Source organism: Zosterops lateralis (assembly GCF_965231275.1).
Source record: "Zosterops lateralis genome assembly, chromosome: 4".
Taxonomy (NCBI): domain Eukaryota; kingdom Metazoa; phylum Chordata; class Aves; order Passeriformes; family Zosteropidae; genus Zosterops; species Zosterops lateralis.
In genome coordinates, this window is record NC_139765.1 from 70,028,669 (window position 1) to 70,159,027 (window position 130,359).

At 43.7% G+C, this 130,359-nt stretch overlaps 1 protein-coding gene across 1 annotated transcript; it reads left to right on the forward strand.

Moving 5' to 3' along the window:
• Positions 1 to 18,422: 18,422 nt before the first annotated feature.
• SFMBT2 (Scm like with four mbt domains 2) lies at positions 18,423 to 121,626 on the forward strand (the record flags this gene model as incomplete). The annotated part of the gene is made up of 21 exons (XM_083860280.1): positions 18,423 to 19,614; positions 31,885 to 32,045; positions 37,260 to 37,354; positions 40,231 to 40,471; positions 65,921 to 66,009; positions 69,153 to 69,399; positions 74,236 to 74,333; positions 86,273 to 86,374; positions 87,029 to 87,176; positions 91,884 to 91,966; positions 95,082 to 95,208; positions 99,319 to 99,432; positions 100,723 to 100,765; positions 101,366 to 101,436; positions 102,559 to 102,698; positions 107,098 to 107,207; positions 114,122 to 114,297; positions 115,768 to 115,940; positions 118,471 to 118,722; positions 119,410 to 119,538; positions 121,486 to 121,626. The coding sequence occupies exons 2-21, from the start codon at positions 31,940 to 31,942 to the stop codon at positions 121,624 to 121,626; spliced, it is 2,685 nt and encodes an 894-aa protein (XP_083716406.1). The 5' UTR covers positions 18,423 to 19,614; positions 31,885 to 31,939.
• Between the last annotated feature and the right edge of the window lie 8,733 nt (positions 121,627 to 130,359).

Sequence of the window (130,359 nt, forward strand, 5' to 3'; positions counted from 1 at the left end):
ACACCTCTAGACAAAACCCCAGCAGCTGCTCCAAAAGCTCTTTGCTGCTGCATCAGGAGCAGTGGGAAGGCTCCAGGTGGGCATCTGAAGCTGGATAAGGTAAATTAAACCCTTAGGAGAAGGTCAAGGATGTCAAACTAGAAGAGTCTGCAACCCTTCATGAGGTTAGGGTGAAAATTAGGAATAATTTTGTTAAACTGAAGGGATGGTTCCAGAGTCAACAGAAGGAAATGCAGTGAGTGGTAGGAAAGGAAGAAGACAGAAAGTGTCTGGAAAGAGCATCAGGAGATGTAAATGTCCTGCAGACAAAACGTGAGTGGATAACAGAAAAAGTGTTGCAATGAGGCACGTCCTGTTTTGGGAGGTTGATCTGGAGAGTTTTATAGAAAAATTGAGCAGTTGCTGGGCTCAGCCCAGTTTTGCCATCACACAAAGATGTGCTGGAGTCTGGAGAAAGCAAAGAAGAATGGCAAGCATTTGAGAAAATAAAAAACAGAAAGGAAATGGGATATTTTCTCCCCCAGAAAAAAAAAATCCCTGCAGAAATAATAGGTGTCATTAGAGGAACAAGCTTTGTGGCAAAACTATTCCAGTACAGTTATAAAAAGTTAATGAAGTTATTGGAATGTTTCTGCCTCAAAAAGGCAAGTCAGGTTTTTTGTTTCAAAAACAAAAAACAAAACCAAAAAAAAAACCCAAACAAATAAAACAAAACAAAAAAAACCCAAAAACAACAACAACAACAAAAAAAACCCCAAAAAAAACCCAAAAAAACCCAAAAAATAAAAACACAACAACAAAAAACAAAAACAAAACAAAAACAAAAAAAAAAACAAACAAAACAAAAAAAAACCCAACCAAACAAACAAAAAAATACCACAAAGAAAAAAAAAAGAAAAAAAAAAAAACAAAAAAAAAAAAAAAAACAAAAAAAAAAAAAACAAGGAAGTGTTTTGCAGCACTGGGAAAATTGTGTAGCCCACATCTGACAGTCAGCACAGGTACCTGCTCACACTCAGCTGCTTGTGCTGACAAAACACACCTGAGAGGAGCACGAGGTTTTTCAAGGCTTTCTCACTCCAAGGGCACTGAACTGTGAAAAGCTGCTGGCGTGGGATCCAGAGGGATAATTTTTTTTTAGGTCTACTCCTTTTTGTAACATTGTCATGGCCTTGGATGCCCTTATAGTGCAGTCCTGCATGAAAAATCCAACCCCTGTTGTGCACAGGTTACTCTTGGGTGGGATCCACCTTACCTGGCTTCAGGTGTCTCCTTTTGAGAGATCTCCTGGCTCCTTTCATAGCCAGTGGAGAGGAAAAACCTCTGTCCTTTGTCCATCCTGCCAATCTGCTCCAGCTCCAGGCAATTCAGTGATGGCCTCATGTCAAAAAAGAATCAGAAAAACATGAATGTCCATTTTTTTATAGCAACACAGCATTGATTTCTTCAATTGCCCCCAAAACACTCAGGTGTTTTGTACCCCCAGCTTGATGGTGGGGATGAGGAAAAGGCAATGCAGGTCTGCAGATGGTTGTTGTGGTAAATTGGAGAGGAACACATGAAGCTTCCCTTTCCAGGGTGATGCTCATGTAAATTATTCATCTGGTTTTATTTATCACATGGTGAAGAAATTACTCCTGAAAACAAGATCTCTGGAGAAAACTTCCTTGAGCTGATACTGGGAACAGACTTTATTCATGCTGTCAGCAGCAATGAGCCCTGCTGATTAAATAGCAGCTAGACCTTATTCTTGCTGAATTACCCATTTTACAGGGCCTGGCACATTTAGCAATCAGTTCCAGGTTATATTCATAAGCAAGAGGCCAACACCAATTTTCGTATCAGCCAGGACTTTGGATTGCAGGATACTCCAAGGAGTAATTGTCAAGGTAATTCTTTTCTATTTTCAATAAGTGCTTTAGCTGTGTTATTATGAGATGTTCAATGTCTTGCTCGGAATGAATGGGAATAATTTCCCACTTTACAGGGCCTGGGGCATTTTTGGCTGGCTGTGCTTGGCTTGGAGCTGAGACTCTGCAGCCTTGTTCACCCTGGCTGTGTGAGCCAAAGGGGCAGGGGACAGTGGCTTTCAGGTCTGTGACAGGCAGAAAGAGGAAGGTTTCAGCTTCCCTTTCCCCCTCCCCTCATTCAGAATCTCTCAGCTCTGCCAACCAGCTCCTGAGCACAGCCCACTCCTCTGCATGGCCATCCCTTCATCCAGGACAAAGTGAGAGGTCCTAATAAACCCTCACAGGTCCCACCAGCCCTGGGGGTTGATGTCCCTGCCTCAAGGTTGACTCTCTTGAGGTCACACATCACATTTCTACAGAGGTGAGCCCTTGGCAGGGTATTGGAGGAGATGATCTTTAAGGTCACTTCCAAACCATTCTGTGGTTCTAAGATGATCCTTAACAAAGTAAAAAATGGCTCCTATCTCTTTCTCTACAAGGCCTTTTAAAGATAAACAGTCCAATTATGAAATGACACCTAAATTATTTTTACTTTTAACCCAATAACCAACCACCCGGGCTCGCAATGCAGATTTTTCTACCCAATTACATGATACCACACAAACCCATGAAGAAGGTGAAAAAGAAGGACTGGCCTGTACCCTAAAACCTCCATTTTGTTTTGTGTATATATATTACTATATTTTAGAACCTTAAATTCTAAGTTTCCTGCCATGTGATATCACACACTTCTATTCAAACTCCACACCCACAATCCCAATTCTAACACTCAATTTTGGAAGCCTTTTCCATGGCCTCAGGTAAAATGCAGTGTTTGCTTGGGGATCAGTGCCTGTCAGCACAGAAAGTCTAAAATTCTCAGTGCCCAGGGTTCCAACAGATCCTTAGGATCTGTTTAGTGACTATTTATATAATAAATATAGACTGTAATAGTTTGTGACTATTTGGACAAGGATAGAGCTGCTGGAAAGGCTCAGAATTTGCTTTTTCAATCAATTTCTTTCTTGAAAATTAAACTTGTGTTGTTCTTATATAAGAGTGGCCAGATACAAGTTCCTTCAAGCTTAAGATACATTTGAATTTATGGCCATTGAGACCTGGGCAAAATTCCCTGGGTCTGCACTGCAACAGAGCGGATTTGGGCTGGCATCAGGACATGTTTCCCAGGACTAAGGGTAGTTAAAAAGTGCAATAAGTTGTTGGGGGCAGAGAGAGAAATTCTGCCAGTGGAGGATTTTAAAAATATCCATCCTTTTAGGATCAGAGAATCATGTAGGTTGGAAAAGACCCCTAACTATTAATTGAGACCAACCAATTGTCTTCTCTCAAGTACAGCTGGATAATTCCTGCTTGAGGTGGGAGAATTGATGAGCTGATCTCCTAAATTCTCCACAAACTGCATTTTCTTGGCTGCCCTGCCTCCTCTTGCCAGCCTGTGTCTCCAGCCTGACCTTGTGTTGCAGTTGTTTATTGGGCAGACAGGAAGTGTCCTAATCCTGTGCTTTTGGAGATCTCACTCCTTTCAACACCCTTCCAGTTCAGGGGGATCAGACTCCTCCTCAGGATAAAAAAAAAAAAAAAAAAAAAAAAAAAATCCAATGGAATAAGTTTTTGTTCCTTACAGCTCTTCTGTGTCTCTGGCAGACATGAGATTGCCTCAGGAAAGAGGAAGCTTTTTTTTTCTCTGCACAGTCATGGGTTTGGATGAATCCTTTCAGGTCTTTAGCTGGATGTGGGAATCTGACAGCTTGGCTAACTATTTATGCAAAAAGATCAGTTAGGAAATGGAGGCCCACCCTATTGGAGAAATGTTAAATATTCACAACATTCCTGTAGCAGGAACCAGAGAGGACCTTGATTATTTTCCCCTGAGTTCTCTAACTCATTGAGAGCCTTGAAATAAAATGCTAATTTGCCAAGACCTGGCCAATATTCCCTGCTCCCAAGCCTTTCTCCATTAGCACTTGAAAACCACAGGTTCCTTCACCAGCCTTCCTTGATGTTTTATAAATGTTATAGCTGAGATATCGGCTTTTCATGCATTTTTTACAGCTGCAGCAGAGATATTATTTCCATTCAGGCTGCAAAGAGTCATCTTGGAAGGGACCTCAGTTACCTCTCCTGAGGGGTTCCCAAAACAGCACAGGCTACCTCACCTTAAGCTGATAACCTGCTCAAGGACTCCATTTCACATTTACTGTGCAATCTCAGCTGCAGAACTACAGGTCAGGAGCCTGATGGATCCTTGCAGGTACAAAAAAACCCTTTCTGAAGAGAGCTCAACCCCGGCTAAATTTCTCATGGGTGAATTTCCATGAGAAAAAAAACCATCCAGCTGTGGAAGAAAAAGGGTGTTAATAATGTTTGGATTAGAAATGATGCAACAAGTATTGCAACAAACCAACCTTCTCAAGGTTCAGGAAGAAGATTGTCTTCAGCCTAGAAACCTCAGTCAAATCAGCCCCTGTGCTCCCTACAGTGTTTCTTCCCAGGGATTGCTAAATAAACCCCATCAACTCTTAAAACTGTTGGGTTTTTAAAACTCAGCTAATTGCTCTCTGATGAGAAACATGCACACACAAGCCCACAATGGTCCTATTGGATATTAAATGGGAGGAGGAATCAAAGCGAAGAGATGTGTGTTACTTTCCTGAGCATCCTCAGGATCCTGCCCATGAGATCAGTCCCTTTGAGTCCCACCCCAGTTCATTACCCAACATGCAAACGTTGGGTGTGAACTGCAGGAGGCTCAGAGAGCTGCTCAGCTAAACCAGTTCTTCCTGAAGACCTGCTGAGATCTCGATTTTAGGTTTAATCCCTTCTTAGTGACTTCATCGAGTTAAGCAAGGAACAAAAGTCACAAAGAAAACATCAAGGGGAGGATTGCTCATTTCTCCTGGGATGGGTAGCCTCAGACCTGGTGGCGTTTACTAAAACACTTTGTTCTAAAAATATGCATTTAATTTAAAATTTAAATAAATTTTAAATAAATATAAAAATATGCATTTAATTTAAAATAATATCTTTGCTATTTTTTTTTTTCCACAATGATATCCAGTGGTTTTCCACAGTGCTGAGGTTGCTTTGGTCAGCCCTGTGTTTTAGGAACTCAAGGGGAATCTTTTCCCCGATTCCAGCTGGCGTTAGATCAGATGTGTAAATCTCACTCTTAGATGAGATCTGACACAGAACGATCTCAGTCAAAAGAATCCATTTACCAGAGCTGTGTTTCCACATTTTAGCTCCCAAACACTGGGCACAAGCCACAATGTACAAATTATTTTCAAGCAGAATTATTGCAGCATAAATCTGTACATGTGCTGAGCTCAGAGTCTCCTCCAGCACTGGAGGGGAGGCTGTAACTGCAGGGAGCTGAGTCTGTTGCTTTTGAGGTCTTTGAGATGTAGCCCTGCAGCCAAAATTGGCTTTCTTGGCTTCCTCAAATTGTGTCTCCTCACCCCATGCCTGAATTTAGCTTCTGGGAGGATCCTTAAAGTTCTTTACAAGAGAAGTCCCAGTGCTCACATGAGCACAGCTCACAGACAAAGCTCCAGAGCCCAGCACCGTGTGGATGCAAAGCTGCACAAAATGCCTGGCAGCTGCATCCCAGAGAAGCTGCATCCCAGAGGAGTCTGATCTATGATAGAATGGAAAATATTTTTGCTGCATTTCCAGTTTTTTGCAGGAGAAGAGAAAAAAACATTTGAAGGAGCAAGAGAGCAGCTGCTAGAGATGATCCTACAAATCCATCCCACCCTGCAGCCCTGCTCCTGCTTCCCACAACTGCATGGGCAAGACACACCTTTCCAATCTAAATGATTCTATGAATAAAGCACAGCTACAAGTTCTTTTTACGACAAAAAGGGTTAGAAAATTGGTTTGCAGGGTGATTTACAAACCCCCAGTCAATTGTGTGTGTCTGAGGCCAGATCTGCTCTTTAAATGTTTTTCTGACAGTGTTGCACCAGTGAAGGGGAGGAGTTTTACAGTCACCTTCCTCTGGTCCATGTGATTGAATAAAGGCTTTTAACTGGCCTAAGTTTTACTTATTGCACCAGAATAGTAACTCTACAGGGTTAAAAGCTGATTTTTTTCAAGTAGATTTGTTACTAGTGACTCACATGAGTTCTGCAGTGTTCTTAACTTTTGGCACAGCTCAAAGTGGGGGTCCCAAGCCTGAGACTTTTCCTCTTTGCCTGGGAGGAATACGCCTGTACCATTCAATAAGAAATCATTTTTAATCCAATGCTTACTTCAAACTCAACCTAAACAATGTTTCTACTTTCTTCTACTGTATTTTTTTCAATTTTCAGCCTTGCCCTAATCAAGGGCTGCTGTTTTAACAGGTGAACCTTTAGCTTGATGCTGATGTAGGCCATATGTTCTTTTCCTCCCCATCTCTTCACTCCTGGATGTTACAGCTGAAATACAAACCCCTGAATGCCCAGGGATTTCCAAAGACCAGAAGACATCTGCCTGCCTTCACAGATGTTTGCAAGTTAACACGTGGATGAAATAATATTAGTCAGTGAGATTCAGAACCGATTCAGATTTCCACAATTAGGCATAAACGGTGCTTTGATGACAAATTAAACAGGGATGAAAAAAATTGAAACATAGGAAACAGTAAGACAACAGTTGCCAAATGGATTTCCACCCTCTAGACTGGAGTGAAGACACCTAAATCAGCTTGGTTACAGGAATCAGTATTGCTGTAGCAGGAAGAAATTCCTGTGTGGACTAATTTTGCTCAGTTTTCAACAGGGAATGTACGACAGCAGCTTTGTGATTTCTGGGTGTGTCTTTAGCATGGGTCAAGACCAGGCTGGATGGGGCTCTGAGCAGCCTGGGGTGAGACACTGAAATGTTTAGGGTTGATGGTTCCAACATTTGCCCTTTTGTGCTTTGCTGGTGACAGGTTTGCACCCCAGAGGGGGAAGAAGAGAGAGTTTCTGGAGTGTGTGTCATTTCACTCTAACCTGCCCCCAAAGTTCTATTAACAAGAACCTGAGTTACCATCATCTCTTGTGGCAGGTTGTAACACCTGGTCTAGTGGAAAATGTCCCTGCCCATGGCAGGGGGCTGGAACTAGATGGTCTTTAAGGTCCTCTCCAACCTAAACCATTCTGTGGGTCCAGGGAGGCAAGTGTGAATTTGGAACCCAGACCAGACCAAAGAGGTGAAGTGGGAAGGGATGGCTTAGGCTTTGTTTAATGCATAAAAAAGGGAGATGTGCCAGCAGACATGAGTCCCACAGGGAGATCTGGGTGGGTGTCCCTTTTCCTGGGGGAGCCAGCACAGCCACATTCAAGTAAAATGCAAAGTGAATTTGTCTCTCCAATAAAGCTGGAATTTTCTCTCTCCATAAATATCGTGCTGTTCAATTGCCGTGTCTATACTGATCTCCACAAGAAAACATCCCATTTTTTTTTCCAACGGGATCCTATTGGCTGAGGCAAAAATAATTCCAGAAATCATTTATTTCTTCAGAAAGTGTGGGAGTACTTGTCCCTGCTGCTGTCAGTTCCCATCCATCCCTTTTATCAGGCAGTATCAACACACTCTCTTCCAGCGGGGACTGCTCAACGGCACACAATAAAATTGATTCATTACTCATTTTCTCCTTATTATCTTTCAATTGCTCCAGCTCTTGATACCACTTAAAGTGGACATTAGCTCTTGGTAACCAGTGTGTGAATGCTCTTTCTCCAAGCTTTCATTGCATATATTTTCATTTAGTCTCATTACGCCATGTGTCTTTCTCATGAACTTCTTATAATGCCTTTATACACATTTGTTTATGCTCTGCCATGGCTGAGGAGTGAGAAAGCAAATGGATTTCTTGGAAAAGCTGGCCCCAGGTGCTCTGCGGGTGTAAATGAGAAGTATTTAGTGCTAGAAAGTGGGTTTATTTACAGGAGCTGCCTCTTGAGCTCTCCAGAATGAAAAAAAGGCCAAAATCACTAAGAATGAAACTCAGCTTTTGTGCTTGTCTTTGGAATGAAAGAAAAACTGATTAAACTCCAGGAGGAGCAAGACTTTCTGCTTATAATTAGCCTTGAAATGGAGATGGGAGCTGAAAGCTTTGTTTTGAGATAGAGGGGAGGATGATTTAAACTTCTGTCTGCTTTGGGAAGGATTACAGTGACAGTGAATTTAATACAGTTTTGCAGACTTTGATTCATAATCTGGAAGGAAAAATCTTCCCAGTTTCCACACTCTTGCAAGGTTTAATTCAAAGAAGTTCGAAACAGTGGAGAAAACCTCATAAGTACCTACAAAGTTTTGTCATATAAGTAGTTATCCTATGGGGAATCTCTGCTCCCTGCTGGAATCTGTGAGATCAGGGTTTCTTCTTGACTTTGGGTTGGATTTGGGACTCTTCTCACCCAAAAGGTCCAGACCAAGGTGTCTCACAGGCTGCTTTGGGCCTGGAAACCAGTTTTCCTTTATTGAGACAGATCATAGTTAATACTCAAACATGGAAGTTTGAAAGTCTCAGACATAGATAAAGTATTTGCTATTTACCCTGGAGGGAGATGAATTTCTTTTCCAGGTCCCTGCAGTGATTTCTCCCCCCAATTACAAAGGGGATTAATACTTCAGCTGCACTTATCTCAACATCTCCTAGCTCAGACAGATGAATACACCCTTCAACATTTCATGGGATCAGATTTCTTTTTAATTAAACCAGCCCTTTGTTTCACCGTGGCTCTAAAAGTCTTATTTATCATTAAATCCTTTTAGAAGTCTCTTAGGAAAATAATTTCCTGCTCCCTGTTTTACTGAGCCTTTGGATCTCCTATCTCTTGTCACCTGTAACAAAGTGCTGCAGGAAGGAGCCGTGCTGTATTGCTTTCATGTTCTCCATCAGCTCTGATATGGATGGTTGTTATAAAGCTTCATACATAATATATGCCATGTCTTAAAGCAGCCCTGTAAACGACTGTACAGCTGTAAAGGTTTCTTAACTCAACCAGCCTCCAGCTACCAGCTATAAAAAGGCAGTTAAGCAGATTAGCATTAAAACTACCTGGTGAGATGAAAAATGGGGAGGCAGAACGGACTCATGGTGGATCCTTGGACTGTGACCAGCCACGTGGGGAAGTCACCTCTCTGTGCCTCCAACCTGCAAGCTCTGGCTCTAATAATTTTTGGGATATTTCCCTGTAATTGCATGGTTTGCCCCCACAAGGGCCACCTCTCTGAGCACACACAGGGAGGATTTTCCAAGCAGTCCAAAGGAAATGTTGACCTTCTCCTGCTGGGTCTGAGTTTCCTCGGTCTCCTTTGAAAGTGCTGCCTTTGCTGTGCAAATGTCTTTGAATGACTTTGCATGCTGAGTTTTCTGCCTTTTTTTTTCCATGGCAAAGCTGGGGAAAAGCTTTTGGAGCCTGTTCTGCCGGAAAGTGCTGTCCCATTCCTGTCCAAAAAGCTTCTACTGGCCCCAGGTTTTGAAAAGCTGAGCTGAAAATCAAATGCATTTGAGAGCTTGTCATGAGGAAAATCAAAGTCCTTTCCTACCTCAACACCTGTTGGTAACCAGCAGAGGAGGAACATGAATTTTGTGTCCTGTGCTGTCACATTGATCAGATCTGGATCAGTCTCCATGGATATTTTCCTCTGTGCTCCCATCCTATCACTGAGCTGGGCATAAGTCATTGCATAGGAATAGAGGAACATAAAAGTTACAGAGTCACAGAATGGTTTGGGTTGGAAGGGACCTCAAAGATCATCTCATCCCAACCCCCTGCCATGGGCAGGAATGTTTTTCCCTAGACCAGGTTGCTTAGGGCCCTATCCAACCTGGCCTTGAACACTTCCAGGGATAGAGCACAGAAATATCCCCAAAATACAGACATTTCCACAGGAAACAAACAAACAAACAAACAAACAAACAAACAATTCCATCTTTCAGAATGCACTCTTGGGTACATCCATTGAGGTTTTCCAAATATGTGACAGGGACACTGCACTGGCCAGTTTAAGAAGGCATTTTCACACAAACTTTCACCCCTCACATTGCTTTTCAAACAGAAATCATTCTCCCTGGCCCTGTCCTGCTAGAATCCCTTCCAAAGTCCCTTTTTGCCTCTGCTCCTACTTTTCACTCTTTGTTTATGCTAACAGCTAATGAGCTGCCTTTGTGCATCTTGGATAAATAGGATATTTTATAGACAGTAACCTAATCAATTAATTGACTGCAATCATGATTTGTTTACCTAAACAGTACTTTAAACCTAATGCTTGTCAGCAAGCATTTCCTCTTGACAGGACTGTGCAACATCCTTTTGTTTGTAAGGAGGCAATTTAAAGGACATTGAGATTAGGACTAAGAAGATTTGTCAGGGTAAAGCCTTCCCTCATTTTACATGATGAAATTGTAGGTGTGAGCAAGAAAGCAGCAGTTGTCTGTGCTGAGCAAACAAAAATGTGGTTTTTCCTGTGTAAAGAGTTGTGTTTCTTTAGATAATTTTTTTTTCAGAGTACTAAAACCTATTCTTTTACCAACACCATGCCAAGAAGCTTTTACATTTATACCTCACATTTATAATGAGAGGTGGTCAAAAAGCAAGAAAGGAATAGAATTTTTTCATGTTAAAATGTTTAAAATGTTTTAGCTGTTGGAAGTGCACCTTCCCCAGTGAAGATCCTGAAAACCCTGTCCAGTGCAAGTGAAATGTTTCCTGAACCAGCCCTGCTGGTGTTTTTTGCTGTAAGGGCAGATCTCCAGCCTCTGGGGCAAGTTGTGACCATGCAGCTCATGGCTGGGCCTCTTCCCAAGGCCACTGGCCATGTCCACCTTGGTCTCTTCTGGGATTAATGAGGCATCTCTCTATCCCCATGAAAAGAGGTGATTTACAGCAAAAAGAGACTGAAAATACAGCCCAGAGGGTGGCACTGGTGTGGCACATCACTCTCTTGGGAACTGTCCTGGGTTGCAGTGTAGGATGTACACAAAGTATTTATTCTATCACCATCTTCATGAGCTGTTGGAACCAGGTGGGGCAGTGTCTTCCCAAGCCCCTTCCTTGGGCTGCTTTCTGCTCATGGCCCATCAATGCCTTGCCCAGGACTCACAGGTCACTCCCTCCAGGAGCTCTCTCTGTTTAATGGGCCATCAAGGACCCACTTCACGACTCATCATCCCATTGGGAGATGCTCCGCCCAGGAGGAGGAGCCAAGCATTCCCACCTGGAGAGAATCTGGGATTTGGGACAGGACAAGCAGCCCTGACCCACTGGATACCCAGAGGACCAGAGCTACCAGACCTTTCTACAGGATCACTGCTTCAGGAAGAGCACCTCACCTGGACTGCTTCAACCACCCTGCTCAGGTTGTATTCTGACTCTGTCAGTGGTCCTTTGGGTTATTGCATTTATTTTATTTTATTTTTACCTTTTTACCTTTCTTCTTATTAAATTGTATTTCTGACTTGGAGTCTCTCACTCATTTTGCTTTCAAACCACTACGGGAACCTGGCAGAATGTCCTAAGGGTTGTTGCTGGGATGGTGTTGCAAAGCCATGCAGGACTGAGGGAGGTAAACTCATCCTCAGTCACCCTGTGTACAAAGGGAAATCCTCCAAGAGACCCCTGAAGGCACCCAGGTGTCACCTCACAGGGAATGACTTGGTTCAATCCAAAAGAAAACCTGGAAGACAATTAATATTTATGGTGTGTGACAGGAACAAGCTGGGAAAGTAGGGTTTTTTTTCCCCATTTTAGCTGAACACACAGAAAGATAGGGCTGGCATGAATGTCAGAAGTTAGGAGATGTCAGGAGATGCCCAGTGGAAAAGACTCCTGTCCAGACTGCAAATCCTGGCCTCCAGCAGTGCCAGTTTATAAAATCAAAAGGGAATCAGCAATTAGGTTGAATTGCACAAAATCTCTGTCTCATTAAATGTCACCAGCTCTCCCTGAGCACAGCCCACGCCGCGTTTTAGGGTTTCAGATCAGTTCCACCACATAAATCAGAGTGGTTTGACTCAGATGACACAATTGGTGCCTGAGGGCACCTTCTTCTCCTGGCACTATGGGCTCTGTGTGAGAGTGTCTGCACACAGCCAAAATTCAGTTTTTTCCCCCCATGATCTTTCCTGTATGTGAATGATAAAACAGTTTATTGTGCCCCCTGGGATCCAGCAAAACCCAAATCATTTTTAAGTGATGGGATACTCAGGGAAGAGTCCTGGGTTTGGGGGCTGAAGTTATATCTCATCCCCTTAGCAGGAATTTCTGAGCAGCCAGGGTGGATGCTGAGGATTTTCATCCTCTCTACATGTAGCAGCAGCTACAATTTTTTTTTTTTTTTCCAAGCTTGAATTTTTTGGAGGGGTTTGGCTGCAAGTTTGTGACAGACGTAGGAGCCGAGTCTCTCTGCAGGATTTCAGAGCAGTGTGAATTTCAAACAGAGCAGATGCTGCTCTAGGACCAAATCTTCCCAAGGCTCCTACAAGCCTGGGGGTGCCTGAAGGTAACCAGACATGTCCTGGGCAGGCTTATTGTGAGTCTAAAAGTGGAGAGAAAGGTATCAATGTGACAATAAAAGGACTTTGAGGAACTGACTTGATCCTGGAGTCACATCCAAAGCAGCTTGCAGCTTTTTAAATCCCTTAAAAATCTCCCTATGTTCCTAAAACCTATTATTTGCAATAGGAAATACAAGAGGGATTAAAATTATTAAATATTATTATGGACCTGATATCTAATTTGATATCTAGATTTCAGTCTCCCATCTGTACAGTGCTTCCTTTCTAAAGGCAATGTACAGGATACTTAAAAGATACAAAATATGGCATTTTTCAGCAGTGAATTCTTCAAGCAGTTTATAAAACCAGGGCATTATTCCTTTTTTTGTTTGTTTGTTTTAGGAGTGGAGAAACTGAGGCACAGAGGCTGCCACTTGTCAGGGGTCAGCCAGTCTGGGGTAAAACCATGGTGACTGCAGGCAGGACATGAACTACCAAAAGAGCATGGTCTGAAATGAGATCAGAAAATTCACTTCATAAAAAAACCCTTCTGTTTCCTTCTTCACTTATATGCCCACAGCCATGTCTTGCTCAGCAGAGTTCTGGTAAGAAAAGTATTTATGCACCTTCTCTCCTGATCCCTGCACTGAGATACTCAGTCCTGAGCTCATTATGACCTTAAATATGTTACCTATTACCTTTAATGGCATACTGCAGACTCCTCCACTCATATGCATCCTTATTAAATGTGCTTAGCAACCTGGCAATGAAGAAGTGGAAGTGTCAGCCTCTTCAAATTAAAATAAAAAATCAATTAGGCTCTTAGGGGGCAGATGGAGATTAAGCTGAATACAATGTACAGTTACTCTGTTGTGGAAGCAGGGGCCTTTATGTGCAATTAGTGGCATTTTGTTCTTAATCTTCCTCCTTAATACAGAAGGAGCCATTAAAAGAGCAAAAGCCATCCACGAGCCTTTTTCATAGTCAGCTTTAGAGACACATTTCTAAACGTGTCATTTTCATCTTAGTACTGTAAAAAAAAAAAAATCCCTCAAAGTACTGATATGCTCTTTAAATACTTTGCTGTGAGTTTGGGGGTGGTGCTGAGTGGGGGCTGGAAAGAGGGAGGGGAAGGTCGAAGGGGCAATTGCAAGATTAGGTTTTGTTGTTGTGAGATGTTTGCCAGAGACATTTTGGGCACAAATTGTGTTGTGGATGGATTTTTGGGCTGTTGTGGGAATGTGCCAGGGCATTTCTGCCCATAGCTGACCGGCTCCTAAACCCTGTTAGGTTCCAAAACCATGGAAATAAATGCCTGAGCTGAGTTTTGAGCCCACCATGCAAGCAGGGCACTGAGAGAGAGCCAGACCAACTCAGTATTTTGCAGACTGTGATACAGAATTCACTCCACGTGCAGCAGTGATGAGAAATGCAGATGTGATGCATAATTTACACTGTAATAAAACGTGAGCTCCTGGTCATCCTTGTCAGTCAGAGATTTTGGTCTTGTTCTGTCATTATGGTTATTTCTGTATGAAACAGGAGGGAAATAGAGAATTTCCTAGTTTGACACCACAGAGCTTGGCATAAACACCCCTGTTAAGTGAAAGTTGTAACCTCAGTGCTGCATCAGAGGACTAAATCCATTTCCATTGTCACAGCCTTTCCCTGGCTCTGCATATCTGTGTGTGACAGCTCAGCTCCTCCTGCCTCAGTTTCCCCAGCCTCCCTTCTCCACACCAGCTCATAGAGGCTAAAAACCAGGAGTTTTCCTGCCAAGACAAAGCCTGTAAATACTTGAAATAAATACAGAAGCTGTTGGTAAATGGTAGAAATGAGCAAGGTTTTGATATGAGAGTGGATCTCTCCTGTAGTGCTGGCACGATCAATAGGGCTCATAGCTGTGAACCTCAGTGCTGTGATTTATTGGGTGTAACATGTGCTTCCTTCTCATTTACTGCTAAGGTGGGAGAGCTATTGTTTAGCACAGAGACCACGTTTTCCGGGCATTCCTGAGCTGCAGGCATGAGGTACTGGCTCAGATTTTCCAGTTAATATTAAAGCCAGTTATTGCCCCTCTGCTGAATAGCCACAACCCCTACACGGGGATTTCTAATTGACAGGCGATAAAAATAAATAAAATTGGGTAAATGAAGTGCTTTGGGCTGTGGAGTTGGTGTGTGGGTCTCCACAAAGGGTTTGTGTTTGGGGCAGGGTGTGCAGAGCAGCTGCTGCTGGAGGCTGTGGGGTGCCTGGCCCTGAGACATCCCATTTGAGAAGTGATGATCCCTTTTCCCTGGCATTCCTTGAGTTCCTGCAGGAGAAGGGCTGCACCAAGGGACCTTGTACCTCTCCAGGGGGTGTTTTGCCTCTGCAATCACTGCACACAGGGCTGGTGCTGCCAAGAGGTGCAAAGCCTGTGAGACCCTAACCCAATGAATGTTTCATGAATCCCAAGCCAGCAATTTTTTTGCTGTTCACAGCATTCAAGAGGCAGGAGTTTTACTGTGAAACATAAAGAGGAAGTTTAAATTTTGGACTAACTTCACTTATGCTAATCTCTTCTTTAGATTGTGCCTTAAACACATCCCTTCAAAGCTCGGATATATCGGGGGAAAAAAAAAAAAAAGATATCAGAGAAATTCAGTCTAAATGTGATCTCCAGGAGATGGCACTGTGAAACAAGTCTTCCAGCATCCTAATGCCACCTCCCGGGACCAACTTCTCTCTGAATTCGGGCTGATGGACAAAAAGAAGACAAAGGTAGAAGTGAAAGCCCTGACCCGGGGGCTGTCATGAAATAAGGGGCTGATGGTGTCTTTACCTCCTGTAAAGACTGTGACAGGATGCGGTGAAAACTTGGCAGCTGAAGGCCAAAGTTTGTTGAGAGAAGAGGGAAAATGCAGAGAAGCTCCACTGTGAACCAGGAGCAGCCACAGGAGATGAATATGGCAGAGGAACAGAGGAACAAACAGGAACTGCACTTGACTGTGGAGGTGGCCCCAGGTGATGTCTTGGGGTGTCACCAAGCTCCTGTTAGACACTCTCCATCCTTCAGCTCACTCAGGCTGGACACTGTTAACCAGCCCCAAATAATTCTCCAGTGTCAGCTGCACAGCCCTGCCCCTTTCCCAGTGCAGGGCAGCTTGGTGTCAGCATCCCAAAAGCAAATACCTCCAAAAGTGGAGATAACCACGTTCTTTGGGTTAAAAGGAAGCCTGGCTGCCACCAAGGAAAACTTCTGCTCAGTCTCACAGTGTTTGTCACAGATGAAGCTCCAGAGCCTGAGCTTTGCCATTTTACCTGTAGAAAAGTTGGCTCAGATCCCCCCACTTGCTGCAAGGCTCATTTTTGAACACAAATGTTGTCTCAGCACCATGTTCAACTTGTAGGATGCTCTGAGTCCTTCAGGCACCTGCTTAAATTTGGGCTAGAAATGGATAACCAAATAAATACACAACAACTTACAAATCCCACAATGCCCCCAGAGCATTTAGCTTCCCATGGAGAAAAGAGAAAAATTAGGAGAGTTAATGCCATATCACCTCTGTTTGTGTGTGTGCTTGTGCCTCCTTGTGTAGGGGATCTTTTAACACCTCCATCCATCCTCCACAAACATGAACCTGCTGAAGGCAGCAGCCTGGAAAATGGGAAAATATTTGTGTCTTAGTAATCTTATCCTGCAGATCAGGAGCTGCTAATATCTGATCTAAAGTAATGGCACTGTCTGAATTTCACTGGGTTGGACAGTTTTCTTGTGTCCAGCTATGGAAAATTTGGAATGGGAACAGTTGTACCCTTTGGGAGTGATCAACAGAGGCAACAGCAGATGGATGCTCATTACAACTTGGGTACTTGGTAATCAGATAAATCTTTTTTATTAGTGCTACTCACATAAAAGTGCTTTAGTTAAAAACAACAGCAAAATTCAGGTGTGAAACCTCTGTTCCCAACCTGAAATACAAGATCAGGCATCGTGGTTGCCAACAAACGTAGCACTAAGGAGCATGGTCAGCAATGAAATTAATGGAGTTGCTTTAGATCAGTGGAAGACACATCCCTGAGTGTCACTGGAGTGAAACTGGAGCTGATCTCAGTGTGGGTTTCTGCCAGGGCTAATTCCATTTCACATCTTGGGATACTAAACTGGCACAATTCAGCATTTCTCAAATCACTTTCCTTTTTTTCCCAATGATGCTCTCAAAGGTAGTATTAAAATGAAATCTCTCAGAAATTACTGCAGCTCATGTCCAACTAAACCAATTTGTATTCTCAGCAATGAGCAAGATGCAAAGTCTTTGCTGCCAACAGGAGCTTTTAGAGTCATCTCCAGATTTAAATCTTCACCTTTTCATTCATATCGGAGAGCTTTGTTGTAGCAGACACTTAGAAAAGTTCTAAAGGAATTTTAATTTAAATTCAGCTTTAATTACTGGTGTTTTGTTTTGTTTTGGTTTTTTTTTTTTTTTTTTTTTTTTTTTTTTTTTTTTTTTTTTTTTCAATCCACCTCTTTGGACACCATCCACAGACCTAATTTAGATCACAAACTCTTAGAAGATTTTCTTCCACATCTCTCCATACAGGACCAATTGAACTGTCAGTGTTTCAGAAATGATCTCTAAATAAAACTAAAAGAGGCCAGGACAGAGAAAACCAAAGTGAAGAGGGAAGAAGAAGCTCCAGAGAAGACAGTGGAACCAAATATTCTGAGAAGACCTTTTAGGCTGAATGGAAATAAAGCACAAAGGCATCTTGGTGTTAATGAAAAGGAGAGGGAGAAACACCTGAAGTGCTGTGAGAGCCACTGTGGCTGTGTCTGTCCCTAAATTGGATGATGCCACCAGCTTTAGATGAAGAGAGGCTGCAGCCAGAGGAACCTCTGTAATCTCATTCAGAGCAGATTAAAAGGAGAGAGAACACAGATCTGGTATTTGCAGAGCATCTTCCTTTCAAAAAGTATGTTGAAAATTTGAAATGTCACCTTGCTGAAAATGTCACTCACTTCCACAATCATGTGGATAAATAGGACTTCAATGTTCTCCTGGCATCCAGTTGGGTTTCCAGTCTTATTTTGAAGTTCTGACAGTGCTCCCTTGCTGTTTTGAAATCCCATCCAGCCCAAAGGCTGAAAATAGGAACTGCCTGATTTGTATGTTTTCCAGGAAATCTGCTGGAATAGGAGAGGCTGTGCCCATGCTCGTGGCCTCTCAGAGTGTGAATGGCAAGAACATGGATTGTGGTAAAGAAACACTCTCTGCAACATTTGCTCTTTTTTTTTTTTTTTTTTTTTTTTTTTTTTTTTTTTTTTCCCCCCAGTCTTCACTATCTTCTCAAATGCATTCCAGAATCAAAATATTTCTTCATCTTTATCCCACTCCTCACTTGTCTTCTTGCACAAAATCCATGAGAGGCTGGTGGAAGAGAAAGGGATTGGAGGGAGTGGAAGAAAAAAGGGATTTGGGAGGTTCAGTGGTGAATCCCCAGCAAGAACCAGTGAAAAGGTGCTGGTGCTTGCAATGGGGCAGAGAAGAGCTGGGAAACCAGCACTTCCCCAGGTGTGAGATCACCCTCCCTGCTCCTGCAGAGAAGGGATGCTCACAAAATCAACCTGGAAACCTTCAAACCTTGGGAGCGACCAGAGAAAGGCAAGTGGAGAAAGGCAGCACCTGCATCTGAACACGGGGGGTGACAGAAATTTGGCAGCCCGGGCTGTGGGGATGGACACAGCAGCCTTTGGGTTAATTCCAAAGGAATTTGTGGAAAGGACAAAGCCCAAGATTTCTCAAAACCGGGATGTTCCTTCCCTCTGCCCTCCTCCAGACCTGTTGAATGTCTGTGCCCTGCACCAACCCCACCTCAGAGGATGCTCCGAATGCATCCACTTAAATCCTCAATCGTGCCTGCAGGGACACGGGATGCAGGACTCCAAAAATCCCCATCAAAGATGTTTTTACGCATTCTCAAGCAGGGCTGCAAGAAGGGAGGTGAAAAACCCTGCAAAATTCACCCCAAACCCGGGGAGGGGAAGCTCTGGGGTGTGCGGAGCATCCTGAAAAATCCCGGCTGCAGAACGGGGCTTTATCCCCATCCCTCCCAGCCCAGGGAATTATTTCTCACTCCTCACACCGGGAGCAGAACGAGGGGCACGGGCAATGATATTTGCCGTGATTTTCCAGCCCTGCAAGAGGGGCTGATTTTCTCGAGAGGGGGGAGAACAGGATATTTATGCAAATATCTGACAAAAATCCCGCAGTGTGGCTGTACGTGCGAACACCCCCGCACCCAGCGCGTTCCGCACTCGCCCAAAGAAAGGAAAAAACATCAAATCACCCGAAAAAAAAAATATTAAAAATTCCAATAACCCGAGGAGCAAAGGAAAGGAAAGTTGTGCGTGTCCCTGCCCACCAGTTGATTTTACCTCCTGCCTTGTGCCTTCGCCGGCTTTTTCTTTGATAGATTTTATTTATTTTCTACACCGGGGAATAAACAGGTAATGCCGGGGAAGAGGAAGGACTGAGGGATGCGCCGCATTTTTTTTTTGCTTCCCCCTTTTTCCCCATCTCCCTCCCTGGAAGTTTCTTGGCGACACGAAACGAGGAGGAAAAGCGGCGTTAAAGGTGGGGAGGACAAACCGGGGAGGCAGCGCTCCGGCTGTGGAAAGCTCCGGTATTTTATGGCATTTAAAGCAGCCCGGGATGCTGCGGAGCGCTGCCCCTTCTCCTCTTCCACACTCGTGTTTTCCATCCCTGAATCCCACGGCTCAAAGGCGCGGGGGGACCGCGGGCGCGGAGGGTTCGGATGCTCGCTTGATCATTTAAAAAAAAAAAAAAAAAATTAAATTATTTTTTTTAAACCGCCTTTTCTTGAAAACTGCCAAAAAAAAAAAAAAAAAAAAAAAAAAGGTAAGGTAAGAGGAGGAGTCGGCTGCTAAATATTAAAAAAAAAAAAAAAAAAGGCAAGAAAGAAAGAAAAAGAAGAAAAAAAAAAAAAAGCCCTAAAAAGCGCGGCAGGCATGCGCAGTGCGCGGATGCCATATTGGAATGAGGCTGCCGCGGGTGCGGGTGGCTCCGCGCACGGCTCCGCGCACGGCTCCGCACCGCTCCGCCTGTGGGGGGAAAAAACCGGGAAAAAAAGGGGGAAAACACCTCAAAATAAGCCAAACTCGCACAGGTAAGGCGCCGCACCCCGTAGCCATCCCTCCCAAACCCTCCCAGCTGGCATTTCTCCTTTTTTATTTTATTATTTATCGGGTTGGGTGGAGAGAGAGCCGCTTTCCCCTTTTCCAAGATGTATTTTAATTTTTTTTTTTTTTTTTTTTTAAAGCTTGAGAGATGGGTGTGGATTTTTTTTATTTTTATTTTTTTTTTTTTTTTCTTTTCCCTCGGCCGTTTTGCGGAGGGCTGAGGCGGCGGAGGAGTTGTTACAGTCCCGGTTGGCGGTGCCGGGGCTGAGCCCCCGGGCCGGGCCGGGCCGGGCCGGGCGGGGAGCGGCGCTCGGGGCGCGGGGTCGCTGCTGCCGCTCGCCGTGCGGGGCTCGGCTTTTTTTTCCTCGTCACATCGCGTTTTAGATGCTCTCATCTCCTTCCTCCCCCTTCCTTTTCTTTTCCCCTCTCTTTTCCCCTTTTTTCCTTTCCTTCCTTTCTTTTATTTTTTCTTTTTTCCCCTATAATTCCCTTTTCTCCATATTTATTTTCCTTATTTACTTATGTATTTATTTATTTTTAAGTTATACCTATTTTTTTTTTTACCAACCGCTCGTGCAGCCTCCTTTGCACATTCACAGTGTACAATCTCTCTGAAAGAGTTATTTCGGGTGGTTTTTTCTTCTGAATCCGCGAGAAGAGGGAGAAAATAATAATAATAATAATAATAATAATAATAAAAGCCTGCTGCAGGAGGAGGAGGAGAGAGGGAAAAGGGGAAAAAGAAAAGAGAAGAAAGCAATCAGCTGTGCCAAAATGTGCAGCCCTGATCTAGACGTATTTTTTTTTTCCCCGTTGCGCTCCCGAAACTGCGGTAAATGAATATTTATAAAGCTCGCTCAACATGGCGGGTTAAGGTGTCTTCAAAAAAAAAACCCCAAAAATTGCAGATAAACATTTTGAGAGGAGAAAAAAAAAAAGAGGAGAAGGCGGGGTGGGTGCTAAGGGTTTGGTCCAGCTCTGTTGAGCTGCTCAGAGAGATGCGCCAGGTGAATTCGGTGCGGAGGGATGAGGATGGGCATCCCCATTCGGGAAAAGTACCGGGACATTCCTGTGTGCTGGGAAAAGGGACCTGTGGAGTTGGAACCGCCGCCGATTTGCCTTTGAATGCCAAAATCGCAGGCGTGCCATGAGAAGAAAAAAAGGGAAAAAAAAAAAAAAAAAAAAAAAAAAAAGAAAGAAAAAAAAAAAAAGAAAAGAAATGCGCCGGGAGCCAGAGCGCTGATTTATTTTGCATCAGCAGCAGACGTGCCGTGGGATGAGATGTCCTGTCGGAGCTGTCAAACCTTCCTGGGCGCGCTCAGCTGGGGATGGCTGGGATGGGTTGGGGTTTTTTTCCCTTTTTGCATGTTTTTGTTTAGCAAAACCGCTTTGGGATTGCTCCGCGAGATGGAATTTTGAGTGAGACTCGGGCAGTGCGAGCTGCATCTCTTTGCACAGAGAGAGATCCTGAAAATCCCCCGCGGTGGCGATGGAGAATCGCAGCTTTTGCAAAGCCACAGAAAGGAGTTTGCAGAGAGTTCTGGGCGAGTTGTTTGTGCCTTTTCCCGATGTATTTTCCGGGGGAGTGGAGGAATAAGGCAGGGAAAACTCCCCCGATGCCGTGCAGGGGTCGGTGCTGCTGGTCCAGGGTTGTTTCCACCGCGGTTGTGATGATGGGAAACTTTGGAAGTGTGGGAGGCGATGGGGATGCTCCAGATGCTCCAGCACCGCAGGCTGTCAGTGCCTGGCTGTGGATAGAGGAGCCAGGGAGAATCCAGGAGTGCCTGAAGAGCTGATCTGCTCCTCATTTCCCTTGGAGATGCTCCCCACATCCTCACTGTGATGTTCTTTAACAGGAACATTGGAGGTGCTGTTTGTGCAGCTTGTGCAGGGTGAGATTTCCTATTCCTAAAGGGCTCTGATCCATCTAGCCACCCATTTCCCCCTCCTTTCTCCAGCCCTGCCAGGACCAGGGTGGCTCAGGGGTCCAGCAAACTTGCAGGGGATGGTGGTGAGGATTGGGGATGCAATTGTGATTTCTTATTAAAATAGCAGAAAATGGCATTAATTATAAACAGAGAGGCTTGGAAGGCACTTATCAAACTGTGGTGAGATTTGAGTGGCAAAATCTAAGAGGTGCCAGTGGGGTTTTCTTTGGGGTGGGAAGGGATGGAGCCATTGCAGAAGGGGAAAGTGTCTTCCCTCTCTGCCCCCTGTGCATCTCCCCATCCCCAGCTTTGTTGTCCCTTGGACAGAACAGCTTCTAAAACCAGTTTGTGCCCCTGGGGAAGTGTGGTGGCAGAGTGGTGATTTTGTGTCTGAGCAGAGAACAGCTTCACCTGGTTGTGTGATGGGATGTGGAGATGGATTTGGAAAGGTTCCTGGAGATCCCTCTGAACTTGGGACAACTCCTTCAAGGTGTTTCTTCCTGCAGTAGCAGAGAATAGTGTTGGCCAGGGTTTAGTGCAATTTGTTTTCCCTCTCTAGAAGCCTTTTAGGTGAAAACCAATTTGATTTCCTTTGCTGCTGGCAAAGTAAGAGCAGGTGAGGCAGGTTTTTTCTCTGCATGAGCAGGGATGCAAGTGGCTTTTTTTCCTCTTTTTTATTTATTTTTTTTTCCCTCTCCAACAGATTATTTATGAAAATATCCTCACAAGTCTAATAACTTCAGTGCTTATAAAGGATTAGGTCCTAATAACTCCTGTGATAAGATGGAGGCTCCCTGTAATCTGTTACTAAGTGAAAATCTAAAAGCCATTTAAATAAATGCAGCAAAGAGAGATTGGTACCTTGTACACAGCAAGGAAATACCTTTTTTAATGGTTTTTAAGGGGTGCTCACAGGGTAGTGGGACAGTAAATACATTATAAGCAAGGCAGTATAATTGCAGTTCTATATTGAGAAAACGTTTGCAAATATTCAACAGATGTTCCATGTGGCAGAGGTGGAGAGTGTGTTTTGCACAGATGTAAGAACATCTGTAGAAGACAGTATAGAGTTATATAGCTGTGATTATGAGTGATAATTGCCTGGCTGGACAGACAGTTGATGTTCTAATGAAGCATTTATTAAAACTTCATGGGAGTGTTGCTAGAAATAGGGTAAACACCACATCTGCCAACACTTTAGACTGGGGGATGCTTTTCACCCACTCCTGGCTTGTGCTGTGCTGAGCTCTGGTGTGTTTTGGGTCACTATTTCTGGCCTTTCAGAGCCGTGGGATGCTGCTCTGAGATGAGTGAGGGGATGTGATGTGAACCTTGCTGAAGAACCAGGGCATGGTAGAGAAGGTGCCAGTTTGTTTGTCCAACAGATACTGGGATAAATTCTTGGCTGTGAGGGTGGGGAGGCCCTGGCACAGGGTGCCCAGAGAAGCTGTGGCTGCCCCTGGATCCCTGGAAATGTCCAAGGTCAGGTTGGATGTGGCTCTGGAGTAATCTGGGATGGTGGAAGGTGTCTCTCCCTGCCCATGGCAGGGGCTTGGAATGAGATGAGCTTTAATTTCCCATCCAGCCCAAACCATTCTGTGTTTCTGTGAGTCTTCAGGGGTATTTCAGTGGTTAAATTCATGTTGGTGTGGAGTAAACAGAGGCATGGAGAGCATCTGAGGAGGTTTTACAAGGATGGTGGTGGTTGAAGGAGGTGGCTTGTCCCTGACCATGTCCAAGTGATAAAGGAGTTGTGAAAAACTTCAAAACTTGTGACACAGCCAAAACTTGCAGCAGCGGAGGCAAAGGTGTGTTCATGAAGGTTCACAGAAAAAAAAAAAAATTAATGTGGTGACCACAGGATCTATGTTTTCAGATTACTTGAAGGTGTCAGAAGTATTTTATTACTGTGAATATTGATGCAGAGTCCATCAGCTGCTGCAGCAGAACCCTCAGTGCTGAAAATGAAATGCTGTTGATAATAGTGATGTCACCTGCAAATAAGAGTTTGGTCTGTCATTGTAGCATCTGGTCCCTAGGTGCAGGGGTTTTTTTTAGAATTACAGTAGCTGATGGTACCTTGTCAATATTTAAAACTCATAATTTCAAACTTTGATTGATCTTTGCATGACAAACCCCAATGAAACCTGTCAAATCCATCCTATGGGGCATTTTGCCCAAAGATTTCTCTTTCCTTTATTTTCTGTGTCTTGGGCTATGACTCCTACACTGGTTAAAAAAGTTTGAGCTGCAAAAATAAGGCAATACAGAAATAAGAGCGAAGACTTCTCCACTGACATTTAAAAAACTCCTGAAAAAGTTTATTTTGAGATTGGCCTTTTGTAAGACCTCAACAGAGCATTCTTCTGAAGGCTGATTTGGAAAATGTGTTCACAGCTACTCCCAATTTTATGAATCAGAAGTGTTGATCTAAAATAAAATAGTATAAATAAAAAGAAAGGGAAAAAAAAGCCCCAAACCAAGAAGATCTTGACAGCTGACCCAGAGATCAATTCTGAGTAGGTGTGAGGCTCAAAAAAAAGTCTGTGCAGAAGAATCCTTGCTATTTTTACTCCCAATTCCTGCTTTCATGACTAATACTCTTGGCATCACTGGGTGGCTTGTGTAAAGGAGACATCTTTTCTTGGGTAAAGTTCTGAGACCCAGTTGGAGTATAAGTTAATTAGAAACTTGAATTTATTTACTTGGCAAGGAGGTGGAATTCCCTCCTAAAATCCAGGAGGTGACATTGTGCCTGTCCTTGCTGTGTGGGAGATCAGACAGGACAACCACAGGCTGAGGATCATTAAGGTCTAAAGGGTCACAAGTTCCTTGTGGAGACTTTTGGGTAGAAAGCCTCTCCTGGGTGCATCAAAAAAAAAACATCTTTAAAGAAACTTCTGGAAAAAACCAAAAATGCACTGGTTCTTGGAAGATGTTTTGAGTGTGGGAGCTCAGTGCAAGTGTGAGATCAGGCTCCAGGATGCTTTGTTGGGATGGTGGTGAGGCATTAAACCTGGGCTGGGTGTTTTGCAGCAGCTCTCATGTTCACATGAAATAGAATCTGATTTATTTTACCTTGGACAAATTGGGTGGAATCAGCCCCATAAATGTGACTTGTAGGACTCTGTGAGTTAAAATGTCTCGTGCAGTTTGGTTCTGCATAGACCTTGGCAGGGCTCTTCTGGCTGCCCTCACACGTGCTTGGCCAAGGGAAGGGTCCTCCTCTTCCTGCTGGAGATGGTGGTGAGGGCTGGATCTTTTTTTAAATTTTTCCTTTTCTGGCAGATCTTGCCAGTCAGTGAAGCTGCTTCTGGATGTAAAGCATTGACAAGGATGTAGGAGCATGTAGGATTAAACCCAAGTGCTGATCAGCTGTGCTGTTTAAATGAACCAAACAGTGCCAAGATCTAAAATGCCTTTTTTTTTTTTTTTTTTTTTTCTTTTTTTTTTTTTTCCTTTTCCTAAAAAGTGTTGGAATCAGATGGCAGCTGTTTCCTGGATTCTGGTTTGCATCTTGAACTTTGTTTTTTGAAAACGGTTCTGACTGCAAGAAAGACACAGAAAGCAGAACTGATTGCCCTGGACAGTGGTTGATGAGGGACTCCTGAATTGGGCTGTAAATTAAGTGCATAAAAACAGTGTTTTGTGTGTTCCTGCTGGGTGACTTTTGTAGCTGGGCTGATTGGTCCCACTCGGGGGGTCTGACTGATTAATTTGGTCCATGTGGTCGGTGTTTGGAGGTGATAAACATCCCATGATGGGGGTTGGGTGATCCTTAAGGTCCTTTCCAGCCCACACCATCAGTTCTGTGATTGTGCCTAACGAGATGAGGTGTGTAAGGATGATAAATCAGCTCTGTGTCTTCCAAGTTTTACTCATCTCAAAGGTTTTCTGGTTTCAGCTCCATTTCAAACACAGAGGTGGGAGAAGACAGAGTGTTGCACATCATTGTTGCTGTGCTTCTTCTTGCAGTTTTTTTTTCCTCTTATTAAGGACATCAAGGCATCAAGGACATTGTCCCAATCTTCTTCATGGGAAGAAGAAGATTCTCAGCCCTGTTCATCTGAGAGCTTTAGAAGATGCCCAGATTTAAATACGTCATATTTCCAAGTCATTGGGTGCTTAGCATGGGTAGAAGTGCTTTACCAAAGTGGGGGTAAAATCATGGAAATTGCTTGTTGAGTCATGAAGAAGGTGACAGACACCTGTTAGGAGACAGAGCAGCTGGAAACAGGAAAGATTAGTGTGTGGTGACCTTCCTCTTCCTTTGTAGGGTGCTGGAGGTGGGGATGTCCAGGGTTCACAGGAGCACAGTACAGGTGGGGCAGCAATGCCCCCTTTCCCCTGCTAATAAAACCTCCAACTCACTCAAGAGAAGGAAAACTGAATGAAAAAGAGCTTAATTTTTGAGGTTTGATTTACTCCTCAGAGAAGTTTGTGATTTTCAAGATTTTGGCTTGAAGTCCATCTCTGTCCTTAGGTTTTATTTACACACAGGACAGCTAAGAGGGTGATGTGTACCTAAGCCTGGCTGTCTGCCTGTCATCTCTCTCTCCTTTTTTCTTAATACTGCAGGTTTTTTTTTAATGTAAACAAGTTAAGAGTCTCTAATTAGGTTTATTTTACTTTCTGTTATCTTATCTTACTACCATTTATCTCTGTGTGTATCCCAGACTCAGGAGTGTGCCAGGTAGGGAAGATGAGAAAGTTGCTTTGTGGAGCAGGTTTGTCTCTGTTGGCATCAAAAATGTGAAGTTTTTTGGCACCAGTGCAGGAAGAGAGGAGAGCAAGGACCAGCTGAGTTACAGGGGCTGCCACCACCTTGCACAATCCCTTTAGAGAAGGGATCCCATGTGTCTTCAGAGAAGTTTGGTTCCTGTTCTTCTCTGACTTTGAGATGGACAATCCAGACCATCCCTGCTCTGGTGGTTCCCTAATTTCCTGTTTTTACATGTTTTTCCTTCAGGCTTACTCATTTATTTTCTGCTGCTGCACAAATGTTGCCTTCAAGAGCAGAAAGATGAGCCCTGTTGAGTGACTGGAAGGGGTCTTGGACTGACCATGCCTTACCCCAGGGCAGGATTAACTCTACCAAGAGCAGTTTCTGGACAGATTAGCATCCTAACTAGTCCAGAAAGCAGAGCTCTGTGCCCTTCCCAGAGTGTATCCTGCTTCTTCACCAGATTCATTATAAGTGATTTCTTCTTCCCAAACCATATCCTCTCCCTGCAGTTTAAACCAAACTGCCTTCCTCAATCCACCAAGAACATGGAAAACAGATTATATTCTTTCCCCATTCAGCTGTTTTTTATGTATTTGAATATTGTGAACATTCCTGATTCTCCAGAGTACGTGGGATCTTTTTCTTCCACCCCAGAGTACAACACAGAGCTCTTCAAAGCAGTAAATTTCCCTTATTAAAATCCTGTGGGGTCTTCAATATGAAAGAGAAATTGTCAGTTGATATAAGTGAAAACATTTGGCGAGGGAAGCTCTCAAATAAATAATAAAAAAACCCTCGCAGGAGTTTGGAAGAAAAGTTTCCTTAAAAGGTTTCCAACTGGTACTTTGTCTGAGAGGAGAGACAGGCCCTTTTTTCTAGGAGGTGAAACTGTTGCTTGATGTGTTCAATAGCCCTTTTGAATGAGCTTCCAGTGCATTGTGCAGATGCTCAGGGCTGTAAATATTGTGGCAGGCTGCCACTAGCTCTGCATCCTGGATCATGTCCCACAGGGATGAGATCCCTTTTATCCTGCTCCATGAACAGGACTAGGACCACATGGCATTTTGAGCATCTCCCTTCACCTGATCTGCTGGAATATGTCCCTGCCCTTGGCATCAGGGTTGGAACCAGATGATCTTTATGGCCTCTTCCAACCCAAACTGTGGCTGATTCAGCCTGTCTGCTGGGGAATTTGGAGATTTAAAACATTAGCAGGTGCTGTGCAGCAACAGCAACCCCCCTGAGGGTTGTTCATCTCATCTGAATTTCAGGTGTCTGACTTGGACCACTAAAGTCAGTCATCCTTTGGATGTGATTTTTCTTGGCTTGGATATCTGGAAAAGGTTCTTTCCCCAGAGGGTGGATAGGCACTGGGACAGGCTCCCCAGGGAATGGGTTACAGCACTGAGCCTGGCAGAGACCATGAAGTGTTTGACACTCTCAGGCATGTGGTGGGATTGTTGGGGTTGTCTTGTGTCGGGTCAGGAGTTGGACTTTGATGATTCTGGTGGGTCCTTTCCAGCTCAGGACATTCTGTCATTCTCTGATGCTACAGCTCTGCTGCCACTCTTGAGTATCACAGTGCTGAGAGGTGGGACCATCTCCAGTCAAAATTGTTGCTGGATTTTAGAGGGTCCAGAATGAATTCCAGATCACTGGGAAAGCAGTGGAATTTGTTTCTCCCACTGTTCAGGCCTCAGCATTCCATTGGCACACCTGGTTCACTATTCAGGCAAGAGGTTTCAAGGATGCAGGACCTTCTTTTGTCTTTCTTGTGTCAATCCCAATTAACCAAGCATGCATTAGGAGGGAGAAAATAAGTTTTTTTTCAGGAGTACCTTTAAGGAAGAGCCCTAGGAGTGTTGGATTTGTGTGTGAGTAAGAGACCTCTCCTTACAAAGAATTACTCCAAAGGAAGGAAAACCAGGATGGAGCTGACAGGAGATGAGAAATGTAAAATGGTGTGAGGAAGCCAAGGCTGTGCTCCTACAAAGAGCCAATATTGATACAGATGACAAGGCAGCACGCTGGAGATAAAGGCAGGGCTGAGACTGACAGCCGTGGGAAGAAGGAAATAAAAGAGATTCTTTATTATATTGCCTGGCTTTTCCTGCCTGTGAGTTAAGAGCCGGGATCTGAATTAAATACCAAGGGAATGGGGAGCTGCGTGGGGGGAAGAATCGGATCAGTCTGAACCACCACTGTGCAGAAACAATGAGCAAGGGATCTGAAACCAGGGAATTTCCCCCCTCCCTGCCCTTTCAGATGCATTTCACAGAATTTTCTTTTGTGCTCCTGCCTGGTGTAATGTCACCTTGAGCCTCTTTTGGTGCTGTTTCCCATCACCTTGTTCCCAGGCTGGCAGAGTGGCTTGTGGTTCTGGATTTGGTTTCCAGTGGGTTTCACACTGGCAGAGGAATTGGAGTACAGTGAGTGTGTGCTGCTCGTGTGATGTTGATGATTGCAGGCCAGCCCGAGTGCTACTGTTAACAGTATGGCTGGGGACTCTGTTTGAAGTGTTAATTAGCAGCAATTAATAAGAAGCGAAAAATTAATACCCTGTGTCAGCTTTCTTTGCCAGTTAGTTATATCAACAACTAAAGCTCAGAGCTGTTTTGAAGCTGATGTTTGCATAAGAGTTTGGTCTTGTTGTCACATGGTGTTGGGAAAATAACTGGAGTTCTCTCCTACCATAACTGGTAAACTTGTTATTCCCAAAATAAGCCAAGTAATGGCCTCTGGTAGATCCAGTTTCCTTGGGATGTGGATGCTCTCGATGTGACATTTCCAAACCAGTTAGTTGTCCATAGCTTGAGCAAAAAAAAACCTGAAATACAGTTTAAAAAACCAAAAATGTTGATGATGTTGCTGAATATGCCTCAGAGATTCTGTATTTCCCCTTTTTAATTGAAGTGGGCTCAAACCCAGTCCCAGCTGGGTCCCAGTTGTGTTGCAGACACCTTGGGCAGGTTCCTGCTATTTGCCCATCCACTTTCCATTTCTGATGGGAAATTCTATGATCCAGAGGTTTGGGTCCCTCTCATGGGTCTGGCGGCAGATTTGGGGCTTGGCTGTGTAAAAAAAAGAGCAAATACTCTTGTTATCTGATTGGGCACCTTCAGCTTTTTATCAGCTCATAACTTTGTTTTATCATCATGGTAGAGGCATCACAAGATTTAACTACAGTACCAAGAGGATTTTGTTTCTTCCTGTATTTATATTGTTACTCCTGAGCTCTCTTTAAGATGATGGATTTGTTGTGTTTAAATTGATCTCTCCGTTTCTCTCCATTCTTTGAATCTTTTGGGTAGACCCAGGTTATTTTCCACCCTTGCCTGGTCCCTGGCAAAAATGAAAACAGCCACATCCCTCCCAAGGTTTAACTTCCGCTGGCATCTCCCTTTCTCTCACATTTAACAAGCCTTATGTAAAGTCTTGATACTCAGCTAATTTATTATTAATGGTATTTATGAAAGTGTTCTCTACCAAAGGAGAACTGTTGGTTTTTTGTTGTTTTTTTTTTTTTTTTTTTGACTTTCAGTAAACTGATTGCTTCTAGTTTCATGGTTAATTGAAAGTTAATATACACTGGGGACGAGTGATGTGTATGTTCTGAGGTTAGCTGCACTCAGAATACTCAGTCTATAATACACTTAATTCATTAGCAGATTTCATGTCAACAAAGAATAAAGATGAAGTGCTGTAGTGGCACTGGGAAAAGGGTCATATTTATGGAGTACTTAAAGTCTGCTGAGCGCTTTGTGAAGAGGCCAACAACCATTTTGCTCTGAGCTGGTTGATGATCTTAATTTTGAAAAATACTTTTTTTTTTTCATTAGCAGATTCCTTTGGGGTGGGAAACAAAAATTTCTAATTTTGCCTGAACAGCCTTCGGTGGGGGTTTGAATCACCTGCCTTGGTAATTTGCTTGCACCAGTGATTTTTTTTTTTTTTTTTTTTTTTTTTTTTTGTTTTGTTTTGTTTTGTTTTGTTTTGTTTTGTGAAGCACACCAGTGGTTTTTTGCATGTTTTAATTGCAGCTGTGGTTGCCCCAGCAGACAGTCCTACCATGGTCCAGGTAATGGATACCAGACACTTGACATGCTCCTCATCTCTTTCAGTTCTAATATAACTGCTCACACACGTCCATTTCTTATTTTAAATTGCCATAGGAGCAGCTTTAAAAATCTGGGAGTGAGAAATCCACGGCAGAACACTCTCCTTCTTTCTGTTTTATAACCATCATATCTAGTCTTCTAGAATATGCCTCCAGAGTAGTAAAAGTTGAAAAAATCCCATATATTTTTACAGTCTTATTACATCCTGCTTTGCCTGGCCTCTGGCAGTAAACTTCTTTCCTACTTTTAGTCACATTTTACAGAGCATTTGGCACTGGTGCTGCCAGCAGAGTCCTCTGTGTCATGCAGGATTTGGAGGCGTCTCTAATAAGCAGGACCAGTCCTCCTCCCCATCAGGAATTCTGGACACACACCTTCCCTACTGCCTGTCTTTGCTTTAGCATATCTTGTGTGAATAGCTGGTTCCCTCTGTGCCCATAACCCCCAGCTCTTGGTTTCTCTTTTTCAGGCATCCTTTGACACCTTGTAATTCATCAGCATCTCAGAGTTTTACTGAAAAGCTCAGTTTGGAGCTCTTTTTAATCTACTGCTAAAGGTGTATCGCAGGGTGTTGCTTGTCTGGTGCCTCAGTATGGCTGGAAATACAGTTCTCTTTTAGTCTAGTGTCTGATGCAAGGTCTGGTCAGCCTGGCTGCCTTTCCTCATATCATTTTTCATTTCTGTGGGTTTTTTTCTGTGTTTTTTTTTCCACTTTGAATTTACTATTGTCACTCTTTCTAGAAAAAAACTCCTCTGCTAACACAACCCAACTTAAAATCAGTTTGTATTTGCTGCCCTGCATGTTAAAACTGGTACAGTTACCTTAGGTCAGTCCCCATTCAATAAAAGTTGTATCCAGCACTGTTTCATGAAGGTATCTGCATTTTGCATGCTCAATTTTGTTTTCTAGAGTCTCGCTCTCATGAGTATTTTTGCTTCAGTGTTTCCTCTGTTTCATTATCACAGATCTTCCCCTTTGGAGGTTTGAATATTTATGGAGTGAGATACATCTCACTCAGTGTTAGCCATGAAAAAGCTGAAAATCAAGGGCTGAAATGGCTGGAAAGTGGTGGAGGTGGTTTTTTTTTTTAGCATGGGTTGTGCTGCCTTTTGGGCTCATCCTTCTGTCTCTCTTGGTGGCATTGGGAGCTGGAGGGAACTTTGAGAGAGAAGCCTCTGGATGCTGTTGATTACCTTATTATCTTATCTGTTGTTATTATCTTTGCTGTTGCTCTTATGATATTATTACCACTAAGGTCTTTTGTTGTGGTTTTCATCCACCCCCAGCTTCAGGCTGGAGACAAGAGCAGGATGGAAGGGTCACCATCAGAGAATTTAGGCTGGGAAGGATCTAAGATCTGTCTAAGATCTTTCATTCCAGCTGTATCAAGATGGGATGACATGAAAGCCATGGGGAAAAGCTGGGGGAATGGGTTGTTGTAGGTAGAACAAATCACTCATTGCTGCTTTTTGTTTTCCTTTCAGCTTGTTCTCCTTGCTGCAGGATGAATTAGGAAGGCCAAGCCTCTTCCTCTGAGCCATGGAGACAAGGGCATCCTTCATTGCCAGCATGAGGGAGAGCCAGCAGCTCTCCCCAGGGCAGGATCCCAGCCCGGCCAATGGTGACGGGGAGCACTTTGACTCAGGTGAGCTCCTCTGCACCCCCAGGTATCCTTGTCACTGCTGCAGCTCCTCACAGGGAGAGCTGGGGGCCAGGGAGACACTGGGAATGGTTGTACAGTGTAGGAGCATCCGTGGATGGCAGGGAGAAGGAACTCTGCAGACCTGAGATGTTCTAGAAACAACTGGTTTTATTGCAAAGGTCGTGGGTAAAGAGGACTTTGCCTTCAGCCATCAGCCTCAGCTGGAGGGATGCCCCAAAGAGAGAGAGAAAGGGTATGAGATAAGGGAGGTAAAAGAGGTAAGAGAGAGGTGAGAGAGAGTGAGGACTTTATTACAATACATTATATCTCCTTTTGTGTTGAATATTCTAATTTACAGTGACCAACTGGTGCGAGATACAAAACCTACAGGCTTTGCATGCAGCCTATGAGAACTACTATAGTACGGTATCATCCTATATTCTAAACTCTAAAGACTACTTTTCTTATCTACTTTTTCCCTGATACCTTGGCAGGGTGGAGAGGGGCTACATTCTTGGGTCCTTTTGTTTTCTATCACTCAGCCTATCTCCAGCTAATCATCATCTTCCTGCCTGCCATGATCACATCTCAAAGCTGGCCTTCATTTCTATTTCACTCTCAGGTTTTACATCTCCAGTGTTTCTTGCCAGGCAATCATACCCACAAGCTCTTCTTGTCCCATCTTTCCCAATATCACAGCTCCAAGGCCTTTTTTTTGAGTTTTATGTATTGGACTGTGTCCTATGGGAAATAGGAGCTTTTTTTCATCTGGACCTCACCTGCAGTGTGTATCAGCTATTCAAAATTTAAACAACTGGCCATTTAAAACCTTTCCCAAGGCATCATATTGTGTTCTCCCATCTTCCCCAGCATTTTTTTTATTCTGTTGAAGTTTTGTGATTTAAGAGAGACAGAACAAACATTCAGAAATTTACAGCATTTCTCCTTTGCTTTGACCTTCCCCCTCATTTCCTTCACTATTTTTTGGGGTGCTTCAGGTGAGGTGGCTTCATAAACACTGAGGAGAGGAGAGCTGGTTGCGTGTTGTCCTTGTGCTCATGCTTGTAATGCTCTGGGATGGGCTCCTGAAGGTGTGTGAGGATTTGCTGTGCTAAATTTGGGTGTTCTCTGGTGATTTTTGCTGGGATCAGGTGTTTAAACTTCCCATATCCAGCCTTAGCAGGAGGAGACTGTGCCACGTGGTGAAAAAGTACATTATGGCTAGACCTAACCTGCTTTCTTTCTGAAGCCAAGCTTTTCCCTGCTTTTCCTTCAGCATGTCAGTAATTTGGCCACTCAGCCTTCAGTTTCCTCACTTCTTGCAGCAGCTCAGTGATTTTCCTGTTTCCTCAGACACCAGATCCTTGGATTTCCAGAGTGGGCTGATCTAGTCACCACTGGATCTAATTTTTTCTGTGATAGGAGCCTCTAAGATGAGATTCACTTGGCCAACCATAGACTTTTTTTTTTTTTTTTTTGGGAATGAGAAGAACAGGCCTGCAGTGCCTTAAACTGCAGTGAGGATAGGGATTTTGGTGCCTCTCCCAAGGCTGTGCCAGAGGTTTGTGGTGGCTCAGGTGTGTGTGTCTCCCTCTCCCCACTCTTGTTATGGGAGCATTTCAATGCTCTGTTCACTCAAAAAGTCATGTATGTATATCTAGGTGCTATAAATAAGATGTCTAAGCAATTTCCTGTAAATACTTTCTCCTACAGTGAAGCCTGGGAGAAAAAAAAATAAATATGTATTTCTTGAACCACAGAGTCTTTTATCCCTTTTCTTTTCCATAGCTGAACATCCCAGGGGGCTGTTAACAGCTGGAACAGTTGCATTTTTACAGTGTCAATGCATGAGCACTTTAAAGCCATTGAGAGGCTCACAGATAATGACTTGTTGATTTTATTTGCCATCCTGGGCTTGTTTATACATCACCGTATTGTAAACCAGCCAGCCTTGACTCTTTCATTAAGAAAAAAAGCTCTGGACCTAAATACCAATGATTGGATAGGGAGCTGGTATGTAAAATAGGTTTAATGCCAGATTTATCACCTCTCAGGGTGTCCTGTGCTCCTCAGCAGTTAGATTTTTGTGATGGATGAGGAGTTTCATGTGTGGGTGGTGTTGGCTCCTTTGGGCTGGTCTCATCCCTGTGCCACTCTTGGTCTGCTCTGGATGCCAGAATTCCAGCAGAGAACAAAGTCCATTAAAAAACCATTTTGGAAACATACAGTCCCTTCAGAATTCGTTGTGGTGAAATGAAGCAAAATAAACCACTGATGCCGTGATGAATGAGTACTCTGACATTATTTTTACAGACCTTGTAAAAGTAATTTCCTGATAAAGTCTGCAGATAAAACATGGTAGAGGAGCCAGGCTGGTGATGTGTCAGAGAGGAATGAGCTGACAGGGAGGGAAGGCTGCAGCTCTCACTCTGCCTCGCCTCTAGGCCTTGAAGCCTCTTTATTTGGGTTTAGAAAGGAGAGATCTGGGTGGTATTTTGTTAAACAGGTGCTGTTGTGAGTTTTTCTGAGCAGCATGTGAAAGAACCTGCCAGCAAGAGTCTCTGTGCTGGCCCATGGCACAGTGGGTCAGGGTTAATAAGGTTGTGAAGGACTTGATGCATCCATAATTAGCATCTGTTTATATTTGTTAAAAAGCTTTTACCAAATTCTGGAGAAGACTCTGACCCCCCTGGAGACATTTCTCCTTGCAGGGGCTGCAGGTTATGCACTGAACTGACTGAAAACCTCTGCTCCTGCTGCTCTGTGGGATGAATCTTTCCCATAAGACTATTGGGGAAAACTGGAGAAAAGGAGACATGTGCTGAAGGAGAGACTTGCCTTGACTCACACAGGAGATCAGAGCAAAAACAGGAATAAAAACTGAGAGTGCACAGAGAAAATCCTGGGCTGAGGGAAAGAACTTGTGCTCTGAGATGGAAGAACCTGGCCAGGAGAGAAAAGAGCCCAGGACTGACCTGGAAGTCACAGAAACAGAATTATTTAGGTTGGAAAAGACCTCTGAGAGCTTTGAGTCCAACTATTCCCCCAGCACTGCCAAGGCCACACACTAAGCCGTGTCCCCACGTGCCACATCTGTGTGTCCTTTAAATCCCCCCCAGGGATGGTGACTCCAGCACTGCCCTGGGCAGCCTGTCCCAAATGTCCTGTCCATGTCCTGAGCTGGAGATGCCTTTGGGATTGTTGGAACAGCCCATCCCAACCCCACAGAACAGACCCTGCAGGAGCAGGGAGCGATGGGGCAGAGGGGATGATGCACTTTGAGCTTTTCATGTCAGGTATTTCTGACTTTTGGTGGGATGGGGATTGGTTGTGCTCAAGGTAAAACATTGTTGAAGCAATTTTAAGCCTGGAATGGGTAATCATATCTGCCCATCTACTGATGGACTAACATACTTGGTTTTAGAGGCTTTGAAATCTCTGCACACAGCTCTTGTCTGTAACATTAACTCTGCAGGGTTGCAGGCATGAAGGCTGAAAAATATCCCTGTTCATCTAAATTGCCTGCCTGCATGATGCAGAATTTTTCCACCAAGCTCCTACCTTGTGGTTGTGGCTTATCATTGAGTCAAGGTTGAGCAAACCCCTCATTCTGGGTCAGATATCTCAAGTAGAACCAGCTTCTGTGCCTGAAGGTTTCTGCAGTGATTGCAAAAATCAAAACAAAGCCCATTCCTTATTCTGCCATGAATTTGTCTATATTTGGAGTGTAATCATGGAATTGGGTTATTTCTTGCTGAGTTGAAGAGTCATCTGGTAGCCTCTTTATCACTGGAGTAAATGTTGATTTGCATCTCTCTATTTAAGATGATGATTTGAGTTTAGGGCAAGGAGTCAGACTTGATGCAGCAGCGTGCAAGTGTTTAACAGTGTTGACAGCTCAGCTTTGAACTCCCAGACACATCTTTACCCTCCACCAGCTCTGTCTCAAAACCTCTCTTCTGATCCCCCTTTTTTCCCTTCTCACCTACGTGGGTCTGGTGCCACAGGCAGCAAATAAAAACTGTGTCTTCCCCTTTTAATAATGAGAGATTCCCTTTGCACAACGTAATTTTCTCTGGTCCTGGAAACTGGAGACCTGTAGCAATAATTGCAATAAATTAACCCTGCCTTTTTCTTCATAAAACTGTCTGGGGAGGGTTCTTAATTCAGTTTGTCATGAGTCACTTTAATTACATCATGACCACACTGATGAATGTTTGGGCAGGTAAAGGGTCTCGCGGAGTTTGCCTGATAAATGCTTATTGCAAAGAGCTCATTGCTAGACTGTAAATATTTTTGCTCTGGGGATGAAACTGGGCTTGCAAGATTGCCTGGGAACAAAATGAAAACAATCAGATTTGGCTGATTTTCTGTGAGTGAAAGAAGATTTATTTTTAATTATTGCTGTGTGCATTTCAGAGATGGTTTGGGGCCTTGGCTCTGCCTCAGTGTGGTAATAAAGGAAGAAAAGGAAAAAGTGGTCATGTCCAGCCCTTCCTGTGGGAAGGGATTGCGTAGGGCACTGCTGTGGATGGGGGAGAGAGGATACAGAGCCCCAAATCTGAACAGGAGCAGGGAGTAAAAAGGCAGTAAGGGTCTAGTGAGGTGTGCTTGGAGTTTGGGGAAAGCAGCTGTAACTCTGGGGGAAGAGGGAGGCATGGGGAGGTTTATCTGAGATTTTTTGAGTGCAGTGATGCTGAGGAAAGAGACGAAGGAGTGAAAATGGGTCTCACTCACCCCAGGGGTTGGGGTGTTTGCTCTACACACAGCTCAGCCAACAGAATAATCTTCTAATTTATCACTGGGGCACTGCTGTGGTTAACAGTGCTGAGAGAGCCACTGTGAGGGCACAAGGACATTGCACCTCGGTGACAGTGGGCAGGCAGCCACCTCCTCGCAGCCAGGGAGTCTTCAAATGCAAAATAAGAGAGCACAAGTGCCTTTTGCAGTGTATGACAGTTTTGTGCCCCCACTGCCATGGAAGCAGAGTCATTTCTGGTCTCAGTGTTGGCTGCTAAAGCCCCAGAGTCTGCTGAAAGGATGGTAAGAGCTGGTCAAAACACAGATCCTCAAAGCAAACTTTCTGTTTTCCCTTCTGTTGATGTTTATACTGGTTGCTATTCTCACCCTGAACTCTTTGACACAACTTTTGCCTTCTTTGGCTGTGTTTTAGGCTGCTTTTCTTTCTCTCTTTTTTAATTTTTTTTTTTTTAACAGATGAGGGCTCCAGCATTGAGGATGCAGACTTCAACTGGGACGAGTTCCTGGAGGAAACTGGAGCCAGTGCTGCTCCCCACACCTCCTTCAAACATGTATGTGCTTCCTCTGATCCTTGTGGGTGTTGTACACATTCCCTCTTCTGGTTTTCAGGGGCTCCCTGGAGAACTGTAGGGGAGTCTGACCATTCTGGGGAGAAATTATCCCTCCATAGATGTGACAGCCTGAATGGGAATAGCCCCCCACGCAGTGTTAGGTGACCCTGTTGTGTTTGCAGTCACAGATTGGAGTTCTGTTTCTGTGCCACTCCCTTATCCTCTGCCTTGGCATCAATTTTTCCATTGTTGAGGGCTTGTGTTGCTCTCCTTTTGTTTGCAAGGCACTAATTTTTTTTCTCTTCACCTATTTTCCCCTCTGCACTCATTGTTGTCCATGCCAGCCTGTAGAGAAAAATCTCCCAAGAGTGTCTTATTTCCCCAAAGCTCCTTTTAATGCCTAATTTACTGACTGGCAGAGTCACTCAGCACTAGAGTTCATTGTGGCTCATGGAGAACCATCTCTCAGCCTCCTGCCTGGAGATGCTGTCTCAGAGGTGTGGGAAGCAGGGACTCAGGCTTGTGGTGCTTTTCCTGGGTGAACATGGAGCTGTGGTAGTGACAGGTCTGTGCTCTGCTCTGTGTTAGCACAAGCAGCATTTGAAGGCACCTCTGGAGGTCACCTGGTCAACCCATCTTTGTAATCTTGTGGGTTGCTTTGTAGGGCTAAAGGAGCTGCAGGGATGAAACACCTCTCTTTTATCTGGATCTGAAAAAACACTACAGTCCTTCCCTATTTTGCTTTCATTTTAACAACAGTTCACTCAGAGTATTGCAGAGTGAAGGACCATAGTTCTCTGTACTGGAGGTTTGCAGGGCAGTGCTTGTTGTGCAGTTTATTCTTGATCCAGCAGCTGTTTGGAGAGAGCATTTTGTCCCAGATTTCTGCTCCAGGCTCAAAGTAGAAAGTTTGGTGCTTCATGAAGCCCTTGAGGATATCTAGTTGTGTGGAGATTCCCAGCTGATCCTGCTGACCACAGTGTCTCACAGCACCTCAATCCTGGGAATGTTAGTGTGGGACAAATTGGTGTTGAGAACAGTCCTGCTTCACAATCTGCAACTTCATCCTCAAAATCTGGCCAAAAACCTGGAAGCTGCCAGAGAAGATGGTATTATCTGTCTGTTGGATTCTACTCTCGGTGTGATTTCCAGTCACAAGTCTCTTGGCTTCTGGAGTACCTTGTTGATGTTATGGTGAGCACAGGGAGAAAACCAACAAATAAATCACTCTCTGCAGGTGTTAGGCTCAGGTGCTTTGAGCTGCAGCTGCCAGTCTGTACTGGGAGGAGGCCAGGAGATCCAATTTGTACTGGGACATGGGCCAGTCTGTACCCTGAGTTATTTATGAGGACTCTGAGCATCGCTAAGATCCTGTCTTAGCACTGAGTAGAGCAGTGCATGTCACACACCACCTTCAGACCATCTCCAAAAGTCCCTCTCAGTTGTTCTGTGACACTGGGCATTGATTCTGCTGGAAGTGCCCACACAAGGAAAGGCACATGGAGTGCAAATGATAATTGGGTTTGGCTGGGCAGTCCTGGGGTCAGAAGCTGGAGTTAGATGAGTGAGGGATTACTGCTGATGGGGCAGAGAAGTGTTTTCTCTGCAGCTTGGCATCCCTGTGTCTATGAAATCCTCAGTTGACCAAGCAGACCATGTTACATTTATCTTTGTAAGTAAAAGAGTCACTTTTAAACTGCCATTTCAATTGGAAGTCAATCAGACAGGTTCACCTAGATTTATAATCCCTCTGGATTTGGTAGTTGATAAGGTTCTAAGAAACATGTAACAACCTGTCTTTAAACATCTCCTAAGGAGTGACAGGTTACATTTTGGATGGTTTTGTGAAGACAGGGCTGGAGCCTAACCAGAGCACTGGCATCCACCTCTTTATCAGCAACAGCCAGAAGCATCCCACTGGTCCTTGGAACACAGGTTGTGCTGCAGTCGGCCCTGGTGTTCATCAGCAGTGTCCCAAAACAGATGCACTGGCATCTCCAGTGTTCTAAGGCAAGTTACAGGTCACCTGTCACTGCTGAGATGAATGTAAGTGGCATCTCCATCAGATGGCAGGACAGTGACCCAGACAATTTACTCCTTTCAGTGACAGGTCATGGTTCATTTTCCAGGGTGCTGGGAGGGGGAATTGGTTGAGGTTTGAGCTCCTGAAGATGGGTGCAGTGGAAATTCTCTCCTTGGTCTACCTGCTACAGCATTCAGCCCTTGATGCTTGTCAAGCCTCTAGAGGTGCTTCAGTGCTGTTATGTGACTAATTATTGTAGTTGGGCTCAACTCCTAGAGGTGCTTCATACCTGCCTTTCTGTGTCCTGTGATTTGCCTGGTGGAGCTGTGCAGTGGGAAATGAAACTCCATTTGAGCTATGCTGGCTGCTATCTGTGGCATTAGTGACATTTAGGGGTTGAAGATGAGTGCCAGTCCTCTTTTGGATGTAGTACAGCTGAAGGTACCACTCTTGCACTTTGGAACCTTGCATGATGGAACACGAGCCAGTGAAGAAGGAATGGAACTACTGCCCAGACAGATGGAGAAGATGGAGAAGAAGGTGATTGGATTAAGAATCAGCTCATGTCCTGTCCGAGGGTGTGGCAGTTGACCACCCAAGGCCCACAATGCAGAGAGTTTTCACCCAATTACAGAAAACCACCTGAACCCATGAAGAAGAAGAAAAAAGACGGTGAAGAAGGAGGACAAAGACAGCACCCCAAATCCTCCATCTTGACTCATATGTACTACTATAAACTAAAACCCCAAATTCTAAGTTTCTAGTACTCCAACACCAGGGCAGCCCTTCAAGGGGAGGGGGGCTCTCCTTGCAAAGCACAAAAATTAACACCACTCCTTTCTTGTTTTGCAAGGTTGAAATCAGCCTCCAAAGCAGTTTCCAGCCAGGGATGAAATTGGAAGTGGCCAACAAGAGCAACCCAGATACGTATTGGGTGGCCACCATCATCACCACCTGTGGGCAGCTGCTGCTGCTCCGTTACTGCGGCTACGGCGACGACCGCAGGGCAGACTTCTGGTGTGACGTGATGACAGCAGACCTGCACCCCGTGGGCTGGTGCACGCAGAACAACAAGGTCCTGATGCCTCCAGACGGTGAGTTCTGCCTGGTTTGTTGGGGTTGTGCTCTGGTGTTGGGGTGTGGGTTCGCCTCCAGGTTTCTGGTTGGTCTGGGATGGGGACTTCAGGTCCTGAGCTGGTGGTGTGGGCAGGGTTGTGTCCCCAGAGGATTCAGTTTGCCCATTCTGAGTAGGGTTGTGTCTGCACAGGATTCAGTTTCCCCATCGTGGGCAGGGTCGTGTCCCCACAGGATCAGTTTGCCTATCGTGGGCAGGGTCGTGGCCCCACAGGATTTAGTTTGCCCATCATGAGTTGGTCTGTGTCCCCACAGGATTCAGTTTGCTCATCATCCTCCAGCAAAGGGAGTTTTTGCCCTTGTTGGTAACAGCAGAAGGCACTTCCGTAGGGAGATGTCTTCTGACTGCTGAGCTGTAATGCTGTGATTTTCACTTCGGGGAGAAAAGTGTCCTTGTGTCCTTGTGTCTTGTAGAAAGGAGGGGTGAAATTCAAGAATGAGAACAAACTAAAATAAGCAAAATCAGTTCAGATGTGACTAAAATCAGAAGCTGACTTTGCACTCAAAAGTCTTTTGCCCTGAAAGTTTAAAACCTTCCAGCACCAGACTCTGGCAGCTTTTAGTTCCAGTGGCAGATCCATGTGATTAAAGATAGCAGAATTTGGTCATTATTGGTTAGGGCATGTTCTGATTGGCAGCTCTTAGATGCACAAAAGCTGAATGGAAGTGTTGTAGGTTCCTGAATTGCCCATGTGGAGCAGTTTGTTAGTAATACAGTTTGATCCCCAGTGTATAAGAATATAAATATATATATCCATAAGCTGTGTGCATCAAGAGAGCAGCTGTAGTGTATCCTTGCTACTACATTGCTCCAAGCAGAGGCATATTGTCAGTGTTGCTCCTAAATATTCCTGCCATATATCCCATTTATTCTGGATCAAGGGAAGAAGAGATGAGTTTTCAGCCTCCAGCTTGTGCATACATTTAAGGAAAGTCTCATTTAAGGGTTCTGCTGCTGAAGTCGCTCTTTTCCTTTCTGCTACATTTGGCCATTGAAAACAGTGCATGTGCCAGTTGTGTGCCACATGGGAATTCTCCTGGAGGAAGTGTTCCCTGACTTCCCCCTGAAGTGAGCTGTAGATACAGTCTTTGAATCAAAGCTGCCATTCCTGCCTAGCAAATGCCCAACTGTGAGCTAAACTTATCTTTTTGTTCTGGTCTGTGTGTTTTGAATAAACACAAGATTGATTGCTTAAAAAAAAAAAAAAAAAGAAGTCTTGAAGATAAATACAGCTGAGAAATCTCTTGGCTTAGTACCAGTAAATCAAGCTGATGTGAGAGGGGTGAGGTATTTTATTTTATTGGCCTCTTAAACTACATTTTATTATGTGGATTACAATCAGTGTTACCAGGAAGGTGTATAGTGCTACAGACTAAACCTCAAATGTGAGGGTCAGAGGGGTAAGAGAACTTACTGAATGTCATAATAGAAAGTAACAATTCCCTTATAACCTGAGGGAACTGCTTTTCATGGATCTGTTGGAATTTGCCCTTTGGGTCGTGGCCACTCTGTGTGAATTGCCTTGCTTGAGTGACTGCAAGTGTGCCCTACATCCCTTCTTTTCTGGTGGGTGATGTAACTGTACACCAGGGTGCTGAATGTGGGCAGCTGCCCCTTTAGTTTGTTCGGGGCTTTTGTGTTGTTGTTTATTTTTCCCCTCACGCTCCCATTTTTGGTGAATAAACTTTGTTGAATGTGTCACAGTAAAATTTTCAAAAAGAATAAATTAAATGCATGGGTTGTTATGTCAAAAAGAGATTTAAGCATTTGAGAGCTTGGCTCATATTTTGGAGTGAGATCTAAAATGCCCAGGAGGATCTGAGCCTTCAGGACTTAAAAAAACATAGAAACTTTGCATTGGTGAAAGAGACACTGATGTTCTCGATGAACTCTATGGAGATTTTTTTTTTAAACCTCTTTAGCATTGCACTTTATTTTGTTGTCAGACCTTTGGGAGAAACAGAAACAGCTTTAAAATGAATGGAACCAGTTCTGAAGGCATCAGTTCTGCACATCTTGATTACAGTGAGTGTATCTCTTGGCCAGACCATGCAAACAGCATGGCTGGGGCTGGTTGTCATTAGGCTGTGATTTTAATCAGGAGCTGGAGGCTTTGGTTGAAAAGCAGAGTTGCCAGAATGGACTTGTTTAACAGCCAGAATGACAGCACTGGGACAGTGCTTTGTGTCTGCTGAAGAGTCAGGTTGGACTGATGGGTGCTCATCTCGTAAATGTGATACCAGACAGGAATGGCAGAGTGATGGGACAAAGAATTTCATTAGATGGGAGAGAGATGCAACAAAATGGGCTGGTTCAGCTCAGCAGATCAATAGAACTTGATTTAAAGTCCAGCAACACACAGAGCTTTTAAGAGGCAACTGCCAAATAATTGTAGTTTATGATCCACATGGAAGGAAGTTGATTAATTTGCAGACTGCTGTGCTGTTATTTATGGGGTGACATTAGTTGGATCATGGTGCCCGTGGCCTGTGAGTAAAAATGTCAAGTCATGTTCTGTCCTCCTGTGACGTGATGCTGCAGACACCAGATCAGGAATACCTGAGGTGGCAGTAAAATGTCTTGGTTTATGGCAGGATGATGTGGGTGCACATGTGCCTGTGAGCTGCACACTCCAACCCCCTCCTCCACAGGAAATCAAAGGAGTAAAATTGTAGTTACTTTCAAGCTTTGCCATTAATTATATTTTTCTCATTACAAATCGGTGTGTAATTTGAATTGCAAACTCAACTATCCTGGCAGAATAGATCTGTTTACCATTCAAAGCAAAATGAAAATTATTTAAATTAGTTAATATAGAACTCATTTGAATGAATTGGATGTTTATTCATGAACTAGCTGAGGCAAGTGTGAAGCTGTCCTTATGGTCTGTAGCTTTGGCACTGATCAGCTCTAATGTCACGTCCTGGGACAGAGATTTCTTCTTTATTGCATATTAACTGTGGTGTAAGCAGTGGGTAAGTACTGCCTGATGTAGCTGAATGTGAAATTTTCATCCTTCCTGACAAGGCCCTTCAGCAATTGTAATTCATATGAGGAAGGACAACCTGCTTCAGAGTTCACTGGCAGTGGCAGGGCTGTGGTGGTGTGGGAGGCTTTGTTCCCTGCACTGTAAGGGTGGGATGGAAGGTAGGTTTTCCATCAGTTAGTTATAATTTCCCTGTTTTATCAGCCTGCATGGAAACAGGGATATCATCAATCCCCTCCTGTGCCTTTCCCAAGCACTCTCTTCCTCCTCAAAGTGCAGCTGTTTGCCACCCATCCTTCGTCCCTTGGGCTGCTTTTACCCACTGAACATTAAAAATTTAAGCCTAACTAAACTTTCCTGGCTAGTGAAAGGAAAAGAGGTGTCCTTTAGGCTGTTCATTTCCATGTGCTTGTTTTCCTCTTGTTGCTGACAGTCGAGTTCATGGACACATCCACCATCGGGCGTGGAGAACCTGACAAGTGTAGTAGCTAAATTATGCATCGTGAAAGAGCAGGGACGTCCTGTGATTGACACTCGGGGGCTTTTTGTACAGATTGCAGAATTTGCAGCTGAGCCCACAGAGCCCAGTCTCTCCTGGCACTGTTCTAATGCATCCTGGAGTGAGCTAAAGGCACCGGATGATGGGATTGTTTTTGTACAACTCGTAATTTGCAGCAGTGGCTCTGCTTTAATGTTGCTGCCAGATGGGAATTCAAACAGGGCATTTCTGTATGGAGATCTGTGAGCTGGAGTCTGCTTGCCATAGGGACCAGGAGGCTGGAGGTGGAAAGAAACACAGCAGGGAGACGACCAGGTCTATATTTTGATTTTGCCATGGACTGGTTGTCTTAGTTTGGGAAGACAGGTGTCTGCCAGGGAAAGCTGGGGTTTCCCTTGGAATGGAGAATGTAAACCCCCTCCCTCCAAATTATTATAATTTTGCAATTCAGGGCTTTCAGGCAAAGATTTGGGAATAGAAATAACAGTTCCTTACTAGGAATATTAAGAATACAAATGTAGTAGTACAAAGAAACCAAGGAAACAAACAAAATCCTAGAAACCCTGACAGAGTCAGAAAACCACCTGACATCCTGTTGGTCAGGGTGTTGGAAGCAGTCCAGATAAATCCTCCTGGAGTGGCAGATGTGGTTCTGTTGGAGTAGAGATGATCCTGTAGAAGGGTCCAATGGTGGTGAGATTGGTCTGGTCTTCCTCTGGAAATCCAGTGGAAAACCAGATTACCTGGTGTTCTGGCATCTCAGTTTTTATCCCCATAGGAAGAGTTGGCTCCTCTCCCTGGGTGGAGCATCTCCCCATGGAATGATGGAATTTTATCAGCCCTGCAGTGAGCCTTGATGGCCCATGAACAGCAGATTCCCCTGGAGGGAGGATGGGTCATGGAAGAGATAAAGAAACACAGCCCTACGTGGTTTTAACAGCTGGGCCATTAACAGAAGGCACCCCTGGAGTTAAGAGGGATGGGTTATACAGGAGATAAAGAAAACACCTCCCAGGCTGGTTTCAACAGATGGAATATAAGAAACATTTTTGGTTACATATTGCAACCTAAGACACTGGCGCAGAGGGGAAAACCTCTGAACACTGGCTATACCTGGGCTTGGTGACCAAGATGATCAGTCACACTGTGATTCTGTGCAGGAAAGCAGCTTTTACTTCCCTGTTGCATCCATACAAGGAGGATTAAAGTTCAGAAATCTCATTCTGGGGTGAAATAACCTTCTCTTTCATGGCGCTGAGCTTTATAAAGTTTAATCATCAAATCTACCATTAAGAGGGGTAAACTTAAAGCATTTTGCCTGCCCAGGTTTTCTGTGCAGGCAAACATCATCATTTGGTCATTGTTGGAGATGGGTTTTCATGTTTCTCTGAGGTGAGATTGACTCCTATCCCAGATGTAAAGCAAAGGAGGAAAATTTCACAGTGATTCCAAGTGCTGGGTCAGATTCTGAGCAGGATATCATTGAAAAGGGGGATAAAACTTGTGCCACAGCATATTGGGTTGCCTTCAAATGACAACTTACTGCTATTTTGGTTTGGTTGGTTTTACATATTATCATGTGAATCTATCACAGAGCAAAATCCTGCTCTTTGAGGTCACTGGTGTAAAGGAGGAGAGAAATGGATCTATCTGACCTTGTCAAAACTTATAGCATGATCATTCTGAATGGATTCTGAATGGCCAGAAGATGGCCTGCTGTGTTGTAGGTGTGGATCCAATGTCACTCCAAGGTACCCAGAAGGCTTTTTTTGGGGTCACAGCTCAGGGTGGTGGTGATGTGACCCATACTCTTGGCTTTCAGCATCGTTATTAGAGATCTCTTGCTGAATGCAAAGTTTGTCCAAGGGTTCTTAAAAGATGGACACAGAAAAATCAGAAATGTTTCTGACAATGGATGAGGGTGTTCAGAGATTCCCTTTCAGAACATACAGTCATGGATATTGTTGGGGTTGTTTTTTTGTGTTTTTTTTTTTTTTTTTTTTTTTTTTTTTTAATGAAGGCATCTTCCCCCTGGTAATCTCATCCCAGAGGAAGTAAAAATTAAACTGTGTTTGCAGGTCTGTGATTATAGCACATGTAGAGGGATCAGATGGGCAGGGTGGATTTCTCTCCTTTTGCTTTTTTCCTGGAATGGAGAGCAGATCTGGCCTCACTTTAGCTCTTTCACCTGAAATATTACTTCCTAAGAGCTTGAGGCTGGAGAAAATAAGTAGGCATTCACTGAGCTTATGCTGTTTTACATCAGCTAAGAATTGGGCCCTCGAGCCAAGTAAAATGAAACTCGGAAATCTTCTTTGGCAGGTTGCACTGTCAAAGCTTGTGGATGTTTCCAAAGCAGTATCCAGGGCTGTTTTCTAAAATCCTGTTATTCCATCAAAACCGAGTTTAGACTAACCTAATGTAAATAGATGGCAGGATTTCTTTATTTTAAATGCTGCAAATGACTCTGAGTACAGTGTTTTATGTGTGCTTTTCAAGTCGCCTTTAGCAGGCTATTAATTATGCAGGGATGACGTTAGCATAAATAACTAGTCAGCAAATAAATGTCAATTAAATATTCTATTAGCATAGTAGGCAGCTTTATGCATTGGCATAGAACATTTAGCAGATTATACTTAACGAGCCTATAAAAAAATAGCTTTTTTTTTTTTTCTTCTTAGCTCTCCTGATGACGGCAAAGGGGAGGAGAGGAGGTAAAAAATGCTGGCTTTGGCTTAAATTTGCTGTAGTAGGAATCAAGTCAGTTGACTCTGGTGTAACTTGGGAGTTTCCAGGAGCTGGAATTCACTGGAGCATGTCATGGCTTGGCATTTCCCCACAACCCCTCATAGCCCCTTGCAGACTTGCTCTTGATAAAAACATATTTTCATTACAGCACCCTCAGTAGTTTTTTCCTTCCCTTCCTTGGCGTAACTCAGATCCCTCAGCCCAAGATGTGAAAATTCAAGAGTGGCTTGTGTGGCATCAGGATAATGTTGTCTTGACAAGGAAAATAGTCTTTTTACTGTTGTGCGAAACTGCAAACCTTTTGCATGTGCTACTGGCTTTAGTTACTTTCAAAAGACTGAGCATTGCCAAGTGAGGCCCTTTTGGGGTGAACTGAGCATGACAGGCCCCCACATTTCTTTTGGGATTGTAATTAATTGATTGTTGAGCTACTGTGTAAATGTGGCATAGCCTGGCCAGTGGGTCAGGCTTTGCAAGAAGTTTGAGTTGTAGGCTTTATCAAATGCAGAGGGTTTTGATCATCTCAGGTCTGCTGCACTTGAGGTCAACATTTTCTGGTTTTGATTTTCCTTTTAATACAGTCTTTCAGGTCCAGAGGCAGAGCTGCAGAGAGCCTTGCAGGGATGAGATGCTGGCAAGTTTATTAGGTGGAGTGGAGAGTAAGTTATTTATCCTGATGTTTCAGTTGTGAAACTGACAAAACAAACCTGAGTGGGAAATGAGTGGTGTGCACTGCTGTGGCTCTGGCTGGGATCACTGTGAGTGATGGAGAAAATCGAGGGGAAAAAAATCAGTGTTTGGTTAAACACAGGTCTTTTTGTTTAAAGTTTTTTGGGAGTGCAGTAGAAGTGGTCTTTAGTAGACAAGGCTCCCAGCTTTGGCTCTGCAGGGGCCCTGTGGCTTTGGGGCACTCTCAGGCAGAGTTTTCCCTGAGAGTCCCTTTCCAAGTCTCATCAGCTGGGGTCACTCTTTGTGCTTCCCTTGAGCATCTGGTGGAACTGGCTTAGAAAAGTTCCTTTTTCCCCTTCATTGAAACCATAAATTCAAAGCCTTTGCTTTGCACTCACCAGTTTTCTCCTGAAAAAAAGTCAGCATTTTTCCACTCAAAAACATCAGGATGGTTGTCTTTGGGTTTAAACACCCAAAAAACTGTCTTGGGTTGCAGCAGACTCAGCACCCCAGGGGTCCCTCCTTGGCCTTTTGTCTGGGTTTGACTTTGTATTGGAAGTTTTGGCTTCTCCTTCTGTGTTCATCTTGAGAGTCTTCTCAGTGCCCCACAAGGTGCACTTGTGCCTCTGAACCCAGCCCTTGCTGAGGATCAGGCATTTGACAAACTGAAACCGTGCAAGATTGTTTAGTTTCCCAGTGGGAAGAAAAAAAAAAAAAAAAAAAAAAAAAAAAAAAAAAAAAAAAAAAAAAAAGCCCAGAGCTCTCACATGAAGCAGGCTCTGTTTATTAAAAGCAAGGAAAGAAACACACTTTTATCAAAACCTAATTTTCCAGTAAGAAGCCGTTTCAGCAGAAACATGCCCAGCAAGGCTGGTTTCCAGGGACAACGACAGCTGCTTATACTGTATTTATATTTATTTATGCTCACAAACAAATGGAGGAAGGGAAAAGAGGAGCCTGACCAGACAGCCTGTGGTCCACTGAGACTGGGATATATGCAGTGACTGTGGGCACTAAAACTACTCAGGACCCTGCAGTGCCCCTCAAGTGCCTGTTCAGCATCAGTATTTGGGTGCTTTTTTTATCATAGAGCCCAAGAATGGTTTGGATTGGAAGGGATCTTACTGATCATCTCAGTGGATGGGCAGGGATACCTTCCACAGAGCAAAGTATTACTAAGGATAATTTGGAAAAATCAAACTTGGCTTACACACAGATCAGATATCAGTGCAAGTCCTTAGAGTGTGTAGACAGTTTCACTGATGCAGTTGACCCCTAATGCAAATCCTGGATTTTTGCAGATTTCTGGGTGGAAAATAGTTTTCATCCATAGCTATAGCCTGTCCTCATTCCTACAGTGGACTGAGCTGTGTAGTCAGCAAACCTTGTAAAAAAATATGACTTAGTTTTACAGCTAACACTGAGGATAATGCAGCACTGTTTACTCTGGTGTGTTATTAACCCAGCTCGGAGCATGGGTTTAATCTGGAGCTTGGCTGGCAGCCAGGGAAGGGTTCAAGAAGTGGTTCTCCAATGGATGAGGTTTGAAAGCCAGTGACTCAGGCATGGCCCTACTGAAATGAATCCACTCTCTGCCTGCTTTTCCCTCGCCTGGGTGGACTCTCTGTTCTGACTTTTATCTCCAGCATGCTGCTGCCTTCCTCCATAAAGAAGTGATGCTGCCGTCCCCAGGGCAGCTGGATGGTTTGCAGCATCATAAAAAAAGGTACATTTTGGGTGGTGCAGGGAAGGCTGAACAATGAATCCTGTTTTGATTAAAGAAGCAGCACCTTGTGTACAAGCAACAGCAGAGCTGAGGATCAGAGATATTGCAATGAAAACTGAAAGCCTAATCCTTTTATAAACAGTCTGGAGGGGGGGAGAAAGAAAAGCAGTGATTTTCGGGGACTTTGACAAGTTATAAATATATCCTGAGTGAAGCCAATAGTGTGGAGCTTTATGAAAGATTTAATGAATGAATATTTCATGCCCACATGGTGCTTCTTCTCTAAAGTGTGCTGTTGGTAAAAAGCAATAAACAAAGAACCTCCTTCAGGGTTTGTTTGGGCTTTTAAATTAAACTAATTTAATCAACTTTTTCAGTCAAGCTTGGTATTAGTTCATTTCTGTACACAGCACTGTACTCAGTTCTGTTTGTTTTCTCCTGATACCTGTTCCGCTGCTTGGAAGATGCTTGAATATCTGAGAATGATTCATTTCATCTTGCCCTTATGGTGCATCTGGGTTTTCAAGGCAGAGAGCACAATCTGACTTTTTCCTTTTCCTAAAACCTGAGGAGCCATCCATCCTCTACCATCACAGCTGGAGGTGTTACAGGACTCCAGCTGAGGTCATTATCCAGCAGGAAAATCACTTGAGCATGCTGGTCATTTCTGATTGTAAGCAAGCAGGATTTTTTTTGGGTTTTGGAAGCCTTCAGCACCCAGTTTGCTGCTGCTTGAAGGACTAGGACTAGCCCAAAGTGCTCTGGAGTCTGGCCCCATATGGCCAGCAAGACTTGGACACTTCTGCCCTGGGTATCACAGATTTATGCAGGGAGATGGAAATTCTCTTCAAGCTCAGGCTCCTGGCAAGGCTGGGGCTTGGGTGTGCTGGTGAAGTTTCTTTGTGGTTGGTAGTCATGACAAATGGCCAGGAGGAAATCAGGGTATTTGTTAGGTCTGTGTTCCATGTCTTTTGCAACAATTTCTAAAAAGAATCCTTGGGGACATGGTTTCTCCTTGGGAACAGCAGGACTGAAGCCAGTTGATGTTTTCACAGCTGGACCAGCAAGTGAAAAGCAAAGGAGGCACAGTAGGGAGATAAAAGCAAGGGTGATTGGAAGGGTAGAGTTAACTTTGGGAAGACATCAGTAGGAGCTGGGAACCTTCTCAACCCCACACTTTGCATGGAGTGGTGGGGTTGGTTTTGCATGGAATGAGGCATTTCTTAGCTGCTTTTGCCATGAGAAAAAGTTGAAGTGCTTTTTTTTTTTTTTTTTTTTTTTTTTTTTTTTTTTTTTTTTTTTTTTTTTTTTTTTTTTTTCCTGTGGAACCAGTTGATTTTGTAGTGGGCAACTTTGGGAACTGAAATTTATCCCTCTCGGCTGGATGGAGTATTGGCCCCATGAGATATGAGCAAGGCTTTGTGTTAGAAGAGAGGTTGTATTAGAAGCTGAGGGAGTTTTGCTTGTCCAAACGCACACAGATCTGGGTTCCGTTTTTTCGGTTGTTTTATTAGGCAATGTGTGAGATTCTGTCTCTGTAGTACAAGGCTCAAGCCCATTGCAGAGCAAAAATATTAAACTCCAGCAAATACTGATGCAGCAAAACTCCTTGCAGGTGATGCTGAGCTGCAGCAGCTGATTTATCCACCCCAAAATGTTGGCAGAACCAATTTCTGCGGCAGCTCCTGACTTCCTGCAAGGAAAGCTCATTTCAGTGGGACTCAGGCTCTGTTCAGGATGCTTGGAGCACTTGAGGTGAGCAGCTGAGACCCCACGGCTTTGCCTTCTGTTGCTCGTGATTCTGATCACAGTCTGCAGCCTCCACCGTGACCAAACCATTGGTTTTGAGCCTGATGTTTAGTGCAGGTTGTGCTGGAGGGACAGAGACAGGGCAGCAAAGGAGTAATTGCAGTGTGAGGCAGAGACTGTGAATGAGAAGCTGCATTTCCAAGGCAGTGCTGCAGGAAAAGGCTGTGAGCAGACATCAGGTTTTTCTGTGAGTAGAGATTCCCTGAGGTTTCCTCCTCCTTTAGCAGCGAGTGGAACAGGGTGGGTTTTTGTATGATGCCTTTGAGACCATTTCAGAATAAAAATCTCCCTTTGACAATTCTTGCAAAAAAACTTCTCCCATCCACTGAAAGAAACAACAAAATCCTCCTCCCAATACATTTAAGTGCCGAGATGGGAATTATTTCATAATCAGCCTCTGTGTGGCTCCTTAAAAAAAAGTAAGTTTAAGAACTACTGGCCCTGTTGCTCTGAGTTTAACCAGTGTTTGACATCATGCGACTCCTTGAGTTCGACCATGAAAATATGAAAAAAAATGAAGAAAAATTGAGAATCTATTCAGTATCAAACAAAATAATTGAAGTCCCATTTATATGCTTGGTGTGTTGTCACTGAGGAGACCGCAGTGTCATTATTGAGGCAAACACCACTGACATGTGCACCTTGCTCATGACTCTGGAGATCTCCACACCTTGACTGTCCAGCAGTGAATATCCACAGTTGTTCTTCCACACTCACACCATGTCCTGGGACATCTGCTCTGAAGCTGTGGAGCTAAAAAGCCCAGAAACCACAGAAAAAATGGGAGGATTGACCCTGAAAGCATAACAGTGGGTGCAGACCACTCATTTTTGTAATTGTCAATTTAATTAATATCTGGCTGAATGCGTTTTTAATAAAATAGTCTTTTAAAATTATTAGTTAGAGAGATTTTTAAATAGTCATTCTTGATAATTGCATTTAATTTCCCTTCCCCACTCTCCTGTAATTTTCCCCAGAGGAGTTCTGGAATGGAAATTCCACCTCAACTGTAAGACCAGACTTAGGTAGTTAATGATATAATAGGTAAAGCATGGTCAGACTTAATTAATCTCTATTGGAGACATCTGTGGAGATGTAAAAAACCCTGTGTCTTTGATATTCTGAGTTAGATACAATTTTTGGTCTTTATTTCAGAGGAGGAGGTGATTTTTTTGGTGCATTGGATGGGAACTGGGAAGGATGAGTAGCACAAGGGATTTGATCCAGAGCATGCCAAAGCTGAACTACACTTTTCTGCAATGGACCTTTTTTTGATCAGTTTGAAGATTAAATTTTATCTTTTAGTCTTTTTAGCTGAGGGAGGATTTTCTGAGCTCTTTTAGGCCAAGGACAAACCAAGATGTCCACGTGCCACGTCTGTCTTCAGCAGAGCTTTTTCTTCAGGTGCACCTCGGATTTGTGAGGAACAGGCACGGAGCGAATTTGGGAAGCTGCTAGTGGCAGATGCAAGGACCAGCATGATCCCGAGCCAGCTGTGATGATTTTTCCTTCATTATGCATGATAATGTGGGCTCCCAGTCACCGTGGAAGGGGCTGGGTTCCTGGAGCAGACCATATGCTCCTGGAGCCCGTGGAGGTGGCTGATAATGCAGTGCTGAGGTTGCAGGGATGCTCCTTTAAAGCGTTTCCCTGATGGCAACTAAAAAAATCAATTCTTCTAACCCAGATACCAAGTTCTGGGTCAGTTCTGGCCCTTCTGCATGACCCTGGAAAACTTTTTTGCTCTGAATTCCAAAATATTCTGTTTCTATGTCTCTGTGTGCGTGCGCTCGCTTCCATTTGGTTTTGGTCACAGAAGGAATAAAACCCATACCCACAAATGAGCTTGAGGACATGCTGAAACCCATCCTGATTGATGGTTTATTTTGTGTTGTGAGGCAGAGCATCCACCTCCTGTGTTTGTCACTAAAAAAAGCTTGTTTCCCCATGCTGTCACTTGGGAATGAAGAAACGAGGGGAAAGTCAGCGTTTTTAGGTGTAAAAATGTAGCTGCTTCCTCAAGTGCTGGAGTTGATGTAGAAAATTAATTACATTCAGGGAAAATGTTTCCAGATTCAGGAAATCATCCTGCTCTGTGCTGTACCAGTTTTGCTGAAGAGGCTGTGCCATGATGGATATAGAACCTGGAGAGAGGGAAATCCTGCAATTCTCCTGTGCCAAACAACTCTAGGAAGGTCAATGAGGAGTTCCTGTCTGTGTGAAGCGTCTACACCCTGAATGTTTTGCCTGCTGAAATTACCTCTTCCATAGATTCCTGCTTTGCTTTCAGCACTTCTGCCGTTTCCCTTTACCTTTTAGCCTGGATATCAACAGGTGGATCTGTTGGGAAGGTTTTTTTGTGCAGAACATCTAAATTTATTTAGAAAGAAGCCAAAAAAAACCTTTAGAGGAAGCATTGTATGATGAAGATGAGAATAAGGGCTCACAAAGCATTTGAATGAACGATGGCTTTGCACTAATATTTGGTTTAGCAGTGAAGGCATTTGGGTTCATTTGGGGCATCTCATCTCCAGTCAAAATATCCCAGGTTGATGCAGAAGCTAAAGTTTTATAATTTAAAGGAAATTTAGAATGCTGTGGAAAAGCTGCTCCCTTTTCAGGTCCTGTAGCACATTGTTATTCTCATTTCAAACATTGCCTTGCATAATGTTCCATGTTGATCTCCGATTCAGATTTAAACTCTTCAAAGTTTCAGGGGATGTTTTTGATCCTGGGATTTACAGTTCAAGCCTCTTTTCTGTTTCCAAGTGAAGAAAACACATGTTTAGCAAGCTCAAAATGAGCCTTGATGGAGCATTTCTTTGATGGCGTTGCGACGATGGTTATGAATTTACATTTTGTGCACAGGACGTTGAGCACCTCATGGGGCCTGGCTGTGCTTCCACTGTACCATTAATTTCGGGAAGGATGCGTGATGAATGTTCATCAGGCCCTCCAGGTTCTGATTTGTGGTGCTCACATCACACAGCCGAGAGTGATTAAACGGGATTCAGTCATTAGGAGCTGGCAATACAAATGTGATTAATTACAGAACGCGCTGTAAATTGGGAAATGAGTTTGAATTTTTTATCTTTTTTTTTTTTTGAAAACATATGTTTCTGCTTCGTGGAGTGTCAGAAGTTGGAGTCGTGCTGAATGAGGCTTGTTTGGTCTTTCTGTGATGATTTGGGAGTGTGCTGGGTCAGGGGAATGGGTAGATTTCCATTGTTGTCCCAAACCCTGGGTGTGAGCAGTGAGATTTGGGGAGAGTCACAGGCAAATCCTTAAATTAGACCTTAAAAATCCAGCTTTGCTGTTTGTACCTCACTGACTCAAGCACCAGCCTCCTACTGAGTCCTGACAGAGTTTTCCAACAAAGAACCCCTTTGCCTCTTGCCTCTGGGATTGATCTTTGTGTTGGAGGTGTCAGGCTGAAACTAGTTCTGGCTTGCTTTTTACTCTGAAATCGCTGCTGCTGGAAAGGAAAAAATAAAAAGGAAGAAATTTAGAACACACTGCTCAGAGAAGTTGTGGCTGCCCTATCCCTGAAGTGTTCAAGACCAAGCTGGATGGGGCTTGGAGCCACCTTGTGAAGTGGAAGTTGTCCCTGCCCATGGTAAGGGGCTGGAACAGGAGGATCTTTAAGGTCCCTTCCAATCCAAGCCATTCTGTGATTCTAAAAAAACTCCTCCAATTTTAAGCATTAACCAAAACTTTAGTTGTTTGTTTTTTTCCAATTGGTGTTTCTCCTGTTGTGTATTAAACAATATAATGCATAAAATAAGCTGCAGGCTTTATCCCCACTCATTCTCCTCTTTGTGTAGAATACAGGAAATATAAAAAGGAAAAACCCAAAATCCCAACCCCAAATCAGAATGGATTTCTTGGACATCACATCCCTCTATTTGTCTTCTATGTTTTGATGCTTTTATTTGTAGTGGATATTTGCTGTAGACTGTTGCTACTACCAGGGGAAAAAAAAAAACAACCATGATTGTGCAGTGAACTGGTTTATGCTTTATGTAAGAACATTGTGCTGCTGTAAATTTGTTGGGTTTTACAGAGCTGTCTCCAAAGAATATCCTTCAGAAAGTGGCCACGGGGTTTGGGAGTGAGAAAAGAGGGATAATTGGAAGGAGTTTGGAGGTGCGAGGTCAGAGGCCTGGGTAGGATATTTATACTGCAGTGACATCCCAGGATGGAATGACCCATAAATTTTAGGTGTTGTTATGCCACAAAATCTATTTGGGGCTGGTCAGTGAGATCCCAAGGACACAGGGCATGGAGCTGCCTCTTGTGTGCATGGCCAGGGAAAAGCCAAGGGGAGGGTGTTGGGTGTTCAGGAAACCTCCAGATTTTCCTTCTCCCACTCTGTGACTTCAGTGGCACCTGGGGCAGTGCAATTTTCTGTGCAAGACCCCAGTTCATGCCTGCTGTTGGCGTGGGCCTGTGTGTGCCCAGTGCTGCCCAGAAATAACTGATCCAGGTCTGAACCAAGCTGGCTTGCAGTAGTTCTGGCTGTGGTTAGGAATTCTGATTTGGATGGGGATTTATGTAGGAATTTAGCATTTTACTGCATAGACATACTTTTTCCCCCCTCTTTCTGCATTTCTGGTGTGGAACTAGAACACAAGGAGTTTTGGAATGCTACAGGAAGTCTTTACCAGGGTTGATGGCTGGGCAAGCAGCACAGACATCCTCCCCCATGGCTTTCAAAACTTCTAAATCAGGATTTTACAATTTTTGGTGACATTTGTCTGTGCATTTCTGTCTACCTGCAGTAGCAAATCTCTTTGCCTGCAAAGGTGGCTAAATACTTTTTTGGTTTTCACCCAGAGGGGCTGCAGTTTGGAAGGAAATAACCATACAAATGCCTGCTAAGTGCAGGGAATCTGGTGTATGCACTTGCGTCTTATATAGGTGAATTCATAACTTCTCATGCAGTCACACTCTCAGCTCTGTGATCTGGTTTTGCTTCTGGGCACTTTGGTTAAGATGCTGATTTTCCCTGGATAACAGCGCTCTTGCAATTTTATTGTTATTATTTTTTTTTATCTCCATGGGATAAAAACCGATGTAGAAATTACAATCACAATACCAGGTCCTCCCTCTTTTTCCCTGAAAGCTCCCAAACTGCTGATTTGACAAGGCCTTCATTAAGACTCCTGGGTCTGGAGATTGGGACTTGGAGCTCTCAGTGTTCATGATCCATCTCATCTGAGCCCTGGGCACGGTGCTTAATGCACATGGAAGGAAAAAATAATCAGAGAATGTGCGTGGAGGCTTGGGGTTAAGTGCCACGAGCTGCAGAGTTTGGATGCTCATTTTCACAGTGAGCCATCACCCTAATGGACATTGATACTAATGATGGGAGAACCCCTATGGTTATGTGGTGTGTGCAGAGCTTTCAAAAATCCAGGCATTGCCTGGCTCTCAGAAATGCCTTTCAGGAATTCTGTGTACACATCCAGGATGATTTAAGTCAGCCAATGCTGATTTGTTTTTAAGGCTGTTGTTGACAACAATGAAATTTAGGTACCTTGTACCTAGGATTGGATGGGGCAGAGAGCAGTGTTATTGCTGTTTAAAGAGTGTGTAGTTTCTGTTTAGGAAAGAAGTTTTGGAGGAGCACAAACCACTCATTCTGGGTGAAACCCTCTGACTTGTTAGTTACACCTCAGGTTTTTTCCTGATTTATCACATGGGACTAAAATCAGCCCATTTTTTTGCCACGTTGGATTCTGTAACAAAATCAGAATAATGAAACCTTCATTCATGGCTGCAGATACAGGAGAGCAGATAACTGACCCACTGTCCTGGGGGTGACTTTATTCTGCTTGTATCCCCAATCTTCTGTTCTGCTTATGCTGGATATTGAGTTCTGTGCTGTTAAAACTACATCTGGCAGCAAAGGTGGGGAGAAGGAATAGTGGTGGAATGTCTGAGGGGGCTGTAGTCAAAAACACAGAGATAAGAGCTTCAGTTTTTCTTCTCCTGGGCTGTGTTGTCTGCAGCACAGACAGTGGGAGAGAGCTCTCTTTTGCTTGTGGTTAGTTTTTTTTAAGCTAGCTGAGGCACAGAAGTTCCCCAGGCTGTGGCTTTTCTTTTTCTTGGAACTGATCAGCCTGCTCTGGACTGAAAACCCAGAAAAACATCAAGGGCTCACACCTGTAGCCCACCAGGGCCTGGGATGGTGCGTTTTCCAGTGCAGGAGGGACTGATGAGAGACTGAGTGAGCTGAGCTACACCCCATGACAGAGATTTTATAAATTTGCCATCTCTGCAGAACAGCAAGAGGTTCCATTGATTCATTTTTTTGTGCTTCTGAATACTTTGTTTGTTAAATAAACAGTTTTTTTTCCACTTTTCTAGAAGGAGATTTACCTCCCAAACTGGTTGAGGGAGAGGCTGCCTGAATTTGCATTCTAGAAAAGACCACTTCAGAAGTTTCCTCCCAAAATTTGCCCTGAACCAGGACACTCACTTAAAAATGGTTATGTCCAGAAGATACTTTTACATTCCCTTTCCAGTTTTTTGGTGGTGTTAATGAGGGTGGGTTTTGTCACACCTAGTCTAGGTGAGAATGTTGCCAAATTGTGTTCCAGGTGAAATCAGTGTAAAAACACCTTAAAAAATAAATTAATAATCATGTAATTGTTTAATGGTAAAAGACCTTTAAGATCATTGAGCCCAACCCATAACCTAGGCTATAAATACGTGGTAAATGCTCTAAACAGTTGAATGCTTCATGCTTAAATTCCAACCTGTTGAGGCTGGATGGCCACAGGTGACTTTTTGTTATGGTGAAGGACCAGGTGAATGAACTGGCTGCATCCCTACAAGGTGAAGGCTGGGAAGAGATTAATTCTTCTCTCCCCTTTTCCTGCATTCCCAGATCCCGAGGGAGAGCAGTGCTGTGTCTGGGTGATTCCAGGCTGGGTGCTGCTGATCACACTGGGGTGAAGCCTTGAAACAAAGGGATGTGACAAGTGCAAGTGGAGCTGATGGATTTGCTGCTGTTCCTTATCTACATAAATCTGATTGCAATTGATAAAGTAAGGCCAGCAAGTCAGAGCAGAGTCATTTCCCATTATCAACACCCCTCTCCTTTTTTCCTGTTTTTAAACAAAATTATTTTAAATACTTCAGTACAACCCAAGTATATTGACTTTGGCTGAAGGGAGGTAATTAATCAAAGTAGTTATGAGTAGATCATTTACTGCTGGGTGGGTTCCTGAGGCTGTTGTGCTCAGGGAGTCAGGGCAGGCTGATCTGGGTTTGTGGCACACTGTGCTCCTGGGATCTTTAAGGCAAATTTCTGTGCTGATCTTGGGCAGTTTGGCTTGGAAGCAGAAAGCCTCAGCAGTGAGATCTCAGAGGAGTGTGTCTGTATCCATAATGTGTGTTTGGGGTGAGCAAAGCTGATCCTACTGCATTGGGAGTGCCTCAGTAGTTGGTGGTGACCCTTCTGCCAGGACAAAGTGTCTTCAGTTTCCTGAGCTGCAGTGAGTTAATGGAGGGGATTTTTACAAGATTTTGTATCATCATAATAAAATAAAAAAAAATAAAAATCATATAATAGTATCCCCTCACTCTGTGTCTGCACAAACTGATGGTTTTCTCCCACAGCATCCCACATCCACCTCTCCCACCCACACTTCCTGCAGCTGGGTTGGGTTTTTTACACAGTGCAAGCTTTAAGAAATGAAAAAGCAACTCCCAAACCACCCGCTGCTTTTTTATTGTTAAAAGGATAGCAGTTAATTAAGGACTAGAGAAACCTGGAGGGGAATGGTGTGCAAGTCTGTGGAGGGCTCAAAGGATGTTGGGAAGCAAAGTGTCCTGTGGACAGTGAGGCAGCTTTTTGCTCATGAACTTGCTTGTTTTGACCCAGAGGATAGAAGTAGATAATTTCTGGTAAACCCTGAATGGCAGCAGGAAGGATGAAATTCTCATTGTACTGAAATTCAGTGTAGTTGAATAGAAAAAACTGTAAAGGAGTTGTTCAGGTGAGAACCTAAAGCATGTGTTCATGCCTTTATCTGTTTGTGGTTTTTTTTTTTGTTTGTTTTTTTTTTTTTTTTTTTTTTTCCCTCTCTCCTTTTTCTTATCAAGGAGTGCTGCTTCATGCAGAGTTAGGGGTGAAAGGATTATAGTCTGTGTGTTGGCCCTTTCTTGGGTCAAGCCCATAGAAACTGCAGCATAATCTCTTAGAAATGAGCTCAGGGTGGTTTGGGTAGCCTGAGAAAACAGGGGGCACCAAATAGCTTGAAGAAAATGAAAAAAAAAAAAATATATAGAATGTTGTTATTGAATTAGGTAGCTCACATGAGCAAAAAATTAATTTGAAGTTTGCATTTACTCAGTTTTATTTTTTAAAAAGTGAGATAATTAAGACCAAGCAGATCAATTAACAGCTTAAAGGATCATCTATTCAGAGAATACAAGAGGTTCACATTATCCTACAAACATCACACTTCCTTCCAGCATCTGTTCATTGTAAATTCACATGTAAATTCACTGCTGGTCCAGAAGTGTCTTTTGAGCACCTCCATTCTTTGATGGACAGTTGCTTGTGACTTCTGGTTTCCATGAACATCCTCTCTATATAATATTTTCCTTGAACACTTTATTTAAGACAGGTGTATAGAAGGCAATGCCTGAGCTCTGAAATTGGGGTCTCATGGTATTTCGTGGCTGCACCACAAGGAAATCAGATTAGCAGCTTTTGATGCACTTTCTTTTCTTTTCTGGACTGAATTTGCATTATTTTGTCATCCTGTTCAAACCACAGAACTCTGCTGCTGTGAGAACAGAAGACTGTTTGAAGTTTTAAGTAAGAAATTTGTTTGAAGATGTCTTTAACCCCATTTGGCTTTTTTTTCAGGGAACCCACAAAAGAATTCAAAGCAAACAATATTTTTTTTATTTTAAAAAATGCCATTAAAGCACTAAGTAAATTTTAAAAAAAAATATTAGTTTTACTTAATTTATTTTGGAAATTCTTAATAGGGGATCTGGCTTTGTAGGGTATGCAGTGGAGCATGTTCCCAACCCTGAAGGTCTTGGGGAGGGCTCAGAAACAGCCTGAGCCTTTTGCTCGGGGACAGCACTCAACCCCCATCCTGTTTTCACATCCAGTCTGGTTCACAAGGATGTAAATAGTTCAGCAAGATGAATGGAAATGTGGGGATTCAACCGTTTCCTGTCAAAATGCTGTTTTATCAAAATGGAAATATTTTGTGAGAACATGTCAGTTTTGACAAATTGTTTTGATGGGTGAAGTCTAAACAAATTGTTTTAGCATTCTATGTTATTTTGATATAAAGACATCTCATTTCGACTCCATCATTGTAGACCTTTATAACATAGTTGCAACATTTATATGTTAATATTTCTGTAACTTATAAACACTGCATCGAATGTGTGACAACTTTAAAATTAAAAGAAAATGTCAATATTCTAAACTTTCTATAGTTGTTTGGAATATGCTGTTTTGCTTTTAAAAAGCTGCATATCTTGTCACAGACTCACAGAATGGTTTGGGTTGGAATGGTCCTTAAAGATCATCTTTTTCCACCTCCCTGCCATGGGCAGAGACAATTTCCATTGGACTTTGGATGCTCCAAGCCCCATCCAACCTTAGTTTTCCTGGTTGGGTGACCTGTAGCAGATCTCCACTATAATGTGGAGATGGATGGAGTGCCTGGAATTCCCATGTGTTGCCCTTCAGGTGCTCTCCTGCTGATCTGTGATCCTTCTCTCCAGGCTCTGGGCATTTTTTTCTGGCACCAGCAGCTTTATTTTAATGTATTTTAAACATGTATCTGATTTTTATATATATGTATATCTAATTTGTACGTCTGTATTAAATTCTGGACATCCTGAATTATTTATTTGGAAAATTAATCTTTAAATGAGAACCTGGTATTTTAGTTTATTTCACAATGGAGGGAGAAGAATTGCCTGGGTCCTGCCTAGCTATAATTCCCCTTGTTAAGTATTTTTGTACATTCCAGTCCCAGGAAAGAGTTAAAGTTTTAATGATGAAAATAGTTTCCACACTGAGAGTGTTGTCACTTAGCAGATTAATCTGAAAGATCTTAAACCATTTTATAAAGCTGTTTAAGATGCTGTTCTTCACATATGAGAAAATTAAAACTCTGCTGTTTAGAGGTTGATGGGTTCCAGTGGGGATTCTCCAGTAGAGGTGTTGATGGGTTGCTGGTGTTCCTGGGTTATTAAAAAAAAAAAAAACCAAAAAAAACCCAAACAAACAAACAAACAAACAAACAAAAAAACAAAAAAAACAAAACAAAACAAAACAAAACAAAAAAAAAAAAAAAAAAAAAAAAAAAAAACCAAAAACAAAAACCCAACATGAAGAGTGTTTTGTTGTTTTTTGGCTGGATTGTTTTGGGGTTTTTTTAGATGTGGACAAAAATGAGCATAATTTGATATTGTTGCTTTTTGGGCACATGTATCCGTGGGACATGCTGAGGTATTTCCTTAGGAGTAATTTATTTTTAGGTGCTGTATTGCCTGTAAGTTATTTATGATGCCATTCCTTTATTTTAGCAAATGTAGCAGTTCAGATCCCTGAGTCTGGTTCTTGCCAATCAAGTGGGTGCCTTGGGGGGAAAAACAGCCAGAAAAAGTAAAAAAAAAAATCATGTTCTTCCCATTGTCTCGTTGGTCTTTCAGATTTTAAGGTTTTTTTCCTGCATTTTGCAGCGTCCTTTTCTTGGGAAAAAAAAAAAAAAAGGGAAATGAGAATTTCTGTGTAAACCTATGACCTGAGAGGAGTGGCTCTCAGCAAAACAGCAACTACTACAAAACCAGACAAAATCCCAAGAGTTGCTAATGTGATAATAGTATCTCATATTCATTGAATGAAGTGCCTGTGCCTCAGTGCTGTCATGGGACTGTGAATGTGCTTTTAATCTCTTATTTCTCCAGAGAGGCAGATAAATCTGAACCCATTATGTGCTGAGGCTGAGGCAGGGCACAGAGATTTACAGGGTTGTGCAGGGAATGAAGCTGTCCTGGCTCTCAGGCACAGGGGGATTGGAGAGGATGGGGTGGTGTGTGTTACTCCAGTATTTCCACCTGCTCTTGCCATGGTTTTTCATAGTCAGCACTCACAGAGCAAGGAGAAAAGGCTGGGTTTGATGGAGAAAACCTGCTGGTAAACACTAATGGTACTTTGCACATCAGGCAGTGACCAGCTGGCAGCAGCTCCTGCTCCTCAGGTGATGCCAGGTCCAGCTGCAGCCTCAAGAACAGCTTAAGAAAATGAGACCAACAGGTAAAAGTGAGGAAATGGCAGTGGGTTAGAAGGAGAGAGAGGAATGGGAGTCAGAGATGTTGTGGGCAAGGTGAATCGAGTAGAGAAAAGTGGGAAGAATTTGAGGGATATTGGATATGATCCATTTTTCGGTGGAGCTCAATTTTATAACCTGAGTCTCAATGTTAGAAAAGTCCTTTCTCTTTATACTTTTTCTTTCTCTTTCTCATTTAAGAATTTGCTGTAATATTTGCCAGACTAAAAGGTGATCTCTGAACTAATTATTTTTTTCATGGAAGGAGACAGTGAGCTGCAAGGACCTGGTTTTTACTTCTGCAGGTGTGGGTAATTTCACTGAGATCTGCTGGAAGTAGCTCAAATTTCACTAACCCATCACTGAGTCTGAGAACTGATGCATCCCTACAGCTGCTCCTCAGGAACTGTGGGAATTGAGGGAAATGTGGGATCTTTCTCAGGTGTTTCTGTGGTGCTCTGGGTTCAGATGGATTTTCCTCTGTGTGTTCTTAGTCCTGAATGAGCTCAGTCTGGAGCAGAGCTACAGGGGAAGTTCACAGGAGTCTTCTGGGAAAATGGATTTATTGAAAGGTGATGAAAGCCTGGCTGGCTGAAGTCCATGGACCCCTCCTGACTCACTGAATTTATTTAAGGCAGGGAAAAATGCTTTGAAAACAGGAATACTAGTGAAGTTTAGGTCACCACGGAGCAGGATTCTTTACCCTGGCCACCTTCATTTCCCACCAGCTGGCCAGCCAGCTGCAAGAAAAGCAGAATTCTCTCAGCCTGTCCAGCAGTAGGAGAGGTTCAGTAGAGCCTTTTCCTGTAGCTAATGAGGAAAAATGGGAAATAGTGATTGAAAGTTCACTGCTTCAGTCCCCAAGTGCTGAGTCTGATGTGCCAGAGGAGCACCAGCATTTCTGGAGAGGGATGCTCAGGTTGGGCACCCATGCATTGCACTGACAGCTGTTATCATTTAACCAGCAGATTTTCCTTAGTTTGAATATGTTTGTGTAACGTTTTGCTTGGTCCTCAAAGGCTCTTGCAGATATTGTGATCATTGAGATTCACTTCGTTACTGCTAAAAATTCATATTTGCATTGTGGTGACTTGAACTGCAAAACTGAGAAGGCTCACTGTGCTCTGTAGGCACAAATGCCTGTTTCTACAACTTCCAGTGCAATTTATTGCCTCTCAGAGGTTTTCAGAGTTGTTTTATCTATGCCACAAAAGCAGAACAGAATAAGGGAAAACCCTAGAAATTAGATTTGTATGGGAAAGGTGGCTCTGAAACCACCTAGAAACTGAGAATAGCTCAAGGTTTTTTGTTTTTTTTTTTTTTTTTTTCATCTGAGCCTGTTTAGGCTGAAAACAGAGGTCACCTTAGGGCTTTTGGACTTCAGAAGCCTCTAATCCAAATCTGGATCTGGAGAGAGGCATCAGCTTATTCAGATGTCAAACTGTGAGGTGCAAGTCTTTTAAAAAGGACAGAGGTTTTTATTTTATTTTTCTTTTCTCTCTGAAAGGCACTGGAAGGGAGAGTGACTGACAGACAGCCAGATCTGTGAATCAGGCACCGTTATGACATCTCCAGTTGGGCATCTGGAAGTGGAAGCCCCTGAAATCTGTTAATCTGTTGTCAGCTTTGAAAATCCCATTCTCCCCCCCATCTTCCCCCCCCTCCAACTCCCGCCAGCTTTGAAAGTTCAAACTGCGTGCTTTTTATCACATTTGTCATTCCTTGGGAGTGAAGCTCTGGCTTTCAGAAATTTGGCTGACAACTTTGTGGGAACGAGCCAAAAATCGAGTTCAACTTGCACCTTTGTGTTGCTGCACCCAGTGCTGTTCTCAGGGAGAGGCAGAAGTCTGAGCTAGAGGGACCCCAGCCTCATTTATTACCACAATTACTATCAACTTGCACCTTTGTGTTGCTGCACCCAGTGCTGTTCTCAGGGAGAAGCAGAAGTCTGAGCTAGAGGGACCCCAGCCTCATTTATTACCACAATTACTATCCTCTGCCTGAATTCAAGCTTGTTTTCTTTATCCTGAGGTAGGTGGACAGGAACTGATGAGGTGTACACAGCCAGGAGTGTGGAGAGAGAGAAAGTGTCATATCTAAACCATTTCTTCTCGGGCTGTTCTTTCATCTTAAATAATGCAAAGGTCATAAATCTTCTGGAAGTCCTGCAAAATCAGTGCTGCAAAAGACTTAGAATGGTTCCAGGCAAGTTCAAATGCTGTTTTATGGAGGCTCAAGTCCAGCAGTGCAAGGTTTGATAATTTAAATACATTTAAATGCACATTTAAAGCAATTTAGATAATCTAAACTGGATGTAAAGCTCAAGCTGGGAGAAGTGGCTTTTGGGGAAGGAGCATAGCTCAGAAATGAAGTTGAGGTGAGGTGCACAGGGTATGGCTTGTGTCTTTATCCATGCCTAATCCTTTGGATTACCATTAAATGACATATTTAGTTGTTTTTTCAGAGGAAATGTTTAAATTTTCAAATACTTGTGATTTTTCCCTTCTGTAGGTGTTCCTAAGTTAGCGACATAACTGCACTCCTGATGATTCACTCACATATAAGTAAGATTATTTTGGGGAGAAAGCAAAGTTTCAGATGTAATTTAATTCTAATTTCCAGGCAGGCAGAATTAAATTCTAATTTCTGTATTTCTAAAGGCAGCTGCACAGTGCATTTGAAGAGGCATCTCTGTCTCTCAAGCTGAGATTTGCTGAATTTATTGCTTTTATGTGTCCACTGATTTCAACCAGAACTGACCCAGAATGTGAATCTTACAGGCAAAATTTTATACATATTTCAGTTCAAATCTTAAAAAACTGCATACATGTCCTAAAGTAACACTGGTTCACAGTGTTTATCTCAGAAATTATTCATTTTTTTTTTCTAAATGAAACAGAAGTTCCTGATAAAGGAAAGACTTTAAGTCTTTCTTCTTGCTAGTGTATTGATTCAGCAGCTGATATATGATGTTCTCAGGGTTGATTTTTCTACTTTGTTGGAAAAGCACCTGGAGTTTCTGGTCTCCTGTCAAGGAATTGAAAGTTTGTACAGCTTCTTCTTTTCCCAGAGGTCATTAGTGAACATACAAAGAGACTTTATAAATCACATCTGAGCCCAGGTGATAAGCAGGAAACAAGTGGTTACACAAGCAGTGGCCAATTCTGAACGGGACAGATGGGGATGATAAGCCACGAGGTTGTAAATCACTGTCAGTGGCTACAGTGGAGCAACACCTTCCCCTTTTTTGGGATTTGACTGTGTGCACAGGTTGCCCAAAGAGCTGGACAACAAACCAGCTTTTTTCCTGCTCTGAGTCGCAGGTGCATCCAAAACTTCAGAGCTGGTAAATCCCAAGGAGATGTTTCTATAAAGATTGATGGTTTGGGTTGGAAGGAACTGAAAGATTATCTCATTTCACGCTCTGCCATGGGCAGGGACACCTTCCACTATCCCAGGTTGCTCCAAGCCCTGTCCAACCTGGCCTTTGATTTTTCCAGGGGTTGGGGCATCCACAGCTTCTCTGGGCAACCTATGCTTCATCCCTTTAATAATGAAGAATTTCCTCCTAATAAATACACCAGGTCCACTGTGTGAGATACACAGTCTGCTGTGCTGAGCATTTTCTTTCCTTCCCTCCCCTTCCCCAGCAATCAAGGAGAAATACATGGACTGGACAGAGTTTCTCATCCAGGATCTGACCGGCGCCAGGACGGCCCCTGCGAATTTGCTGGAAGGTGTATGTATTAGATTGCAGTTCCTCTTTCCTCGGTGTGTGTGTGTATGCTCCTGGCCCTCAGGGCTGTCTGCTTGTAGTGTCTGTGTGCCAGCCCTGCCCCAAAATCTGTGTCAGCAATGCCTGGACTCTGCTGGCTCTGCTTCTGACCCAGTCACAAAGAGTTTGTTTTGTGTTTCAGTTCTTTAGGGAGTTTGGGTGCTCAAAAAAGGGCTGGTGGGGGATCCACAGAAGGGAGAACTTCAGTGCCCCATTAGATCCATAAAACTGGTGACCTGGGCTGCCAGTCCATGTCTGCCCCATCCCTGGAAGTGTCCAAAGGCAGGTTGGATGGGGCTTGGAGCAACCTGGGATAGTGGAAGGTGTCCCTGCCCATGGAAGGGGGTTGGAACTAGATGGTCTTAAAGGTCTTTTCCAACCCGAACCATTCTGTGATTCTGTGGCTCCGGCTGGAGAGGGGTTTGGTAGGTTGATGGGGAACACTGTCAGGTTTGTTTTTATATGGGAAGTGCTCCCTCAAGGACATTCCACCTAAATCCAGCAGTCACGTTTAGCAGGGAAGTTGTTGGGTGAGGTGGCCTCAGAAGAGCAGAAAGGTCTATTTTTTGATGCACCCATTCATCCAGGAGCCCAGTCTGTGCAGCAAATCCACAGGGTGATTTGCACCTGGAACAGCCTCAGTGTGCCTTGGGATCCTGGATAAAAAAAATCCCACAGCTCCACCTTGAAACCACAGGCAGCTTTTACATCAGGGCCTGCCCTGCTCTCATGTAGATACTGTGGGGGCCTTTGGAGAGGAGACAGATGGTCCTGCAGCAGCCCCTCAGTCTTTGTCCCTCTGTATTTTAGGCTGAGAGGGAGAGCACATCGGAATTTACCTTTGTGAAAGTGCCCACAAGTTGCCTTGTGGGAAGCCAGTGTGCACCCAGGCACTGCTTTTGCTTTTTTGTGCTTGGTCACTTCCACCATCCACAGCTGCATCCTTTTTCCACATGCCCAAGCAGCAACAATCAATACCTGGCAGGGAGAACTAATATTGTACCATTAGGGTTGTTTTTTTTTCCCTCCCATTCTGATGGATGAGCAAACCTTTTCGGACCCCAGATAATCCACATCCCCATTCCTGCACTACTCCCAGGTGGCATATGCAGAAATCTGGTGGTGTCCAAGCCCCATTTATGGTGTGTACCAAACCTCCCCTTTCTGCAGGCAGGGAGGAGAGGCAGCTCCAGGCAGAAAAGCAAAGAGAGAAAACATTTTGTTGGCTTGAAACAGTTTCTGACCCTTTTTCTGTTGTTCTCTGTGCTCAGTGCTGTCTGTGTCGTGCAATGTATGTTGGCCCCTGTTGACAGATTTGCTGTTTGTGAGTGCTGCAGATTGTTGTTAGACTGTTAAATCAATATGTGGTGCTACTTTTTAAATTATTTTTTTTAACGTGCCAGCTATGCATGTTGAAGGGTTTCTTGCATTATGGTAAATGTTAATATTTCATGCAAGCTGATTATTAATCCTAGCCATTCAGTTCTCATGGGGTAAGTGACAGCCCATTGGCTTAAAATTTAGCACACAAATCAGGGAAGCAATATTCACTTTGATACAGCCAGGGATTTATTATAATAAGTTAAATCATTACACCATCGTTTCATATTAAAGAATATTTTGTTGCAACGAAGCAGTTGTATGAGAGGGGAAAAAAATCCACATTAAAGTGGATTTCTGTTGTATTATTAAATTCTGACATTGGATTTTGCCATGAAATAATATTTGAAGAGATTATACACATGCTTGCAGCTTGCACTGTAGAAAAGTAGCTTATTATGGCAAATATATTGTTCTGAAAAATATCTATTAATCATAAAGCTGTTTAAAATGGTACATGTGATAAGTTTTTAGTTAATTTTAATTGCAATTTTTACCATATTTTCATTCTCTTGCCTGCTTTTTTGGATTAAGAGAGATATATGAAAATCAGTTGCATCTCAAAATTTGAGTGTTTTAAATATTCAGTAGGAAAAGTAACTTTTTGAAAAATAAAGGCTTTCTCCTTATTTTGTTATTAGAAAGAACCATCCTGGACTGACTCTTGATTTACAGAATTAATATTTTAAAAAAGTAATGTGAGATGTTTATATGGTTTAATTAAGTAAAAGTGAGACAAACACACAGGGGAAAAAAAAATCTTTGTTTTTAATGTATTTTGCCTTTGCTTAGTATCTCCTTTGGGGACCAATGCTTCCAAGTCTTGGAGTCATTTTAATGCTGCTCTTAAAACCCCGGAACTGAGACATTGCATAAGAACTCAAACTTGTATTTAATAAAAAATAAGAAATCTAACCATTATGTTGAAGCTTGAGAACACAGAGATGCTCATAGTCACAAAACAAAAACACTGAGCCCCAGTGGGGTTGTTCTGCAGAGCGTCTTATGTATTTTTAATGCCTGTGCTTGCAGGTGGAAAGTCACACATGTGTGTAAATGGCTGCAAAACTGGGATCCCAGAAAATAACTACATGGAAGCAGATTACCTCAGTCACTGGGATTTCTTGGGCATGGTGGCTTGACCCAACAAATCCTGTGTGCCTTGGGCTTGGATACAAACCTGCTGTGGGCTTTGAGCTTTGGTATAACCCCCACAGGCTCATGCATCAATGGCTGAGGGGGATAATTTGCTCTCCATACCAATAGAAATTAGATAAATCTGATTTTGGGGAAAGAGATCAGCACACAGAGTGAAATTTCTGGGTCACCTTTTATGTAAATTTTAGGGTCCAGTCCTGTGGTTGGTTCTTATCAGCTGCAATCAATGAAAATTTGTTTGAAATCCTCCAATAAAACTGGGCTTTGAGTAGTTCAGGAGCATCCTAAATGGATGTGCCTTACGAGCTGTTCCACCTTTTATTATTCTCTTTTTTTGTTGTTGTTGTTGTTGATGATGTCGGTTGAGAAATTAGCACAACTGTTGTTTTCTGTTTTACTTCTGAATTTGCACTTGGAAGACATTGGGTAAAATAGAAGAAGAACAGACTGTTTGCTGATCGCTTGGATGATGGTGTGAAAAAACAAAAATAATCTTCTGCTGTCATCTGTTTCCTTGAGAAGTCTTCAAATAAAGTTTAAAATAAGGAGTTTTGCTTCTATTCAAACAGCCTCTGCGAGGAAAAAACCCTGTAGACCTCATTACAGTTGATTCCTTAATAGAGCTGCAGGATTCCCAGAATCCCTTTCAGTACTGGATAGTTAGTGTGGTTGAAAATGTTGGAGGAAGATTACGCCTTCGCTATGTGGGATTGGAGGAGACTGAATCCTATGACCAGTGGTTGTTTTACTTGGATTGCAGACTTCGACCAGTCGGTTGGTGTCAAGAGAATAAATACAGAATGGACCCACCTGCAGGTAAAGAACCTCCTGGAAATCCTTGAAATGCTGTTTCCCTCTGTGGATTTCACTGATGTTTTGGGATGTTTGTGTAGCACCTCGGTCGTTTTCCCGTTTTCCAGCATTCACATTGCTTCCTCAGTAGTTTCTGGCTGTGGCACAAATGGGAGGTGAGGTCCATCCAATTTGGGTTCAGAGTGGGTCAGGTAAACTGTGTTGTTTATTAAATAAATTCAGTTGGAGTCTTGGCCAGTCTGTCAGACCATATGAAACATCTGGAGATTACAACTTAGAGAAGAAGCTCTTCAGGGTTGAGTTTAGTGTCCAAACCAGCTTGAATGGAAAGAGATTGGGACTGCAGTTAAGCCAGTCTGGGATCACAGATTGATCCACCTTCTTCTCTGTAGGTTAACAACGTGTCCAGATCTGTGCCTCATTTTCTTTGTGCTGTGGGTGAATTTTTTCCATGAGTATTAAATTCCCCTCCTCTGGGAAGGTGTTCCTGATGTGGCTTCTGTCCCTCACACCTCATGAGGAGAGTTGACCCCAATATGTTCAATTCTCATGTTCACAAGTTTGTCTGGGACTTGGGTCTTGAGTGCTTTTTGGAAATGTGTGTTTTTCTTCACCAATAGGTAGGAATCAATGTTCCCCATCACTTCTAAATTAGATATGAGTGCTGGAGAGCATGAATATCACCCACTCTGTTGTTTTACAGACTCGCAATCTTTTCATTGACAATCTCTGAACTTCTTGGCCTGTATAGGTTTGGTGAATATAGAAATGGGCCAGAGGAGATTTGTGCTTCCTCTTTGTTCATTGCATTTGCTTTTCTACTCTTTCCTCCTCTTATCCAGTTGTGCATCCTTCTCTGTGGATTCCCCACCCCTCATGCCTTTCTTTTCATTTTTTTCAGTTGTCTTTCTTTAAACTTGCTACTGGACTCTGTATTTGCTGGAGTTGTTTACTTTTCTTCTTCTCTCTCCTTAACTTTTAAAATTTCTGTCTCTTGTTCCTACCTGTTTTCATCTGATAGCTGTTTCCTCTCATTTCTCTAGTCATTCACTTTTTAGTGAATATTGTTATTAATGGATTCAATGCCCAGATCTTCTTCCTGACTTACATTGACTTAAATAGGTTTTCATTACTTTACATCTCCTGAAGTTGAGCCTTGTAGAAGTTTGCTGAGAAAAGACCCTTCAGGTCTGAACTCTTCTGTTTTTGCCCAAATATTCTCCTGATCACTGTTTCTGTGGTCTTCCACTGATCCTCCCTTCTGACCCAGCTGTCAGGCTCTGCCCTGCAGGGAGTAGCCAGTCAGGAATGGAAATCTGAGAAGTTTCTGGAGGCAGGAACGCTGCTTGTTCCTCTCCTGATCATTTGATCTCTGCCTAACACACAGTCACAGAATTGTCAAGGTTGGAAAAAAAATCCTTTAAGATCTTGTCCAATCATCCTACATGTCCACGAGGCACAATGAATTAATAAAGTGTGTGAGACATTAACTGACAGGAAGAAGACAGAAAAAAATCCCCAAGTGGCTGGTCGTAAGGGATCTGCTTCAAATTAAAGTCTCTGCAAAAGGAGTCTTGGAGCAGTCAGGGAAGCAGTGGTGAGTTGTGAGGATGAGATTCTGGCAGCAGAGAGCTCTACAGAAATTCAGGGATGAGGCTGTTGAACCACAGACTCGAAAAGTGAAGTTTCCTAAGGACCTGAGGCCTGGAGACTGTGTCAGGGGTACATCCCTTAGTGACATCTTTAGGGAAGAGCATTTGGAGTAGGAGGATGTCTGTCATGTGAAAGACATGGTGTGGACCTTCTTAGGAAGGAGAGACTCTGTGGGCAGTACCTTGATTTTTACCCATCAGGGATGAGATTCACCTGCCATGGTGCATCAAAAGACAGTTCTGCATGAGAAATTGCTTTCTCTTTATAAAAGAGGATGCAAAGACACAACTAACATTGGTAAGGTGAAGTGACATCTTTTTAAGCCTTTTTTTTTTTTTTTTCCCACACTCAGGGGGGTTGAAACCAATGAACACACACCTGGTTGTCCTAAATTCTGAACATCTGAAGCCAGTTTTAAGGTGACTCCTTGATTGATAAAGGGAGCAGCCTTAGACTGTATGTCAGAACTGTTATGAATCTCCTCTGAAGGGAAGCTGAGGACATGTAGCTGCTCCCAGATCAGGCTGTGTGTCCCCCTGCTGTCAAACAAGGGTGTTTTTATACATCACTTCTGCAGCTTGTGACAGTGCTTTGCCCACCCTCAGCTTGGATGCTTCATATCCACCCTGAGCTTTATTCCCCTCTGTGTCTGGGATGTGACTTTTCCCTGTTGATCCACTCCTGGCACCTGCCAGGTTTCACTTCCAGGTCAGTCTCTGGTGATTCAGAGCATCTCAGATAAAGGAGATCCCATGGGCCCAAACAATATTTTGGACGGAGGAGTCTCTTTTCTGAAGCCACCAACATCCTAATTTAATGTGAAAGGGGGTCCTCTGGGGCTTGGAACTAGATTCTAAAGTCTCTTCCAGCCCAAACCATTCAGTGATTTGAAACAGCATCCCAGCTGTCTTCTCCAAACAGACTCAGTATATCTCACAAGCCCATTATGTGGAGCAAAGGGGTTGTAGCTTATTTTTCCTTTCAGATGTATATCTGAGTCTGGAATAAGCCTCCTTGCTTGTGCAAATTGGCACAGGCTGCTTGACACAGAGCCACTGACAGCCTGAGCTCAGCTGTTTATGCAGGACCAGATCAGCCCGTTTTATTCTACTTTCTATTTAAAGACAAATTGCCAGTCATTTTAATTGCTCACTACTTGTGAACCCTAATACAAATTGACACAGTACACTTTGTTCAATTACCTGCAGCCCTGGCACTTCAATAAAATGCTTTATGCTCTTTTAACCATGCAATTTAGTGTCCAAACACTTGCCAGCATAAGCGAGACGACACTAATTAAATGTGCACATGATACTCCTCACTGGCCCTTGAAACCAAACTGGAGTTGCTTCTGTATCTGGAATTTTGTTGGCACTGCCCAGAGAAGTTGCTGCTTGTTTTCACTGATTTTGGCCAAAAGTTGCCCAAAACTTGGCCAGAGTTGGCCAAGATGCCAGTTTCACCTTTCCTGTGCTTCACTGGCATCACAGTAGAAAATGAGGGTGTGTTTCCAGCAGGGAAAGCATCAGGCACAGTTTTTCTGAGCTCAGATTTGGAACAACAGGCTGGCAAAATCATACTGAGTTAAGTATTCCCGTGTAAATTAAACCAAAAAAGAAATAAGGTGAGTTGTCCCCCTCCCTGCACTTCATGCTGGTCAGAATTCCTGCAAGCAGAGGAGAAGTGAGGCAACAAAACTATAAAATAATGAACAATTAGATAAAGAGTGCACTTCTTAACACTTGTGCCTGCTGCACATGCTGTAAACAGAGACTTGAAATCTATATTCTCATTAATAACCAGACAGCTGAGGAATTAAAAATACTGCCCTGAAAGGTTAACATTCCCCTTCAAGTGTGTTTAAATTCATATGCATATCCTTGATGTCTGTTCTGAAGTAGTGAGATTTGATATAGTGGAAGTATAAATACATCCACTTCAGTGAGTGATTCTGCAAATCCTGTTTTGATAAGGTCTTAAATCTGTTGAGTTCAGAGCATAAAATTCTCTTGTTCCATCAGTGCTAGGTGGAAACAGTGCTTGCCAATTCCTCTTTTTTTTTTCTTTTTACACATATTTTTTATTCCCTCCTTCAGAATTGTAAGATACAGCAGTAAATCTTCTGCTAGCTAGTAAATATCTCTGGTTATTAGATGTACAGGATTTAAATGCAAATTGGGCCAAATTGAACCTTGATATGAATATGGGAAGCCAGGCCAAAGAAAAGCTTCACACTCCTCACTCTGTATCAAGGTTCGAGTTTATTACTGAGCAAATGTTCATTTCCATTTTAATAATTGTTGCAATCTATCTACCTATCTTCTCTCTTTGAGGCCTTGATATGAATGTTCTGCAATAAGTTGTTACGTGCAAGATAACAATATGTTTTCTAGGGCAGGAGTAAATCCAATATAATGTTCCTCATCACAGTATTGTTTCCTACATTGTTCCCTTTGATGATTCATAGGCATTTCACTGCACTGAACCATAAAGGGCTTGTTAATATCATGATTTAATAATATGAAACCTGTGTAAAGAAACTCACTGGAAGCAATGTGAAGCTGCACAAAGATGTTGCCTAAAAGTGTAATGATGGAAATTCATAAGTCCTGGCTCTGGTGTGATGCTCTGGTTTGAGTGTGACACCAAAAAATGTGTCTGGGTAGAGATTTAGCTGAAATGTTTCTTCCCACACCCACCCCAACCATGCAATAAAAAAAAAAAACAAACCTCAAATAGTTTCTGAATAACAGGTGCCTTAATAATGATAGGTTTTGTTTTGTTCAAATATGACTGATATTGGCTGAAGACCTGAGGCTCCTCAAACTAAGAATCACTAGGTATTTTGAGAAATGAAAATGAAAGGAGAGGGTTTTTTTTCACTATTTTGAAGTAATGAGATAATACAATTCTCATCCCTCCAGCAGTATTTGAAGGATGTGAATTTTTCTGGGTTTTACTTCAGGATATAAAACACAATCTTCCTCCAGTGTGCCCCTGCTAGTTGCTTTTGTGTTGAATTTATCCATGCTGCACAGCTTGGGATGTAGACACTGTTCATTTCACTTGCTCTGTCCATTCATATGACTTAAAAACTTTAATCTTCCAAAAATGTTTGATCTCCAAACAGTCACCTCTTGGTTTTGTTGTTCTTTTTTTTCCTTTTTGTTATTGCCATCCCTTTAGATATCTATTCTCTGAAGAGTATAACTGAGTGGAAATGCGCTCTGGAAAAATCCCTTAATGATGCAGCAAATTTTCCTCTTCCAATGGAAGTTTTCAAGGTAAAAGATACTTTTCCTTTGCTTGTGGAACCCATGATGAATAAATACCATGCCATGTTTAGCAGCTTATGTTAAACTTTTTCTGGAAAGACCTTTGCTATAATACATAACCATGGAAGGTCACAAGTTGGATGTTCGTATAAAACACTTTTTATGTGCGGCTTTATTTCTTAGTCGGTGTTTTCTGGGGGCTGGGGGTGACCAGCAGGGATTTCTCCAGTTATTTTTCATGTGTCTTGCTCTGTTAGACCTGTGCAAAGACATCATACATAACTGTGAAATAGTGAGGCTATGAATATAAAAGTTGACACAAACTGGACAGATTTCTGTGAGCCTTTCACCAAAGTTTTCACCTGATCACAACCCACGAGGTAGAGAAACCCCCTTCAGGGACCTGTAGTGGAAGTGAGAGAGAATTTTGTTCCTACATCTAATTTTTTAATTTTTTTTAAAATTATTATTCTAACTCTGGTGCTTCAGTCCTGAGACACTGGCTTTAATTTCTCATGTAAATCTGCACTGCTGTTAACCATGGTGGCTCCAGATAATCCTGATTTGCAGCCTGCCTGGCTTCCAGCAGTTCCATCCTGGCTGGGATGGGATGGACACTGAGAGGATGCTCAGAGAGCACAGCAGTGCCCCCACATCTCTGGTATCACCTTTTGCTTGGTGGACCAGGCTGCCCTCCCCACCAGCAGCCTGGGGATCCTCTGGGATCCTTCCCAGCCCTTAAAGCAGCACTGCCCTGGGATACTCCAGAACATCCATGGAATTGGTGCAGTTCATGTGTGGATGTGGCACTCGGCAGTGCTGGGTTGATGGTTGGACTTTGGTCTTAGAGGGATTTTCTATATTCTATATATTTTTATCTTTATTTTATATCTTTATATATTCTATATATATATATATATTCTATATATTTCTATATTTCTATATATTTTATGGTTCTATAACTGGAATAAGGCTCTTTCAGCGTGTCCCATTCTGGCTGGAAAAAACCCTGTTGCCACCTTTATCCTCCCTGCAGGGACTTGCCAGCAGAATCTTCTCATGAGGAATCCAGGCACTCAAATTAGCAATTAGTTAATTTGAGGACACTTTTCTGATAGCCCATGCAGGGGCTCATTGGCAGTGTGGGAGTTCTGCTCTGCTGGGAGAAGGGGGAAGGTTTGTGTTGGCCTTGGGCACAGATTTGGGCTTGAGGAGCCTTGTTTTGGGAGAGTTCTGGGTCTCTGCCATTCCTCTCATCCAAAGCTTCCATCTGCCAACTCTATTAAAAGTTTGCATTGGCAGCTTCAAGATCAGAAACGCTGCTTTGTGTGGGGCAGGGATTAAATCACAAAAGGGGATGTCTAATGTGTAAATTTTATTCCTGTCTATGTGAAAGAGCGAAGAATGTTTCTGATGAGGCTCATGAAACAGCCTTTTTGAAAAGAAGTTTATGACTAACAGCTGTGTTACTGCCTCTTCCCAGCGTGCCAGACTTATACCCATGTATTTTAATTATTGCATGCAGGTCATAAATTTGATTTCAGCAAATCCCAGTTGCTGTGTGGTTGGGGCTTACAAAGATGTTCCTGTTGGAAGACAATGCAAAACCTTGGAGTGGCCCAAGAGGAGGGTAACTTTGGGGCCAAATGTGGCAAAAAATGGCAATGTTTAGGTCCATGGTTAGGTCAGCAGGACTTCTCTGTTTATCATAAGTGGAAGGTGAGCACAAGATGAGCAGAATTCAGAGTTTGGTGCTGTCTGAGCCCTGGTTCTGGTGCTGGGAAGGCAGGAGACTAAATTCATTTTTGTGTGTGGGAATCACTTTATTCTGCCCATTTAGGGTGAATCAACCTCATTTTGTACATCTTCATTAAGGTGAAAAAGACAAGATGTCATCTGTGCCTGTCAGCAAGTCTTCCTCTAGTAATGACTTAAACATGAGTTAAGGCTTTAGGAGATATCTGAGAGTAAATTTTACTCATCTTGCAAAGAAAGCCAACGATTATGTATGGGACCTTCAAATAGAATCCCAGATCCCCCCAAAGAGTGTCATATCCAAAGGTGTCTCTTATAACTTCTTTCTAATTGTAAATTTTTAAATTTTTATTTACAAACCCAGCACACAAGTAGCATCTCTACATGGTGCCTGAGGCTCCTTGCCACTGTAGCTGTCATTTGTTAGATAAAAAAAACACAAGGTTTGACAGCTGGCAACTCCTAGAGATCTTCTGGAAAGCTGAAAATGCCTCCTTTGGCAGACATGGTAACTGCACACTGAGCAGTTACATTCTGTTTTCCCCACATTTCCCTGCAGAATTCCATGACTGAGCAGGGTGTAGGTGTGTCCTTGCTCTCCATGAGCATGTCGCCTGGGCTGGATTGTGGCTTAAATCCATGTTGTCCTTAAAGCTGTGCATGACTGAGGGAAGTGTCACTGTGGTGCCATCAGACTGTCCCCAGGAGGTGGCACTGGCAGAGCAGAGCCACGTTTGCTGTGTGAGAAGTGGCTGCTCTCAGGGGTCTTGTCAGCCCATTGCTGCTGTCACAGCTCCTCATTTTTGGTGTCACAGGGTTGGGTTCTGCCTGAGAACTCAAAAAAAACATGGGTTTGAGCCTGAATTATCAATGCTCAGAAGTGTGGCAAGAGCTGAGCTTGGCACGTGGTGATCTTCAGCAGCAGCTCCAAAAACCCTTTGCAGAAACACAGCCCTGATCCTCTCTTGGCATCCAGGGACAGGACACCAGACCACAGAAGCTCGTTGCAAAAATCAAGGAGAAGGCTGAAAACAGGATTTTCTTCTTCTTTTTTTTTTTTTTTTTCCCTGGTGCTGTTTTACACTTGGCCATATGCTGGAAGTGTTTGTAAAATGCTTTAGGATCCTTTGAGAAAGGAATGTGATGTTTAACTGCCAGAAAATGCTGCTATTATGCAGCTACTAAACATAGTGTTTTGCAAACTGCACATCCTGGAATAAATTTTCCTCCTCACAAAAGCTTTTTGCAACACACCTGCTATTTTGTCGTTCCCTGCTTTTCAGAAAACATGTTGATCCTTGAAGAAAAATAAATACAGGCAGGGTTTTCAAGGGTGTTTGAATGGCTTAGGAGCACAAATCCTTCCAAAAGGCCACAGCCCAAGGACGTGTGTCCTTTGCTGTGTCTGTTCTGATTTCAGGGTGCTGTTGGGATGCCCCTACACTTGGTTTGGTACCATAAATGATGGTTTGGGCTTCAGGGGACACCTGATTAAATGGTCAGGGCTTGTTGTGAATAAAGGTCATCAAAATGTTACCGGGGCCTGATTTTGAGTTAAGTGGAATAATTTCAGTGGTTTGCTTCAGTGCTGGTGTTGCTGGTGCTCTCTAGGAGGGGGCCATGCTCCAAGCACAGCCCTAATACTACAAATCAGTGCATATTTTAGATTTACAGCCCAGCAGCTTGTATAAGGTGAATGGGTTTAGTTTCGTGGAGAGAGGCAGACAGGAAATCCTGGATATCTTCTCTGACCTCCCATTCTGCTTTCTCCAGTGTCCTGTGCCAGATCTGTGGGTCCCATGCAGATCTTGTGGATCCTCACCTCAGGCACCTCTGTTTGGGCAACTAAATCCTACCCATGTTTTGGGGTTCTCATCATCTTTCCATGGATTTTGCATGTTGGCATCCTGTTCAAAATTCCTGTGAAGTGAATCCCAATGACTGGCTTGGATGGAGCTGTTACCAGCCACATCCCTAAACCAAACCCTGATAAACTGCTTGAAGAGCATCCAGGAGAGAGAGAAGTGTTATCTAAGACAGGTGGAAGTTCCTGATTTATAGCCTTTGGTCCCATTCCTCTACCCTCCTCTCCTCCTTTCCTGAAGTTGTTTTGTGTTTTTTAAAGTCCTGAAGTTGTTCTTTGTTTTCTAAATCTTTCTGGCAAAAGGCCCTTTATATTATGCCTGGCCCATTGTCCCCTTATTTCTGACTGGAGCTTCTGGATGCCTTCTGTTACCAGTTAATAGTATTAGTTAATACTAAAACTAATGACATGGAAGGAATCAGTTGGGACAGATCTCTCTTAAGGAGACAGATGGAAGGACCATCCACTACCCAGGCAAGAGCTGCCCCTGAAATTCAGGACAGAGTGGAGCTTCTAATTCTACACTCACAAGCCTGAAGACAAATATTAAACAGGACTCCTTCCTACCAAAAAATTATGTTTTTTCCATTGGATGAACTGTGCATTTTAGTAGTGAGAGTGACACTTTCTCAAAGACCTCGATTTAAAAAAAAAAACACAAAAAAAGGAAGACAACATCTCTCAGAATACAGCAGGCATTGTGGGTGTTTTAGAGTGTTTTCTTCCAGTGTTTTGTATTCTGGAAGAGTTTAAATTAGAGAAACCCATGGGATACTTCCAACTCGTAGACAATCCTGACCTGGCTGCATGAGCAGCCTTCAAGTCCAGCAGGGTTTTTCTGTCTTCATCCCCCCTCAGTTGATGGGCACGTGCTGATGCAGCAGCTTTAGAGGAGTGTGCCTTTGGTTATCCCTGGAAGCCAAACCCCAATCCCGAGCTCCTCCATGCCCTGATAGCTTGGCTGGCCCCGGCTCCGCACGCTGCGCTTTAATAACCCGCGAGTTTCCATGTTGTCTGCAGGCTGCCAGATTATTTATACTCCATCTGTTCTTTCCCCATCCGTGGGCTCTGCCAGCCCTTCTCCATGGCTGCTGTTTGCCTGGCTGGGAGACGTGCATGGCTTCCCAATCCTTCTGTTGTTCCGCTGCCTTTTGATCCACTCCTGCCTCAGCCCCTTTAAAGCCATTTATCTTTGTAAGAACCAAGGGGCACCAAAGAGGGAGTAAGGATGTCTCTGATAGCAGAGGGTGAGATGGAGCCTGGTGGTACCTCTGTGAGTAGTGGACAGCTCTAACCCTCTCCAGCTCCCTCCTGACTGTGCAGGGATTTGGGTTGGGAGAGCAGTCCAAGGAGGTGGGTGAAGCCAAGCCCTGTCTGAGGTGCCCCCAGGGTCTGTTTGGCAGCACCATATGAAAGTTGTGGTTGAGAGAGAAATGCTAGAGGCAGTTCAAGCCGAGCAGATGGGATGAGTGAGAACCAGGTCCCTCAGCCTTCCTTGTCCCCCTGGCTTGTGTAATTTTCTTATTGCATGCTGGGGTCTCTCAGGGTGGGGAGAGGTCAGCAAAAGATCCTAGTTTAGTTGAATCATTGCATCCAGGCTTGGTGTGAAGGAGTTTGTGACATCCTGAGCTCCTGCCTTCCACACCCCTGGGCAGTGTTTTCCACTGAGAGGGGCTGATGTGCACCTACAACAGGATCTGTTCCCATGTATGGGGTGGGTGATACTCAAAAATCACCCATTTTAGGACATTTTCTGAGAGCATGCAATGATAGGGCAAGAGGGAATGGCTTAAAACTGAAAAATGGAAGGTTTAGATCAGATATTAGCAAGAAATTCTTTCCTGTGGGGTTGGTGAGGCCCTGGCACAGGTTGCCCAGAAGCTGTGGCTGCCCCATCCTGGAGGTGTACAGGGCCAGGTTGGATGGGGCTTGGAGCAACCTGGTGTAGTGGAAGGTGTCCCTGTTCCTGGCAGAGGCTTTGGAACGAGATGATCATTAATGTCTCTTCCAACCCAAACCATTCCATGAGTCTACTGTTGCCTAAAGATGAATTAATGTTCTCAAAGAAAGCAAAAGCAGCTGTGGTCCGTAGCTATTTTTCAGGGTGGCTGCAGCTCACAATGTGCATTGAACTGGCTCCTGATCCTCTCTGCTCTAACACATTCCTATTGATTCCTCAGTAACAATTCCTGCCACGATGTTACCGAGGGCAGCCTCAGTCGCTCCTCACAGTCGAGAGGGGCTGTGTGTTGATGGAGTGTGAGCAGGGACACTGCTGATTTCACTCCAGGAACTCACTTCCAGCCACTCAAGTGGCTGTTCCCACCTGTTTCCCCCTCTCTATGTGACTTTGAAACATGACCTGGGCATGTGGCACAAACTGGGTCTCACCAGCAGACACTTGTGAAGCTCTGAGAGGCTAAAAAAACCCAAATCAAACACACCATAAAAAACCCCAAGTGGATGAATCTCCATCTCTTTTCCCTCTGCCCATGCTTCCAGCTCCCAGGCAGAGCCAGGCAGGCGCTGTGTGGGAGGGGATCTTTGCCCTTATGCCATCTGCAGCGGCCCCGGCCATACGGAGAAGGTGTGCTTGGATTTCCACCGGCTACTCGGCAATGTTGCTGTTTCTATGGTAACTATTTTTTATTCAACAAGAGGAGCTTTAAAATCCGTAGGGCTGAGTGCAATCCTCGGCAGAAGCATCTGCAGTTTTTCGAGGGGTTTTTCAGTAGGTGCAGTTTGTGGCTTGGCTGTTGTTGCTTCAGGGTTGTGGTGTCTCTAAAATCTCCCTCCCAGCATCCTTTCCCTATCATCTCACCCCACATTTCTACATTTTTGGTCTTCCTCTGGTGGCACTTGTCAGAACAAGGGGACGATTTGCACGTGTTGGTTCTTACAGGGGATTTCTGTCTCCCTGCAGAGAGTTGCACCTTCAGGGAAAATTGCTCTGTGTTCAGCAAATGAAGTTGGTGAATCACAAACAAGGCTGATTCATCTGCAGATAATGCAGAGGGTTGCGTTTGGTAGCGTTTCTTTCTTTATTTCCTTTTTTTTTTTTTCCTCAATTGAAAAAAAAAAACAAATGCCAGATTCCTGTGGGGGCAGTTTAGCCACTGCTATTACTGTGCTTGTGACTGGTTCTCACACGTGAGTTTTGTGATTAAAATTAGGCTATTAGAAACAGGCAGTTTTTTGGAGAAATTAGAGAAAACATGGAGGGGAAGTGATTTCTTTGAAATCAAAAACCAAATCTACTGTGGTCCTAGTTATACCAGATGGGGCTTGCTCCTCTGTGTCCTTTATTAGAGTAAACCAGGAGAGATGGGACTGAAGGCAGGAGTGTTTCACACTGTTACAGTTAAAGAAGGCTCAGGTCAATAATTTATCAAGTGTTTCTAATTAGCCTCTCAACCTTACACTTTTCAGCACTCAAACTTCGCTCTGAATTTTGCATGAAGTTGCAGTTTTGTAATTTGTGTGCATCTGACTGTCCTGGACCAAAAGAGCCATGATTTTAAAGAATATTTGAAAATTAGACCCAAATGAGAGCCTTTTTCTCTTTTCTATACACTGTGTAAGCTGCTGCATTTAAAATTATATTACACCAGTGGTCTGGAGCAGAATGGGCTTAAAAATGGACATTTCACAATCTGAAAATGATGCCCTTCCTTGGGTTTGGGGACACAGATAAAGCAACCAGCCCAGAGTGCAGCTTCCCTGTCACAGACAAAAGCAGCGTAGCCAGGTCCCCCTGCTCTATCAGCTTTACCCAGTGCACTGTAAAATTACCTGAGCTCCACTCTTGTGACATGGACAAAATTGAGTTTATTTATACCCAAATGGCATTTTTTTAGCAGAAATTACATTTGTTGACCTGATATTTAGCTACCACATTGGGCAAACGACAGTGATGATTTTGAAATTTCTCTTTCTGAGTCCATCACCTAAAACTAATACTGAGTTAATTATCAAAACTTAAGCAATATCACCCACCACAGATATTTCCCTGAGGCTTACTCACATCCTTAAGAGTTGCAGTGCTTCTCTTAAATCTGTTTGTGGATCTCTTTTGGAGTGACATTTAGGCTGCCATGTCACCTTGGCATTTCTGAAATCCACACTGCTGGTGGCTTGTTAGCTGTGAGAGAGAAAATTATGTGTCTATCTCAGACCCTAAAGAAAGAAGGCTGGGAATTCAGAGGCTGTTTCTGCTCCCAGCACTGTGCCTGACTTGTTACTTAACCTCCAGATGTTGCAGTTCCCAGCCCTGCCTGTGATGCGGGATGCAGTGAGCTGTTGCAAAGCCCATCTGTAATTTTTGCAGAATAATTACAGGAAACACAAGCCACGTAAAGATGGAAATCGTGGTGCAGATGTGTGTCAAAGCAGGGCTGGCTTTCAGGTGGCCCAGAGGGTCACAGCCTGTGCATTTGCAAATGCACCCCCAGCTCTAAAGCTGGGGCTGAGTTTAATTGCTTTTTTGGGATTATAGTGAGAGCTCTGACAGCTCTGGCTGTTGCCAGTGGGTTTGAACTGTGAGTGACAGCGGCTCATTGAGGAGTTTTGCAGTGCTCCACTCATTACCCCTGAGCTGTAATCCATCATGTTAGAGACTGTGACCCTCGGAGTGAGCAGCTGTGGTGCCCGTGCCACGTTAATTTGTTGAATGTTTTGTGGCATGATTTTTCACTTTGCTGTAAGGGACTCTCCTGTGTCCTTCTTGGTTGTCAGTCCAGGTTACTTGGCTGCTCCTCAGCAGCCAGAGGGTGTTTCCATTGCCCTCTCAGGGCTTGTGAACCCAGGACAGGAGATTTGCTGATATAAATTACAGAATCACAGAATTATTGACTGATTTAGCTTGGAAAACACCTCCAAGATCGAGTCCAACCATTAACCCAGCACAGCCAAACCCACCATTAAACCATGTCCGCAAATGCCGCATCTCCACGACTTTTAAATCCCTCCAGGGGTGGTGACTCCAACACTCCCTGGGCAGCCTGTGCCAATGCTTGGCAGCCCATTCAGTGTAGAAGTTTTTCCTAATATCCAACCCAAACTTCTGTGTGGTCAGCGAGGCTGCTCCTGGGAAACTCTGACTGCCAGTAGGAGTAAACGCCCACCATGCACGAGGCTTTAAAACGCTCCAGCTGCTCAAAACTATTCTGCCTGTTGATCTCCATTTCAAAGGAAATTGAAAGTCACTTGGAGAAGCTGCTAGAAAATAATGGCTGGTGACATCCTCGCTGGTGGCATTGAATGCTGTGAAACAGCAGCAGAGGGTCGAATTCTGCCACCCATTATCATTTCAGGCATTTCTTTTGTTCAGCTGCAGAGCGTGGCGGGGACCAGGGGAAAGTCTCACCCCTCCAGTCCTTTCCTTGTAGCTGCTTTTATTAAACAGGCGTCGTTCCTGTCAACGTGAATAAAGGGAAGAGAGAGCAGTTCATTATCCAGTGTATCACTTTGAGTCTAATACTAATTAAAAGCTTTGCCATCACTTCTCTGGAACCTATTCTTAGAAATTATGTAAATTAATTGGAGTTTTGAAGAGGAGCATATGCCAAATCCTGAGTAATTCCCTGCTGGCTGAGGCAGCTCCAGCGCTGGAACAGGAGAATGGCATCAGGAATCTTTTTTCTTTCCTTTTGTGGCTGCAGAAATATAAAGCTGCTTGGGTAAATTTTGATGGTTCTCTTTAGGCAGTATACGAGACAGATCGAATATCCAGACCCTGACCATTTTCCAGAGAGTTACAACACAAAGGCTTTTTCTCCATGAAAGCTTTTCCATCTCAAAAACGACATTTAACACAGAAAGTGTTTTTACTTCCACAGCATTTCTCCAAAGAAATGCATATTCCTGCCTCAAAGAGGAGTTTGACCCTCAAAAGGGAGATGTACTTGAGATCCAGTGAACTCCCTTTGTGAGTTCGCTCTTGCTACTAATTTAATGGGGAAAATATTTACTTGCTATGCTGAATGACAAGGGAGACTTGATCCCTAGGTACACAGTGCTTTTGAAATAAAATACCTTTAAATATTACTAGTGCTTTTTTCCCCCCCTATCTGATTATTTTTCCTCTTTGAAAAAAAGCCAAAACAAATAGAAGGAGAAACAGCGAGGAAAATCATTCAGATAAAAAGGAGAAGCAGTGTGGTTTGGTGTCAGTATATTTTGGTCTCAATCAACAAATCACTTTAAAAGTTGATTAAACTACTTGAGTGTTTAAAGATAAACATGATTAAGTACTTTGGTGGATCTTGGCTTATTATGTATTGAGGCTGGATCCGAGCGTGAGTTGAATCATGGAACATTTGTGGGGAGATGCTGATTCCAGATGCACTTTTTTGCAGTTGCCTTTTCTTTGCAACCTCATCCCAAGGATTAAGAGACACAAGAGTGTGGATCCTCAGGCAGGAGGAGGCAGCCCTCCAGACCAAGTGTTATTTTTCCTTTTGGGGTTTGCAGTTCAGTGCTGGTGAGATTGGAGTTTTCCAGCCATCATCTTTTCTCTCTGAAGCCTTTTCAGCATTAAAGGTGGCAGTTTTTGATAGAACCTTAAAGCTCATCTCATTCCACTCCCCTGGCATGGGCAGGGACACTTCCCACTAGCCCAGGTTGCTGGCTTTGAACAATTCCAGGGATGGACATCCACAGCTTCTCAGGGAAACCTGTTATAGTGACTCAGTTCACTCACAGTAAAGAATTTGTTCCTGATGTCTGATCTAAATCCGCCTTTTTTCAGCTTAAAATCATTCTCCCTCATCCTATCGTTGCATACCCTTATGAAAAGGATACTCAAAACTCCTGGATGTCTTCTCCTTCCTCAGTCATTAGTTCCTTATGCTCTGGGCCATTATTCTTAAATATTCTTAAGTTTCCTCATCAGTATTTTCTTCTGCTTTGAGACAAAATTCATTATAGTTCCATTGGTGGTTTTTTTCTGCTTTTTGGTTCCCACTGAAAAGGGCTCCATAACATTGCAGGTTGGTAAGATGAAAACAACCATTCATTTAGCTGTGGTTGGAGCTTGTAAAAATCCTTATCTCTAGCAGCAGTTGGAGTGTAAGATTCCAGAATAGAAGTTGTTAAGCCCTTACAAGTGCAGACAGTTCTTGGGAAAAGAAAGCACAGTGAAACACAACTTCGGATCAATAGAAAATCATTTTAGAACAAGAATACCACATGTAGCAATGAATGTAGATGGGATTGTTGTTGCTAACCACTTATTAGATGGCAAGGTTTCTGCATGTATTTTGGAGTAGTCTGTGAGTGTCTGCTAAATACAACATCATCTCTCTTTATGCTTGTATTGGCTAATGCACTAGTGGTTTAGAAATACAGTGGGACATTTTTATTGAATGAACACAAAATGTGGTCATTACCCTGGAATTAGGGTGGCAGCTGGTGTGACTGTTGGATAGGGGTCACAAGGGATGGAATAATTAGATATTAAACACTGAACTGGTGGAAAACCAGGGAGTTGAATCTGGGTTGCTTCTGAATTTCAGGACTGCATCCTGCATCCCCAGAGCTGCTGTGGGGAACCCTCTGTGTGTAGCCTGGGATGCAGCCAGGTTTTATCCCAGGTGGAGATGTTATGTTGGTCATGTCCTAGAACACAGCTGCCTGTTTTCCCATCATCATGTTCTCTGGTTGCCCTCATTTTGGGTCTGAGTTCACTGTCCAAGCCTCAATCCATTCCCAGTCTCCTGGCTGGAAAAAAAAGCAACTTTCCATCTTGCCATCTTGGAGACCAGCCCAGATGCTTATTTTGCTGCCCTGCAGGTGCTGGACATCCATCAGGGTAAATCAGGGCCATGCTGAGCATCTTGTGTATTATTACCCTGGGGGCTTCAGTTTGAGTCTTGGCACCTCTGGAGTCTCAGTTGCTCCCAGAGGGTGGTGGCTGTCAAAGGTAGAGAGGCTCTGCCCATGGGAGATTTTCAAGCAGCAATTTCTCAGCCAAGTCCTCATTTTGGTGAGCCCAGTCTCCTTGTGGACCAAGTTCTGGTTGGATTGTGCCACTGAGATGGACATACCCTGTGCTTTAGGTATGATGGGCTTGGTGCTGTAGATGTGTCCTCTCTGTAGTTCAGATTCGTGCCTGAGATGTCTCTTGTTTACAGAAAATTCCCTGAGAAAAAAATTTCAGAAAACCAAAACATCTCAGGGCTACACTTATCCCCTCTCTTTCTGTGTTTGGGTTGTCATGGAAAGAACATAGGACCAGATAAGTTGACAAAACCCACGTGGACACCTTTCAAATAAGTTTTCAGATGTGTTGGCTCTTTCTTGGTGTCACCACATGTTCCTCTTCCCACAGGACCACGCTGATTTGAGAAACCACTTCTTCACTGTGGGGATGAAGCTGGAGGCAGTGAATATGAGGGAGCCATTTCATATCTGTCCTGCATCAGTGACCAAGGTGAGTGATCAGAAAGGAGGGATGGAAAGAGCCTGACTGGGAAAACCTTTTCTGATTTCTACCACAATTAGAAAAAAAAAATAAAGGTGCTACTTAAGTGGCTGGAGAACACATTAAGAAATAGATTTAAAATCTGTGGATGCTCTTAATTAATTCTTTCTTTCCCACAAGCATCACCAGCTCATTCCACGCACTTAAAAGCAATGGGGATGAGCACATTCATCTACCACTTCTATGCAAAAAAAGGATCTCTCTTTTGTCCTTGTCTCCCCTCCATCCATATGTATTTTCCCTGCACATCTGAGAAACCTTTGGAAATAAAACAGCTGAATGGAGGTGGTAGTTGGATATTTAATCCACACACACTCAAATGCAGGAGAGAGGAAGGCTCTGGGGTCTTCAGGATCATCTCCAGTTGCTGCTCAGCTGTGAGACTCTGAACCTCAGCACTTTCCATTGCTTCATTTCACCCATCTCTAGAACTCAGGCTTTGATCTCTTGGGTAGAAACACTTTGTGGAGTGAAAAGGTTTAGGTGAGAGCAAATTATTTTCAGCAGTTTGATCCCCAGGTTTGGCTGTTTCAGCTTTCCGCTTTATTCAGCATTGCAGCAAATCTGACTCCTCATTTTGGTCTCTCCTTTTTCACCCCTTAGGTTTTTAACAACCATTATTTACAAGTGACCATTGATGACTTGAGACCTGAAGCCAGCAAAATCTCGATGCTTTGCCATGCAGATTCCTTGGGGATCTTGCCAATACAGTGGTGCCTTAAAAACGGAGTCAATCTCACACCTCCCAAGGGTTTGTATCCCTTCTCAGTGATTCTTTGGTTTACTCTGAAGGAGATTTGCTTGTTATTGTTGCCTTTAAAATTGTAGTGGTGGTTGCTTGCAGAGCATCAGCTGAAGTATCTCAAGCCAGAGTGGTTTTCTGGAGTGACTGGGGCTGTTCTGGCTCCTACCAGCCCATGATTATCTCAGCAAATGTGTCTTTGCTGGTGGATTGATGTCCCTGTGCTTTGAAGTCTGGTCCAGGCTTGTGAAATCCTCATGAATCCCTGTGGAATGAATCCTAGCAGTTCTTTGTGTGTGTAGAGAGCAAAAGGAGCATTAAAAGTCCAGTCACTCTAGTGGCAAACCGTGTTTCATCCACCTTGGTACAACACTGAAGCTGAGCAAAGCTCCTAAATCCGAATGTCTGAGCTAAAAACAGCTGCCTGCCCAGGTGTGTGGAGGGATTTCCTTGGCTGTCTCAACAAATCCCAGGACACACTGCAAGCAGTGTTCAGGTCAGAGCCAGGAGAAACAGCCTCCAGCCCTGCTGTTCCTCAACTTTGTAGCAGTGCAGGTAATTACTCCCAACTTCAGACAACCACCTGTGGTGACCTAGCTGTATTTCTTTGCTTGCAAAACGTGTTGGTTCCCTGGAATTTCAGGTTTTTTGGAGCTGGCTGGGTTGTTGGTCTGTTGCCAAAAATAAGTGTTGCTTGGGAGAAATAAATGCCTCAAAAAAAAATCAAGCTAAGTTTTGTATATGAACTTTTGTCTTCATTTTGGAAAAGCATGATGCTGCCAAACCCAGGGAAGGGAAGGGTTATTCCCTACCAGATTCAGAATCCTCTTATGTATATCCAGAGTGCTTCTTTAGCACATGTAATTTGAAATTCCCACCCAAGTCCTGGAGCCCTGTGCGTGCAGCTGCATGTGCTGCATCCATGATTGCTCTGCTGCTTCTGCTGAAATAAATCTGCTCTCTGGGGTTTGAGCTCTCTCCTGCTGAAACCCAGGTGTAATGATAATGCCTGTGTAAGCACTCACTGATACTGGCCGGAAAAGTTGCTAAAAATGAAATTAAATGGAATATTTGGGGGTTTTTTCCCCACCCAAATTCACATGCAGCTTCCCCCAGGCAGGATAATTAACTGAAGGAGACTGTAGGCTTAAAAAAAATTTCCAGTCCATGCTGATACAAAGCCTGTCTGAGATGGTGTTTTATGGGTCAAGTGTGTGTGAACTCTCTTTTAGATGCCAACATTTTGAGACATATCTGAAGCATCTGTCAGGTGAATATTTTTCAGCCTGGCCAGGTCTAGTGGGAGATGTCCCTGCCCTGGGTCACCTTCAAGGCCCCTTCCAACCCAAACCATTCTGTGATCTTGGTATTGGGATCCACCTGGGCTCCTGAGAAAGTGCAGAAAGTCTCTTCTCCTTGTTCCCCTGGTGAAAATCATATTTGCTTTCTGCTGTGAGATCAGAAATCCTGGGGGGAAGCTATTAAAAAGGCATAAAGCCAGTGGCTGATAGGTGCATTCTATGTGCTCCTGTATTTTTTACACTTTTTATGAGGGTTGCATGTCCAAACTGAATTTTAGCACCTTAAAACCTTTTCTTTGGGCAGACATGTTCTTTGAGTTACTAAAATGTAATCAGATATTGGAATGAGTTGTTTGAAAATCAACACAAACTAAACACAACAAAAACCCATAAACCTCCAAAAAAGAAAGCAGACAAAAAGTGAAAAGCATCCAAACCCCTGGATAATTTAGGGTTGATAAGGAGGTTTTCTCATCTCAAAATCAACAGATTTTTTTTTTTTTTTTTTTTTTTTTTTGTCAGAACAATGTGCCAGGTTGGGGTATTGGAGTTAGGAGCCCTTTATATGTCTCATCTCCATTCTCTTGCCTTTTTGTCTATCAGGGCTTTATTGAAGACAAACAAAGAGTAAATGGGTCATGAACAGGAGGTGCAAATATTTGCTACTCGAAATAGAGAGCAGTGTTTTCCTGTACAGTGCCAAAAATGAATACCCATTAGCTGCTGCTATATAAACATTGAACAAGCTCTGTTTATATTTATTAGAGCAGGATTTATAGACCACTTCCCTTTAGAGTAACAATCATTGTTTTATGAGCTATTAAGTGGGGGGGAAAAAAAACCCATTTTGATAATGCTCCTAGTTGTAAAGCCTATTGAAGAAAAGCCACTTCCAAAACCTTCAGTATATTTGTATTGTTATATTTGCTTCTGATTAGGCTGCTGGGCTCTGCCATGCCCAGAGCTGAGATGGCAAACACAGTGAAGGTGCTGCATGTTTGAGGAGCAGCAACTGAGTTGTGCAAACACAGCTCTCAGTGCTGTCATTGGGCTGAGCCTTCCAGAGTAACAGGGTGTGAGTGCCCTGTGCTGATGGAGGCAGCTGAGAGCAGGATCACAGAATCACTGAGGCTGGAAAAAGTCAGTGTCCAGCCTTTGATTCCCACCTTGTCAACCAGCACTGAGTGTCCAGTTGTTTCTTGGCCACTTCCAGGGCTGGGGGCTCCACCACTTTTCCTGGGTAGCCCATTCCAAAGCCTGACAACCCTTTCAGTGAAGAAATTCTTCCTGATATGGAATCTGACCCACCTCTAGTGCAGCTTAATGCCATTTCCTCTCCTCCTGTCCCTGTTCCCTGGGAGCAGAGCCCAAATTCCCCTAGCTGTCCCTTCCTGTCAGGGACTTGTGCAGAGCCACAAGATCCCCCCTGAGCCTCCTTTTCTCCAGGCTGAGCCCCTTTCCCAGCTCCCTCAGCCTCTCCTGGGGCTCCAGACCCTTCCCAGCTCTGTTCCCTTCTCTAGACACTCTCCATCCCCTCAGTGTTTGGCCCAGAACTGGACACATCCCTGGGGGTGCAGCCTCACCCTGAAAAAAGCCACAGACAAGTCAGGGCTTATTTGAAGTCAATTCCTGGAGGTTTCCCACTCAGAATCCTCCTTGTGATGCTTTAGTGAGTTATTTTTAACTCCCCAGCTGCCCCTCCTGGGTTCCATTCCTGCTGAAGCCTAAAGGAAAAGAGATTTCAGTGATTCCAGTGGTGCAGGGCCAGGTTGACAGGTGGTTGTGAAGTGACTGCACAGTCAAGTTTTTGTACCTCACTAAAACCCTCTAATGTGCCTTTTCCATCCACTCTGACAAGATCTGTGTGGCTTAAAATTGAGATGCAAAACCCATCCATGGAGGGTTTAGATTGGAGGGGTAAAAAAAGAGATGGAGATGAAATGTGATGAAAATACTGTTGCAGAAATTGTTTAAAAAACAGTGCAAGGATATTTTTTTTGTATGAAGAAAGAACATTCTTTATAAGTAACTGCCCTTTTTTTCCTTCCCTGTGCATGTTTAGTTTTTTAATTATTGTGCACTTCAATGCCCCACAGAGACAGGCCTCTTAGCTCAAGGCTTTATCTCAGTAATTTGTTTGTCATGAATACAATTATTAGGATTAGAAATCGTCTTATCCGAGATACTTGGATCTTAGCAGGCTGCTTGGCACACTGTTTTCAAAAAATTTACCTTCTTTTTTGGGGATCTGGCAGACTGATAGGGGATTACTCAGTATTCCAGTCCTTGCCTATAAAAAAAAGTCACAATTTTCATTGTCATAAATGATTCATTCGCATTTGATCTTGTGTGTCCCTTTTTGACTGTCAATGCAAAAGGCATTTAGGGATGTTCTGTGAAATGAGGCCAGGCTGAGATGCCAGGAAGGGAGATTGGAGGGAGAATTTGGCCTTTGGGTGACTCCTGAAACTTCCCAGTAAGAGCAGTTCTGCAGTAATGTCATTAGAGGATCCACAGGCCCCTGGACAGGATTAGCACTCACTGGTTTCAAGCACTGCAAAAATAGAGAATAAGAGGCAGGCAAAAAAAAAAAAAAAAAAAAAAAAAAAAAAAAAAAAAGCCCCCAAAGCAAATTAAAAAAAAAAACCCAAAAAATTTCTGTCCCAAGAATTTACTGCCTAAATTGCCAAGTGAGAATAGTGGATGAGCAGAGGTCTGATTTGTCTTTCTGTGATGGGACTCCTTGAGAGATGCTCATATAGAGGAATCCCTTTATTTTACCCAGAAGCAGAGGCTGAAGGGATGATCTGCTTGCTGCCTTCATTTTCCTGCTCTGCTCCAGATTTCTGTAACATTCTTACTGGGATGGGATTCAGCTCACACACCCTGAGCTACTGGGGACTCAGTCAGGGAGGTACATGAATGAAGAGAGGAGAATCTATCTCCTGCTTTGAAGGAGAGGATGGATCAGCTTCTGATGGTGCTGATCCTCTCCCTGAGGGACCAGCAAATAACCCATGTCCAGCTCCATAACCCCATCCTTTAGACAGCTAAAAACAGGAGAAGGTCCATAACTAGCCCCATGTGGAAATCTGGGACAGTGGCACTTCTCATTAGTTGTGGGTTTGTTAGAAGTTGGGAGATGCTCACAGAAAAGGGAAAACAAAGAAAATAATTATGTCTTCCTACTTCTTAATGGAGACCTGGCAGTGAAATGCAGGAGGTGTGTGAGGGGAGGCTGCAGGAGCCACTGGCTCTCATGCTGTGTAAGCAGAGGCTCTGCTGAGCCTGCACAGGTCACTGAGACAGGATGAGCTGCTGAAACACAGATATTCATCTCCTTAGGGCCTGTTTTGTCCTCTCTCTGTGGTGGGGAGTGGTGGCTGATGGCTCTTTGTGTTCTGTCCTCCTGCAGGTTACTCTGGCCAGGACTTTGACTGGGCAGACTACCAGAAGCAGTGTGGAGCTGAGGCAGCACCTCACCTGTGCTTTAGAAATGTAAGTTCTTCCTGTCCATCCACATGAAACAAAACAGCTTTCATGGAAAAAGTGCTGCAAGGCTTTGAGAGGTTCCCCCAGAGCACATTGAGGCTGCCTTAGGAGGGAAACTGGGAGAGTGTTCCGAGTCTCCATCCCTAAAAGAGGAAAAAAACACTTATTTTAGTCTTGTCTTTATCTGTAATTATTCTGCTCTTCATCCCCTTGCTGGTTTCGTACAGCACAAAAGATCTCAACTGGTTATTGCAATTATTTCAAGTGCTGCTAAAAATAATTTGGGTAAAGAAATTGTGTAGTATCATTTGCCCCTTTTTACATTTTTAGGTGTTTTCTCTGTATCTTGGGGAGGGGGATACATTTAACCAAACCACATGTATAAAAATTCTAAGTGTTGAAAATATGTGAGAGGATGATTAAACCCTCATGAACGCTGGTCCTTGGCACAGTTCATGTCCTTCCTTGATGCAGCAACAGTGACGTGAGAGTGATGGCTGCCATTAAGATTCACAGCTTTTGAAATAATCTTTTGCAGGCTGTTTTATGGCAATGACAGTCCTGTGTGGCTCGATGTGACAGGTATTCATCACCTGGGGAAAGGCAGATGTAGCCTTCTGCCTTTTCCACTAACCTGGTGCTCTCCTTCCTGTGCCCATCAACTGATGGAGGTTGAGATCCCATCAGTAACTGAAAATACTCCTGATGGTGGTACCTAAATGTTAGTGGTGCACCTAAAATGGGGTTTACAGAAGGCTTTGCAAAATACAGTGGTGGTGAGAATGATGGACAGACAGGTTTCTGTAGGAGTTGTGCAGCTTTTCACTGGGCTCAGAAGTCAGGGGACTGAGGGATGGAGTGTTTATGGAAAGCAGAATGGAGACAGGCACCAGTTGTGGTTTTTCATGGCTTTCCTCATCTGTGGTAGCCCAGGGGCAGCCTGGCTCGGAAGCTTTGGTAGTGACTTGGTGAATTTTTTGTTGATGAGCTCAGAGGATCTGTGCCACAAGGAGTCTGACTTGGGAGTCAAACCAGAGTAAGGATTTCTTTGCCCATAAAGACCCTCTTCCTGAAGGGACTTAAAGCAAAGATTTCCAGCAGTCCTGAGGGAAGGTGGACAGTGCTGCATCACACCAGTACAGTGGGGCTGTTTTTGCATTTCTCTTCTGCAAGCATCCCCACTTCTTCTTTGAATATCTTTTCATTTTGCCAAGCAGTGGATCTCTTCTCCCAGCACTGGCAGCCTTGAGAAAATTCTCTGTGTAACATCCTCTAAGATTAAGTCAGGTCTGAGCATTTTTTTATCCTCTTTTTTTTTTTTTTTAAGGAAACATTGACCAGACGAACATGTGTCTCTTATTCTTTCACTCTTAATAACACAATTCTTTTTCAGAGGGAACTGCTCTGTTGTCCCTTGTGCAGCTTCCTGGCTTGATTTGTAGCTGTGAGGGGCTCTTTGATGGAAGCTTTTTTGCATCTCCCACCTCCTGCAGCCAGACGTGGTGCTGGCAGTGGAGGTGCTGTGGCTGTTTTTCCCCGGGAGGGATTTTTTAACAAGGAGAGGCAGTTATGAAATGGATTGACGTGCCCAAATGCTCAGTAAAATAAACTCCACCTAACTGTTTTGCCATTGATTTTGTATAAATGAGCCTCCAGCACCGAAGTGCAATGAAAGGAGCTGGGGTGATGATAAATGGTGTTTCCTTGTTAGGCAACATAAAAGGCATTTAAACAAACTCAGCCTGCATTCCTGCAGCCCTGGCCATTAGCAGCTTTTGCAGGGTGAAGCTAATCTGTGTGCTGAGCAAGGCTTGAGGCAGTCCAAGCCGTGTTTGAGAGTAGCAGCATGTTCTTGGATGGAAAAGAGACCAAAGCCATGAGTTTTTGGTCTCTCAAAGAGCTCTCAGTGGTTGTTCAAGGTGAAATGCCCATTGTCCTGGGTGTTGTACCAATAGGAGCAGGGTTGAATTTGAGCCTGGCTTCCAGTTTCTCACACAGGATGAGGGTTTGGTGTCACTTTGAGTCAGTGGCAATTATTACCCATCCCAATTATTATTAGCAAAAAATCTCATCTGAGATGAGAAACCATTTCTGTGCTACTGTATGCAGAGAAATGCAGAGCAGGTGGGACAGAGGGGAGGGAAATCAAGGAAGGGAAGCCCTGGTGTGGACACAGGTATTGCATTGATGTGTTTTCAAGGATAGTGGTGGGGGAGATACTGGGAAGGGACTGAGAATAAGTGACAGGAGGGGACATTGGAAGGAACAGTGGCAATGAACACAACTGGATCCATCTTCACCCCAGCCAATGTACCTGAAAACCTTGTTCATAGAGCCTAAAATGGAATCACAGGATGGTTTGGGTTGAAAGGGACATTAAAGACTGTCTAGTTCCAATCTCACTATCCCATGGGCACTGCTGACACCCACTAGATTGGGTTGCTCAGGGGCCCATCCATGAAACCTCCATGGAGAAAAGCATACTTGCAAAGGTTACTCAAATATCTTCAGCTTCAGTCAACCTGGGTGACTGAATGCATGAAGAGGTTTCTCTGGTCTCAGGCAACATGGTTTTTTGCTTTACAGGGATCCTAGCAAGGTGAGAGATGCTTAAGCACAGGAGGTCTGGGAACCCTCTGGGTAGTATCACATTAACAGAAGATGTATCATTGGCAAACGTTCAAACACACTTGGAGCTGATGTGGAGTAACCTCCTCCCAGTCCCCTTGGAGTCAGGGATAGGAGTAGAGCCTGACATGCATTTCATCACTGGTTGTTCATATGGGTGTTAGTGCAAACTTGCTCCAGCATGGACTCCTCTCTCCAGAGTCAATGCCTCCTTTGGGTATTCCTTTCCTTTGACAGGGGTCCTCCAGGGACTGCAGGTGGGTCTCTACTCCCCTGCAGAGCCCCATGTGCTGCAGGGGCACAGCTGCCTCACCATGGGCTGCACCAGCACAGCTCTGATTTGCCTCTGGAAGCCTTTACATTCTTCAGGGTATCCTGCCCTTCCAGTGGAAAGCAAACCATGTTAAATTTATTCTTCCCAGCAGACAGCTCTGGTTGAGGCTGTGCAGTGCTGCAGTGCCATGTTTTCAGCATTGTCTCTTGGCTCTTTCAGACATCCTTCAGCCGTGGCTTCACCAAGAACATGAAGCTGGAGGCAGTGAACCCCAGGAACCCTGCGGAGATTTGTGTGGCCTCCATCACCTCGGTGAAAGGGCGGCTGATGTGGCTGCACCTGGAAGGTACGTGCCCTAAAGACTGCTTGTGTTTGTCTGCCTCACTCACTCACTCACTCACTCACTCACTCACTCACTCACTCACTCACTCTCTTAATTTTTGTCCTTCATCCTCTGCACAAAATTGCCCTCTCCAGCTTTTCAGTTTTACACACATTGACCAGTTCTGTGTCATGAGGAACTACATTTACCAGCTTTTTCTCTGGAACTTTCTCTGCAAGTTCTCCACACTCCCATCCAAGTGGTTTTTATCACCATGATGACAACCTCCTCCCTGCCATCATCACACACCTTCATCCTGGGAACAGAACTTTGCCTCATTTTGTCTCATTGAAACTTCTACAGCAATTCCCAGCCTGACAGTTTGTACAGGAGAGGTCTCTAATCAAAGCCCTTAAAGTTGGTAAAAACATTGCCAGGTAACCCAAGATATTACAGTTCCTCCCCAGTGTTTGGTCTTGGTAGAGCTGTGTGCAATGGTAGGTTTTGTTTTTTAACTCTTAGGATAATTGTTTGCCTTCTAGCTCACAGGAAAAATATTATTTGTTTTTTTAATTTCTGGGATCAACAGTTGTTTGTAATTCCATTCTCACTAAGGGCTGTTGTTGAATTTACAGCCATCTGATCAAGGAATCTGATCCATTTTGGCAATTCTTTTTAAATGACCAGGTGCCTTCACTTGTATATGCCAAAGATGTGGATAGATACAGGAAGGCGGCAACACCCTCCCACCTTTCTTCCTTCCCTCATCTCTTTCTCTCTGCCTGTTACTCTTTTAATTTCTTAAAGGATGTTTTTTTTTACAACTCATCATAAAAAAACCCTGTGTGCATCTTCTTTCTTTTGAATTCTGATATATAAATGCTTTAAGCTTGGTTTATATCTCAATACCAGGAATTGAATGATCTGTAGTAAACAGAAAAGATGCAAAAGACTGCAAAAGCAGAAAGCAATCTTTGCTGCTGTAGGAATACATCACTACAGTGTGCACAGTGTTGTGCTATAAGCAGGCATTAAAAAATAACACAACCAAAAAAAACCCGGTTATAGAGTTGTAAAATAAATGTGGCTTGAAGTGTAGCATGGGGTTTTTTTCTTGACTCCATTAATACAATGTTGTTTCTAACTGTTTTTTTATATTTTGGAAGGCTCCCCAACTACCACAGGAGCCCCTCACTGAAAACCTCAGGTCCCACCATTTATCTGAAACTTTCACTGTTGCCCTCCCAGTTTGGCAGCCCAGGCTGCAGCCAAAAAACCAGGATCACAGGAGTTAAGCAGGGCAGAGTTAGACATGAGGGAACACTCTGTGATAAATCACACTTTGTGCAGTAGCAGAACCCTAAACTTGAGGGCGAGTTTAATGAGCAGCAGTGCAGTTCCCCCGTGGTGGAGGAGAGAAGCTCAGGACTGATGGGATGCTCTGCACTCTCTGCTACTTTATTACTCATCATCTGCATTGTTAATTTTTACTGGTTCATTTTAGATTTTAGAGCTTGAAGCTTTCTGGTGTGAATTTATACAAGTAATAATGCACGCTCCCTGCACAGCCCAGGAATTGGAGGAAAACCCTTTGGTTAATCACTTCTCCAGGGAGGTTTCCTGTAATTTCCCCTTTTACAGTTTTCTAGAGTTGCTGCTCTGTTCTACCAGTCCTGTAAGATTCATAGCAGGACACAGACATTTTCCTCACCCTGTTCCCAGTCTCTCTGTTGTCCCTTTAACCTCCCAATTCCCAGGGACATTTCCTGATCTGAGAAGAGAGCGGTGTAAAACTCAACAGATGAAACTAATGAGTCTCAAAAAAGCTGTTCTCCACTCCTGTGAGTGAGGGCAAAGGAAGCAGTGAGATGTTGGAAGTGGCAAACAGGGTTATCAGTTGCCAGAGGGCAGAAGCAGAGGAAGGACAGAGTAGCTGTGAATGTCTTACAAGAGGAACACAAGGAGAACGGGCATTCTGCTGCTTTCTTGCTCCTCAGGGTGGCTGCAGCTCTAAACTTCAGGACTAGCACCATTTTGGTTGTAAAAGACTTTTCATGTCACACTTATTGTTGCTTGTAAGCAGGAAAGTAAATTTGATCTGGTTATTTTAATAATTTAGAATTGTAGCATAATTAAGATTGGGAAGGACCTCTGAGATAATTGAGTCTGTTTTGTCAGAATGACACTGTTACAATAATGAAGTAATTGGTTTTTCCCAGACCTGGTGACATTTCAGTGTTGATTTCTTGCTCTGTTTAGGGCTTGGTCCATGTCTTCCTCACTGTGAGTGTGTCTTGCCACTGACTCACTTGTCATGGGAGCTCCTTGCCTGGATTTGTGGTGTCAGGTGGAAATGGAGCTCCCCACTGGAGCTTTCATCAGGTTCCAACTGGGCAGTGACCATGTGGTAATATCTCATGGAGAAAAATGGTTTTTCAGGGAATTTCAGCTGTTGAAGTCTTGTATTCAGCAAGCTGTGTCCTTCCCCTGTGCCTTCATCCCATATCCCAGTGGAACAGACACTGTATTTTCAATGGATAGTGCATGAACACGACCAAGGGCTCAGAGAAACACCATGTAAACATCCATGAACCTACACAGACATCATGAATGCATTATTTTCATTATTTCCTCCAGCAATGTGATCACCAGCACCTGTTTCCCTGCCTCCTTCAGGTTTTTCCTGCAGCCACACTCTCAGAGCAGCAGGTTTATTACTGATCCAAACGCTGCTCCTCGGCCTCGCTGCTGTTCCCATCACAAAGTTCAATCACTGTTTCAATTACACCACAAGCCCTTGATGAACATACATTAGTGGGAAGCTCCCTGTAGTCATCAGGCTGTGCAAAGTCAAACACTTGCTGCCTTAAGCAGGAGGCAGAGATGTTTTAACAGATGCCAAGGCGAGGGTGATGCAGGGGAAGCTGCTGATCCTTTGGTCCCTTTTATTAGGAGATCACCCCATGCTGGTGCTGGAGCTGTCTGTCCTGGGGTGGAATTGGCAGAGGGAGGAGGTGGAGTTTCTGGTCCAGCTGTGCCAGTGCAGTAGAACTTTAGCTGGAGTAGTTAAATGGTGCCTTGACTGAGGACACAGAGTTGTTTTTGAAAGAACTCAAAGCCATCAGGAATATCTTCATTAGATTTTGAGTGGAAATCAGGTAAATTGGGAAAAAAATAGTAGGAGAAAATTTCTTTACTGAAGGGGTGGTCAAGCATTGGAATGGGCTTTCTGGGGTAGTCGTGGAATTACTGTCCTTGGAAGTGTTCAAAAGTCATGAAGATGTGGTGATGGGAGACAAAGATTAGTGTTGGGCTTGGCAGTGATGGGTTAATGGTTGGGCTTTGTGATCTTGGAGGTCTTTTCCAACCTAAATAATTCTTTGGTTCTGTGAGTGGGACCCACATAAATGAAGACAGGAGATTCCCTTCTAAAGGAGGTGTAATGATCAAATTGGAAGATAATTGCTTTCATAGAGACTTCAGGTGAAGTTTTGGAGTCAGCATCATGATAGAGACATTGGTGCATGTGTCACACTTGGGATTTCTATACTGCTTCACTCCTGTTGGGTGATCAGCTCTTGTTTCATGTGAAGAGCCCCAGGAGAATTTGTGGCACTTCTGGACAGAAGAGTGGCCACCTCTCGCTCTTGAAAAATGGGACTCAAGGGCAGAGCTGCACAAAAAAGCTTCAGGGAAGCACTGGGGCATAAAAGCCTCTCTCTCACATCAGCTACCACCCTGGAAAAGCCTAGATACACTCTCTTACCATTAAGAGCAAGCATTCAACAACTCCTTCTAACTCACTTATACAACTTGACAAAATATCCAGGGGTCAGCCAGGCCACCTTGTCGAGGGGATGTTTAACCTCCCTGGCTTTTGGCTGCTTCACTGCACACTCTTAAAGTGCTGTTAATGGGGTTTTTCTCTGAACTACATTGCACTGTAAATGCAGCAGCCCCATCCTTGCTCTCTGTGCAGAGCTGAAGATGAAATGGTGCCTGATTCTGGTGCAGGGCAGCAGATTTATTTTTACATGTTCCATCATTTTCTTCCTTGGGCTCGTGATGAATGCTTGGATGGCTCTGAGCTTGGTGTTCCTGTGCCTAAATCCCATTTTAAACTCGTGTTTATAGGTTCTCAGATGCCCTCTCCAGAGTACATCGTTGATGTGGAGTCTATGGACATTTTCCCTGTTGGCTGGTGTGAAGCAAATGCTTATAACCTCACCCCACCACACAAAGCTGTTTGTAAGTACACGGAGACCTGGGCAGTGCAAATGTTGCATCAGGGATTTTCTCTGAGGTCTGTAATCCCATTTCTGACACTGTCAACCTACCCAGCAGACCAATAACCAGGCTGGAAGTGTACTGCAATAAATGGTAATAAATCTAATTAGTGACTAGACTGGAGTTAGACAGTTTGTATTTATGTCTGTGATCAGCCCCTCCAAAAATGGAGTTTTCTATGCTGAGGAAGGCTGTTCCATGGTTTGGGATTGCACAGTGGGTTGTGGGTTTGCAGAGGGATTTTTGGTCAGTAGGGTTATCAGAGGGAAACTAGGTTTTGTTGTGCTGAGCCCAGGTTCACTCAGGCAGCTGAGTGGATTAGGGACAAAGACCTCAAATTGGAAGAAAAACCCCCATAAAATATCAGGTGGAATGGAGATACAGAGGCCACCTGGATGCCCTTTCCCACCACAGGATCTGCTCCATCTAAATGGAGGAATAACTGCTGCCATTCTGTGATGGAGTTCCTGCCCTTTCCCAGGGTATCTGTCCCTTATTTTCCTGCCCTTGCCAGCTCAGAGATTTTCCTACTGTTGAGTTTAAATCCCTCCCCAGCACAATTAAACCCACAGGGTTTTGTCCTACCTCCAGTGCATATTAAGACAAATTTCTTCCCTTTCCATTTGCATTTGAAGGCAGTTCATGAGAGCTCAGTGGCTTGGTGTTGTTCCTCCTGTTCCAGCATATCCAATCTCAAGCCACAAGGTGAAAAATTTGCCTCCCTGTTTATATTAATTAATATCCAGAAGGCGAATTTTAAAATGTATCAGCCCTTTCGAAGAGTTAAATATGCTTAAGTTAAAAATCAGGCAGCCAGAGCCTAATTTAGGAGAATACTGCTATGGCAACATTATGCAGCCTTATCACAATTTATAGCTGGGGATAAATTATGCTGGAGGTAATCATGCTTGTAAAATGTAATCTTATCCATATGTGTTTCTGTATGGAAAAATATTTGTGTTTTCATTTTAATTCTTTTTTTCTTTTTATGCTGATCCCATAAAACACAATATTAGCATTCCAGAGGAAAGATTAAATGTATTATTACATCCTTAAAGTAGGTTTTAATGATGTAGTGACTTACTTAAAAAATACCAGGAAAAGATGGTGATAGTAATTAAGTACCATTTCATTGTGCTCAAAGTCGTTTTATAGTCAGTGCATTTACACAGCTTTTTATGCATTCTGGGGGTGCTTAACAAGACAGAAGGGTACAAAATTATGTTTTTCTTCCTTGCTTCATTTTTGCAGTGCGAAGGAAGAGGAGAATTGCAGTTGTGCAACCAGAAAAACAGTAAGTTGTTTTTGGGTTTTTTTGTTGTTGTTGGTTTTTAAGGTGGTGTTTTTACAGGAATGCATCAGGTCTTCCAGGGGGGATAATACACAGCAGCTGTGTGGCTTTGTAACAACTGCCCAGATACTGCAGTACAGCCAGCAAGAGGATTCTTTTAAGTCTGAAATATTTTTTAGCATATTATAAAGTCTCTGTAACAGCAATTTTTTACTGGTTGGGGCTGTACAGCCCCTGCCTAATGGCCAGCAAGGGATGCTTAGGGAAGATAGACATGTACCAGGAGGGCATTTCCCTGTCTGCCTCTTGCAGTTTGTAGAAACTTGAATTTAAGGGAGGATATTTGAAGCCTGGAGGTCTAAAGCTGACACATCAGAGTATATTTTTAGAGAAGGGGTGGATCTGGCTCCTTCATCTGCAATAGCCTGGTCTGTGATCAACCATTTGGAAGTGGAATTGTGTTGGAGGTATCTCCATTCCTCATCCCTGTTGCTGGTGTGTCTTTTGTTCCAGCCTGAGGACTCATTCTGGCCCTTTGTCCTGTCTGATGCTGTTAAATGCACCAAACGCTCTATCAAATACACCCAATTTCTCTTTTACCAGGTTACCATCCACAGTGCCTGTTGAGAAAATACCTCATGACCTCTGCCCAGTTCCTCAGCTAGACACAACAGGTAGGGATCCTTATTTCAGTGACCCTATTTCATGTCCTGTATGGAAGGGGAGGACCCCAGAAAGGCAGTGAGTTGTCCCACAGGTAGGGACATGGAACCACATCCTCAGGGGGTGTAACATGGAGTGAACCCTCCTGGTGTACAGCAGGTGAGGGGCTGCTTCTCCACATGTTTTGCTGGGGCTGTCAGAGTTGCCCTGGAGCTTGCCCATTTCAGATGATGATATTAAGACAAGGCTGATGAGTTCTGTCTGGTGGAGGTGGGCGCAGGTTGTTAATTGACACTGATGAAATTGGGTACAGCAGGACCTGATGGGTCCCATGTGTAACCTCAGGACTGTGTGGTGTGGCTGCTGCTTCTAAAGGCAGATTCCTCTCCCCTTTAGCAGTGTCAGGAGGCTCTGAGTGCAGCATTCATACACTTAATGGTGTAAACCCAGCAGCAGGGACAGGATTTAACTCACTTTATTTCAGCAGGCTGTGGGACACATGTTGGCATTGCAGCCAACACCCCATTACAGTCAAATGGGGAAAATCAGGATCTTTTGGGGTATGATAACCAAAAAAAGTGGATAACCACTTGGAAGACATCTAGAAGTTTCCATTTCTCTCCATGGGCTATAAAGGAGCCCAGAGTAATTAGCCCAGACAAGGAAAACTGCTCTGTTGACCCATGCTGGGTCAGGGAATGCCTCTGCAGGGTTTATGGGGTTGGACAGGAGCTGAAGAGGGGTTTCTAAGGCTCATTCACTGAGTGAATGTTCTCCCTGAGCTGATTCCCTGTCTCTGAGGCTCAGCCCCTGCATCCCCTCCTGGCAGGTTGCAGTGAGTCACTCGTGTCCTCCTGCAGTGTGAGTTCTGGAAGTGCCCTGGCTCATGTCATGGATTAAATCCTTTCCCAGTCTTCCTTTCAGCAGCCAAATAAGCCATTGTTAAAAACACTTCCTTTTCCCATGCTGGACAGATTTGAACAGCAAAGGCTTCTCTACCTTCTATCCCAGAGTAGAATTTTTTGCCTCCTTTATTCTCCTCCTCTTCCTCCCACATCCAGGAGGGAGAAGTGCCCTTGATTTATGGTATAAAAGTGCTACAGGCCACCCTCACTGCTGCTTTCTTCTTTCAGGCACCATCAATGGGAGATACTGCTGCCCCCAGCTCTACATCAACCACCGCTGCTTCTCAGGTCCATATTTAAACAAAGGCAGGATTGCAGAGCTACCTCAGTCTGTGGGGCCTGGCAAGTGTGTGCTGGTGCTCAAGGAGGTATGGCCCAGCTCTCTTTTTTGGAGGGGATTTCAGAGGAAAGTGTGAGTCATGGCTTGCCAGACCCAGAATTGGTGAACAATGCACCAAAAATTGTCTTGGAGTGGTTTACATGAGGCAAAACTGCAAGCCAGGAAGAAGGGGACAGATTTTGTATTGTGAGTTTTGATGGGAGAGGTGAGGTTTTTGAAACATGAGGAGTTCTGTTGGTTGGGAGCAACTTTAGTGTGGGTTGTCATCAACACAGGAGCAAAAGGCAGTGTCGTGGAGACATGGGCATCTCATTTTGGGGACATAAACAACTTCCCAAGGAGCAGGAGAATGGCAGCAGCCCAGCATTGGTCAATGGTACTTTGCAGAAAAAATTCAAGCTTATTATGGCCATATAATTCAAAGAATTGCAGAAAAAGAAGTCAAGCTTATTATGGCCATAAGCTTTCCAGAAAAAGATCAGGCTTATTATGGCCATAAACTCAAGCTTGTTCTGGCCATGGGAACCAGTTCCAGATTCTGGAAAGGGTGAAGAGAAAACCTTCAGAGTGTTGCTGTAGGGGAGATAAACCTGATTCCTGGTACCTGTTGCTGAGATGAGAGAGGTGCCAGCAGCTTGGAGAGTCATGGGCAGGATGGAGGTAAAAAACTGCTGCACAGTTGAAGTTCCTGATGCTCCCCAGCCCTTTCCACCCAAGGTGTTGTCCTCACCTCCACCACTGATGCAGTGGAGCATTCTGTGTGTGTAACCTTAAATCCCAAAATCTTTGGTGAGTAACAAGTAACTCTCGTGCAGTTTAGTACCAAACTTACTTTTACATCCTAGCCGTTCATTATTCCCAGTGCCAGCACAAGTTTTCTGCTGGGACCTCTGGTTTATTGTGGGGTTTTTTTCACTGTAAGAGGCAAGTGAGGTGGCAGTGCCTGTTGTTTGGCATCAGCTACAAAGTTTGTCTCATTTCTGAGGGATTTTCTTGGAAAACAAGTTGAAACCTGGAGCCAAATACAATGGAGATGTCAGCTGGTGCCATCCAGCCATTGCACCTGGGCTGAAAAGTGGTGACTGTAAAGTAGCTCTTCTGTATAATAAAGGCTGAGTTGAAATTAAATTAAAATAAATACATTGTCAGCTTTAGTTTTAGTTTCTGGGGTCAGAATATCTAAGAAGCACAAACAGTTCTTCATATATGCCAAGAAGTCCTCAGCAACATTGTAAAATAAAGTGTCTTCTTAAGACTCTAGATGATCTATAGCTCCCCATATCTTAGAGAAATATGCTATAAGTTATTATTTTCGTTGCTTACTGCTCTTACTATTTTTAAGACACTTTGCTCTTTATTTAAAAAGAAGATGGACTATGACAAAAGATGCCTTTTAGATCCTTGATTATCTAATGAAAGGATCCCAGATAACTCTTTTAGTCTCCTCTCTTTGTCCCAGAGACACATCAGTATTCCAAATTAAAAAAAAAAGTTTACTGCCCTGCTTTGAGGCCAGCCTGGGATATGGCATCTCTTGTTAGGTAGGAGGTGTGGGATTATATCTCAGAGGAGGGAAATTGAGTTTCTCCTTGTAAGAATGCTGATCATTGAGGTCTTGAACAGGAGAAAAGAGTTGTGATCCTATTTTTAGCTGTACCTTGTCAGGATACCTTGATATCTCCTAAGAAAACTTCTTCCAGGGTTGAGACTGTTTCAAGGGAGATGGGAAATGTGTGAACATCAATGAGCTGTGATGGGAAGAAAAGTGCTGAACTGCCCAGTGGCATCAGATACACCAGATACACTCAGAAAAGAGACCCTGTGCACATGAAAATACATGACATGGAGAACTTTATGAATTTCAGGTGCCTGTGAGGTTGGGCAGAGGCTGGTGGTGGTGAATGCTGCATGATTGTGTTCACTGGTGTGACTCCAAATTGCTCAGCAGCATCAAAATAAAACCTCACTGATGGTAACAGCAAAAGCTGGGCTTGACTAATCCCCCCGCCCTGTACTCTAAGGCACAGGTTGGCTGCACCCAACCCATTCCTGATGCAGAGGGCTGAAATTAAACCACCAAAATCTCAGACTGGTCCCACTCCAGCCACACAAAGGATATTTGACTGGTCTGAGATGGTTGATGTAATTTTCCATCTCCAGAGAAAGTTGGAATGTGGTCTAGGTTTCTTCACTGGTTTTGTTTAAATCACAGTTAATTTTTTTTTCCAAAAATCTTGTTTGTTTGCATTTAACAGAGTGTAATATGAAGTGATACTGTTGCTAGAAGGTACCACTTTTACTGTGGTGATGGACCTTTGCTGTAGGTTAAAATGCCAAACCCAGTGACTCATTTGGGATACAAGAAGAGTAAAAGCCAGAGGTTCTAATATTTTTTTTCCTTTCCCTGAAAGGGAAATAATTGTTCTTACAAAACACTCTTTTTTTATTATTATTTTAACTGAGTTTAGAAGTTTACAGAGTCCTGCTGGTGGCAAGCCAGCTTTGAGCAAAGTGCTGGCACTGTGGGTGCCTGTGCAGGGCTGGAGTTGATTAGGTGTCTGGGAGAAGGGCCACACTGGTGTTGCAGGCTTGGATTTTCTTTCCTTGCTCATTTCCCAGCTATTCTGACAACTCACACAAACACCATTGCCCTGGTGAGGGGGACAGGGCAGCACTGTTGGTGGAAATTGGTCAGCAAGATGTTTTCTGCCCCAAATGTCCCCACCAGCCAGCAGGGTGGGTGTAGAAGTGTTCTTAAGGAGAGCTTTCCCAACAAACTCCTGCAGAGGAGTTAAATAACTCCCTGGATTTGCTGATGGAGGCACCTGATGAGCAGTGGATGAGTGTGGCAGCTCCCCAGGGAGTTGATGTTTTTGAAAACCCACTTCTGGCTTCCTGACAATCAGGTGTCAGAGGCCAGTGCCCCTCAGTTTGTGTGGGGAGAGAAAGGCAGGAGAAGATGCGGGTGAGCAGCTGGGAGGGTTCACTCAGAAACTGCCTCTCCATAGCATTTTAAAATGGTTTGGGTTGGATGGGACCTTAAATATCCCCTCATTCCAAGGCCATGTCATGGGCAGGGACACCTTTCACTCTCCCAGGTTGCTCCAAGCCCCATCCAACCTGGCCTTGGACACTTCCAGGGGTTGGGCAGCCACAGCTTCTCTGGGCACCCTGTAAAAATTTCTTCCTCATATCGAATCCAAACCTACTCTCTGTCAGTGTTTGGTGTCTCTAATTGGAATTTTTTTGAGGAGTGGTTTGAGTAATGTTTCCAAGGGCCCAGTGATAAATTAAATTTTGCTTCCAGCAAATAGCCTATCCAAGCAGCTCCAGCCAGTGCCATTTTACAGAGTGCTCTGCAGCATTAAGTGAAGCCCTTGTGTGAAAATGATTAATCCTGTAGGGTTTTCAAAAAGCCAGCAAATTTTCAGGTTGCTGGATTTAGAGGGGAAAAAAAAACCCCCAAAAAACCAACCCAGAAAAAAACAACGAAACAAACGTAAGCACATTGGTCACTGCAGTATGACCTGGTTATTTTTTCATTTCTGATGAACTGCGTTCGTGGGTGCTGGATGAACTTCATGTTGATCACACTGAAATCATTTGCAGACCCCCAAGGAATTAAGAGCAGGCGTTAGGTAAAGAGCTAAATTAGATGAAAACCAATCCAGACTCACTGTGGGATCATTCATGTGCACACAATGCAGAGTGTTCAAACACACGGTCTGGTGCTGTTAAGAGATTTGTTTTCCTTGTGTTTATCTCCCTATGCCAAGTGCAGGCTATTAAAGCTTGGATTTCCTGAGCCAATAGCAGGAATCATTTTTATTCTCAGTGACTTTGGATTAAAAGGATTGGCACATGTGTTCTCTTGTAGGGAGTGGACACACACTGGGTTCCAGGCACACCTCCTGCAAACTCTTTTTTGTGGAGACTTCATTACTATTCTGTTAATACACTCAAGGCACACAACTCTCAGGCTCTTTAGCACATTGCTGACCTCATATGTGTGAATTTCCCCTTCAGTGTTCACTGTGTGGTGGGGCCCATGATCTGTACTTGGTTGTGCCTTCAGAACTATTTCTGGTTTTGTGGGTTTTTTTTATTAAACTGGCCCATGATGGATACAGTCTGTGGGATCTGCTTTGAGTGAGAGGCTCTGCCACAGAGCCACAAAATTACTGGTTAGCAGATTTTTGAGGTCAAACAGCAGCATTTAATGCAGTTACTTTATCAGATTCAGGTGTTATCTATAATATGGCAACAATGATCCATTCTTGCACCCCTCCTTCTTGCATCCAGCACTTAACCTGTGCAACCAGGACAGAAACAAGCTGCTCCTGCCTGTGCAGCACCTGGGACCATACTCAGTTTGGTCAAGGACTACTTTTAAACCCCTCATTGTTGTTGGTTTTATCTCCCCGTAGGTTCTCAGCATGGTGATCAATGCAGCTTACAAGCCAGGGAGTGTTTTACGAGAACTGCAGCTTGTGGAAGATCCTCAGTGGAATTTCCAGGAGGAAACACTTAAAGCAAAGTAAGTCTTCAGTATGTGTTCTTTTATTTGGGAGGTTTCAGAAAAGGAACTGACTAGGGAAAAAAAAAAAAAAAAAAAAAAAAAAAAAGGTAAGAAAAGGGTTTTTTTTTTCTATTGTGAGAGTTTTACTTTTCTAATTATCGTTTTGCTTCATTGAATTATTTGACTCATTCCATAGCAACTTCAGAAATGAAATATTCACCTGAATGGTTCATTTCTTTTGTCTTTCTCCAAGCAGCCATCCAGGTTTTGATGAAGCCAAGCTCTGAGTTTTATGATAAGCTGTCCTTATAAGCTTGTCTATTACTGAATGAACTCAATTCCTGGCTTTCTAAATGGAGGAGTATTGCTGCTTTTAAATTAGAGCCTGTCAGAGTAATGCAGGAAAAACTGGGGAGAATGAATGGCACCAGAAAAAGTTCAAACAAATTAGCAGGGACACATTTTTGACACATTTTTTAGCAGGAGTGTGATTAGGACAAAGTAGTAGCAGATCAGAGATTCAGGTCAAAATTTGATGCCCTTCTAGAATATATTCTTCAATTCTCTTCTATACAGCACCAAAGAATATTCAATTCTTCCTTCCAGCATTAAAATCTACCTATTTATGTCTTTATGTAATGGGCACTATACATAGGATATATTTCAACAACCACTGTCTGTATAAAAGAGGGGAGTCTCACCTGAACTCTCTCCAGAGTCCTTCTGAAGAATAATTCTTACCACTTGAAGATGGATGTCAACAAATATTTCTTTGAAGAAAGCTCTCTTTGTTGACTAATGGTCACCTTGACTTTTTAAGTGCTGTAGTTAAATGCACTGAATCTCACTCTTTGTACTGAACTCTGTAACTCCTTTTCAAAGAAAAGCAATTTTCTCTTGGTTATTTGATATGAATAGCTGCCAAACACAGCACTATTGATGGCTACTGTATTTGATCTTTGCCCATGCAGATACTGCAGAGAGTTCATGTTTTCTCTGGTTGAGGGAGGGAGTTGAGAAACTTTAACTCTGTCTACCCTTAAAATGCTTTCCTGGAGGAGGATTGCAAACTGAAATGAAAATCTACTAGAGACATCCTATTTTTAATTTGCTTCTTTCACCCACGTGGAATGCCAGGCTTTTGTGTTTGTCAGTGGAGATGCTGTGAATGGAAGTCTAAAAGTCAACCTTGTGCATAGAGATTTTCATTTTAAACAGGTCTTTGTCCATGACCTGCTTTTCCTTGATTCCAGGATTCCACATCTTGTGCTGCAAATATCAGATAATTCACTCCTGCAGGTACTTAGCAGTTGTGAAATCAAGTTGTAATGCCCTATATTACTTAACATCCTCTCCTGAAAAGAACTGAGCTTACAGGCAGTTTTCCTATTAGCAGTATCCTGAGTGGGATTTTGTTGGAGTTTCCCATTTGAGTGTGGGGATCTGCCTTGTGCAAAAGCAGAAATACCTATTTCTTAAGGCTGCTGTAACCATATTTCTAATGGGAGAGAGCCTGGAAGCTGTTTAAGTGACTATCCATGATAATATTTTACGTTGGCCCTCCAGTCACAGTCCATGTATGTGTTCCTGTGTGCTGGCTGCCCCAGCAGGCATCAACCTCCCTCTCCAGGGAGTCAGGCTCCATCTTTCAACTTTATTAAGCCACAGAATGGATCATCATAGGCTCAGAGCCAGCACAGCAAATTTTGAAGTGCCTTCTGAGAAGGAGATAAAGTTCCTGGAGCTGGATAGCACCTTGTTCCTGCAGCTCTTTGGCTTCACAGAGCAGTGCTTGGTGGCCATCCCAGTTTGCCTGTGGTTAGCTTGAGTGGATGGCAGAGGGTTGATATGTCTGGCTACCTTAGGACTTCCTCCTTTAGTTGGCTTGAGTTGCTCCATCCAGAAGTTTTAATTCCGTTTGGTTGTTCAGGAGCAGAAAAGAAAACACAGCCACAAAACCAGATATAGTGAAATATACAGACAGCACGTCACCTTCCACCAGGTGTGTGAAAGTGCTCCAGAATCTTAAACAGAGATCTGTATTGAGCATCAGAGAACTGCAGTGAGCAACTTCCAGCTCCAAGGGCTCTGCATGGTGCCTGTTGCTAAGGATGGCAGCTCCAGAGCCAGCTGTGATGGGACACATCATGTCACTGTCTTCTTTCTGATGTGGACTGGCACCTCGGCAGTGCTGTTTGTTTGTAGTGCCTGCAGCAGGGCAGAGCAAAGGGATTGGTGAAGAGAAGGCTGCTTTTCCCACTGTCCCAAATGCAAGGTTTTGCACTGCCAGGAATGCATTATCTCAGTCCTGGGGCAGCCTGTATTTAGTTCACTCTGCTGTCCTGAATGACCACTGTGGAATCAATTACGCTCACCTTGCAAAGAAGATAAAACAATTTAGATTGTCCAGAGAGATGTTGTTTGCAGTGTTGATGGCAGCTGTTTCCCATCAGTGCTGCTGGCTCCATGTGAGAAGAGTCAAACCTGATTTATTGGTGATGATGAGTTAGAAATGTCAGGCTTGATCCTCCTGAGTTCCCATGAGGGCCAGTTGAAGCTGTCGGCATTCAACCCTTACAGTTTTGGTGCATTTAAGTTCAGTTCCTACATCTTGATTTGCCTTCCCAGTTTTACATAAAATGCTTAAGGGACTTTATGCTTTTCAAGGGTTTTCATTTTGAAGGGTTGATGATGAGGGGGGTGTTTGGATTTACCCATTTTTGCAGGACTTTGGATATAAACAAAAGCAGTGAGTGCAGAAAGTTATCTCCTGGGTCTTGTATGAAGCCCAGTTGATCAAAATAATAAAGATGAGTATTCCTGGACTCCTTCATTAAATGAAATTCTGAGAGCTGCTCAAATCCAGTAGCTGAACTCCAGGAATATTTACCCCTCTGCCAGACATCATTGCTTATTTATGAGGCTGCATTTCAAAGAAAGCCTTTTCACTGCTGTTGCTTTAGAAGACTGCCTTTAACTTGTGATAGGTGAGGCTGAGGTGTTTGAAATCTTCTTTGCCTCAGCCTTTGCTAGCAAGGGTTGGCTCTCAGGCTTCCCAGAGCCCTGATCCTGTTTGAGGAAGCAAAGTGTTACCCACAGCAGGTGGAAAAGAATCTAAGAAATTGGAAGCAAACTGGATGTGCACAAGTGTGTGGAAGCAGTTGGGATGCAGCCAGCTCTGCCTGGGAGGACTGGCCAATGTCATTGCAAGGCCACTCGCTGACGTGCCTGGAAGTTGATGAGGATGAGGGAAGAATCCTAATTTTTGGAAAAAGGCAATTATAACACCCTTCCTTAGGAAGGGCAAGAAGGAGAATCCAAGTAACTACAGGCTGTCAGCTTAACTTCCCTGGAAAGGTTATTAGCCAAATCCTCTTGGAAGCAAGTTCTGAGAACATGCAGTACCAGTAGGGGACTGGCAAGAAGCAAAAGGTGAGTTGTGCCTGATGTGATGTGGTAGCTGGTTTGAGGTAGAGGAATAAACAGTGGAAATTATTTTGTGTTCATTGTGCAAGGCTTTCCAAACTGGGATCAGTGGAATGACTTAAATCTTTTATTTCTGTAATCAGAAGGAGACTTAATGAGACAAAGCCTTACAACCAGAGCACTCCAGTGCCCTTTCTGAGTCCTGTGTTCAAGAGTACAAAATGCCACTGGATGACTGAATAGCTTTGAAGGAAGTTAACTCCATGTGTTTGGTAGACTTTAAGGTAGACAGATGAAATAGAAATTTCTTGCAAAGAATAGAAAGGAGTTTTTAGTTCCCCAAAAGGAAATTGAGACTTTTATCTACTGAGTTGTTCAAATTAGTCTCAAGAATTGTCAGAATGCCGTAGAATGGGACTTCTGAAAATGAGGTTCTTAATGTTCTTGCTGTTTGAAGTTTTTCAGCACAAGACTTTCCGTGTCATCACACAGCAGTCCCTAACTGTGGAGCTTCTAGAAGTCACTATGTTCTCAGGGACCTCTAATCTATTTTAGGGAACTTCAACAGACAAATTCTATTGCAAAGTGCTGTTCATTTAATACTTTTGCTCAGGGATCAGCAAGTGTATTTTCCGTGGAAATAGTTCCAGCCTTAAGGTTTTCTCTGAGTTTGGGATCTGAGGGCAGAGAACGGGGAAGAGGAAAGAAAGATTCCATTGGTTTTAGCTGAAAAATCTTTTTTTAAAAAAGAACAGCCATTTCTAAAAAAACCAGAAATATTATCCTTGACACAGCAATTTTCCAGGTCTCCAGTTCTGCCATGCTGTGCATGCAGATACTTGCTGCTTGCAAGTGATTGAGAGCCCTGGTATAAAAACATAAATAGGAGCATCAGTAGTTGGTAACTTTCTGAGAGATGCTAATGGAAAAGGTTTTCTGACAAAGGAGCTCCATCCACATGGCTGTCCTAGAAACAGCTCAGATTACATTTGGTGGTGCCTGTGTTAAAAATCTTTAGTGTGTGAGGAATATGGAAAATATTAGTAGAACTTGGTTTATAGTTGAAAGAGGTGCTGCCAAGACCAAAATGATGTAAAAAAAATTCCCATGGCCAGTCCCAACACCTTGGGTTTATTGAGACTGATTGCTGCAGTCATGGAGAGCTCCATTTTGCCATCCTCTCTGTTAATTAAAATGTGTGTTGCATTCAAAGCAGACTATGAAATCAGTCAGCTGTTCATTTTCCCAGTTTCATCTTTTCCTTTCAGCAGGCACTGGAGTACAATGGGTCCTTCCTGGGCAGCCAAACACAATAGGAAGCACACAGTTAGAAAAAGTCAGCCATCCTTGAATAATACCCATCAGGCAGCTTTCTTAGCTTATAAGAAAGAAGATCAAGAGGCAATTTGATTAGAGTGCTTTTGCAGGGAAACAAAACCAGATGCAGTCGTTTCATCCTAGTGTGGTGAAAGTCGGAACAAGGACAAATAAATGTGAGCTAAATTCAGATGCATCCAGACATAAAATGAGGTATAGGCACATGAAGTGTAGCTACAGGTGCTCCCTGTGCCATGATTCTTCCAGTGTGGAGACCCTCGAGGCTGGTGCTTGTCTGGAAAGTGCTGGTTTACTCCAAACTGAGTTTTTTTTGGGTCCAGGGGAAAGCAGCACAGCCTGTCACAGACTCACTGACCCAACGATCCAGCCTGTCATTAAACTTTAATGGCTCCTGGAGAAGTAATAAGTGCAGGAGTCTTTTCAAACACGTTGAAAAGAAATATAAAACTTTAATAAGTAGATGTATTTAAATGCCTGTGGCGTTTGGTGGTTTTGGTATTAGGTATTGCCAAGCCCTCCTCAGCCAGCCTGCCTCTGCAGCTGTTTCATAGGGAAGCTGGGACCATAACAGTGCTCTGTACCTGAAAGAAACACTTTTTTCCCTTTTACATCATCTGTCCAGGTCTTTCAGGGTGTGAAAAGTTGGCTCATTGAGTCATTCATGCATTCAGGTGAATGAATCCAGGATTGTCTTGGCACCAAGTGGGATATCAGAGCCTGGCACCTTGCAGGAATGCTCATTTAGGTTTTATGCTGAGGTGATAATTTGGATGTGACCTGACGATGGTTGGAATGTGCTGTTCTCAGACCCGACTTTCATTTGGGTTTCCCCATTATAACATTTCATGTGCCACATTTCAAACCCTTTTCCCCACACCCCTTTGTGTTCAGAAAGAGCTGTCTGAATGTTTTAACTCTCTGGTCACATCTTTATTTCACCACCTCCTTCTCTTCCTCTCCCATATCTATCAGCAGCTGCTAGGAAACTGCAGATCTTAATACACTGACAAATGCTTTGTTCCATTTTTCCTGGTGACTGTATCTTTGTCTTTCCTTGCCTCCCATCCAGTAATCTTTCTTCCACTGTTGTTCCCTCTTTTTCTTTTGTTATGTGTTACTTTTCCCTCCTCTGAGCACATTTGTAATGCCAGCACCGGGCTCTGGTGTGGTTGTCTCTCGTGTTTCATTCCTCAGGATGCATAAGGGATGTTTTTAAAAACCTTATCTCACTGTTTACAACAGCTTGCTGCTGCTGTTTAATAAATTAGGGGGATAATTGGTTTTCCAGGGTTCACATCTACAAATGTAGTACAGCAGGGATGTAACTGTATCTTTTTCAGCCATTTATCACTCAGAAACAGTTCATACGAAACACCGAAATAAATGTTTTACTGGCGTAGCAAATTCAAGACAAACCTTTCATTGCGGGTTTCTGCTCCAGGCATTCCCTGCAGGAATCAGTTTTTAAGGCCTGTTGCTGCAGCCCTGTTAAATAACTCCAGAGACTCCTGATGAGTTCCTCAGGTTTTGTAGTGAGTGCCCACATCTCAGAGTGGTGAAGTCATCTGGTCCTGGGGTAGCAGAGATTGTTGTTTCACCCGGATACTTCTTCACAATGAGTGTGTCCTGATAGCCACAGCTGGCACTATGATGGGGATTGCTGGGAGCTGGAACGTGATATGGGAGCAGGAAAGATGGCAGTGGAGAGAACCAAAAGTGCACTGAGCTCTTAGAGAGGTCAGTCTAAACACAGGATGGTGGCCAGAAAGCTCTGCAAGGTGTAGAAGCATCTGATCATGGGTCAGTATGTGAAGAGAGACTGTATCCCTCTCCCAAAAACTTTGCATCAGTTCACAATAAAGGCTTGCTGTCCTGTTTACCATCCTCACCCAGCCTACTGAGATTTTTTTCCTTCTCTTGCCATACCTACATATATATCCAGTATCCCAAATTAGGTCCACACCTTCAAATTATTTTACCCTTTCCTTCCTCAAGTCCATCTGAAATGGGGCCACTAATAAAAGCAGACCTGTTCTGCTTGCATTCTTAAGAGAGACACTCTCCCAAAAGTCCCTGGGGAGGATCTCTCCCTGGCAGAGGGGATTCTGGTCTGTAGCACCTCAGGATTTTGCAGGCTGGGTGACGTGGGGTCCTGTACTCCTGCTCAGGTACAGGGGGAAGACGTACAGGGCGACCGTGAAGATCGTGCGGACGTCGGACCAGGTGGCAGATTTCTGCAGGAGAGTCTGTGCCAAGCTCGAGTGCTGCCCCAACCTCTTCAGCCCTGTGCTGGTGGCTGAAGTGTGCCCCGAAAACTGCTCCATCCACACCAAAACCAAGTACAGTGAGTATTGGAAAAACGCCTCTTGGTGCTGGCTGGGAAGTGGAGAAGGGGGAGATGGTGTGTGGTGAAGAGCAAGAGTTGTGTGCTATGTTAATCCTGATGAGGATTCATCTCATCTAAGAGTAGTTATTTAATCCTGAGGCCACCACAGGTTCCCTTAGAATCCTGTACCAGAAAACTGTCCCTCTCACTCCATCCAAATGCATCTGTTTGAACGTCATCACTCTTTGGAGGTCCTGACTTTTCTTTGTATCTAAAATTAACAAAAGGAGCACATAAAAGGAACCTGCAGTGGGAAGCTGAGATTTTTAACTTGCTACATCTGAGCCAGCTTTGTTAGGTGAGATGAATCTTCTTGGTACAGAGTTTCTGGCATACACACCAGCACAGGCCAAAACCACAGTGCTGAAGTGCTGGAAGGTTTGGGAACACTGAATCTCTAGTCAGAGGATTTAATATTTAAACATGACCCTGCCTGTTCAGTAAGGCTGTTTTTAATCTTCAGTGCTTTTTGTTGTCAATATTACTGGTATTATTGGCTCTTGAACAGGTCAGGAAAGTGGAAGTGAGTGTTGTCCTTCTTCCACAAAGGTTGCAAAAAGCAGTATAATTGATCTAAAGCAATTCTCTTGAGTTTGGTGCCAGAGGAGAAGGAGGGGCCTGCTCAGAGAGGTACTGAGATCACTGGGGATGGGTTTCTGTAGAAGTCTACACATGAGTTGAAGGTGTGACTCCCACTGGTAGCAAATGGAGAGCTGGAGGAGGGCAGCTATGGGAGCTCCAGCTGAGCTTGTCCCGTCTCAAATTTGATGGTTTATGTGAGTGGATGAATTTTTCCTCAAAACGCCATTGATTTGTTGAAAGGCTCAGTTCAGTTGTGAAATTTGCCAAGTGCCATTTTAGTTGTCCTGGGGTACCCCTTGCTGGTCAAGGACAGAGTGTCTTTCATCCCCAAAATATGTCAAAAGGCACTTAATACAAACATTTAATGTAAGGCCAGAGGACTCTCACATCCTTAATTTCAACCTGGGCCACAAAATAGTTGAAAGTAATAAAAACCCCATTCCTCTGTACATGATTGAGGATAGCTGTCCCTTTCCCCTCTCTGCTGAAAACTTCAGCAAGTGAAAGGGTGTCTGAGACTGTTACCTCACATAGAACTGCATCGGATCAAATCTGGAACTTGTTGGCCTCTTTCCCTCCAAATCACTGCTGAGCTCTGCCTAAACACATTGTTAAATTCTGAAGTCTTCATCAATAAATCTGGATACATAAGAGCTGTAATGCTCTGTGCTAGTCCAACATGACCTATTTATGCTGTACATTTTTTTTTGTCCAAATCAATGTATTTTAAAGTTTAAATTGCACTTAGTTAAGAGTACAGCCCTGAACCTGTAGCAAAGAGCAAGCCAAGGTTCCCTTCTTTGGATGGTTAAAGTTTTTAATGGGCATTGTGCTTCATTTCTCCAGCTTATTATTATGGGAAGAGGAAAAAAATCATTAAGCCACCAATTGGGGAAAACAACAACATGAAAAGTGGTCATGTCAAGCCAGCCAGGCGCAGGAAGAGGCGGAAATCCATCTTTGTGCAGAAGAAAAGGAGATCATCAGCTGTGGATTCGAATGCTGCAGGCTCTGGAGAGGTTTGTGTCACACTGGGATAAATCAGCAAAAATTCCTTGGTGCCTTCTTCTTGTCCCCCATTCTGCATTTTCCTTTTGAGGGTCTTCTCAGCACACCTGAACACTTCCACTTTCTTTTTTCCAGTTTCTGGTTTTTTGTATTTTTTTTTCTTCCTTGCTGTTCTGTTCTTATAAGGTCAGACTGGTTTCATTTGGGCACTTTGAGGATTTTTACCTTGTCCATTTCAGAGGTAGCAAGCAGATTTTTTGCTCCCACCTTCCCAATTCTCACTGGCTTACATGCTGCCTAATATCTCTTTGTTTTATTTCCTTCCTTAAGAGCAGGCAGATGAGCCTGTTGGATGCTTTGCACAGCATTTAGCAGAGTGGAGGAGCTCTGTGATCCACATCTTAAGATCTCCAAGTATTTTAATAAATAATAATAGGTCATAGCCATTGTGGTTTCAGGGAATTTTATTTTTTCATTAGCTATTCCTGTTATTTTTGGCTCACAACATCAAGCCCTAGCACACAAGCAAATAGTTTGTGTCCCAAATACATGGAATTTGAGGGCTCAGTCTTTCCAGTCTGCTCTGTGATACAACAAGGTCTGAGCAAAGATTCATGTCCAAATTAAACCTGGAATAGTCTTAGTTCTGTGTGGGCTCTTTTCTGGGGGCTTTTCCCATGGTGGCAATAACAGAGCTCATGTGTGGTTTCACTTCCTTAGCTGAGTGCCAGTGATTGCTGCTTTGTGCAATGTGAAATAAAATTGGTTTACTTAAATTCCCTCTACTTCAGCTAGAGCAGGTTATTTTATTCAGCTTTCAGTTGATTGCCTGCATCTTCATGGCTTGGTCCTCATTTAGGTGTAGTTCTGCTTCATTTCCTTACATTATACCTGCTTCAAAGGAACTTAAACTTACGTTAAGCCTAAATCAACCATTAGCCAAGTTTTTCAACCTTTTCAGCCGATACATCTTTGTCTAAATTGCTCTTTCACTCAAGACCTGGGCATGTGGCCTTGGGTGCCTGCTCACACTTGGATCAGAGAAAAGCTGTCAAAGCCATTTGGGCAAGTTATATACGTATATAAAGTTCAAAATGCACAGTTTCCATCAGTTGGTGAGTGTTTGTAAGCCCCATGTGACAGAAATAACAAGAATCTGGTATAATACTTCAAATGAAACTCTGGACTTCACCTCCAGCAGTTCAGTGTTGGGCTGAAAGCAGGGAAATCTGGCTGAAGTCCTCTGTCCTGAGTTCTGCAGAAATATCACTGAAAGAGTGCTATCTTGAATATCTAGACATTTTTGAAAGGCACCAAAAATTACCTTTTTTCAGTACCAATAACAGCTAAAACAATTTGAAGCAATGTGAAAGTTCAAAGTCAAGTGTGTTTCTGATTTTATTTCAACTCAGTCAACCTGAATTTCATTTTGTCCTCTTAGTATTTTCCATTTCTCCTCCTACACATCTGCAGCTCCCCAAGTTTTGAGATACCAGCCCAAGAGAGGAACATTTTATGCCAGATGAGTTGATCATTGCTGTTGACCTTTACTTGGGAGGAGAAAAAGAATTTCCTGCCACATATGTTTTTTTTTCTTCTGCATTTTGTAACAAACCTAAATTGAGGGCTAATTCACTTGGCTCTGTGATGAAAATGAAGTAATTTGGTCTTGGTTTGGAAAAGACGGGTATCTGCCAGAGAAAAGCCAGAGCTTCCCTTGGAATGGAGAATGTAAACTCCCTCCCTCCGAATTGTTATAATTTTGAATTTAAGGGGCTTTCAGGCAAAGGTATGGGAATAGGAATAACAGTTCTTTACTTGGAATATTAAAATAAAAATGGAGTAGTACAAAAAAAAAGGAAAAAAAAAAAAAAAAAGAAAAAAAAAAAAAAGAAAAGAAAACCCCACACTGACAGAGTCAGAATACAACCTGAGCCTGACACCTTGTTGGTCAGGGTGTTGGTAGCAGTGCAGTTAAGTCCTCCTGGAGTGACAGATGTGGTTCTATTGGAGCAATGATTCTGTAGAAGGGTCCAGTGGTGGCGAGATGGGTCTGGTTTTCCTCTGGGAATCCAGTGCAAACAGACTGTCCTGGTGTTCCAGATCTCAGATTTACCCAGGTAGGAATGCTGGGCTGCTCCCCTTGGGTGGAGCATCTCCCCATGGGATGATGGAATTGTATCAGCCCTGCAGTGAGCCTTGATGGCCCATTAACAGCAGATACCCCCTGGAGGGAGGATGGGTCATGGAAGAGATAAGGAAACACTGCCCTACATGGTTTTAACAGCTGGGCCATTAACAGAAGACACCCCTGGAGTTATGAGGGATGGGTTATACAAGAGATAAAGAAAACACCTCCCCAGCTGGTTTCAACAGATGGTAACAGAATACACACTTCTGGTTACATCTTGCATTGCAACCCAAGACATTCCATTAAAATAAACATTACCCCAGACTAGCACAGCCACGGGAATGCTGTTTGACCCCTTGCCTTTGGCTCTGCTGCTGCATCCACCTCCCATGTGCTGTCTGTCCGTGCAGGAGAGCGAGGACGAGGAGCCGGACGCGGCGGAGGACGAGACGGGCAGCGAGGAGACGAGCTCAGAGCTGCGCGATGACCAGACAGACACGTCCTCGGCCGAGCTGCCCTCGGCCCGGCCACGGCGGGCGGTCACTCTGCGGAGCAGCACCGAGCCGGACAGGCCCCCTCCGGCCACGGAGAGAGCCCGGCGCAGCCGCAGGGCCCAGCCCCACTCCTGCAGCGAGGCGGAGAAGGGCACGCCAGCCAAGGAGGTGAGTGTGGGGCATTGCACAGCAGGGTTCTAACTAAATTAACCTCCAGTGCCAAACCTCACTGGTCTAAAGAGGGCATCCCTGCCCTGCTTCTCCACAGGAGGTGGTTTGCTTTATGAAGGGGCTTGTAGCCCTGGTTCCATGAGATGTTTTGGTTTCCGGAGTTTTTTTTCCCAGGGAATTTTCTGTAAACAAGAGAAATGTTTTTGTAAGTGTATTTTTGTTATTAATTTCATTTTCCTAGGAGGGATTTCTTTGTGGTGCCCTGCCTAAATTAACCTCCAGTGCCAAACCTTGCTGATCTGAGGAGGGCATCCCTGCCCTGCTTCTCCACAGGAAGTAGTTTGCCTGTAGCCCTGGTTCCATGGCTGAGGTGTTTTGGTATTCTAAATTTTTTTTCCCAGGGAATTTTCTGTAAACAAGAGAAGTGTTTTTGTAACTGTACTTTGTTATTAATTTCATTTTCCTAGGAGGGACTTCCTGATGTCCCTCTGGTCCAGCCAATGTGATTAGAACAGGTTTGCCTTTGTTTCACCAATCAAATTGGTCTGTGTAAAATAGTATAAAAGGGAGACATATCCCAAAAATAAAGGAGTCATTTTCAGCCTTCTGAATCTTGGAGTCTGTGTTGTTGTGGTGTAAAACAGCATCAAAGGCCTTTCTCTGATATTTTTTTTTTCCTCGCAGGAAATGAAGCAAGAGGAGGAAGAGAAGCTGGTCCTGGACAGTAACCCACTGGAGTGGACTGTGACTGATGTCGTGAGGTTTATTAAACTCACCGACTGTGCCCCCCTTGCCAAAATATTTCAGGAGCAGGTAGAAATCCTTTTGTCCTTTGTGTCTGTGGTGCCTATTCATGTTACAGCACATCTCACCTTGCTGGCTGAGCCTGGGGATTTGGTAAAGAGATCATGACCAAACTTCAGATCCATCAGGGCAAGTTATAACACCAATTTTGGCAAGCCATGAAAACCCTTAGAAATTTGAGTTGGAGCCTTGCCAGATCCTCAGAGAGTCCAGAAACTCAAAACCCTTGTGGAAGGCAGAAGGTTTAGTCCTTTCATGCCAAAGTCCCTGGTGCCATTCTCATGTCCCATAGGTAGAAACCTCAGTGTAAAAACAGGCAATGGTTACCTGGTACATACCAGGCTTTCTCTTGGCCACATGGGTTCCATCTTGTTCCACATTGCTGCCCTGGGAAGCAGAAAAGAGCTGCTTGAAGCCGAAACTGGCTGTCTGAATTTTGCCATTAACACCTTGATGTCCCAAGTGTGTACACACCTAATTCCTAACTAGTTCCTCTGAAGATCTGCCAGTCAGGCCTTGGATGACCTAAATTTAGGAGATGCCAGTCTTCTCCCCATTAAGCAGACAGGTTTGCAGGAGCAGAAACCAGTGTTCTTCATCTCAAGCCAGTGTGGGTGTGTAAAATTTATGTGGAAAGAGCCATTCCTTGGCTAATGAGTAGCAGCCACTGCTGAGGGTAAAGGGCAGCACTAACGAGCTGTAGTTAGGAGGAAGCAAGTGTGGTTAATTAGTCAGTGGTGTGGCCAACTGCTCATTGAACTGTCTCTGATTCTTCACCGTGGATGACTCCAGCTGCTGGGGCTGGGAGAAGGTGGAGGGTGAGTTTGGAGTGAGTGAAACTCTGCAGAGCAGGGTGCTGCTGTTGCTGTGTCACAGCGAGCTCCAACCATTTGTTAACCACCTTGGAACAATTCCAAGGTTTGGAAGCCAACTCTGTCTCTCCTTTGCCAGAGAGTTTTGTAGGGGCTTGAATCAAACACAGATGACTGGAGCTTTTCCTTGTGAAGCCCTGGTGCAGTGGTCTGTGCCATCAACCTTCTGTGGAGGATGGACTTGAGCTGTGGACAGTCCTGATCAAAGCAGCACTTCAGATGTCTAAACCCTCCTTGTGTTCCATGCTGCCTAATCACGGCTGTCCTGGGGAGTTTATGTTGTACATAGACTCTGATCCTCCCTAAAGGGTAAAACAGTTTTGTGGCCTGATCCTCTCTGTCAATTAAAGGATAAAGAAAACTTGAGCTCTTCATTCAGAAAAGGGTCATAAAGCCAACAGGAATTCCCAGTAAAATTGCTCATCTGGGGTGCTGGTTCATGGAGTTCGGTGCATAGCTATGCTTGAGGAAAAGACATGACCTGTAGAGGTTCTTTTCAGCCTGCACCATTCTGGGATTGTGGGACATTAGAGTTTGCAAGAGCTTTGGGTGGTCAGTCCCCTCTCTTGGTCATTCAGCAGTGGAACAAGGCAGGTCCTGGGTGGACCTGGGTACAGGGCATGGAGCAAGGCAGACATAAACCTGGGCTAAGCAAATTGTGGGCCAAAGGAGGTGGAGAAAGGGTCTTACTTGGCAGTGGGACCAGCATCAGTTTCTCCATTCAGCTCCTTCCTGTGTCTTCTGGTGTCTCTCTGCAGTCTGTCCCTTTTTTCAGTTCCTTAGGCATGAAATGGGACTGATCAGATCTCTGTGGACTCTGCAGAGGTGCTTTAGGTGATCCTTCATTTCAGCAGCTGGGAGGCTTTTCCCAAGCTGTGAAGAGACACTAGAGACAACTTCTGAAAAACCGTGTTGTATCTCAGGGAAAGGAGATGGGCAGTGTCAAAGTGGCAGAAAAAAGGCAGAGGCTAAAAGAACTCAATTTTTATGGCAAACTGCCTTTCTTGTTCCTCTAAACTTGCTTATGCATTCTGCCCTCCAGAGTCCACAAACAAAACCATTTTCCCTGTGTTTCTTTCACCAGGACATCGATGGGCAGGCCCTCCTGTTGCTGACACTGCCCACGGTGCAGGAGTGCATGGAGCTGAAGCTGGGTCCAGCCATCAAACTGTGCCACCAGATCGAGCGAGTAAAAGTTGCTTTCTATGCACAATATGCCAACTGACTGCACTTCTCCATTCCTTCCTGTCCCCCTTCCTTGTTCCCTGTCTTTTTTTACCATTTCAGCTTGTTCAAGGGGTTTTCTTTCCCCATATCCTTTTTCTTTTCTGAGAACAAGTGGAATTGGAAGCACTGGGAATTAATCCGTTGGGGGAAAAAAAACAAACACAGAAAGAAATGAGCTACAAATGGAACTAACTTTTCTGTACTTAAAAAGCACATGGAAAGACTGCTGGCATCCCTCCTTGTGAGCCTCTCCAGCCCATTGCCCAGTGGTGCAAGGCCAGCATGGATCAGATGGTTCATCACCAAACGAAAGCCACCAGTGGCAGATACATTCCCAAGGAGAAGGGTCAGACGTTTCCAGGTGATCATGGTTTGTCTAGGACAATTTCTGGACATGAACATTTCTTTTAGACAACTCTGGCACTCTTCTTTCATATTGAAATGCAAGTCATCATTTGTAGCATTACCTGGGGTTTAACTGCAAGTTTGATCTCGGCGATCAATGGGCTTTTTTTTTTTCCTCACACCTCTCTGGTTTTACAAAAGGAAGAAGTGTTACACTAGGCATATAATGGTTATTCCTGACTGAATTTTGGAAGGGGACTCAATCCATGGTCTCTGTGATATCAGACAAAGTTGCAGTGGACTGACAGGGGTGACACAAGACCTGGTGGGGCAGCAGCACATCCTGAGCCAGGCTGGCTCTGCACAATCAGCTGGATATCTCTGTGATGGGATCTATACAATGCTCCGTTCTTGTACAGGAACATGAAGGCTTTCATAGTCAAAATCATAACTCTTAAATCCAAATCAATTTAAGGACATGTCTTTGAGCCATATGGTGACAGCAGACTGGGATCAGGGACTCCTGGTGACCCCTGTGCTCAGAAGAACCAACTGACCAACAACAGGCTGCAGCTGCTGCTTTCTCCTTCATTGGTTTCCTTCTTAAATTCTTTGAAGAAGAAGGGGGACCTTCAAATATAAATGCTGTGGAATACATCCAGATCTTGCCTAGAGAGTGTTTCAGGCAAGAAGCATTGAATCTGCCATGCATCACTTGAGAATTCCTGGCTTGTTTTTCAGCAGGTTTCCTGATTTGTTGCTGAGGAGTGGGATGGGTGCAACTGCTGCAGGCTGGACCAGATGCTGAGACTTCATCACAAATGTTCTTACATGGGAAATGAACAGGACTGGATCTGTTCTCAGCAGTTGCTTTGTTCTGACGTTCTTGTTCAAGTTTTAATCAGTTCAAGGCAGTATTAGTTGCCTCTGCATCAAATGGTGGGGTTTTGTTCTTCAGAAATCTGGGATCAGGGTTCTGTAGTGGGGCAGATATTAAAAAACTGGGGTTTAGACTGGATTTCTTACTGACAGTAGCAGTGAAATCAGTGTCAGATTTGATAACTACTTTGGATCCCTCTCAGCGTCCTCTGAAAGTGTTGCTCAGTGTTTGGCCTCTGGAGACAGAAGGATTGCACCCAGCAAAGTGAGAGGACGGCTGAGAAAATCAGGGAGGCTGCTTCTCCCAGCTCCTCCTCACTTCAGTCCAGTCCTGGTGTTACATCTGTCAGCAGGAGACAGCTCCTGGGAGGATTCTCTCAGGAGAACTGAGGACATTCCAAGGAAGAGAAGCAGAAAAGGCTGTTTGCCAGCACCTCAGCACTGATCCTTCACTCATCAAATCCAGCTGCTGCTGCTGCTCCGATGTTCTTGGAGTTTCTGGCCTCTGGGATTTTTCAGAGACGTTTAATGCCTTCTGGGACACACTGCAAAAATGTCATTTTTTGTCTCCATCAGCCTTGTAACTGTAAATATTCCTATGGCAGCTAATTCCTCGTGGAGGCATGACTGAGGAGCAGACACACACAGACTCTGAGAGCAACCAGCTCTTGTGCCAGGCAGTCAGGGAGTGGCTGAAGCATTGAGCCAGGAACATGGGAATCTTCACTGGTTGTTCAGGGAAGTTAAATTGTATTCAAAACTCAAACTATTAAGCAACAACGAAAAAGTTTGAATTTTATCTTGTGCCAGCTCTTTTATTTCCACAGGTTTCTCCTCACTATTTGTCTTTATTGTTCTTCAGTGTTGCCTCATTTATCACTTTCTATCCTCTCAGAGAAGTTGATAACCTGAAATCTTTATGCTAAAATTATCTTGAGTGGTAAATGCTTTACAATTCGTTTTCAGTCTGCAAGTTGGGAAGATGTATGGGATTGAGGTACTGTTGTCTGGTGCATTGGTTGCTTTCCAGAAAAGTTGGAGCTGAACTTCTTGGGTTGTTTCTTACAAGTGGAGAATGGGTGGTGTGGAGTTTTAACTGGACAAAATGCTCAGATTGAGCAGAGATCAGAAGGAATTAATTACTCTTGCCTGGACTTTGTTTCAATTCTGGAACATCAGTAAAGCTTTAGAGTAATGTACTTCAAAGGAGATGATGGAAATCCAATCTTGCTAGAGTAAAATACCACTTTACTTTGCAATGTAGAAGTATAAACCACTGTAAATTTGAGGGATTTTTTTGTTCCACACCTGGTTGATTCTAAGTTAAATTCAGAGCTGCTGCAGTTTCACAGATGCACTGATGACAGTGGTGAAGCCACATCTATCCTCCCTGTTCTGAATTTGGCATCCAGGCTTGAAGTTTGTTGTGTTACCAGCTGCAAAAGGCCACTGCTGTGAAGTGCTGAACTCTTGATTACCCAAGGCCATTGCCAAGGGCTGGGGAGCAGCCCTGCTGTTGTTTCTGGGCTGTTGGATGTTGACCTTCATCGCACTAACACAGACCACTTTGCTCCCACAGCAAGGCTGTGCAGGTGTTACTGGACCCTCTTTGGGCATAGGACCAAAAATGAGCATTTTTGGAACAAAAATAGGGGGCTGAAGAGTGTACGGTGCCTGCTCATCTTTATCTGCAGTGGCTTCTTTGGAGCTTGCACTCGGTCAGGCTGAGCAGATCCATGGGCAGGTCCCTGCTCCCTTCACAGCCCTTACCTTGACAGAATCAGCCAATTTCCACTTTTCAAGCCCAAAGCATCCATCTCTGAAATTGGATTAAATCATTATTAACTTCAAGAATGTCCATGATTCCCTTGTTGGTTGTCCTGCCTTCCTCCTGCTGTCATGGATGCTCTTCAAGAAAAGTGATCTTTGGGTTTCAGGGCTTTTCTTCCTTTTATTCAGCTCACAAACACAGCTGCCAGGATGACCCAAACCCTGGCTTTTCCTACCTCTCAGAGGCATGAGAGCTTCTCAGCTCTGAGGAGGATTTCAGGGTTTCCAGCTCTTTTTTGTCATCCACATTCCCTAACCCTTGATAGTTTAGTCCTGCAGGGTGCAGAAACCTCCTTAAAATGCTGTGTGCCCTCAGAAAACACCAAAATTCAAGCACACCCTGTCCTTAGTGAAGTATCCAGTAGATTCATGTCCTAGCTGAGGTGGCCTGACCCACCCAGACAAGAGATATTTGGGTGCCTGCTGGGATTTATAAAATTTCTCAGTGGGACACCTAAACTCCTTTATTTTACTCTGGGCAATTTGCCTTAAACTGGAAAGTCACCATTCCTTGGCTTTAACTTTCATCCTGTTGCAGTCCCAGCTGTGTGGTGTCCCCATCTCAGCCTTTTGAAGGCAAACCAGGCCACGTTGGGCTGCCATAATCAACATTTTAGTCACCTTAAAGCCTGCCTTGGTCTTTTCAGGGCACAAAATCAAATTTGGCAGAGCTGCTGTGCCATCTCAGTGCTCCAGGAGCTCCGTACAATCAGGGCACTTCAAATACTTAGTGCTTTTCTGGTGCAGTGCATCTGGAAAATGATGAACTCAGAGTGTTCCTCTCGTTTTCCAAATTCAAGTGCCAAAGGAGAACAACATGCTGCAACTGAACACCACTGAAAACCAGCTTTATTATGCGTGGATAAATACAGTCCCAAGGGCTCCATTTTTGGTGCTAAGATATGTCACGCTGTATTTTCCATTGCTTGGGATTGCAAAGCTGATTCCTTACTCCAGGAAATATTTTGTGTAATCTGCAACATCTTGAACATTTAGGATGTATTTTTTCTTCTTGTGACTGTACACTTTTTAACTTGGATACATTCAACAAATATTCCTTCACCCACAATCCTGGGTGTTTCGGAGATGTTTTATACAGTATATTTATGTAAAAAATTCTTTTCAAAATGTGGATGCATGTATATTTTCCCCTCAGTAATATTCTTTATCACATCAGCTGACACAGAACTAAAGGAATCTGTTAACTCAGGATTTGATCCAGAAATAACTGAGGTTAGTGGTAGGGCCCTTATAGATGTGTGGGCTCTGGGACCAATTCTTCACCAGTTTCTCTCAGAAGTCAAAGTCTGCACTTAATTAGCAGAAAATTTAAATGTCTCCTTTTCCTAGCAGGCAGAAAATGCAGCTGCAGTCTGCCAGACTTTGCAGGAGAGGGTTTGTGTCCTTAGGTGCTCATGAACTCCCAATAAAGGAACAGAAGCCTTTAATGGTCTCATTTATTCTGTGGTACAATACTCCAGCAAGAAGTGTAAATGGTGTTAATGGCTGCATATAGAATATGAGGCAGTCATCAAAGATGAGAATTTTATAGCCCAGCAGTGATTTAAATGTCAGCTGTCCTGCAGAAAAAGAGTGGTTTTTGCAGTGATTTGGTGTCATACACAGGAATTATCTTGCAGAAGACGCATGAACTGCACAAACCTGGGTCATAGTTAAAAATACTCGTGGCCTTTCTTTGTTTTTAGTCTGTTGTATTAATTTTTGCAGTGAAAAAGGTAAGTCTTGATCACTGCCAATGATGGGGGAGAGGGGACTCCAAGAGGAGAGAGCCTGGAGTTGTGGGCTTGAGTTTTCTTTGTGTGGAGAGGGACCTCTCAGAACAGAAGCACAGCTGGGGTTGTGAGCATCATTCCTGAAAGCTTTTCTTTTTCACAGCAGAGATGGTTTTTGAGTCCCAGCAGGGGCCAGGTGAGAGAGGAGGGAAGGAATAGACTCAGAGCCACAATGCTGAAAGGTTCTAATTTTGTTTTCCCAGTGGAGATAGAGAAATCTGGCTCACAGATGTCTTTAGGCTCCTTGGCTGGATAGGAGGGAAAATAAGTCTTTCCTCATTGTACCCAACCTCCTGTGTGTCTTCTGGGGTTTGGGGGCTGAAGGCTCTCCTCTTGCATCTTCCAGACCTCCATAGGAAATATCAGGCTAAAACTTGAGCTCTCTTCCACAGGAAAAGGTGACATTGCCCTGAGTTCAGGTTGTGGATGTACAAAACACTGTTCTGTGTTGTGATGAGACAGGATAAAAATGCTCATTCCCAGGGCACCCCACCTGCTGCTTGTTGCTCCAGCCTCACTGGAGATTATGGACATAGAAATATCTGTAATTTACACATTGTAAACGTGTGAATTCCATTTCCCAGTCCCTGTTCTGCTAAACCTGGTCAGGATGTGCCAAGTTGTTTCAGCAGCCTTTACCTTCAGGGACCTTCTAGCTGGAAAATACACCTGGGGAATGGTACCATGACACTTCCACATCCACAGGCAGGGATGTCCTCTGTGCTCCAAGAGATGTGAAAGTCCCAAATGCAGCCTTGGAGGGGAGTTGAGTCTTTCCATGTGCCTTGTGTAGGACAAGGCAAGCACTTAAACCCTCCTGTCTCTCATGGAACAGCAGGAATTGGCTCCACAACCAGCAGTTATGCTCCATTCGTGGTGGTGCATGTTGGAAAACTTTGAATTGTTTTGCATTCCAGTTTGTACTGAAGGTTTTGACTCAAAGTTTGTGTACATAATGCCGTTGGTGTGTTGATACATATGTGTGTATATATATATGTATATATATGTGCGTGTATATGTATGTGTATATATATATATACATATAAATCAATGCTGGTGTTTTTACTTCTTAAAGTTCCCAGGGCGAAGGGCATGTTTGTCAGTTTGCTGTAAGATTCTATTCTGTATATATGTTTCCATGTAAATAAGTGAAAATCTATATTCAGAGTTATATTTTAATTTTTATTCAGAATGAAATCCCTTTTTACTTGAAACAGTTGTAAGCCACGTTGTTAATAAAGTAACAATAAGTCAAATATCTCTCCAGGGTAGGTTTTTTTTGTTTGACTGAGTAGGGGGTTTTTTTTATGTTTTGATGTATCTTCGTGTCCAAGCTGCCTGGATCAGTTTTGCTTTCACTCAGCCCCCAAAATTCCTGAGGTACAACACAAGGGCCTCCTTGGCTCAGCCCTCTGCAGATGCCAAGCTGGATAGTTTGGGTTTATGCATCTTGAAGTTCTTCCCAGAAGCAGGACATGAAGCAAAAAAGGTGATGGGTGGTGAGGAGACACAGCAGCATTCAAGGACGTTTTAAGAAAGTGATGGGAGCAGGGTGAAAGACAGGAATGAAAATAATTCAATGAGCAACAGGCAAAGGAGGGGTAGTGACACAGAAGCTGATGGTGACAGGACAAGAGTTACAGCAGGGCCACAGCACATGGAGGAGGGAGACAGAAAATAAAACTTCCCCAGGTGCACAGCAGCCAGTGAGGATGGGGGAAGCCATTCTGCAGTGGGGAAAACCAGCTGTGAATTCCAAAGGGTGGCCTTCAGACATACCTGCTCTGCCAGACAAAACCTTGTGTGTGTTACATGTCTTCTGTGACTTTTCCCTGCACTTAGAGGTTGTGCTGAGCTCAAGTTCAGCTTTGCAAGTCCTGTCACCTTTAAGACCTCAATGGCATCTTGAGACCTGCTTTAAAAGGTCTTTCTTTGTTGGGCTGGCTTGGCTGCCAGGCCTTTGCCACTGGTCTCCTCAGCCATTCCCTCAGTGATGATGCACACCCCAGCACCATCCATTGATGTGTGCATGGGAGAAAGTGAGCACAGAGTCCACAGAACTGGCTAACAAGTGTTTGGGTGACTCTGGTTTTGCTCCATCAGTCCTGTTTAGGTGCCTCTTATGGATACAGCAAAAGGGGAGGAACAAAATTCCACCCTCCATGTTTCACCGTTTATCCGATTTCATCAAGACCAGCTGTTTTCTATCAGGCAAAACCACAACCATGGGCAAGCAAATGGGTGTAGGGTGACTTTAATGAGAATCAAGCCATTGAAAAATCGTTATTTCACAATATCAGCAAGTCTTGGGATGATAATCCTGTGGTCAGGCTCCTAATGGCACTGTACTAAAGCCCCGGCTTTGGGAGGGACACAAGTGCAGGTGGTCAGTGAAGTGACCTGTCCAGTCAGCCTTGGGAACAAAGCATCAGATCAGTGGATGCTGCTGAGTGTTGAAAAATGGCCTGCTGGACCACAGAGGAGCTCACTGAAAGGTGAAGTAGAGAAATGGGAAGGATTTACCAAAGGAAATAATTCTGAGGTGAATCTGATGGTGACATAAAACCAAAAGAGCGAAAGCTTCAGGATCCAGAGGTGAAAATAAATCCATGTATCTCCCCATATCTCATTACATAGTCATTTAAAAGTAGTGTGAAGGTCGGACACTAGGTTTCAGATTTCTGCCCCACCTCAGGGAAGACTCAGAGCTCTGCAAAGAGCTGATTTTTGGAGAATATGAAGTGATTTTAGTAAAACCTTGACAAAATACTCCAATTGAGGTCCTCAAAATTAATGACCTACACATGAAATACGGTTGTCATATATCTTTTCCTCAGGGGAAAAATACCTACCAGCCAGTCTGGCTTTTGATATCACAGGCCAAGATGTTGAAGATACGTCCATTTTTAGTGTTTTTCATGTGCAATTAATTTGAGAAAGATTTCTAGATACTTGATCTGATTTGTTGACACAATCAAACAATCATGTAAGTGGAACTATGAACACCAACATGTAGTCAACCATCCTGTAAAAACACACCTAAAAAACAAAAGTTACATTTTTGGATCTCTGAGGAAAGACCATCTTTGTTTCCTGCACACAGAATGAAGAAAACAAGCAGGTAGTTGTATTTCACTCCCAAGGTTTCTAGACAGACTTTCAAGGCAAATAATTATTGTTTTTAATAACCGTGTTGTTGTTGTTACTGCTGCTGTTGAGAGCAGTTTTATTGCTTTTTTAATTTCAAGATTCATGCCTTTCTGTGAAATTTAATGATTCTCCAAGTCCCTCTACTGCTACAATATTTACTTAAAGACTGATACACCTCTTGCTGTAGTGTCTGTACTCAATTACTGTAAGTTGATTTTATAACTACATCTCAGCCGAAGTTGTAATTATGCTGTCTTCTCTAATATGTCATAAAATCATAAAACCAGAGGAAAAAATAGTGCTGGAGGACACCTTGAGGTGTCAGGTTGACTGTTTCCCCTCTGCAAGGCAGGACCAATTAGACAAATCTTGTTCCTGTTTGGCATTTGTTTAACCTGACCTTCAGATGGGTGTCAAAATAGGACCTGCAGCAACAAGACTCTTCCACAGCATGTAAAACAAAAAAAAAGTGATGGCATTTGGATGATGGAGCGTGATATTCCCAGGCAAAACCACAGAGCTGAAGTTGCCATGGAATGGCCCTTTCATTTTGAAAAGCTCTGGCTGAGTGGTGATTAATGCAGCAATTAATAAAAGTAAAAGCAGAAAAATTCGTGGTTGAGATGGATTAGATTTCAAGGAAAGCAACTGTGGTTATCATTTCTGTCCTGGGGTGGGGAGGCAGAGCTTGTGATGGAGGTGACAGCAGAGGAAAAGGGAAGGGGAAGGGGAAG